Source organism: Nothobranchius furzeri, chromosome 11 (genome assembly GCF_043380555.1).
Source record: "Nothobranchius furzeri strain GRZ-AD chromosome 11, NfurGRZ-RIMD1, whole genome shotgun sequence".
In the NCBI taxonomy this organism is placed as follows: Eukaryota; Metazoa; Chordata; class Actinopteri; order Cyprinodontiformes; family Nothobranchiidae; genus Nothobranchius; species Nothobranchius furzeri.
The window spans coordinates 53418587-53561169 of record NC_091751.1 but is presented as its reverse complement, the minus strand read 5'-3'; the positions used below and the strand labels follow the sequence as shown (position 1 = coordinate 53561169).

The window sequence follows — 142583 nt, the reverse complement described above, 5'->3', positions numbered from 1 at the left end:
CTTCAAACAATAAAGTTGTAAACACATTGTTTTAGTTGTTTCCCTGCTTCAACACACCTGATTTTCATCAGCAGGTGATTAACAGGCAGCTTGATGAGCTGCTGAACAGTTGATTCAACCACTGATGAAGTGTGTTGGAGCAGCGAAACAACAAAAACATGCTGATACCGGTCCTCTAGATTTAGGATTGAGAACCCCTGATATAGATAATCAAACGTATTGAGTCTGTTGTGGATACTACAGATTCTGTCTGTATAATGAAGACCAAAGAGGACTCCAAAGCAGTCAGGAATAAAGACGAATAAATTGAGGTTGGGTTATAAAAAATAAACATTAAAGCACAACAACAATGCTTTAATTTAGCAAATAAGGTAAAAGTTTGTAGTTTGTTAAAAATGATCAAAAATGGTGCTCCTGCATCAAAGACCAGTGCTCTTTAATAAATTGTGTTAATGTGTAAACAAACCATTTCATTTAATCAAGACATTAATGTAAAACCCAATAAAAATATACAACTATTGAGTAATTAGACTTTAAAACAAATTTTAATATGTTGCTGCTGTTCACCAGCAAACTATCCTACAGGTGCTGCTCACAAACTTAGAATATCATGACAGTTATTTCTTTTGGTAATTCCATTCAAAACGTGAAACGTGTATACAGATTCATTTATTACACACGGACTGATATATTTCAAATTTTTATTTCTTTAATTTTGAAGTTTATAACTGAAAATGAATGAAAATCCTAAATTCTGTATCTCGGAAAATTAGAATATCAATTAAGACCAATGCAAATAAGGGCAAGACACAAAAGGTCATTGCTAATGAGGCTGGCCGTTCACAGAGCTCTGTTTCCAAGCACATCAACAGAGACGCGAAGGGAAGGACAAGATGTGGAAGAAAAAAAGTATACAAGCAATAGCGATAATCGCTCCCTGGAGAGGATTGTGAAACAGAGATTCATAAAGAGCGGACTGCAGCTGGAGTCGGTGCTTTGAGAACCACCACACACAGATTTATGCAAGACCTGGTTTCAGCATTCCTTGTGTCAAGTCACTCTTGAAGAAGAGATAGCATCAGAAGTGTCTCGCTTGGCCTAAAGACAACAAGGACTGGACTGCTGCTGAGTGGTCCGTTATGTTCACTGATGAAAGAAAATTTGCATTTCCATTGGAAATCAAGGTCCCGGAGTCTGGAGGAAGAGAGGAGAGCAACAAGAGGTCCGGTGTAAAGTTTCCAGTCAGTGATGGTTTGGGGTGCCATGTCATCTGCTGGTGTTGGTCCATTATGTTTTCTGAGGTCCAAGGTCGGAGCAACTGTCTACCAGGAAGTTTTAGAGCACTTCATGTTTCCTGCTGCTGACCAACTTTGTGAAGATGCAGTTTCCAACAAGACTTGGCACCTGCACACAGTGCCAAAGCTACCAGTACCTGGTTTAAGGACCATTGTATGGCTGTTCTTGATTGGCCAGCAAACTCACCTGACCTTAACCCCACGTAAAATCTATGGGTTATTATGAAGAGGAAGATGCGGTACACCAGACCCAATAATTCAGAAGCGCTGAAGGCCACTCTCCGAGCTACATGGGCTCTCATAACACCTGAGCTGTGCTACAGACTGATCGACTCCATACCACGCTGCATTGCTGCAGTAATCCAGGCTAAAGGAGCCCCAACTAAATATTGAGTGCTGTACATGCTCAGACTTTTCATCATTACATTTTTCAGTTGGCCAACATTTCTAAAATACCTTTTATTGCATTTGTCTTAAGGAGCGTGCAATCCATCGCCACAGGCTGAACTCTCCCAAAGTCACCACAAGAACCTATTTGGTCAGTGCCACCCCCAAATTCCCTCTAGCCCCATCTGACCACCCTTAAGAAATTTTTCTGAGGTCACCACTGCAAACATAGGGTGTCATTTGAAGGCTTTTCTCATCTTTCTCTTTCAGATCTGCAGATATTTATCCTGATCAAATATGTTTGATCACATAGTGGTATAAAAGTTATCACTGAGGGGACTTCAAGGATGACCGGCTGCACACGTACTTGTGCAGAAGGACAAGAGAATTGTTCTTTAAGAAAAATGTGCAATGACATGATCAACATGTTTAATGGCCCTTGCTCGTTTCACGCTAAATCTGAATGAGGTAAATGTGACAGCAGCACTTGGAACGGGTTTGTTCAAGTTGCATAACAGGCTGTTACCCCTGTCGTCTGCTTGCCTTTCGTCTGGTTCTGAGAAACGATCAATAGAAGTTAATGTGTGAGCACTGAGCCATCTTGGATCTGAGTTCACAGGAGCACATCACCTGATTTTAGTAACCAAGATAAACTACCTTCTCTCACTTTAATGGAGCTTGAAAAAATTTAGCATTTTAAATGCTGGTTTTTAAAATTAAAATAAAAACCCTTTCATTTAAAAGACGAAAATCTGAAGCTTAAACTGTAGAAATCAAGTAGGACGTCCCATCCTGCCGAGTCAGTCTTTGATTTACCACTTGGAAGCTCACACACAACATTTCTGACCCTTAACATGCCATGGATAACATTTGTGGCTGGAAAAATAATTTCAGTCCACCTTGTTAAAGGTGCAGGAATGATGTTCTGTTGAAACTTTTTTATCCCGGAGATGTAAAACCTTGTGGAAGTGACTTGAGATCTGCAATGAAATTCTAAAGGAGTATGAAGTGTGTGTTTGTCGTGTGTTTGTGTGTGGGGGTATTAGGTTGACTCATCTGGTGTCACAGGCCTGTGTGCCACATACAACTCTTTGCTCTCAGTGTAAATGTAAAATACCTGAGAATTGAATAATATTGATGAACTGCTCTTCCTAACAAAACGGCTTGTTTCTGAAATCTGAACCTTTTTTTGTCCAAATATTTTCATGAATAACAAAGCAATGTCTAAATATTTAAATGTAGATTCATATAATTATGTTAAAAATAAATATAAGTATGAATAAGTACAGAAATTTTATATTTCACCTACAAATATGCAGTTCTCAATATTATATTATATAACATGTTAATTCAGACTTGTTTCTCAGACACAGCTTTTCTAAAATAAAAGCAAGGCGAAGAGAGAGCTATACCTTCAAGTCCGTTTGATGGTAGGATAGTTTGAGTTAATTTAGCTGTCTATGTTCTATCTGCAAGAAATGATAAATGATCCATAATTCAATCGACTCACAATCTCATTAAGGGACTCTTAGACTTAGATGGAGGATCTCTTCAGCCAGCTTTTATTTTTGGGAGCGTACTTCAGTTTTAGAACAGTCTGAATTAGCATTTTGCTTAAACGTTTAGTTTAAAATCACCACATTTATATTCCATAGTGCCATTTTGATGTAACTTTATATATTTGGTAGGGGTGGGAATTTAACACGTTAATTACAATTGTTAGAAAAAACAGAACACATTAAAAAAATTACCCCTTTCAGCCAGAGCATTCACCAATTGAGGGCTTGGAAAGTGCAGCATCACAATTTATGGCCATCAATAAATATCATCAAGCTGCACACCTAACAAAACAGCAGAGCCTGGCTAAAAGACCGAAAAAAAAGAAAAGAGAAAGAAAAGAGAAAAAGAATGAAAAAAGAAAACAGAAAATAAGAGAAAATAAGAAAGAAAAAGAAAAAAGAAAAAGAAGCAAAGAGATAAAAGAAAGAAAGAAAGAAAGAAAGAAAGAAAGAAAGAAAGAAAGAAAAAAGAAAAAAATGAGAAAAAAATACATTTTATTTTTGCTTACTTGGGTGCAAATTGTCTTGAACGATTAAAATGTGATTAATCAAGATCAATTAATTACAAAGCCTCCAATTAATTAGATAATTTTTTAACATTTTATCCCACCCCTACTATTTTAATTAGACCTTCAACATTGATTTACTTGAAGTCAAATGTGATCAAATGTTGCTTTTATTTTCTGAAAATAATCTTTTATACTAGATACTAGAAATTAACTTGCTTGAGCTGATTTAATACAGAATGAATGATCATCACTGTCAGACAAGTGTTCTGAACAACTTCTAACAATAATAATAATATTCTTTTATTTTTAAAAGTGAAATCCTATAAAATAAAATTGAATGCATTGCCAGATTTTGTCCCTTCTTGTGTAGTGTGTAGTCCCCTTTTCGTTCAGCACAAGCTGGCTGTGAAATCAAGAAATGCTATCACGCTGCTGATCAAAATGTCAGTGCAGATTGACAACGAGAGCATCTGTAAGAAAGCAACATGCACAAACGACAAAAACACGTCTGAAGAGTCACAAAACACATGATTATAATCCAAAAGCTTCTTTAGAAGGACAAATATTTACTGAATGCTCTATAAACTGCTATCATAATTGGATTAAGAAGATTTAAAGAAATGAATTAGCTTTCTGGAGCAGCCATGTCCTGATTGTTGTCTGACAGATTATTTTTTTGTACAAACTTGCTGACGGACAGAAAATAATGAACTTACAACAACAGAAGGAGGGGGTTGGAAGAAAATGACCCAGACGAAGCTTTAAGACCGCCCCCAGTTGTCAGGGTCAAAGGTGAGCATTGGCCCTTTGGCTGTGCTGGATCGGATCAGCTGGAAATGGTTGGTTGCTACACGGTCGGCTGTGTCTGAACATACAAACAAGAACATCTGCAGACAAAAGCTGCAGATGCAGAGCATTGAAAACACTTTCAGTGTCTCAATATTTCAAACGTCACACAAATTTATTTTGTCCTCCCTATGATGCATATTCCTTTATTTTTCTTCAGCAACAAATTGCATTTTTAAATCAGATTTTTCAATATGTATTTGTAGAATCTGAGTTATGGTTTAATTAGTTGATACATTTTGATTCTTTCATCTTTTTAATAGGGACATATTGTGCAAAAGTCACCTTCTGCATTCTTTTCTGCTGCAATGTGGATCTCTAGTAGCCTAGAAATCTAGACTGACAGCAGAGGCAAAATGATTCTGCTCTGTGTGTTGGTCTAGCCACGCTCAGTTAGAACATCCAGAGCCCTGGCCAGTCTGGTGACTTGCCAATCACAGAGCTCTATCGATGTGATGGGCCAATCACAGCGCTCTATTGGTTTGGTCAGTCAATCACAGAAATAAGTTTGGTGGGTGGGTGGGATCTTATTCCAACTGGGCGAAACAAAGATGGTGATGGCTTGTTTAAAATGACTTTGGCATCAAATTTGGACTATTTAGACTCAGGCTTTTCTTTGAGTCAATAGCAGATAAAGGTACTTAAATATTTTATTTAGAAATAGGATACATTTACATCTTTGACATTGCATGGCTGTCCCATTGACTGACATCCGTAGCAGTGAGTACGTCGCATTGTCTGTTGGCCAGCATGCAGAAACAGTTTTAAAAACAACCATAGATCCCGCCCCACGACTGAGAGCCGTCAATGGGTCATGGCCAGACTGTATATTCACATATATAGGCTAAGTCTCCAGTGCATCTAGATAAACTCAGAGCATGGGAGACAGAAAGTTCTCACAGTCTGCAACAGAGTGGATGGAGGCTGCAAGAGAGGCAGGAGAGACGATACTGCTGATGGTGTAAACAGCACCTTGGGTTTCCCTTTGCTCTGGGACACCAGGTTGGAGAAATAGGAAACCCTAGCGTCTCTGACTGCAGAGTTAAAGGATGTCAGTAGATCCTTTAGGTGCAGCAGATGGATGTGGAGATGGGTTTTCTTCCACAAACGCTAAAATTTTCTGCATTGGCGCTTCAGGCTGCGAAGGCTGTCAGTAAACCAGGGAGTAGGGTTCACTGCAGGAACTGATCTGGTTCTGACAGGACAGATGTTGTCCAGAATGGAGAGACAGTGCTTGTTGAACTGAGAACGTAAGGAATCTGGGTCGTTATCAGAAGAACAGGGTGGATAAAAAGCAGCAGAAAAATTGCTAGCTGTGTTCTCATTAAGAAAACGAGAACTAACCATACGGCGAGCAGGAGGTAGGGACGCAGAAACGGACAAGTTAAAGAAAATGCAATGGTGATCTGAAATATAAACATCCTCAGGACAAACACTGTCAGCATTTAGATCCAGGGTAAAAACAAGGTCCAGAGTGTGACCCCTGGTGTGTGTGTGGGGCCAGAAACATATTGGGTAAAGACGAAGGTGTCCTTAAGGCTGGAGAAATTCATGGCAAAGTGATCAGAGGGATCATCAACGTGGATGTTAAAATCACCAACAATCACCAGTCTGGACAGCGTCACAGTGGAGGATAGAAAGTCACTAAACTCCTGAAGGAAAGAACTGTTTGGACCAGGTGGACAATAGACCACAGCACAGTTGAACGGGTCCTTATGCCCGACTTTAATCAGCTGCAGTTCAAAGGAAGCAAAGTGACCAGAGGTTGTAGAGCTACATGGAAGATGGTCTCTGAAAACAACAGCTAGGCCTCCACCATGACCAGAACCCCGGGGCTGGCTAAGAAAAGAATAACCACTCGGGCAGAGTTCAATCAGAGCCGAATAATCAGATGTTTGCTGCCAAACTTCAGTCAGAAACAGAAAATCCAGGTTTTTAGAGAGAATTAGATCATTGAGCAGGAAGGACTTATTGTTAACAGAGCGGGTGTTCAATAGGGCCATGCTGAGTGAGGAGGAGGAATCAGAAACTACAGAAACAGCTGGAGTTAGTGGATGTAAATTAGCAGGGTTAGATCCACGGTGTTTATAAAAACCACTTATGGAGGGAACAGGAGGAGAAACCACTGAGGAATGAGGATAAACCGACCTTAAAAAACTTGGGACGGATGAACCGCGTCCCAATGCGGCCTGACGGGAATGCGGAAGTGGCGCTCAGGTCACCAAACAAAGGACAAGAAGCTAGAAGATCGTGCCGATGTTTACCAGATAAACCACGCTTTAAGAGAAGTCTTATTCTCACCTGGATTCCTGCTCGTTCACCTCTTTTCCTCCGACGTTTTCCCGGGACAGGACAAACATAGCCAGAGGCGGGCTGCTCGGGACCGTCGTTTGGCTCCGGGCCAGTGCGCCACTCAGGTAAACAAACAGGATGATACGTCCTCGGTGCATCTTGGGCAATCGTGAATGAACGGAAGGACAGAAGAGTCTGGCGATCATAGGAGATGGTAGCAGAGACACTACTGAAGAGGATCGCAGACAGGAGCAAGAAGGAAAAGAGGAGGTTAGTGGAGAAAAGTTTGAAAAAGTGGACGGTGACTGCGGCTAAGCCAAGCACAGGCGCCATCTTGTTGCCAACTGGAAGCGGAAGTGACCGTGAGACTGGGTATGCCTATCAGGAACTGCTCTGGAGTGGTTCTCCTCTTATCTTTCTGAGCGTTCCTTTTCTGTGGCCGTCTCCAAGTTTAGGTCCTCTACCACCTCCCTTACCCATGGTGTCCCACAAGGTTCTGTGCTGGGGCCTCTGCTCTTTCTCCTCTATCTGCTCCCTCTTCAGCACATCCTGAGCTCCTTCAAAGGAATCCCCTACCATCTTTATGCAGATGACATCCAACTGCACATCTCCTTTAAGCCCCATGAGATGTCTAAGCTGCAGCTGTTACACACCAGTTTAGACTCTATCAAAACCTGGATGGCTGGGAGCTTTCTACAGCTGAATGAAGATAAGACTGAGATCCTCATCTGTGCCCCAGACAAGCTGGTTCCCAAAGTCAGAGACTCTCTTTGTCAGCTTGCTTCTCACACCAAACCTTTCGTCAGGAATCTTGGCGTGACCTTTGACCCAGATCTCACCCTGGATTCTCATGTCAGTTCTCTTGTTCGCTCTTCCTTCTTCCATCTCAGGAACATTGCAAAGCCGAGTCCCATTCTGTCCCGCTCTGAACTTGAGACAGCTATCCACACCTTCATCTCCTCACGCTTAGACTACTGCAACTCTCTTTTCACATGTCTGAGCAGAACCTCCCTGAACCGTCTGCAGGTGGTTCAGAATGCCTGTGCTCGGCTTCTGACCAAGTTCTCCAAACACACCCACACCGCTACTCCTCCAGCTTCATTGACTGCCAGTCAACTTCAGGGTTCATTTCAAGATCCTGGTTCTGGTCTTTAGGGCCTTACACGGACAAGCACCATCTTATATTGGTGATCTTCTTAGTCCCTACACCCCCAGCAGGTCCCTGAGGTCCAGTGATACAAGCCTACTGGTTGTGCAGCACAAGACTTAAGACCAAAGGTGACAGATAATTTGCTGCTGTGGCCCCCAGACTCTGGAACTCTCTCCCCCTGAGCCTGAGATCAGTGGACTCAGTGAACTCCTTTAAAAAACAGCTGAAGACTCACTTGTTCAAGCTGACTTTTGTATGACCTTCTTCACCACTCTCTCTTTATTCTGCTCTCCCCACCTATTCCACCTTCCTCAGGATCCACTGATTTCCCTCTTTCCTATTCACTCTCTCTCTTTCTTAACATTTTTTCTTTTAAATCGCAGTTGCTTATTCTTGCTCATTTTAAATATATTTTTAAACATTTTCTAAATGCTTTTTTATAATTTTACAATTTTTATATTTTTTGTTTTTGTTTTTGTGAAGCGCCTCGTGATTTTTATTTTGAGAGGTGCTATAGAATTGATATTTTCTTCTTCTTCTTCTTCAAACACACATTGTTAATCCTACGCTAAAAAGACACCAAAACGTTATTAATACTCTAAACCAATACCTCATCGGCATTCAGCTCAAAGTACATTCCTTGTTCAACCTTCTGTCATGCTGAGAGCAGGAGGTTAGGACCCAAATTGCAGAACACCAGATCACTCGAGGCAGGAGTGGTTGCTGAAAGTGAAATCCTTTATTTAGGATGATGGGTGAATATCCCAAGGGGCAGGAAGCCAAACCAAAAATCAGAAAAAAAAACTAAAGTACAAAGTAAAGCTCATTCATCAAATCAAAGATACTTTATTAATCCCAGAGCAAGACCCTGGAGTTCCTGAGGATGACAGAACAACGCTGACAAATACAATGGACCAACAAACACTGAGGGACAAGACGGGGTTTTTAAACACAGAGGAAAGCAGTCAGAGGAACAGGTGAAACGTGTGAGGAGTGAGGTCTAGAGGGAAGTCAGGTGTCATCAATAAACTAAATGGGGGGAAAGAACTAAGCAGGGGGGAAGATAAACCATAACCTATAAAACACTAAATAACTAAACCAAAAGACTAAGGGCAAAGACAAACAACTAATAACTAGAGGGGTGAGGAGGACTAATACAAAATCAAATAGGAACTACCAGGGGGTGACTAGGAGGAAACATGAGGGAAGCCTAGAGAACACAAGGAGACACAAGAGGAGAACCTGGAGTGAGAACAGGAGGGGGCTGGGGACCAAAGGGACACAGAACACGGCACCTTCAGTCCTGCTCATGCTTCACAAAAAGGAAACTTTCAATTAAAAATACAACCTTTATTTAACTAAACCAAAGCAAGGCCAGGTCACCCACCACTGTCTTAGCTGCACCCACATCTGTACACAAGGAGAGGCATTCGGCTTTCTTCCGCTAGAGCCCAATCCGCACCAATTATAGCGGCCTCGTAATGAAACACCTGGCTCGGCGGCACTGCACCTCCATCCAGAATTACTTCCGGTTAGGTTGTTGAATTTGCTGTGTTTTAATCCAGAGTTGAGTTGTTGGCTTTGAAGCAAACACAAACTCAAATCCTGCTTGGAGGGTTCACAAAAATGCCAAAATACTTGTGCATTTGGCCAGAAGGTGAAAACTACGTCCTTCTGCCATGCACAGGGCTCGCTTATGTCAGGTCAGCAGAACATCTGAGCACCATTCTGTCAGGTTTCCAAATCAGATGCCTCATCTCTTACAATTATGCATCTAAGAATGTTATTGGCAGAAATGTGGAGATCCTGAAGCACCAAAGACTTCAGTCACTTGATAATACAGATCCCTATGACATGCCAACAAATCTTCACACGTGTATTGTCTTTATAAATATGTGACAGGGTGAGTGTCACTGTATCCCGATCGATCATGCGCCTGGCTGCTTGGCCAAGGGGATGTCCCTTTGGCTGACTGGTCAGCACGTGTGAGTCTGGGGATCAACTCCTGCCCAGGCCCTTGTTTCTGCACTCTGCCACAATTAAACTAAGGACACATTCTCAGATGTATGGGTTTTAAGCTATTTTGTTTGGCAAACATGAATTGATGCAACACAGCTTTGTTTGTTGGACTTAAAATTAACAAAGCAAACTGCATCCCCACTGTCTGGATTTGGTCATGACAGGCTGAAGTTAAGTTCATGGTCAAATCAGCCAGTAAAGAACTACTTATTAAACGGCAGCTGTCCAAATAAAGTGTTGCATAACACACAAATCCCCCTCTTTAAAGTAATCTCATTTGTGCTCATCAAATAATCTGCTCATGGTGCTCCATGTTTCACTCCTCTTTGGCTCCCACAAGTAGAGAATAATATGAAAACTCAGCATGTTCACACAGTATATCATTGCCTCTGTCTTTTGGAGGGTTTTTACATTACTTGACAATTAAATAATTGGTACTGGACAATCTTGGTCCAGACTGACAGCATTTAACACACTTTCTCTCATGCAGGGGTGTCATATTAACCTCAGCTGTATTTTAAATAAACTTCAGCAATAGTAAAAGGATGATATTAACTACTGGGGATGACGATAATATTTGTGTCTCTCATGAGACAGAGCATGGGGGGTGGGGGGGGGTGTTGCACTTCATTCAAACTTGTTTTAATAAGGTGAGACCTTTTCCTCCCCTTTTGCAGAAAAAACATCACAAAATCAACTACAGAATGTTTCATTCAAGACTAAATCTATATCAGGGGAAGCACATTATCCTATTTCAGTTGCACTTTCATGCTTGGACTTCAAAGTCACTTTTACAGTTTTTGCATAATTCTGGCATCAGTGATTAGATAAGTACAGAAAATCTGAATTAAGCATGAAAATGCACAGGTACAATCCTGACAGTTCAAAAGGGTCAAACCTACCTCACACAATCATTAACTCGGTTGCAGGACTATTTTTCTGTGTCTCTTTTCAGTGTTTTCATACGATAAAAGCCCTTCTTCTTATCTGATGCAGAGTTTGCAAATGGTGATGCCTTTCATCTAGAATCACTTTCTGGAGCTTCTCAACTTGCACCATCCCAGGAATGTGGAGAAAAAAGAAGAAGAAAAAATTATGAAGTGGTGTTGGACCTTGCTACATTGAGAAAAAAAGATTTTTTTTTCTAATCAACATGAACCTTAAGCTCTTGTGTTAGGTAATGTTGACTTTGTATGCAAGGTACGTCAGCCAAACTACAGCTTCAAATACAAGAATGACTACATTTTTACATTTTACCTTTTTTACCAAGTATGTTAAAATTTTAAACTTTAATTGTTAAATTTGTGTCTGAAGCTGATTAAATTTTATCTGGTGAAACTTAAAAGAGATTAATAATAAACTGTGCCGTTGAGTCTTGCAGTACTTTAATGTACAACATATCGAACTAAAACATTTGCAAAAAAATCCTCAAAATAAATACAAACTGCAAAAACACAAGAAGTAGCTGCAATTTACCTATAACTATGACTATTGTAGTATTTTTATTGCATTTTGTTGTACCGGGTGATTTTTAAAGGTTGTGTAACCAGAATACCTGTTTTTGTTTTGTGACAGGCTACAGGGGATTGATGCATTTGATTGCATGTGTTGCACTAAACAAAGTAGTGATCAGTTGATGAAAAAGTCAATCGTCCTGTCATTCATTTCTTCAACCACAAACAGAAGCACAGTGCAGCTCAATACAACAGATTCCAGGCACAATAGAAAATTAAAAGGACTGTGATTTAAAACATTAAAATAACTTTTCTGCTCTCCTGGTTGCTGTGAATTTCCATTCTGTGGAAATTTCAGACGTGCTGTGTGATACTCCTCTTTTCCTGTGTATCAGTGCATCAAAGTACACAGGCACATGCATTGAGAAACCTGAGTAAACTGTGGTATTTTATCTGAGGGCCAGGTCCAGTTGGGTCCAGTATAAAAGCCTCAGCTCCCTCCCAGACAGTCTGCTCTGCCGCTCAGATCAGGAGACCCACACACACACACACACAGACCATGAAGCCTCTCCTCCTTGTGGCGTTGTTCGGATGCCTCGGTAAAAAGGACTTTTGCAACCATCACGTGAAGTTTTAATTATGATATTAATCCATGCTTTAAAACTGTCTTTTTTGTTTGTTTGTTGTTTTGCAGCCACCGTCTTTGCAGCCCCTGCAGAGACGGTGAAATGGTGCGTCATTTCGGAGCCAGAATTACAGAAATGCACAGAGCTTGCAACTGCAGCTTCCATCTTCTCATGCGTAAAGAGGGAGAGCCCTCTTGATTGCATCATTGCAATTAAGGTAAAGATCATCATCATTTATTTCTTGCACTAGTTTAGAAAAAACATGCATTCAGTGTTTGACCTTACAAGGCTGTATATATGAAAAGTTGTTCAATGTTAAGTAAAATTGGCTATTGCTATAGATCCGAGTATGTTTCCTGAATGCACTTGTAATAAATAAATGTCATTCCTTATCTGTATGAGTAAGATTCAACCTTTTGAATCCTGTAAGGTTATGCACATATTTTAAAAGGCCCTACTTCTTAAGAATAAAACAGTCACTCTGTCAAATTAGCTTCAGTGAAACAGTACACTCAACAATAACAAAATACGTTGCTTATTGGGAGAAAATAAACACCTAAATTGTGCTTTTTCCAACAGGCTGGTGAAGCAGATGCTATCACAGTGGATGGAGGGGATGTTTACACGGCTGGACTGAACAACTACGACCTGCATCCCATCATTGCTGAGGATTATGGCGCCGGTATTTATGCAGCCGGTCAAACAAAAGCAAACCGATGACTAAAGCATTTTTTCTAACCCTACTTCATTTTTTCATTTCTACGCATATAGCTTCAGAAACATGCTACTATGCAGTCGCCGTGGTGAAGAAGGGAACTGGATTTGGCATCAGAGACCTCCGAGGGAAGAAATCTTGCCACACTGGTTTAGGGAAATCTGCAGGCTGGAATATGCCCATTGGAACTCTGGTGGCCCAGGATATAATTCAATGGGCCGGCATTGAAGACAGAAAAGTGGAGGAGGGTAAGTTTTCAATCTTTTTTATTTTTAGTTTGCAAAAGTAAAAAAAAAAGCAGAAGACTTAAACATTTCTGTTTATCGGGCTGCATGTTTTACCTTTTTGATTTTCAAACCCAAAGAAACAAAGATGATACAAATAAGATGAATAAAGTAAGGCTGGAATAGAAAAACTCGTCTCACTACTACTAAATTTGTCCTAAAAGTTGACAAAAAAATCCCTTTCTCCCATGTTGCAGCGGTGAGCAGCTTTTTCAATGCCAGCTGTGTCCCGGGGGCAGAGCGCAGCTCCGGACTCTGTAAACTATGCAAGGGAGACTGTTCTAAGTCCCAAAGGGAGCCATACTATGACTACAATGGTGCCTTCCAGTGAGTAAACCAGATTCTAACTGATCTCTGACATCCTTTACACATCCTCCTCCACCTTTATTCATTGAAGTTTGTTTCCCCTTTATCAAAAATTCTCTTCTGGATTAAACACAAATACACTTCTTACAGTAATGCAAGCTGCTTTATCAAACAGGTGTCTGGCAGATGGAGTTGGAGATGTGGCTTTTGTCAAGCATCTCACTGTACCTGGTCAGTGTCTACATCTACATCATGAAGCAATGCAACACAGTTCATTTTATGACAAATGTCCTTTTTGACATTTAAAATTTGACTTGAATTTTTTAATATTTTTTTTGCATAAAATGTAAAGCAGGGAGGATGGTGAAACTTTTTGTTTGGATACATTTATTGATTAATAAAAGCCAAATTGCTTCAATTTTACTCTCGTAGATTCCGATAAAGCAAACTATGAACTGCTGTGCAAGGACAACACCAGACAATCTATTGACAACTATAGATTGTGCAACCTGGCCAGAGTGCCAGCTCATGCTGTGATTTCCCGAAAGGACCCACAGCTCACACAGTTAATCTGGAACAGCCTCAGTGGAGTACAGGTAAAGTAACAAAGACAGAAGAAACACCATTAACTGTGATGTACGAAACATACTCAAATGGAATCAGAGAGATTTCCACTGGCTGAAGTCATTGTAATTTGGTTGGTCTGATGTCATTTTCAGAACTTCAACCTCTTCTCCTCTAAGCCACCTTACAAGAATCTGATGTTCAAGGATTCAACCCAAAAACTGGTGAAGCTGCCTCCAAATATGGACTCCTTCCTGTATCTAGGTGCTCAATACATGAGTATCCTCAGATCACTCAAGAAAGGTAAAAGCAAGCAGACACAAAGATGCAATGAGCATTAAACCCAACTGAAAGAGTGACTTGCACCTGACTTGTGTTCATTATTTACTCCCTCAGAGCAGACCCCAGGTGTTGCATCTCCTGCTATTAAATGGTGCGCTGTGGGCCATGCAGAGACAGCAAAGTGTGACACGTGGAGCATCAATAGCTTGACCGGAAACAGCGCCTCCATTGAGTGCCAGAACGCCCCAACAGTTGACGAGTGCCTGAAGAAGATTATGGTAAAATCTGATGGAAAAAGTGTTTCCAAAATGAATGTATGGAGGTAGGGGTGTGTATTAGCAAGAATCTGGTGATATGATATTTATCACAACTCGGAGGAGACGATATGATATTCTGCAATACTACAAGTCAGACAGTATTTGCAATAGGGAGTCACGCACTTCTACTTCTGCACCACAAGTCTCCATAAGAGCAAATGAATGAATGCAAGTCCATGGGCTATAAGAGCTATTTCATACTCCAAATTTGTTATGTGCCATGGATTAACATATGATGTCAGTGAATTTTAAAAACACACTCTGATGCCAAGAAAATGCTTCTTTTGAATGACGGCAAAGTTATTTTAGGTTTGTGTGAAAATACGCCCAGGACTACAAATGTGCATCACTAAAATGAAGTAATTGAACCAAACAAGGAGAAAAGCAGAGGAAAAATGGTTTTAAGATCAGGTGAAAAGAACCACCATAAATCTTGCCATATGGTAAGTAGCAACTACGCTAGGGCATAGGAGAGTCTGTGGTGATGTCATATATGCGATGTGCCGACGTATGATTTGTAGTCATGGTAATTAAAAAATTTTACAAGCTGATAAATCTCAAAATACAAGATAATAATGGTTGAAACACACATCATTAATTTTCATTTACATTGAAGTACGGCATTTGTGCGATTCAGGGCGTAAGGTGAAGCGAATTATAAAATAGCTTTATAATGCCTGTTCGCTTGCATTCACTTTTGCTTTTCCGGGGACCCGCAAGTCGACCGAAAAGGGAGGAGATTTAGGCTCTGTGTTCTTAAAATGGAAATTAATTGGAAAACTCAGGTCAGATGCTTACAAGACACATCCAGTTTTATTGTAAGTTGTTATTGTTTCACCAGAATGAAAACTGCTGCCACCTAGCAGTCAGAGTTTGAATTGCACCTCACAAAATAATTACAGTAAATGTTTGCGTGTACATTCGCAATAAAAAAATGATACTCCGCTTTACATTTCAATTCAGTAGGGAAGTGTGTTGGTGAAATTCCAGTGATACGATACGTATCACAATACAGGGAAGACAATATGATATATCACAATATGTTGCGATACATTCAGCCAGGCCATAAAAGCGATTTTTTTAGACTAAATTTATTGTAGGAAAATTTAACTTTCCAAACTGAAGAAAGAAGAAGAAATTATTTTTTATGTAGCGCCTCTCAAGATAACAATCACCAGGCACTTCACAAAAACAAAAATAAAAATTTAAGTATAAAAAGATTTCAAAAATGATTAAAAGTGTGTTTACTGTTTAAAAAATAAACTACAAAAATGTCATATGTTTAAAAATATGTTTTAAATATGTTTTCTGATACATATCATGTTTTACATGATATATCTGAACCATAATGAAGGGATTTAGATTTCAATGGTGGAAACAAAACCCATTGAACATTGCTGCCATCTAGCGGTCTGCGTTTGAATCGCACCAAAAGAACAGGGGGAAAAAAGCACAAATGTTTGCATGTACAAGCTTCCTAAAATTTGATACATGGCTTTTGAATATCGATATAATATCGCAGGAAAAAATTAATCACGGTATATTGCCAAATTGCTATTTTCTTTCATCTCTACAATTCATTATCATAAAGGTAGCGCGACTCGGGTTGCGAATGACCACAGTCACCAATTCTTGTCCTGGTCTCAGAATTGTGTGTATTGAAACTCTTATTTCCCTCTGGGATTAATAAAGTATCTTTGAATTTGAATTGAAAACAAAACATTGCAAAGTTTCAGCGTGTAGATATTTTCTTACATCCCTATAGAGGCATCAGTTTGTTTGTGATCCCTGTTTGATTTGTTCTGCAGCGTAAAGAGGCAGATGCAATGGCAGTGGATGGAGGACAGGTTTACACAGCTGGAAAGTGTGGTCTGGTTCCTGCCATGGTGGAGCAGTATGACTCAGGTATAACACTTAAACAATGGATAAACAAAAATTTAAAAGGCTTTATCCAATGTTCATTTGTATGTTCTTACAAATTATTGCATCACGTTTTCTTTTCTCCACAGCCCTCTGCGGTTCTTCTGGAGGTATTGAACCCATCTTCACGCTTTAACAACAGACTACTCATTTTTTTATCAACTAAACATGCTTTTAATGCTCTTTTCTCAGCTGCAGCCTCCTCTTACTATGCTGTTGCTGTGGTGAAGAAGTCTTCCGGAGTGACCTGGGCAAACCTGAAGGGAAAGCGATCCTGTCACACAGGCTTTGGCAGAACTGCTGGCTGGAACATCCCCATGGGTCTCATCTACGATCAGACTAAGGACTGCGACTTCAGTCAGTGACCGATTGTTTCACTTTCATTTGCATCAACTGATGGGCTGTTTGAGTCTGACAGCATATCTTCTTCCCTCCAGCTAAGTTCTTCAGCAGTGGCTGCGCCCCGGGACTGGAGCCCAGCTCTCCATTGTGCCGACAGTGCAAAGGCAGCGGCCAGACCGTGGGAGATGAAGCCAAGTGCAAAGCCAGTGCCAATGAGCAGTACTATGGCTACACTGGAGCCCTCAGGCACAGCCAAACACATGACATCAATATCTTGATTTAAATTTGATGAATTTCCTTTTCACAAAGTGTTCTGTGTATCATTTCAGATGTCTGGCTGAGGATGCAGGAGATGTTGCCTTTGTTAAACACACGACGGTTCTTGAAAGCAGCGACGGTAGGAAGCTGTTTTATACCATCAATCTGCAGCGTTCTCTCATGTACAACTCACACGTCCATCTGAACGGTGTCACTGGTTTGTAAATTGTTGTTCTAGCTGACAGCTACCGGCTGATCTGCCCTGGGAAGGATCCAGTCCCAGTTAGTGAGTACCAGACTTGTCACTTGGCAAGTGTGCCAGCGCATGCTGTGGTGACTCGTCCAGAGAGCCGCAGCGAGGTGGTCCGCATCCTCCATGACCAGCAGGTCAGTGATCTGTTTTAAGGTTGCTTTAAATGTTTTAATAACTTCTTCTGGACATTTTTTTGTGTGGGGAAAATACCAAACCCCAGATTTAAATTCTTTAATTCTGCTTGGATGTGGCTCTAAAGTATGTTTCTGTGCAGACCAAGTTCGGAACCAGCGGAAGCGACCCCACATTCAGACTTTTCCAGTCTGAGAATGGAAACAACCTCCTCTTCAAGGACTCCACCAAATGTCTCCAGGAGGTTGCATCTGGAACTTCTTATAGCCAGTTTTTGGGACAAGAATACATGTCGGCCATGTCTGGACTCAGACAGTGCACTGAAACAGCTTCAGGTTTGTGCTGATCACAATTTAGTAACAAAAAAAATGTTTTTTATACCCTTTAAAGCATTTTTCTGCTCTGCATTTTCCAAAAAGTTTTTCTTTTTCTTTTTCCCATCAGATCTGGAGAAATCTTGCTCTTTCCATTCCTGTCAGCAGGACTAAAGGAGCAGTGGATGGGTGCAGCACCTCGGTCTGCTTGCTGATATTTACCCACACTTTCCTACACTTGATGACCCGCAATTCATTGAGTTTCATCCAAAAAATATGATACTTTTGTATTCCAGTTTTTGTTCAACAGGCAACTTTCAAATCACTAATCACACAATCATTAATGTTTTAATGACTTAGAAAAAGTTACACTTCCTTTGTACTGTTTAAAACTACCTGCCTTTTCTCAAATAAAGCCTTTCAAATGCTCCTTTATGTGGATTGTGTGGTTTCTTTCTTTCAGCTCATACACCTACAAATGTAATAAAAAGTAAATGAAATTTTTAAAAATTCCACAACAAAATTAGAAATTAAATAACAAATAGAAAACATTTTTAAAAATATATGAGGAAAATGCAAAACAATGACAGAAAAAGGTAAAGAATAAAAATATTTTAATCTAATGCATCAGCATATTAACATATTTGATGATGCAGTTTATCTGAATGAATGTTTTTGTTGGCCATTTCACTTCTCCATAGTTCTTGATGCAGATCACAGATGAGAAAATTGACCTAAAACATGTTTTGAGGTGTTTATTCTGTTTTAGATGTTTTTAATAGTTTTTAGGGTATTGTTACCTATTTATAGTTTGAATTTATTTAATTTTCATACGGTAATAATAAGGTCCCTGAACAGCATCTTATTGATAACACTTTATTATTTCTATCCAAAGTTATCCTTAATGGGACAGTGCACTGTAAAATCTGATTAGTTAACCTCACTTGAAAAAAGGATAAGAATTGACTGCACTTAAAATAATAAGTACACATGAGTAGAAAATCATGTGTTGGAGCCACTAATCTGCACAATGTAAAATGCACTTAAATGCAGGTATTAGCCTAGAATCTAGACCGTCATTTGACGAACCAAAATAATTTTGCTTTGCGTGTCAGTCTAGCAACGCTCCATTAGAACCTTCGCAAACCTGGCCAGTATTGTGGCTGTCCAATCACAGTGCGATTATTTATGAAAACAATGCATTTTCATCTTCTTCCAGGCTTCTTCCACTATGTATGGCAGACAGCATTGGTATCCCTATTGGTCCAATCACAGAGCTCTACTGGTTAGGTGAGCCAATCACAGCACTGAGTTTTATTTGTTGTTTTATTTTAGTTGTGATCAGTTAGCAAATTTCGATGAGCATTGTACTGGTTATTTAATGGCTCCAATGCATAATAACCGTTTCCTGTGTGCTTATTATTTTAAGTGTGTTAACAGGTTTTGTGGGCCTCACATTTCAGTAACAATGTGTACCCCCTCCCCCTTCATTTATTTATTTTGTGTGAGACATTTTGGACACCTTTTGTTGATGCTTTGCCCTGCTTTTATGTTGTAAATGAATGGTAATGTGCATCAAACCATTGGCTACTCTTCCTGTCTCTGGGACTCAATTTGTGTTTGTGGGACAGTGTTGTCAAATTGTGACGTGCTTTATTGTCATTTAGTTTCCTTTTTTATTATAAGTTTTCATTTGTTGTCATCTTATGCAGTTCTGTGTATGTGCATTTTTCATCGTTTTCTTTTGGAGTGTTTAATTTTTTTGACACTGTAGGCCCTATCTTTGGTTTAGCCATAGCTTTATGAATAGTGAGGAGGAGATTAAAAGTAGTGCTGTCATGAAATTTTTATTTTTTTAGATTTATTAATTATGACAATTCAATTCAATTCAAAAATACTTTATTAATCCCAGAGGGAAATTGATTGCTGTAGTTGCTCATAATAATAATAATAATAATCAAGTTGTCAAAGAGTTATTGTATATTACAATGGCTGTTGGCAGGAAGGATCTCCAGTAGCGGTCAGTGTTGCAGCGAAACTGAAGAAGCCTCTGACTGAAGACACTCTTCCGTTCCATGCTGTAGTTCTTTTGTAAAACACAGAACAGTTTCGTTACCTGTTTTCCCGCTACATTTCGTTTGCGGCTGCAACTTCCTCAGGCTCTGAGTTGGAAGCAGTTGGATGATGGCATCTTCAACTCCAACTCCATGGAGATAAGCAAACTGCACCGGGTCCTGATATGTCCTTAGCCCTTTTCAGATAGACATTCTGGAACATTTGTGGACAATTCAATCCGGTTTTTAACCAGAACTGTGTTTTCAGACACACCACTTTTGTACCGGAACTTGTCCTTTCGGCTACGTTCACACAGCAGGGAAAAGTTCCAGATGTCTGACGGTGGTGGTGGTGGTGGGGGGGGGGGGGGATCGGACTCATGTTAAGAAGAAGAAGAAAATATAATTTCTATAGCGCCTCTCAAGATAAAAATCACGAGGCGCTTAAGCATAATTCTGCGCACACGAAGACGCATAAGAGACCTGGATGATGAAGCTCAGTGGTTAAAGGAATCACTGAAGCGGTGTGAAGCGCTCCGTCCCGCATCTAGGCGGTACCGTAGGAGGCGAGCTGCGTGGTTCGCCGCATGCTACAGGAGCGGGCTATCTGGGTGCGCACAGCGTCCCCGGTCCCCTCCTCCTCCCCCTCCCCCTTGTCCGGAACTTTACCTCACTAGTCTGAAGCAGCCACCCTGTCTGTAACAAGTCCGGACCTGTTACTAGGGGCTTCGTCCGGTAAAATTCCGGAACACGTTATCTGGATGTTTGTATTCAGACACAAAGGTCTTACGGACAGAGTCCGGAACATTTCCGTTTTTCATGGCCTGTCTGAAGGGGGCTCTTGTTTGCTTATTCAGGTGGACCGACAGGAGTCTCTCCAGGACCTTCATGATGTGGGATGTCAGGGCAACCGGTCTGTAGTCGTCATTGACTGATGGGCGAGTTTTCTTTGGAACTGGAACAAGGCAGGATGTCTTCCACAGGACTGGAACCTTCTCCTGGGCCAGGCTGAGGTTGAAGAGGTGCTGCAGAACCCCACAGAGCTGCCCTGCACAGGCCTTCAGTACTCTGGGGCTGACACCATCTGGACCTGCAGCCTTGTTCCTGTTTCATTTCTCCAGCTGCCTCTTCACCTGACTTCAGATTTATAGAACCAGAAGAGTCCATGACTGCGTTAGAGGACAAAAGAGCTGGCGTGTGACAGGAAAATGTTGGATCAGAGGAGGATGGGATGTCTGATTGGCTGGGGACAGGCGAGAAGGATGCTGGGTTTGTTCCTGAACTGAACCTATTGAAGAACTTTTTCAGTTCATTGGCTGTGTCCAGGCTGCCATCTGTGCAATCCTTCCTCTGCTTGAAGCCTGTGATTTTCTTCATTCCTGACCAGACATCTCTGATATTGTTCCTCTGTAGTTTGTTCTCAAGCATCTTCCTGTATGCCACCTTGCTGTCTCTGATCTTGATCTTCAGTTGCTTCTGTATACTCCTCAATAATTCCATGTCTCCCTCCTTGAAGGCTCTTTTTTTCTCATTTAGCAGATTCTTCAGTTCACTGGTGATCAAGGGTTTGTTATTGGCGAAGCATCTTACTGTTCTGGTGGGTATGATGTCCTCTACACAGAACTTTAAATAGTGAGTGACACATCAAGTCATGGCATTGATGTCCTCTTCATATCCTTGGCAGAGAGTCATCCAATCTGTAGTCTCAAAACAATCCTGCAGGGCTTCTTCAGCGTCCTGTGACCATTTTCTCACAGGTCTTCTTGTCACAGGTTGCCTCTGAACAAGTGGTTTGTATTCTGAGGAGAGAAAAACAAGATTGTGATCTGATTGTCCTAGAGGAGGTCTTGTTCTGGACATGTATGCATTCTTTACATTTGCATAACACAAATCCAATGACTACGTTTACATGCAGCCAATATCCGGGTTATGATCGGGTTAAGGTCGGTTTTCGGGTTTCTGAGTTGATCGGGATAACCCGTTAACAAGCAAGAGGCAACCCTAATTTGCATAACCCGTTTTCAATGCGGACTTTGGGGTAGCGTCAGGACGTATGGACAACGTCAAGACGCAATATGCGTCATTTCCAGGTCATCTTGTTCCGGTATCCGTGAAAACAACAACATGTTTCCCAGTTCGGAAGAGATAGCGAGCGCGTTTGTTTGCGCTTTATTGCTGGTATTGACCCACCGGCAGCTCTTACAACGACTGTGCGTACTGGCCTTCATTCGAAGGAGAGTACGTGAGGAAGAAATTGCAAATATAGAGCTGCGCTAAACATATCCAACATATCGACGGTACCCGTTACCACCAGAGCCCCGCGGACACTTTGGATGAAGGTGCGCAGCCAGGACTAGTGGGAACTGGTTGTAATGATGGAGTTCACGGACACGGAATGGCGTGAGAATTTCCGTATGTCACGTCAATCTTTTGCTAAACTTTGTGGTATGATGGAAAGAGTGATGGAGCCCAGTGTAGTAACCATCCGCACACCAGTGCCTACAGAAATGCGCGTTGCCATGGTGCTGTATAAACTAGCAAGCTGTGCAGAGTGTCGTTTGATAGCAAACCAATTTGGAGTGCACAAGAGCACCGTGAAGAAGATGGTGTACCTATTCTGCCACGGAATGGTCGACTCAAGTCATCAAAACACTGATCCGGGTACCCACTTTGGAGGAGGCATGTGGCATTGCACAAAGATTTGAACGTGCCCACTCCATTCCTCAAATCATAGGTAAAATATTTCCTGCTCTTATGTCTTGTTAATGTCAGTAGTTTTCTGAGTAGGCTAAATGTGAACTATACTATGTATGTAGGCTACACTGCTGTGTGCATACTTTTTCGTTTTTTTTTTTTTTACTTTTTATCATAGGTTGTGTGGATGGGAGCCACATCCCTTGCTTGCCTCCAAGTGATGGCTACAGAGACTTCATAAACAGGAAGGGATGGCCATCCTATGTCCTCCAGGGAGTCTGTGATGACAAATACTGGTAGCTGTTTTGCCATTCCCAGCTTTTGTATTCATGATTATGATTTGTATATAATGTTGACAGACACACATCACTAACCTATATTAGAACCACTCACAAACATCAATTGAGAGGTTCTCTGTTCAAAAAAACATCAACAGCTTATATGTACAAATAATTATGTCATTACTGACCTGAAATAATTTTCCTAACTTTTTGCCACTAATCACACCGCTCCCACTACATCTTGATTCACTGTGATACATTTTCCATAGTTTTTGGAGTGTGAGCTGCAAAGTGCCTGGTTCAGCACAACGCCAATGCACTCCGCCAGTCCAGTCTGTTCAACAACGCACAATCCTTCCCAAAGGTGGGTAATGCATTAAAACTTTTGGTATTTAAATGCAAGTTGCACACCTGCCACATATCTAAGATGCATTATGACATAATTTAGGAAGAATAATATTTCTATCTGTCCCACTTTAGAGAGCAGTGCAGATCGAGGGGCAGGATGTGGATTTCTTCCTGCTGGGAGATCCTGCGTACCCGCTGATGCCCTGGCTAATGAAGGGGTATCTGCAGTCCCCAAGACTGACACCACAAGAGGAAAGCTTCAACGTCTATTTGAGTTCTGCTAGAACAAGTATAGAGATAGCATTTGGTCGACTGAAATCTCGTTTCCGTGTTCTGTTGAAGCGCAGTGACTTCCACTTTACTTTCACACCATATGTGGTAGCAACCTGTTGTGCTCTACACAACTTTTGTGAGATGGAGAAGGAGCATGTTAATCCCAGATGGGCATAGGAGGCCACATCAGTAGAAAGGCTGTTTCCACAGCCTGTGTCACAGGTAAATAGGGCTGATAACAGTGCAGCCTCAGCTATCAGACGGGCCCTGATTACCTTGCTGCACGTGTCCCACTCCGTAAGCGCTTAGTAAGAGCGTGAGTGTGCAGGACGAACGGCTCTGATAGGAAACAAACAACTTTAAACTGTAAGCTCGCTACTTTTCAAAACGCTTTATTTTCTAAGTTTTAAAAGATGTTTATCTGCCTTCTCCTTTGTTGCTGTGCACCTCTGAAAAAGAACAGGTATATGCAATGTTCAAATAAAATGTCAACACATACAAGTTTTCTAGTAAGTTTTATAAAACATTTGTTCTTTAATAAAGCACATCACAAAATAACATTTTGGTTTTGCTTTTTAAATGTGAGGTTGATTCAGAAAACATTTGAGACATGAGTGCCTCATCACTGGCATGTCTCAACTGCCTTTGCTGCTCAAACCATTGGTTCTGCGTGTGCTGCATTCTCTCCATGAACTGTTGATGTTGAGTAAGTGAAGCGGCTCCACGGTGCCTGGACCTGCGACTTGACCCACCTAGAGCAGACATGACAGGCCTTAGAAAGTGTTGGGTAAGTTCTCTCTTAGTGTTCGACTATTATCACTTTTTGCATTCTTATGAAACTTGTGGATTCTAGAAGATGTTTCTTTACCTTTAGCTGACATGTGTCAGAATGTCACCTGCTCCTTCGTCATAAACAAATATCTTCCTACAATTCTGAGTTTACTAAGAATGCAAAAGTGACAATAGTCCTTAGTTTGGGTCAACGGTTATATTACATAATATCTCATAATCACTGTAATCAAATTATCCACTAAAGAAAGGTACTATTTTCAGACATTACACAAGGAGGAGGAGTGACCTGGGGTTACAATACGCTATAACCAGTTATGCCTTTAGTAACAGTATTTAGAAAGCTCACCAGGAGTAGCTGCAGTGGGATTTGATGGCTGTGTAGACTGGCAAGGTACAGTCATTGAAGGTCCACCTTCTCCAATATCTGCATCTGGCCAGACATAAAAACAAGCAAAATGTTACAGCTTGATGTTAAAAAAGATGTTAATGATAGGTTAAACACAGATGGGTCGACGCATGTATCTACCTCCGAGAGCGAAACCCTTTGTTGGCATACGTATTGGATTGAGAAAGTCATGTGACTTACCTGTGTTTTCATCCATAACATCATCATCATCCTCTCCTTCAAGATGAACCAGACCGATGAACACAGAGGTTTCCTCGTCACTCCAAAAGTGTGGTGCTGTGCCGGCTGCGACTCGCCATGTTGCTCCCAACTTGTTTACTTCCGGTATTCTGGCGCATACAAGATGTGTCGCTACTGAAAAGACCAAGATTCCTTGCGAACAGAACATGCGCAGAACACACGCTTTGATGGGGATATCCCGGTATGCGTTTACACGACCAAACTTTCGGGTTAGAAAAGGGTTACCCCAGGTGTAGTAACTGGGTTTTTAAAAACCCGGTTATGAGCATATCCGGGTTTTTGACGGTGTTTACATGGCCGTGCCGAACCGGGTTATTGCGAATATCCGGGTTTTAAAAGGGTTACTGGCTGCATGTAAACGCACTGAATGTCTTGTTTTCTCTGGTGGAGCAGAGGATCTTTCATGGATGTAAATTCAAAGAGTCAGAGTACCCGGCCCAGAGGGTTACCAGGGTCCCACCCTGGAGCCAGGCCTGGGAATGGGGCCCGTGAGCGAGCGCCTGGTGGCCGGGCTTTCGTCCATGGGGCCCGGCCGGGCCAAGCCTGAACAGGATACATGGGCTCATCCAACTGTGGACCCACCAACCGCAGGAGGAACATGAAGTGTCCGGTGCAGTGTGGATCGGGTGGCAGACCGAGGCAGGAGCCTTGGCGGTCCGATCCCCGGACAAGGAAACTGGTTTTTGGGACATGGAACGTCACCTCGCTGGCGGGGAAGGAGCAGGAGCTTGTGGCAGAGGTTGAGTGGTACCTGCTAGATAGTCGGACTCAGCTCGACACATAGCATTAGCTCTGGAACCCAAGTCCTTGAGAGGAGATGGACACTCTCCTTTGCTGGAGTTGCTCCGAATGAGAGGCGGAGGGCTGGGGTTGGCTTTTTGTTAGCCCTAAGACTCTTTGCCTGTGTGTTGGGGTTTACCCTGGGGGACGAGAGGGTAGCTTCCCTGCGCCTTCGGGTCGGGGAACGGGTCCTGACTGTTGTTTGTGCTTATGGGCCAAATATCAGTTCAGAGTACCCACCCTTTTTGGAGTCCCTGGGATGAGTGCTAGATAATGCTCCATCAGGGAACTCCATTGTCCAGCTGGGGGACTTCAGTGCTCACGTAGGCAATGACAGCTTGACCTGGAGGGGTGTGATTGGGAGGATCGGCCTGCCTCATCTGAACTTGAGTGGTGTTTCGTTATTGGACTTCTGTGCAAGCCGCAGTTTGGCCATAACGAACACCATGTTCGAACATAAGGAGGCCCATCGGTACACTTGGTACCAGGGCAGCCTAGGTCGCAGGTCGATGAAAGACTTTGTAGTCGTATCATCTGACCTGCGGCCGTATGTTTTGGACACCCGAGTGAAGAGAGGAATGGAGCTGTCAACTGATCACCACCTGGTGGTGAGTTGGATCAGACGGCAGGGGAAGTTGCCACGTAGACCTGGCAGACCCAAACGCATAGTGAGGGTCTGCTGGGAACGCCTGGCAGAAGAACCTGTCAAGACAGTCTTAAACTCCCACCTCCGGCAGAGCTTTGACCGCATCCCGAGAGCAGTGGGGGACATTGACTCCGAGTGGGCCTTGTTCCACTCTGCGATTGTTGAGGCGGCTGTTGCTAGCTGTGGTCCCAAGGTGGCCGGTGCCTGTCGTGGTGGCAACCCCCGTACCCGCTGGTGTACACCAGAGGTTAGGGGAGCCGTCAGGCTGAAGAAGGAGGCCTACAGGGCGTGGCTGGTCTGTGGGTCTCCGGAGGCAGCAGACAGGTACCGGATAGCCAAGCGGGGTGCAGCAGTGGCAGTTGCCAAGGCAAAATCTCGGGCGTGGGAGGAGTTTGGTGAGGCCATGGAGAAAGACTATCGATCGGCTCCAAAGAGGTTCTGGCAAACTGTCCGGCGCCTCAGGAGAGGAAGGCAGCAACTCGCTCACACTGTTTACAGTGGGGATGGGGAGCTGCTGACGTCAACTGGGGCTATAGTTGGACGGTGGAAGGGACACTTTGAGGAGCTCCTCAATCCCACCTATGCGCATTCCGAGGAGGAACCAGAGCCGGGAGACCTGGGGGTGGACTGTCCAATCTCGGGGGCAGAAGTTGCTGAGGTAGTCAAACAACTACACAGTGGCGGAGCCCCAGGGGCGGATGTGATTCGTCCTGGGTATCTCAAGGCTATGGATGTTTTAGGGCTGTTGTGGTTGACACGTCTCTGCAACTTTGCATGGTCATCTGGGGCAGTTCGTGTGGAGTGGCATCTTTAAAAAGGGTGACCTGAGGGTGTGTTCCAGGGTGTGGGGTAGAGTATGTGAAGATCTGTCAAAGTGTCTGAAATGTCATATCCCAACCTCCCCCTCTCATTGTTTACTGGGAAACCTGGACAATGTCCTGGTTGAAACATCTTTGGCTCACATAGTTTTGACTGCCATATGCATCACTAAGAAAACTATCCTCTTTAATTGGAAAAATAGAGATACTCTTTGCATCAACCAGTATAGAAATCTTTTGTTAGATCATATTACACTTGATTTAGCCTCTGCTTCCACTTCAAATCAATCTCTCGGGGCTCCTTTGATCGGTTCCATCACATAGCGATGACGGGGGACCATTGATATTGTCCTGCGGGATGATGTGGGTGAGGGGGTGGAGGGTCTGAGTTTGGAGTATCTGGACGTTCCTTGGAGGTGGGTTCACTGGGGGTGTCTGGAACTGGAGGGCCGTTGCCCCCCTCTGGAGGTGCTTTGGTTGCCTCGGGGGGTTGACTGCTGGCGGTTGTGAGTGGGGCCCCTTGGAGGTCTTGGCGGTGGCCATTGGTTACTGTCTGGCGGCTGCATTGCCCCTGGGCCGGTCTGGGTGGGGGCCTGGGGGCTCAGGTTGTGGGGGTGGCCGGCCCCATGGGGGGATCTGGCCGGGGCCTTGGGGGTTGGGTCCTGACATGTATGCTGCCGGGGAGAAGGCAAGAATATGCAACAGTGTCTGACTCAGGTTCAAGGGCCTCGTGTAGACCTCTGCTGTCCCATCACAGGGGAGGGGGAAGTCCAGGAGGGTGAGGACCCAACCTTACCTGGATGTCCTATGTCTTTTATAGTCCGGATGTTGGGCAAATGCAGGGATGGGCGTAGATATTCTGCTGGGGTGGGGCTGGGTTGGTGCCCTCGGACTCCGTGAGGCTCTTTGATGCTGCTGCTTTGGGCCCTGGCAGGATAGACTGGGGTCTCCATGCTCTGGGTGGCATATTGACAACAGAGGTGCCTATTGGGGCCATTGGGGGAGCTGGCTCCCTGGAGGGCTAAGCCCAACCAGCCATTCCACACATTTCTCTCATCCTGCTCCCTCACATTATCACACAAACATGCAAATAGGACCTTGGGGGGTGGACAAGTCAGGGAGTGTGGGTATGGACCCCATTTCTGCATTCCTGTGGCAACCTGCCCCCCAATTTTATCTGCACCCTAAACACTTCCACCAACGACATTCCACGCAAACACACACTCAGGGCCTTGGGAGTGAGCACATCCAACGGCATTTGGCAGGGGGATTTCTCAGCCTCATCCCAAGTGCCGGTGCCCACTTCCAATTTTAAACTGCACTTAGACACTGAGGGCTGAGGGTGCAAGTGGGGTGGTGTGGTGACATCAGCTGGCATAGGCCAGATGATGCCCGTACTGCCCGCTCACCACAGCCATGGAATACACCTCATCAACACTCACTAACACCATATTGGAGCAGGCGGAGGGAGACTAGGGGACTTAGCACACCTTTGTTGTCGCTTGGCTTCCAGGGGCTGGAGGCTAGGAGGGAGATCCGGCCGTCCGAATGGGGTCTGGGGTGGAAGATGACAAAACATCACCCAGTTTAACGCAGAATGTCCTGTTGTGGAGATACGATCTACACCAATCCAGAGCAGACCCTTCGATCCCAACCCATCGTTCCAAGCATTGAGTAGAATCGCGTGGTCGACTGTGTCAAAGGCTGCCGTCAGATCTAACAACAAAAGCACCACAGATGTACCCTGATCTAGTGATAGATAGATGTCATTTAGGACCCTCAGTAGAGCTGACTCTGTGCTATGGCCAGACCTGAACCCTGATTGAAAAACCTCAAACAGATCAGAGTCAGCTAAATGTGAGACCAGCTGCTGATAAACGAGTTTCTCAAGCAGTTTTGATGTAAAAGGCAGGGTAGAGATAGGCCTGTAATTTTCCATCACAGAGACATCAGCACCAGGTTTCTTCAGGGTCGGCCGAATAACTGCTGCTTTCAAAGCAGCTGGGACAACACCTGTGCTGAGGCTCCCATTGATAATCTGACCAAGTGAAGGGCCAAGGCACGGAAAGGCAGCCTTCCAGAGACAAGGCGGCAGAACGTCAAGTGGAGAGCCAGATGGCTTCTGCCTCGCAACAAGCTTACTCAGCTCAGAATATGAAACAGTATTGAGCGAGCTCAGGGTGGGTGGTGATGGAGGAACTGGAACAGAGTCAATAGAGCTACCAGAAATAGCTGCTCTAATGCCTGATACTTTATGAACAAAGAATCTGTGAAAATCTTCAGAGTTTCCAGCAGCTGTAGGAGACATGGAGCTAGGCTCCTGATACACCAGAACAGAGTTTAGTGTTTTGTAGAGAATCCTGGGATTCTTGGAGTTTGTTTCGATGATGTCTGCAAAATAGGCCGTTCTGGCAGCCCTCACAGCATCCTGATAAGCAACTAGTGATGCTCTGAGCAACTCACGCGAGACCTGTAGGCCATCCTTTTCCCACTTTCTCTCAGAGGCTCTACACGCCCACCTACAAGCCCGTGTGACATCAGAGAGCCAAGGCTCCCTCCTAGGCCTAGACTTGCAAAGCTTGAGAGGGGCAACCACATCCAGGACCTGATTACAAAGTACATCAAAGTGTTGTGAATAGTGTTCAGTGTTAGATGGATCTGGGTTAAAGGTCTCTAACCTTACAAACGTACAGTCCACAAACTTTGAAATAGTTTCTGCATCCAGGGCTCTGAACCTAGTAGCTGGAGCTTCACGCACAGGAACAGGATTTGGCAACGTAACATCACAGAGTATTGGAGAGTGGTCAGAGAACACAGGAGGCAAAGTCACAAGGTTCATGACAGGGAGACCAAAAGAGATAACCAGGTCCAGGGTGTGACTGAGTGACATGAGTTGGGGACAATACCCATTGAGTCAAATTGAATGAATCTAGCAAGTTCAAAAAGCTTTTAGCAAGCACATTGTCAGGACAGCAGATATGGATGTTAAAATCACCAAAAAATAGGGCATAGTCATATTTTAGGATGCAGTCTGCCACAAGATCACAGAAATCATTAAGGAAGTTGGAGTCAGTCTTTGGAGGGCGATAAATCAGCACGACGAGCAGGCGGGGGGAGATGCACAGTTCAAATAAGCACTGTTCAAAGGAAGAAAATGACATGGTGGGTGTAAGCTGTTGACAAGGAAGGCTGGATTTAAAAACAACAACCAGCCCTCCACCTCTGCCCCGTGATCTGGGGATATTAAAACAGGAGCAGCCAGGTGGTACCAGCTCCAGCAGGGCGCTTGAGTCACCAAATGGGATCCATGACTCACAGATGCAGAGAAAACCCAAGTCATGCTGAATAAAAAAGTCACAAAGAATAAAAGTTTTGTTCAGCACAGACCTGGCATTGACTAGACCAAACCGGGTCTGCGGCGGGGCTGCGGCACCGAGATCGCGCACGGGCACAGTCTCCTTTAACTCTGTGCCCGTAACCGAGCGCAGATTCTCCCAGCAAACCCCAGTCTGGTGAGGTCTTCGAGCCAATTGGCCGTGGCGCGGTGCCAGTTCACCCTCAGAGCTGGCCAAGTTCCCTAGGCAGGGCACAGAGTAATCCAAGAGACATCTTGGAACCACCGGGTCAGAAGCTGGGCCGAATCGGACCAGCCGCTTCTTCAGGGATCCAGCCCGACGTCTCACGCGCCGGCTACCTCTCTTTCCCCGTCTTCTCCGATGCTTCCTTCTCAAGCTGGGGCGGACAGAGGGCCGACACATCACGGCTTGGGGGGAGAGAGCACACGGGCAGTCCAACCAGCAGCGCCATCCGTGAGGTTCCCAGCGCGCGCAACCCGCTACATCAATGGGAGGACGAAGTCTCAGCAGCGCAGCTCGATCGTATGTCACCAGAGAATCCACACCATTCAAAAAAGTCATCAGAGACAACAAAAATGCATAAAAGCCAATAAAACGCCAATAAAAGTTAGTAAAAAGCAAGGTACCACTGCATAAAGAGGACGAGCAGCTCGCAGCGTGCACCCACGCAAGCACCATCCTCACTTTTGTGAGTTGACTGTGGTTGCCAGGGGAAACAGGGCTTGTCAGGATCTTGGTGAGGGGATTAGGTGAGCTGAATGAAGGCTGAAAGCTATATGAGGAGGTAGAGGAGGGTGAAGAATTGGAAGTCATGACAGAAACATGACATGGATGGCACCATCTGTTGTTGACAAGCACTGCCACTCCACCTACTTTTCTTTTCCCGATCCTGGCAGAGAGACGCTGAAATCGGGGATATGGTCCTGCAGCCACGTCTCAGTGAAACAAATAACACTGCACTGCCAATACTCTGGCTGGGTCCTTGAAAGGGCTTGTTCATCCATTCCATTTATTTGATAAAGCACATTTAAAAACAGCATGTGAGCTGACCAAAGTGCTGTACAGGGGTAAAAACAGATAAGGTTAAATGAGTAATATAAAAGAATAAAACAGCTAGAGCATAGCACAGAGAACCAAACAAGAGAAGTCAATAAAATCGGTAAAAGAACAGTGTAAATAAACCAACGATAAAATAGCTAGGCAGTAAAGGCAAGGGAATAAACATCCATCATGTTGGTCAGTGATCTCACATTGCCCATTATGATCAATGGAAGAGATGGTTTGAATTTCCTCTTTCTCTTTCTCGGTTTTGCTCCTGCTCTGCATCCACGCTTCTTGCATTTTAGCTCATTTGGGAATTGTGGCTTCAGTTGAGGTATTATTTCAGCCTTTCCAATGTTAATTAGCTGCTCCCGATTGTAAACCAGCTTGTTGCCATAGTCACGCATCATAACAAATGCTCAAAAAATGAAAAAAGTGAAAAAATAGCAGTAAAATCCAAGTTTCACAGCACCAGAAACAGAAAAGTAAAAGGTCCAAAAAATACAGTTTTTCTTAAGACGATAGAAGAAAAAATGTCGAAAAAAGGCAAAACTTACATGCAGTTAACAGAACTACTCCAACATGCAGCCACCCAGAGCAGAGCGAGAATGGAATGTATTTAATGAATCTAATTAATCTATTTTTAATCTTACCTACTGATGGGCTCGACACACGGGAGGCGACATCGCCTCTCCTCCATTCATTTTCAATGAGACATGCGCGACAAAGCGATAATCGCCGGTCTCCCTCCTACCAAGCGAAACGCGAAAAACGTGCGTGTGAAATTTTGCGCTCGTGCACGTGTCGTGCACAGGCGACGCGATCCAAGGAAGTTGAAACATTTTCAACTTTTCATCGCTGTCGCTCGGACGAGGACCAATCAACGGAGGTTTCTTTCACTGACCAATGAGCGGACAGGATGCTCCGTACATCTCCGAGCAAACATGGAGAAGTTGATTATTATTATGTTTTATATAGTAAAATCAGAAGTAAGATTTCACATAACTCTAGCAGCACCTTGTGAAACATCATATCTACCACTGTTTTAACTCTGAACCGCTTAAATAACCTTAATTCCCTCCAACCTGACACAGCCATGCAAAACAACGGAAGTTTCGATTTCGCCATGGAACAGAACGCGTAGACGGCTTTGCCGCTGGCCGCTGCCGCGGATCGCCTCCCGTGTGTCAGGTAATAAAAGCGACAGCGACAAATTTCGTTGATCGTGGTCATTTGTTGCCTCCCGTGTGTATTTTTTTTATTTATTACCTTATTACGGCAGACCCATCCCTCCATTTTTGGCCACTGATTCGGGGTCGATCGCAGGGACAGTAGCCTAAGCAGGGAGGCTCAGACTTCTCTCTCTCCAGTAACGTGGGCCAGCTCCTCTGGGGAATCCTAAGACGTTCCCTGGATAGCCTAAAGACCCTCCAAGTTGTCCTGAGACCTCCTTTAAGTCTTCTCCCAGTTGGATGTACCCAGAAAACCTCATCAGGGAAGCATCAAGTAGGCATCCTAACCAGATTCCTTTGCCATCTCAGCTGGCGACTCTCAATGTGCAGGAGCAGCAGATTTAATCCAAGCCCTTCCCGGATGACCGAGCTTCTCATCCTATCTCTAAGGGAGAGCCCAGCCAACCCTGCGGAGAAAACTCATTTTGGCTGCTATAATCTCATTCTTTCAGTCACTACCCAAAGCTCTTGACCATAGTTGAGGGTAGGAACGTAGACTGACCAGTAAATCGAGAGCTTTGCCTTCTGGCTCAGCTCTCTCTTCACCACGACAGATTGTTTCAATGCCCGCATCACTGCAGACGAAGCCCCCACAATGCGGGTGAAAAATTAAAGCAAACCCGGAAATGAAATAAAATTGCAGTTCCACCCTCATCCGCTGGGGGCTGGTGTCAGAAGCGAGCAAATCCTCATTGACTCCCATGTTAAAAATACCAATTTCACAGCAGAAATAAACATTTTTACAACCTGGTTCCAAAACATGTTTTTTGTTTAAATGATCTAGTTTACACTCATGACAACTCTGAGGGGGGTGAATTTTTTTCTCACTCTTCTGTTTAACTGCATTAAAAGCCTAAAATTCTGTATAATTAATGAGCATCAGACCCACGTGACCACAGAGCTAGCTCCGGGGAAAGGGATATTATTTGTGCAATTGTTGGACAAAATGACTTGCTGTGGTATTAATTGCACTAATAGAGCGTCCAAGGAGTGTCCACTTCATTTTTTTCAGTAAGTAAAATTATATTTTTGTATTTTAGGTCACTGCCGCTCTTGCACTAGCTGAGCTTAGATTTTAACATGTACTGTTTAACCATGAAATTTAAATTTAATAGGGTAAAACCCAGTGCATTTAACATAATGCTGCACTTTAGAAAATGGGTTGAAATATAACATGTTGGTGGAGCTGGGTTCCGACTATCGGCTTGTGGAGCTCTCGGGAGACCTCTGTTTTCCACCCGGTTCTCCCCTCCCCGCAGCTCAGCGCATCTCTGTCTGATCGCGGCTTCTGTCTGCTGCACGAGCTGCCGGCTTGTGGAGCTCTGGATGGAAACCAATGTTTTCCACCCGGTTCTCCCCTCCCTGCAGCTCGGCGTATCTCTGTCTGATCGCGGCTTCTGTCTGCTGCGCGGGCCGCCGGCTTGTGGAGCTCTGGGATGAAAACCTTTCCACCCGGTTCTCCCCAGCGGCAGCTCTGCGCATCTCAGATTGCAGCGGCGCTTGTCTGCTGTGTGGCTGCCGGCTTGTGGAGGTCTCGGGAGACGTCTGTGTTCCACCCGGTTTTACCCAGCGGTCAGCCCTGCGTATCTCTGACTCAGAAGCTCTGGTGTTGTGCACATTTAACTCCGGTTGTAGTAGCTAGGTTGCTACCTCCGTTAGCTTAGCTCCCACCTCCACGTTAGCTTTGGGTTAGCTTCAGGTTAGCTTGTAGCTAGTTCGACCGAGTGTCGTCAGTTGATCCCAGACTTACAGCCCCACCCTCAGCTCCTCCTCCTTTCGCTTTTTTGGAATTGTCTGGGCTTGACGGAACCTGTGACACAGTCAAAATGGCGGTGGTGGCCACCTCCCATTTTTATTCAAAAACGTGTTATTGGAGCCTTTGGAAACCCATTGTCCAATATTTATATGTAGATGCTGCAGACGCAGCACCAATCCACCTATCTATCTCACGCTCCATCTTTCTCCCCCTCGTGAACAAAAGCCTGAGATACTTAAACTCCTTCACTTGGGGCAGGACCTCATCCCTGACCTGGAGAAAGCAAACTGAAAGATCAATATACAAAATACTGGCTTTATAAAGTCCTTTATTGTTTAACAGACTTCTAAACATTCCTTTTACATCACCAAGGCATTTTGCCAGTCTCAAATAATTAGAAATTAAAAATACAACATGAGGTTGACAGAAGGCACGTCAAGGAACACATTTAACACATCAAGGAACACATTTTTGAGCAATGCAAATAGTGATTAAAAACATTCACGTTTCAAAGCTGTGTGATTTTTATACTACTGTACTGTACTTTATATTACTGTAATTAAAGACTCAAGTTTCCATTTTCATGCCCATATCAGCCTAAAGCATGACTAATTTGTGCAAGTTTTGTTATGATCATGTAGAAATCCACGTCAAACAACTCCTGTATCACGTGACTAAGGCACAAGCATCACTTTGTAATTTCCCCTGAAGTCACCCATGCGGCTTGGAGGCGCACCGGCTCCACACAGCAGCCAACATCGTATTATGGCCTCCTTCTGAGCCTCCTCATACGAGACTTGTGATCTCAGTTTGCCGGCAATCCGTCGCCATCGACGCCTTGATCATGGACCTGTGGTCCAGAGGCTCATTCGGGGGTCATCGGAGATGTCATTAGGACTCCAGAAAGTTTATATTACCAGATTTTCGGACACTGTCACTTTTGGACGTCCAGGGATTTAAAACGGAGTGACAGTAGTAGCAGCCCCCCATCTGCCGGTCAGCTAACTAAGAAGGGCATCACTCGTCTGTGGAAGTGAAGAACAAGAAAACTGCAAATAATAACAGAAGATTGATCCCCCGACTTCCTAAATTACGGCACTGTCACTGTTGGTACCTGGTAAGAATTTAACGGAGGTGAAGTTAGCTTTATGTGCTACATGCAGGGCTGTATTTCTATCGAAGGCATGAAGTCAGGCAGAGCAGGCCCTGCCTCCTGTCACTTTAGACTCAAGATGCAATGTACGCTAATTGTTCCGTATAAAACAACCGAGCACATGTATAAAGTGTGTTTTTTAAATATTAGTTTGGATATTGTTCTTTGGCTGCTTAAACGTACGGCTCTTATAGTCGTGCTTGGCCGAAGTTATCCTGACGTTAGCAGAAATGACAGCTGTTAGCTAATCTGCACCGGTGTTGTACCGAAAAAGGCACCCCGACCGGTCACTGTCTTCGTGGAGTAAAAGCGGTTTTAATGCAAATGCAGCGTTTTGATAGTGACCATATAGTTGGCATTTAATAATCTAAATAGCATATTTAACCACTCGAGGCATAAATACATGTAAGGTTAATGGTTTTATTTTAATCTGAAGTATATTGGGCCTGTGGATGGATATACCTATAGGTTAGTATACTAACCCGCTAGCTAGCGCCCACCTTAAAAGCTTTAAAGTTACTCAACGTATCTCCAATGTGACAACATTTTAGCCAGCGCAGGTTTTTAAGTGTTATTCATGTTGGTATGAATGCTTGATCTATCGCACACGGGCTATTAAAGTGAACAAAAGGTACGGTATGGTTAATTCTGGACTAAGCCACGTAGCGTAAGTACACAACATGCCCGTTGTAGCGGGACACGTAACGTTAGCTGGGCTAGCATTCATATAGCTGCTATGCTAGCAGGCCTGAACATTTTATTTTTTCGAACATCTCGCCTCTAACGTATCTATATTTACGTCGAGGTGATGTATTTCTTAATAACCGTCTACAAGACTGTTATATACGACCATAGTCTGAACCAAATGTTACAATTTTGTATCAAATCCCCGAAGCATGGCATTAGCTAACGGCTACTAGGTCCCGTGTCAGCAGGTGGATGTTTCATGTCACGTATGCTAGTGGTATTCGTAAGTTTTATTTATTTTTATGATATTATTTAATTTAAAAACGCCTCGAAACCACAGTTAGTCGAATAATCCACTCTGACTATTGAGCTGCTGCTCACAGTTTGGCACGAATATTGCCTTATTTGAATAACCTGTTTGCTAAAGCTAGCACAACACAGCAGATGACCTTTGACCCGAGGTATCCATTTTCTTGAACTTAAAGAAAACATGAAAAAATCCCATTCATTTGGAAAGAGATCTATTAAACCGTTAGTGACCTCCATCAGTTTGCTGTTGGATTTAAGCTTACCCTTGCTAAGTGTTTTGTGTTTTTATTTAATTATTCAGGTTTGATGGGATGGTCAGAGTACTAATCTATTACAGCATGATTAAATAAAACTAAGAATGCCTGTGTGTAAGACTTAAGGTGTTATGTGTGTAACATGCATGTGTGGGTGGTGGTAGTGGTGGCGTTATCTTTGCCAAAACTACAGACCACACCCATTAAGCTTGTGCTACACGTTTCTGTACACTATGGACACATTTGGAGAATATTGGAAATACCTTTTTAGATTACTAAGGTTTTAAAGCATAGCTTTTCTCGCATGTAAAAGTTAATTATATTTTTTGGGATTTTCTCTCATCAGAAAGGCTGGCAACACACAGCCACCCTGATGCAGACCCATAAAAGAACGTGAAATGAACAAACCACCACAACCCTTAACGGGACCTACGTCAGTCCCAAACCCCTCTCCTTCCCCTGGATTGACACAGGTAAGATCCAATTACCAGGCCTATGTGCACATTTCCATCATATTAGTAACTTTTGATATTTGATGAGTTTTTCTATATTTTCCTTAAAGGCTGCATACGGCCCTGGGCAACCATCTCTTGTTTTTGCCGCCCCTTCACCTCCACAAATGAATTCTGCACAGCAGCCAAGACAGGTACTTTTGTCAATGTATTCTTTATCTCTGCTGAGGGCTTTAACATTCCAGTCTCTTTATGAAAACTCTACTTTGGCTTTGTGTGTTTTGTGTGTGTAAATGCCTATTAAATATCAGTCTTGACTTCTTTACTCTCTTCTGCTGTCCTCCTAGTTTGCTACAGGGCCCCGTACTTTACACCAACAGGTACTAACTTCTATACAATTCCTTTATCTCCATAATGCATGTTTTCGTAACCACAAATTGGGAAATCAGACAAATCCTTGGTAGTTTTTCACATTTTATTGGCTCTTTCAGGTGAGCACTTCGTTCTCAACATGCATTTTCTTTTCTTTATAATCTTATCTGGAACAAGTTTTGATGCAGCTGTTTTTTTTAATCCTGCATGTAACCTTTCCCCCCCTAATCTGTTTAGACATCACAAAGCCAGCGCTATTTCTAAAATCAAAAAGAACATGCATTTTTGTCAACCTCTAATCTGTCCAGATGTTTTTAAAAATTAATGACTATGGGTTTGTTAGAGTAAACTTTTATTTTGGAACACTCCTATTTCTCTTTCCTGCCTCAGCTGTAGTTTCCAAGTCGCACTGAAAGTTAAATGTGATTTTGACTCGTGTCAGATGAAGTGGGATTTCTTGCTGACTCATAAAATTGCAGTGTTTTAAATTAAAAGGGCTCGGACTGAAAAAGCAGAGCTACGACGCCACTTACTCAACTTTTTGTGCCTTCATTTTTTTCAAATGGTGTTTTCTATAATTAGTCAGTATTGATACCCCCTCCATTATTTTAATATAGTATTTTAGGACTAAAACTTAAAGTTATGGTTCACTGAAAAAACAAGTCGAGGAACAGTCCATCTGAAAAAGTTCTTAGGGGAAACTGTTGTTAGCGTTGGCAGCGACACCGCACAGCAAAAGCTCCTCCAGGCTTGGAGATAAAATATCAGTGTTGTAAGTCAGTGGTAGAGTCAATTTGCTGTTATCCAATCTGGGGCGAGATGTCCAAATATCAGGAAATAAGACTCTGAAGCTGAAGCTCAGCGGTGATGTGGTTCACTTCTAGTTCCTGGAAATGGTGCACCAGTGTTTGTTTTTTTTTTTTCGCCCAGAGAACGACTTTCAAGGCACTTATTCCTACTAGAGACCACTGCAAATGTGTTGATGAAACGAGTGAACTACACCTTTAAGAAAATCAAAATCAGGATTATAGTTACCTGAGCTCAAACTATGTTGATCTTGTTGGAAGGGTGCCAGGGTGACATTCTTTGTTGCTTGAAACATGACTACTGCAAAGTAGAGAGATTGATCACAGCTTTGGCATCCTGATAAATATCTACTTTACCTTGCATCATTGGTGGCTAAACAGGAAACGCATCTCAACTAATTTCATCTATTAACATGACAAATTTATACTCTGAATCTGCATTTGTGTTAGTTTTATCAAAGCGCTCAAAACTCATTCAGCTTGTATTTCTCTGGATTTGCTGCAGCTCTGTGTGTGTGTGTGTGTGTGTGTGTGTGTGTGTGTGTGTGTGTGTGTGTGTGTGTGTGTGTGTGTGTGTGTGTGTGTGTGTGTTGTATTTTCCCATCTGATGAGTTTGAAAGTTGCTTGAACACATTTATTCCTTCAGTCTGAGCTGAAGTTGGGCGTATTTATAAATGGTAGTGAAACCACACTTAGAGGTGACTGAAGCTAAATGGCTAATAAATGCCATGTATAATCGACTACTATCCCTTTTGGGATGTTTTCCTGGCTGATAGTTTTTCTTCAGGATTCCTGGGGCCTCACTTATCAAACATTCATAGAAACGGTCCTATATTCCCTTAGCCTAGTAAACTAGACCAAATTCTTGCTTTGCAAAGTTTGGTCTAGGCATGCTCCATTGGAACCTCCGCAGCTCCTACCAGGACTCTGGCTAGCCAATCACAACTCTCTAGAGGGGTTTCAAACACATAAAGAGCTGTGATTGGTCCATAATGGCGGGCCAGTCATAGTGCTCTATCTGCTTAGTGAACAAATCACAGAGCTTTATCCGCTTTGTGGGCCAATCAGGGCACTCTATATGCCTGGTGGGTGGGATGATGCAACAGAGTGAAACAAGAGTATGACTACATTTACATGCAGCCAATATCCGGGTTATGATCGGGTTAAGGTCGGTATTCGGGTTTCTGAGTTGATCAGAATAACCCGTTTTACAAGCATAAATAGAAAGAGTTGCCCCTAACTTGCATAACCCGATTTAAATGCGGACGTTGGGGTAGCGTCAGGACGTGTGGACTACGTCCAGACGCAATATGCGTCATTTCCGGTTCTTCTCGTTCCGGTATCCGTGAAAACGACAACATGTTTCCCAGTTCGGAAGAGATAGCGACCGTGTTTGTTTGTGCTTTAGTTTCCTCATCACTCCAAAAGTGCGGTGCTGTGCCGTGACCCGCCATTTTGCTCCCAACTTGTTGTTTACTTCCGGTGTTCTGGCGCATACAAGACGTCTCGCTACTCAAAAGACCAAGATTCCTTGCGAACAGAGCATGCGCAGAACACACGCTTTGATGGGGATATCTCGATATGCGTTTACACGACCAAACATTCGGGTTAGGAAAGGGTTACCCCAGGTGTAGTAACCGGGTTTTTAAAAACCCGGTTATGGGCATATCCGGGTTTTTGGCGGTGTTTACATGGACCTGCGGAACCGGGTTATTGTGAATATTCGGGTTTTAAAAGGGTTACTGGCTGCATGTAAATGCACTGTTTGTCACATTCATTGTCCAGTAGCATGCAGAGATCATTTGAAAGACAACGGTAGAACCCGCCCCACAACCGAGAGCCATCAATGGAGCATCGCCAGACTAAATAATACATTAATTTAGTCTGGCTTGCCAGGCTAATATTCCCTCCTAAGACCAAAATTAATAATCTGTGTATGAACAGTCAAAAGACTGATTTGTGAAACGTGCTGTGACCTCTACTACACATGTTACTCCGCAATCGTCTGATGATGAATCCCAACTGTGCATACCCAGGTGCTCGTGTCTGTTCACCATCATTTACATAGAGAGAAGCCCTCAATTAACTAAATTTGGTCACACTACGTCCTCAGCACGTGAGGAGGTTCCTTGTTTTTTTCCAGAAAAAAATAAGAAATACTTCATTGACTGCAAGAACGAAACACTGGCTGCTGAAGCGCAAAAGAATCAAACAAGTTGCAGATGTTATAAATGCGGTCGGGACAGAGAAAAGGTTCCTGTCAGAAATGAAAATAATAAATGAATATAATAAATGGTGGAGAAACAGGTTGTTGAGAAGTTGTTCTGTGTGGAGTTAGTTTTATTTGGAAATGCTGTCTGAGAGCGCTGCCTCTTCTTAGCTGTCATTCACTCTGGTTGCATGTATGATCGAGGAGCAGAGGAGGTTCTGGGGTGTTCTCGTAGTTGTAAAACAAAATATGAACTGGAATCGGATTTGTGCGGTTTATCTGTTGCTCTACAAAGAGCCCCAAATCACAACCCAGCAGAAGTACTTCCTTTTGAGATCAGTGCACTCACGGAGAACGCTTTCCCTCCAGAGAGCAAGTTCCGGTAAATCCTCCAATAACACAGAACAGCCATGATATAATGCCAGATGTCTTTTATTGGTTTTAGCACCAATTATGTCAAAAGGCCGTTTTTCCACCAACATAACTACATACTGGGTAAATATAATTTGTGGATGACAAACACATTTGGATGACTGAGACATTCGGTATTGTGCTTCCCCGTTCCGCCACTAGATGCTCTGCGTACGCACGGTCAGAGATGTTCTTACATTTAGGAACGTTTCTACGCACAAGTACAAATTGATAAATGTCACACAATGGGTAGAATTGTTCCTACGCACAGATGAGTGATAAATGAGGCCCCTGGTTCCTGCAGTCACAAACAAGGAAGTAGAAGGGGAAAAGACCCTCCTTAAAAACGGGTTCCTGAAAAAGGTTCTCTTGTTCGAATCACAAAAAGAAGCTAAGTGCAAACTAAAGTTTCTATGTGCAACAGTTTTTATTCCATGAAAAGATTAATCTGATGGACCAGAGGGTATCCTGTTTTAAAGCTTCTTTCTGGAGTATTTCTCTTATCTGATGGCACCATCTAGTGGCTGACAAGCATATCACACAAAAAGTCTATTTCTCTGTTTGTTTAAGATCGCGACTTCACGTTTCTGTTCATAAATGTGCTTCTTAGCGGACAAACGGTGCTAAAACACGCTGTTTTACGAGTATTATTTTCATGTCATGTTGTGTTTTCATATATTTATATTTTAGAGACTTGCTTGTCCGTGAAAAGTTCATCAACTCTGCATCAACCGAGGTATTCCTTAAATTTGAAGCAAATGAGCGGTAGTCTAATGCTATTGGTTAGTTCTAGTCGGCGCTCAGTTTCCTATTGAATGGAGCTCTGCGGGGCAGGGGGCGTGCTTAGCAAAAAATAAATAAAAAGATGTACTGTATGGCTTACATTACATCACAATACATGATAAGATAATCACTTTTACGGATTTCTGAAAAATCGTACATTTCTGAAAGGGGAAAACTCCGGAAAGCAGCTTTAACTGGATTCTGTACAGAGCTGCATGTGCATTTATGGTTGTTTAAACTAACCGTTCATGGCTGCAAGACACTCTTGTCTTTCACAATCCTCCCTCTCTTACACTTTGTAATCTCAACCTTCCTCATTGTCTCTAGTCCTCATTTTCACCTTAATCTCACTCCCTCTCTTGCTTTCTGCTCGTGTTGTGCGGCTGAAGGGTGGATTCAGAGCTTTACAGGTAACCGCTTTTCTCTTCATCACCTCCTCAGCCCCCCTTACTTTGGGATAATCTCAGTGTGGCAGGGCTACACGACTTTCAGAGCAGCGTAGGTCTCATGTTGAGAAACCCCTAAACACAACTATGACTGAACGCATGTACGAGCAAAAGAAGCTACAAAATGTTCAAACTTGGACCCGGACCACAGTAGCTGAGACAGTAAATGTAGACGATGACATGTCAGCTTCTGTCATTTCTTAAATACTCTGTTCTGTTTATTTTTCCTCAGAGTTACTATCCAAGTCGACCCACAATGGCCACCAGTGCTCCAAGGGTACAGGCGAGTAGTGGCCCTCGTCCCGTTGGACCTACGCATGTCTACCCCCCCAGCTCACAGATGATGATGGTCCCCCAGCAGCTGCCTTTTGCTGGCTCTCCTCAGGGCTACTTCATCCCACCTGGACAGGTTAGCTCACATGACTAACTTCTGTTCACACACATTAGCCCGCAACGCAAAAACCTACTCCCATCTACATCATCTTAACACACCAGACGACAGTTTAAATTTAGGGGAAAATGTGTTCACAGCAACAGACCTGAATTTGGTGAGCACCGGCTAACAACGAGATACTAGATAGCTGTGCGGATGGGTTATTAGGCTGAGGGGGTTCTTATTTAATATTTAGGTGTTACTTCTTTAACCTCCTGATTTCGCTGGTTGACTGAGCAGACCCAGAAGTCACAGAGCTGAAGAATAGATCCTTAGCTTTTGTTTCTTAGCCCCAGTCTTAATTCCCTTTCACACAACACTGCTGGAGTTCAGCCTCAATTATAATTTATCATGATCCTTTTTTTTTTGTCTCTTTTCTCCAGCAGTACCGGACCCCGTACATGGCTCCTACTCAGCAGTATCCTGTGACCAGTGGTACTGGTTACTTCCCAGGAACTAGCCATGCTGACTTCTCTGGATATGGTAAGGGTTTTAACCAGAGACCAGCAGCAACCAAGCACAACCACAAACATTGAGTTTACTATTTTAAACAGGTAAACTCTCAGATACCAGAGTATCGGCCTCAAGTTCCTGCTTAATGCACCTCTAAATGTGTCAAGGTTTTGCTTGGATGTCTAAGACTGATTGATTCTTTTCTGTGTCTAAAAACTGCTGGAAGTGCTGAATACTAGCTGCACGTAGTCTGGCTTGATTCTGCTTTGGTCTGTGTTCTTCCTATCAGCAGTCACCTGAAACGCTGCCTTTTAGGTTCCATGAAACGACACTGAGACTATCTCTTCCTTCCTTTTCTTCTTTCTAAAAGAAAGGATCTTATCTTATTAGCAGCCTTATTTGAACACTAGTGATTTGTGACCTGCAGATAAACTCTAGTGCACTTTTTAGGTGAGAACAGTCTTTAGAAACGCCCATCCGTTTGCACCTCTGACCTTTTGTTGTTCGGTGCTTTTGAACTGCATGAACCTCATAGTTATACCTACAGAATGGAGTTCCCTTTTTAACCAGACAGCAAAAACAGCTGCTGATTCTAGTTTTCTAAAAATCATAATAAAATTGTTATATATATATATTTTTTTTTTCTCTACACTGAGGGGAAAAAGTGACTCATTTTGTCGTAGGGCTGGGCGTCAAATCGAGAAAGTATCGTTGTTGACATATTCGACTAACGGATTTGGTTTTTGCCATGGAGAAGTAGGAGCAACAGGCAGGTGGTATGATGGCTCTGAAAGGTGTTGATCAGAATTTGCAGATCACTGTTTTTTGTTTCTCTGGAGATCGGCCGCAGACTCTTCTTCTGGTCAGCGGACTGGAGATCAAAACTGTGAATCAAAAATTCAAAATTAAAACAATTCCAGGATGAACTGACAGTTTGTCCCGGTTCCAGTCAATGCTGGACGCCCAACCCTTGCAAAGATACGTCGTTTGTTCAGTGGCTGCTGGTTTAATTTGTCTCAGCAGTTTTCTTCATGATGCCACTGCTTCCATAGATAATAGGTGGTAGGAGTATGAGCCCCTTTTATTTTCCGAAACGACTTGGTTCAGAAGATTTAAGTATCAGGCTTTTCTCTGACTTGTTTAAAGGTTAAATTATCTTTGCATAGACAGAAGCATTTGCCTGGAAGAGCGTGAGAGGGAAATTAAGCTCGAGTTCATTTCATGGGACCTTCTTAACACCCTGCTTCCTCTGGATCCTCTCATTAACTCATTCTGCATCTGTCTCCTCCTCCTTTCCTCCTTCCTCCCGTCCCTCACCTCCCTCCCTCTTCCCTGCTGCGTTGGTTCAGAGCCCTCTCTTGCTGCGAGGGAGAGGCGGGGTGGTGGGGGGAGAGGAGGCGGGCGAGAGAACGGCCGTCTCTCTCTCCACGGTGCTCCTCTCACCTCCCAGCGCTACCCCGGTGAGTAGTGTGTGTGTGCTTGTGGTCAGCTAGCGTCAGTAGCAACAACCTTCACGGCTTCCCTGTCTAACCGTGTCCTGTTTTCTTACAGTAACACTTTACATGTAGATGTCTAAAACGTGTAGCTCACATACACAAAATAACGGATTGTGATTGTAATTAAGCTCCACTTGAATAAAGATTTTATTTATATCCGTCAGTGGAAAGAACATCAGTTGTTTACGAGTTTCCTTGGTGACTCTGAGGACACAGCTGCGCTCCCACAGCTTCATCAGTGTGACCGCATCCACCCAAACCACCCCCAGGAAACTCCACACTTGAAGATATTTATTGTCACATAAGTTTATTTCAAATACTGTGCAAAGTAAATGAAAATGTATTTAACGCAAACATATTTACAGACTCGATTTGCACTTATTTACACCCAAAACGATGCGCATAAACATCCTCCGTGTTTACGGCATAAACGTCTGGCGTGAGCTTTGTGTATGTGTGCAAGCAAAGGCAGAAAGTTGCACTTTGAAGTTTTATTTTTCACATTAAAGTTTAATCACCCGAAGATTTAATTTGTGTCAAATATTAATCTGGAGGTATTTGTATGTTTTTGTTTTTCCCCTGAGCAGCAGGAGCGTACTATCCAGCTCAGCACCAGTACTCTGCACCAGTCCAGCCTGCACAAGTCATGCTCAACCCCGCCCAGCCTCAGCAACAAGCCCCGCCTCCTCAGCAACCGGTGGCCCAGCCACAAGGCCCGCCACAGAGGAAACGCAAACAGGTAGCGCACTCCCAACAAAAGAACAACACACCTCTTGTAAAACACAGATGGACCGAAAGTGTATTGTTTGGTCAATGTGGAACTTTCCTTTTCATCTGAAAATAACAATAGCTTTAAAATGCTGGTTGGCAGCTTCACACCGTGTAATGGCACCGATGCGTGCTGGCTTTGTCTTTCCTGTACGTTAGGAGTAAACTGAAACCAGTTTTTACTTTCTCCATCTGACAGATAACAATACGAGACCCCAACCAAGGCGGGCGTGATATCACACAGGAGATCCTGTCGGGTGGGAAGGCTTCCACCACACCGACTCCTCCACAGGTAAGGCGCTGCTTTAGGAAGGCATTGCAGTGTTATCTTCTCGTTTAGTATTAGAAGAGCTAAATTTATTAGCTTTGAATGCTACAGATGTTACATACTAATAGTTTCTCAGGATTTCACATCAAGTTTTTTGTTCCTTAGCTATTTTGTTCCACGGTTGTAGTTGCAGGGATTTGTTTATGCATCGTAACATCTAGTCATCAGAACTTCTTCGTCTGATGTTTGCCTGAGCAAATATTGTTGAACCAAAGGTTACTCAAATTTGCACATATTCTATAATAGTTGTATAGATGGATTAAAATAGTTTTATTAATGGTTTAAAAATGATAGCAATCAACAATCAATTAATAAAATAGTGTTCTTCCGTAATCCCAACCAAAAATGGGAAGAATCTCTATAGAAGAGTTGGTTTTTAACTATCATTCTCTGTTCTTAGGCCTCGGTAGCAGATGAGAGTATCGCCCAAACCAACGGTGACGTTTCACAGCCTGTCACTGCCGTGACGGGGGGTAAGGACCATGCCCTTAATTCTGAAAATGCTTCTGCTGCCCAGTTTTTATTCATGAGTTTTTCTTTGTGTGTTCCCTGTTGAAAAGATGATACGGACCTCCCTTCCAGCTCTGAAACTCCTCCTCCTCTAGCTAACGCAGAGCTTGTGGTGGAGGTTGAACAGGAAGTGGACTGCCAAGTAGCACCGCCTGTGAAGTTGGTGCCACAGCCTGTGGCCACTGCAGCTGCTCCAGAGGTGCTGCTCCCACTAATAAAGGACCAGCAGTTTCCACCTCCCCTCCCTTCAGAAGCAGCTACCGCTAGCGTTGCTGAGGTCACAAACAAAGTCGGTTCTGATGCTGGCGACACAGTCGATGCTCCTGTCGGACCCCCGGCATTTGTAGCAGCTGAAGAGGTACCTGTGAAAACGGAGGAGCCACAGACTGCTGCTTCTGAAAAGGCCCTTGAAAAGGAAGAGGAGAAAATAGATGTTGAGGAACTGGAAATGGAGGAGCAGACGCCGAATGCCAAGGTAGAGCCTGGAGTTGAGGTTTCAGCATCAATCGCCCCTCTTGAGATGGCAAAAGAGGAAACGGCTGTAAAAGTAGCAAGTGAAGCCACTCAGCCTCTCCCGCCTGTACTGGAACCTGCAACGCCACAGACCCAGGATGTTGAGCAGTGCTCTGAACCAGACCCAGAACCCGAGGTAGGTGAAACTGTAGAGCCTCCCCTCCTCAACGGCCTTCCCCAGGAGACTGAAGAACTGTCTGAGGATGTACCCGTTTCTAACACTACACCCCACGACAAGCCCAACACATCTCAATCTCAGGAATCCACACCTGTGGCAAAAACACCACCACCAGCACAGGTGGAGGAGGTGAAAAAGGAAGAGTGTCTGCAGAAGAAGAAAGAAGATGCCCCTCAAGCCACTATCAGCCGCCCAGAGGAACCTACTATGCAAGGTAGTGTTTAATTTATAAAGGACAACACAAAACTCATTCATAAGAAGGAAAGCATGTGAAACACAAAAAAAATTGTGAAATATTTTTCTGAGCAGCAGTTTAGTCTTCATGTCTCTGAGACTGCCCCCTAGTGGCAGCAACATGCTGCATCATGTTAATGCAGAGAGGAACATAATCATGTTCAGTGTGTGTGACTCGTGTTTCTGATGGAGGAGAGCGCTTTAATATTTTTGACCGGCCTTCTGATCACACAGCAGAAGTAAGAATGAGAACGAGACAACGGGCCTCTTCATTGTGCTCCCCTCTTTAACTCATTCACTGCCAGCCGTTTCCTGATCGCTAATGGCCTTCGCTGCCAGCGTATCTCACCGTTTTTACTGTTTTTTTTAAGAGTCACAGAACGTTGCGCGCTAGGATGATGTCGATGCCAAAACAACCAAAACAAAGAGGAGACTCACCTCTTACATCAGGAAGAATCCGTGTGTTTCGAGCGTTATCCGTTCTTTCATAATTCGTTGTTGAATTGTGATCGGCAGACGCTTTTCCGGTTCGCGCCTCACTTTTTTTACAGGAACGGCCCAAAACGATTTCCTAATACATGGATGGTCTGCTTCCTGATCATGTGACGTATGCGGATGAAGATCGGCTTCAGGGCTGAGATGTTTGTTCTCTCAGCGCGGGGGCTCGTTCTGATGCTCAAACAGTAAAAAAATGCAAATAACGACTTTAGTCGTCAATGGCATTGAATGAGTTAAGGAACCTTCCTGTGGGATGTAAAATGTTTAAATGTGTTTTTCTTTCTCAGAAAAGCAATTTTGAGTATTTGTTTTCCTGTTGATGCTGATGTCGGCCATTTCTGTTTGCAGCTGCTACGTCCGTCCCCAAAAAAAAGAGACAGATAAAAGAGCTCAACAAGAAGGAAGCCATTGGAGATATGCTGGATGCCTTTAAAGAGGTGCGTCTCATTTCTGATGTTTTAGGTAACACAAGGACACAGTTCCAGAGCAGCTCATTCACCAGCTATTTGGTATTTATAAAGGAACATTTGAATCTTTTAATCCTTTTAGCAGGAGCAGGAAACCAAGTCTGTCCCTGAACCTGCAACCATTCAGGCCAGCGCTCCCGATCCAGATCCAGCTCCAGCTGCACCTCCTGTTGAAGCAGTTGATGAGACCTGGGAGGAAAAGGAGGACAAGCAGAATGCAGAGACAGAGAAAACTAATGTCACCCTTGAGCCAACTGAGCAGAAATACCAGTACAAAGAAGGTAAGTTAGAGAGGATTTAAAATAGCTCCAGGGTTTTAAAGCTGTGCTACAAAACCCTGGACCACTTTGAACGTAAGCTCAAGGGTAAGTTGTCCTGTAGGCAGCAGCTTACTCCGATAACTGTATGGATTCAGTCTATAACTACAGAGCTTGGTACCTAGTCCTAGGTGTAGCCCTCTACAAGTTTACAGTCAAATAGATCCTGATACATTTTTGACGTTACACAGAACAATGGAAGCCGATAAACCCAGAAGCAAAGAAGCGATACGACAGAGAGTTCCTCCTGGGCTTCCAGTTCATCAGTGCTAGCATGCACAAACCAGAGGGCCTGCCCCTCATCAGCGACGTGGTCTTGACCAAGGTAGGTGGCAATTTATTCATTGTTGTTGAATAACTTGAATTGTTTTAAACTTAAAATTTTCAACTTAAATTCAGGTAAACAAGACCCCCCTCCGACCTGCTGACCCTGTTCGACCGATGAGTACTGGTCCAGATTTTACTCCCCCGTATTTGGACAAAGGTGGAAGAGGATCAGCCATAGGAACTCGATGCATGGTGAGTTAATTAATTCCCTTCATAATGATCATTATTATGGTGTCCAGGTTTCCACAAAGTTTTCTGTTTCCTGTCTCTTTAAGCCTGTGATCCGCCGCTCCCAGCAAAACCAGCGAAAAGAGCCAAAGAAAATCGACATCAACAGCATGTCTCACAACAGCGAGGTGTCCCTCAACAAGTCTGTGAACCCCTGGAAGCCTTCTACCAAGAAGTCCGCCCACGGTCGTCCTGGAGAAGAGGCCGAAGAGGACGACGCCGACCAGGCCAAGACTCAAGAGCTGTTTAAGATCATGCGAAGCATCCTGAACAAGCTGACCCCGCAGAAATTCCAGGAGCTGATGAAACAAGTCACAGAATTGAAGATAGACACAGAGGAGAGGCTTAAAGGAGTCATTGACCTCATTTTTGAGAAGGCCATTTCAGAGCCCAACTTCTGTGTGGCCTATGCCAACATGTGCCGCTGCCTTATAAACGTAAGTCTTGTCACTTTAAAACGTGGTTTCTGCTCTAATGATGACTCTAGTTTTGTGCCACGTGTCTGGGCCACTGAACACTCGTGATGGGTTTGAGGAACTGAAAGAGCAAAGTTTCTTCCACACAGAACGATTAAAATGGTTAAACTCTTAAATTATTCCCCTACATCTCACTTTGTCCTCTTCCAGTTAAAAATCCCCGCCATAGACAAGTCCGGAAATGCCGTGACCTTCCGCAAACTGCTGCTCAATCGCTGTCAGAAGGAGTTTGAAAAGGACCAGGATGATGATGAGTTTTTTGAGAAGAAGCAGAAAGAGTTGGAGGCCGCCAAGGGTGTAAGTCAAATGTTCAGACTCAACCTGCTTGGTGTTCCCGACAGTAAACGCTAACACCCACCTGGATCCTCCCATCAGGACGAAGAGCGTGAACGCTTGAGGGTGGAGCTTGAAGAAGCCCGAGACAAAGCCCGAAGGCGCTCACTGGGCAACATAAAATTCATCGGCGAACTCTTCAAACTGAAAATGCTGACGGAGGCCATCATGCATGACTGTGTGGTGAAACTGCTGAAGAATCATGATGAAGAGTCTCTGGAGTGTCTCTGCAGACTTCTGTCCACCATCGGTAAAGATCTGGACTTTGAGAAGGCAAAAGTAAGCAAACGACTACCCAGTTTAGCTAGTGAGGACTTTTGTCTTTGTGCCACATGTCTGGACCACTGATAATTAGATCATTAAGAGTTGGTGGCATCCATGAAAGGATTCTTGCCTGATGTTTTTATATTTTATCGCTGATTTTCTTTTTGCAGCCTCGTATGGATCAGTATTTCAACCAGATAGATAAGATCATTAAAGAAAGAAAAACCTCATCTAGGATTCGCTTCATGCTGCAAGATGTGCTGGACCTTAGAAGGGTAAATATTCATTCTTGCAGTACTCGTGTCAGATCTGAGTTTTATTGATTTAAAGTCATTTGTACACATGCAATTTGTGTTTTATTATAAATTTCCAGTTTGGGGGTGTTTTTAATCCTCGTTTCTCATTCCTGACCCTCAGAGTAACTGGGTGCCTCGTAGAGCCGACCAGGGTCCTAAAACTATCGATCAGATCCACAAAGATGCAGAGATGGAAGAGCACAGGGAGCAGATCAAAGTCCAGCAACAGCTCCAGTCCAAGAAAGATGGTGGAGGAAGTGGAGGAGGAAGCAGGATGGGAGGGAACATGGGTGGCCGAGGTCCTCACACACCAGGAGGCAGCCGGCTTAGCCAGCCTCAGGATGAGGGCTGGAACACGGTGCCCATCTCAAAGAACCGACCTATCGACACCACCCGCTTTAGCAAGATCATGAAGGTGAACCCTCCAGACTTTCTCTTTTGTTTTTATTCAGATAATTTTGAAATGTACATGTTTGAAAGTCGTGGTTTTAGTGCAAAGTTGGTCATTTTAGCTTTTTTATTTTTCTGTAGCCCGGCGCCCTTGACTTCAGTAATCAGCTGCTGTTTCCTGGTGGAAAAGACATGTGGGGGAGCTGGGGAAAAGGCAGCAGTGGAGGAAGTGGAGCAAAGCCAGCAAGTGGAGAGCAGGGTATGACGCCTTTCGTTGTTTTTGAATACTTTAGTGAATTTGGACGTAATTAATAATTTTCTTCCTATTTTAGACTCTGGGCGTTCAGCCACCAGCACTCTTAACCGCTTCTCAGCCCTGCAGCAGTCTGGTTCCATGTCGTCGTCAGCAGACACCGATCGCAGAGTTCCCCAGAGGTTTGAAGAAGCAACTTCAGTGCTGCTTTCCTTTTTTAAGCCTCCCTGTTACTGTGAATGTCCCTTTGGAGCTTTTATTCATGTTAATTGAAAGGATAAAGAGGTTATTTTGTCCCTTTTGGCAATTGATTCAGCATGTAGTTTCTGAAACTGTCTCACTTTAAACTCTCAGGTTGAGCTCCAATCGCGAACACGGCAGTGACCGAGACAGGAGTGACCACGATCGCTTTGACAGATTTGCTCACAGCGAGGGACGAGACGGGAGCCAAATCACCAAGAGAAGCTTCAGCAGAGAGTCGCAGGAGCGTGGAGGACGGGGCGGAGATGGTCGAATCTCAACTGAACCTGTGCGCCGCGTCGCCAGCATGACCGACAGTCGGGACAGGGGGAGCAGGGACAGGGGGAGCAGGGACAGGGGGAGCAGGGACAGGGGAAGCATAGACAGAGGAAGCAGAGACAGAGGAAGTAGAGACAGGGGAAGCATAGACAGAGGAAGCAGAGACAGGGGAAGCATAGACAGAGGAAGCAGGGACAGAGGAAATAAAGAACAAGGGAGCAGGGACCGAGGAAGCAGGGACCAAAGTAGTCGGGACATTGGTCCAAGCAAAGACCTCCCAGGTATGAAGCCTAAAAAATGAAGGAAGTTTGAAATGGATGTAAGAATAAAAAAAACGTCAGATCTAATCCCGTTTTGACCTTGTTCCTCTTCAGTGAAGCGTGAAGGTGCTCCCACTCCTCCCTCTCTTCCTAAAGCAACCTTGACTGATGAAGAAGTGGAGAAGAAGTCAAACGCCATCATTGAAGAATTCCTCCACATCAACGACGTGAAGGTACAAACTGTTGAGTTTGCTACGTTTCCCCCGTGGGTGTTTGTGCTAACATCTTCCATCTCCATCATGTACCTGTAGGAGGCGCTGCAGTGTGTGGCTGAGCTCAACAGTGCCTCGCTACTTTATATATTTGTGCGCACCGGTGTCGAGTCGACACTTGAACGCAGCACTATCGCTCGGGAGCACATGGGCCTTTTGCTGCACCAGCTTGTGAAGGCAGAAACGTTGCCCATAAAGGAGTACTACAAAGGGTCAGAAAAACCATCCCATGATCTTCCTCCGCACATCAGCAGTCTTATTGTCTATAGTCTAAAGTTGAGCTCCTGATGTATCCATCTGCAGGCTAAACGAGATCCTGGAGGTAGCGGAGGACATGGCCATAGATATACCTCACATCTGGCTCTACCTGGCTGAAATCATCACCCCCATGCTCCATGAAGGAGGCATCCCCATGGGACAGCTCTTCAGGTGGGTGCCACTACAAAAAGGAAGTAATAACAGATTTTTGTGGTAACTCATTCCACATGAATGGATTTTTTTTGTTGTTAAACTTCTGAAAAATTAGGCTGATATAAAATCTTTTAGGCTAAATTAACTCTTACTACAGATGATTTAGTGGTGCACAATTTCCCCTTTGGAATAAAAGATTGTAAACTAGGTCACTGATTTTCAACAGAAACACTTGAGAGGCTTGAACATCAAAATTAATATTAAACATGACATCTACTTATTCTTTTAACAGCGGTGATATTAAACAACTAAATATTAGAAAGTTTTAAAGATGGCAGATGGTTTAACACAGTGGTCTTTTTGTCCTCTCTTCAGGGAGATCTCCAAGCCTCTCGTGCCTCTGGGGAAGGCTGGCGTGCTGCTGGCACAGATCCTCAAGTTGCTCTGCAAAGGAATGGTGCGAACATGAATCTAGAAATCTAAGGCTCTGTTGGATGTTCTGTTGCATTTTTACACATTTTAAATGTGCTATTCCTCCCATCAGACTCACAAGAAGGTTGGAACTTTGTGGAGAGAAGCAGAGTTAAACTGGAATGATTTTTTACCTAAAGATGAAGACGTCAACAAGTTTGTTACTGACCAGGTATGTGGGATCTGATTCCCAAACAGTTTTTTTTAAGCACAAGTCTGTCTTTTTTAACATTATGAAACAACATCACATGAGAATAGAGCAACTAAAAGCTGGTACTTCACATTAAAAGGAACTCAACAAGCTCTGAGAACAAATGACCTTTTTTAAAATGTAATATTGACAAGTTTTTATGTGAAGAAATAAAAATGAGTATGTATTTAACGAGTTGTGATGTGGGTAAAAATGATAGAAAAGGGCTTTAAAGGCATACCACTTTCATATTTTTTAATCATTTTCTTAAGCAGGTATGCACTAAATTGACCCGTTACAGGGTTAATGAAATGTTACTCAGACCCCTACCACCTTCTGTGGCCAGAATACCGCACTTGCAACTTCAAAGTCCAGTCAGTGTTGGACTTGGTAAAAGTGGAGCTGACATGCCAGCTCTGCATTCTGCTTCCAGCATGTTTTAGATATGAACACAGCTGATTTGTATGATTTAGTGATGAACAGCTCCTGTAGACACTAATGCAGGCTGAGGAGACAGTTCAGCTGTTAGATTAAGGTGTTAACAAGGTGAACGCACAGCGAGGAGATAAGTTTCACTTTTGATTTTACTCACTGACACGAGGGGGTGCTAAAAGCAAGCCTTAGCTGCCCAATATCACTTTAACTTTAACATTTACGCAAGTTATACAATTCTAATGGAAAACTGTGTGTTTCAGAAAGTAGAGTTCACCACAGAAGACACTGAACCAAAAGATGTTGGCAAGAAGAAGGTCCTGAGCGGAGAGGAACTCAGCAAACAGCTGGGCAGACTCTTTGAGGACAAAGTCGGCAACCAGCAAATCAGAGACTGGATCGAGGTTTGTTCATTTAGAGTTTGTGCTGGGAGAGGAATATACTGTTGTTTGGTAGTCATGTCAAAAATCCAAAATTAAGCTGTTCCTGTGGAAGTTTTCGTTTTAGAAGTTTTTTGTTTTGTTTTTTCCCCAAGGCTAATTTGGATGAGCAGCAAACATCTACCAACCAGTTTGTACGAGCTCTGATGACCTCAGTGTGCCAGTCGGTAGTCATATGTAAGTGTGACCAACACTGCATGTAGAAATGTTTTTCTTTTTCTTTATTTCCTGAGTTCCAATGTCTTCTTCTCAACATCTTGTCTTAGGTGACACCCCATACAAGGTGGACGGACCACAGCTCAGCCAGAGGGCCAGCTTGCTGCAGAGATACCTGTGTGATGAGGAGAAGGAGCTGCAGGCTCTCTACGCCCTCCAGGCTCTTATGGTGCACATGGAGCAGCCTGCAAGTGAGTTCCTGCTCAGATCGGAAGCAGCTCCCATGTTCTTTTTCACTCTGCTGGTGGGAGGAGTCAAATCTGACCTTTGAGTTTTGTTTCTGCAGACCTGCTACGGGTGTTCTTTGACGCCCTGTACGATGAAGATGTAATTAAAGAGGATACTTTCTACAAGTGGGAGTCCAGCAAAGATGCCGCTGAGCAAAAGGGGAAAGGTGTGGCCTTGAAATCCGTCACCGGCTTCTTCACATGGCTCCGCGAGGCCGAGGAGGAGTCCGACAAGGAGTGAAAGGATGAAACCTGCTGTCCCCTTTTGTCCAGACGGGGGACTCTGAGAAGAGTAATGGACAACACATAAAGCCAGAGTGGCAGACTCGATACAATCCTCAATGAGGATAAATCTTTATTTTTATTTTTTCCTTTACTTTGAGGGATGAACTCAGAAAACAATCATTTTTTTCTCTTCCCTCTCTTTCCCTGCTTTACACAGCAAGTGTCCTCATCAAAATAAACTTGAAAACAATTCAGCGGGACTGCTTATTAATGAGGTGTGAAATCTCCCACGTCACTAAGACTTAATGTCACAGTAACACAAACCAACTGGCTGCTTTTTTCATTGTTCTAGTAGAGAATCCTGCCTAATCTGAGCTGCAGGAAAAAGCAGCAGGGTGTGTGGTATGTAACTTCTGTGACTTGTGGGTATCGCCGTGTCCAAACACAGATCATCTGTCTGTCCTTTACTGGAGTGTGCAGCATGACTGAAGTGCATTTCTACCACAGAAACCTGAACTAAACTGGGAGTTTTTAATGCAGAGGCTGTTTATTTTCTCCTCATGGGCTTACAGAGGGACTGATGTTGACTTTGGCTACTGGGAGGTGGTCCTAATGCTTCCTCTAAGCCATCCTCTCCCATCCCCAGTAACCAACTACACTGACTGGCTCGTCATTTTTACCTCTTATCAACTTAAACCTGACTAAAAAACCCAATCACATTTAAAACTTGAAATCTGCAGAAGAAGAAAAGAAAATGACTTGATGGAATATATTTAGAGCGAGAGAGAAAAAAAGCAGAAGTGATCCGAAAGCCTTTTCTACTTAATGTGGAAACTCATTTCAGGACCTTTCTGTAAATGTATAATGATGATAAACTTTTCTGTTGTATTTTTCAGAAACTACAAATTTCTGATGTAATTGCAGTGTCTCCTTTTCCAAGTGAACCGTTGTCCAGATGCAGAGAGGTGCTTTAGAGATAATCCATTGATTAGTTTTATTTGTATTTTGTACATATGTTTTTGCTTTCTTTATTTAAGAAATGATTGCTTCTTTTGCATCGGAAACTGGAGAGAGGAGGTAACGGAACATTACAAAATAAAGGAGTTAAGTTGAACGGTTCCTGGTTTTGCTTTTGTACGAACCACATAAAGGTGATTAGGGTTGTACTTACCTGAGTAATTGAATAGAGGTTTAAAAAGGCACCAGATAAGTGTTTATGAAATCCCTGGTATCAAGTTGACCGTGAAAGGGGAAAAGAGTTGGAAAAACTGATGATGAAAAACAGTTTTGTAAAAATCTTTACTAGATCGTTAAGATGGCTTAAGCAGCTCAAGTTTCAAAGTGCTTGAAGGTCACTTTTAGATTTTCTTTTGTAGTTTATTTAAATTGAAGGGAGAATGCATAAATGCCCCCAGTTTTTCAAAATGTCCATACAGGTTGGCATTAAAACCAGATGTTGCACAAATAAAGCAGAAAAGTATTTCATGTACATGCACAGTCACAATTTAGATTTTATTTTTTTCTGAGTTTTTGTTTTTCATACGTAAGTGGATAAAAGTTCAGTGTATTAAATGTAAAAGGAGCCTCAAGGGCATCAAAGGCCAAAGAGAAACTAAAAAATCTTCAACTCAGGAAAATGTTGACTCTTTACGATAAAGCTCGGATGCAAATGGGAGAGTTAAAGGGACACTAGTTTTAGCTTGCTTTTAGCACCCCTTAGTGTTCATGTAGTAAAACCAAAAGTACAACTTAAAGTAACTGTGTATTTTTCATGGCGATAAGGGGCAGTAGATACCTAAATTATTGCTAGCTAGCAGTATTTTTGTGTTGGACCTTACCAACGGGTGCCCATTAGGGTCAAAAAGCCCTGGGGACTGCAAACGTTAGCAAAATAACAAGCACATCAGACTCCCTTTCATCACTGGCAACAAGTGAAGAAGTAAATGTGTAAAGCAACATTTAAAAATGACAAAAGTTTTGTGACTGACTGTTACAAATCATTAAGTGTGTGTTGTCCTCAAGGGCTCCCATATAAGGAAACATGGCATCTAATATGGCAATGCTCAGAGACTTAGACCCATTAGACCTATTTTTTATGGTTATATGTTACGAAGCCACCAATATTTTTCAACAACTGGGCATCATTTCATTCATTTTCAACATTTTGATGGATAGTTCCAGAAATTAGTTGTAAAAACTACACATTATCTCTTTAAAGAGACATCAGGAACCGCCAAGGTGTGAACAATGTTCATGTTCTACCGAGGCGTGTGTTCTCCGTTTGTTAGTCGTTTAGCTAGCTGAGCAAGGATACACGGGAGGTGTCTTGTAGCCTAGCCTTGGTCAAAAAATTCCCAGAATACACTGCAGTTATTTCAAAGGGATGGCGGATCAGAAGTCAGCAGCTACTTCAGGGGCAAATGTCGAGTTTAAATGTAAATCAACTAATTTAAAATGTATTTTTTTAGGTCCAAAGACATTTTCTATGGTTGGTTAGTTGCTTAGTAGTTGCAGCTTCAGTAGCGGGTAGTAACTCACTTATATATTTAATTTAACAAATATATACAAAAATTAAAATTAAAAGGCTCATTATGTATTTATATTGAAACTTATACATATAAAATATGACGTTATCTCCCGTGTCACATGACCGCCATGGAAGCTGCGGTCACGTCATGCAAGTCTGTTGCATGTGCTAAAACGACCCTTTACAAGGTTAATGAAATGTCACTCAGCCCCTATCGCCCTCTGTGGCCAGAATATTCCACTTGCATCTTCAGACTGGCGGTTGCTCTGTTGGACTTGGACTGATAGAGCTGACATACCCGTAGACACGAATGAAGGCTGGGAGAAATTTTAGCTGCTATTAAGGTGCTAAAAGGCTGAACGCACAGCGAGGAGATAAGTTTTGCTTTCGTTTCTACAAACGGACACCAGGGGATATTAAAAGCAAGCCAAGACTGCAGTTCCCCCTTAATCTAACAGCTGAAATGTCTCCCAGCCTTCATTAGTTTCCACAGGAGTGATTCATCACTAAATAAAACAAGTCAGCAATGTGTTAATGATCTAAAACATGCACATGCTGGCTCAAGAAAATCATTTAAAATAATGAATAAGTTGCATGGTATGCCTTTAAAAATGATTCGATTTTCTATTGTAGAAATCATCAAAAACCGCAAAAGGTCACATGACCCTTTGTGGCTTTAGATGCATGCCTTCATTTGGGTTTCTAGTGAAAAAAATTGACAAGCAATAAGTTCCAATCCTGTTCTTTTAGGTGGTGGTGGTGGTGGTGTGTCTGTGTGTGTGTGTGTGTGTGTGTGTGTGTGTGTGTGTGGGGGGGGGGGGGGGGGGGTACTGAACCTAAACGACGGTCTCAGTGAAGAAGAAGAGGAGGGGTGAGAGGGTGGTGGTGGGGGGTGGATATGACACCGCCTCACGCTGATGACGCGTGCCATCGGGAGACGTTTGGACAGCCTTCAGCCTATATCTCACACATATGAGACATGAATCGGGTTGTCTGAGCTGAAGATGTAACCTTGTACGGTTCTGGAGTGGGGGAGATGTTTCCACAGATGTTTCACAGCTGGAGGACAAACCACCGCAGGATCATCTGTTGATCGGATTGGAGACAATTAAGCGCTTTACCATGATCCGCTGCGCTCCGACTTCCAGGTATGATGCCGAGAAAGAGCCTCTGTGACGGGGATCGTAGAGGAATCAGAGCCGTGTGTGGTAAGGGGGTGTTCATGCATGATGGTGTTTATCTAATGCAGGTATAGAGCTATTAGTATGCAGATTGGGACTTCAAAGGTTTCCAAGAGATCCGCTCCTCTTGTTTCCCCTCCCTTCCTCGTCATAATTGCAGGCTGCAGATTTGCTCTCATCGATGGCGGGATGATGTCTTATTCAACCGTGATCGAGTCGCTTCTGTTGCTTGAATGCACCATTTTCTAGAAAAAAATCTGAGAAGACAAGTCGCGTTTCTGCACTGCAGCTTGCTTCGATCCCTCTGAGCTGCAGACACACTGACTTCATCCTCCCACTTGTTGGTCGGAGCTATGGAGGTGCCAGACCAGACATCACCTCCTTTTTAAAACTGCTTCTGTTTATTCAAGAAGTCAAATAACGCGCGCGCGTGTGTGCGCGCGCCTCTGCAGGAAGAGCACAACATAATCCAATCAATTTAAATCCACACATGTGGTTTGTTTGGATTAATTAGCAGCATTTGTAATCAGATGCTACAGGGAGCTGGCAGAGAGAAAAGTGTGAAGTTTGACGTGCAGGACACTTCGCACTATCTATTTTCTGGGAAAGTATAATATAATATAATATAATATAATATAATATAATATAATATAATATAATATAATATAATATAATATAATATAATATAATACAATATAATATAATATAATACCTTCATCGTCCATAAATTACATTCACAGGAGCAAAAAGGAGAGTAGTAAACGAGTAAAATTTACACATTTTAACAAATTTAAAAAAAGGATATATAAAATACAGTTTACAATGCAATAGTGAGTGGGTGCTGGTAGAACAATAATAGAAACTGCAGATTACAAAAGCAGCAGAGAAAAGTAATAGTCTGAACATATTATTATCTAATAAGGTGTTTTTTTAATTATTATAAAACAAATAAAATGCGTAATTGTGTCATTCTGGGTTGATTCTAGCAAAAATAAAAAAAATGTAAGAATGCACATTGAAAAATTAGAATATTAATAAAGTTTAAATAAGTTTATTTCAACTCATATCATCATCATATTTAACAACAGCCCAGTGTGTAGCTGATATTATGCAGCCGTTGTGTAAAATAAGATAGCATCTCAAACATGATAATAAATCTGTTTTATTTTCACTTTGCATTTTGAAGGTGTGAATTCAGTTAAACAGCAGCAGAAAATTTGTGCTGGCTAATAGATCATTCTCATTGGCTGGACTCAATAAAAGATCTCTCTTTTCTGTATTTGGATCATGCTGCAAATTGCTCTCCATGTTTTATATTTCCTGATTTAAATTCTGCAGGAGCTGATGTGGATCTGTAGGGGTGATCCATTTCCTTGTGTTGTCTTGGTGCAGGGACACATCTAAATCATGCAGGACAGCGTGTCCCCATGGATCAGGGCTGGGGAAAAACTCACCCATCTGCAGGAGCTGAGATGTGTTCAGTTAAATCTCAGGATGGAGCCTTTCAGAGCTCCACATGCTGAACATGTGTTTATCGGCCTGACCGATGTTTCTCAGGTGTTTTTCTTTATGCACTTTAAAGCCAAAGCCCTCCTTTGGGGAGCAGGGACGTCACCTGAGCTGGAGATGCTGTTTGCACCTCCGCCTGCTGGTTGGCACACATTTACTGTCATGCTTGATTTCAACGTTAGCCTCTAACGACTGTCACAAGCTTTTTCTTTTTCTTCATTAATTTTTTGGTCTTTCTTAGCTGCTTTAGGAGCTAATCTGCTTAAGAATGTCTGTCAAGTCATGCATGTTTGCTCCTGTTTCCTGCTGGAGATAAGTCACCCCTTCCAGAAATAAAAGATGACACATTTCAAGGTGCCTTGTGCTGCAGATTGGGCCAACTCACCCAATCATCTGGGTCACGTTGGGCTTTTTTGAGTTCATTAGGTGGCCCTATCAGTTTCAATTAGCAGATTTGTGTTGAGTGGGCGTGGCTGGAGCCGCTAACCCGTGGCTGGTCACTCGCCATATGTTTGCTATGTCAAACAGAGACTGTCACGACTGCCCTCTCCTCCCTCCACCCCGACCATTCGAAACGGGTTCGCCGGCTTACTGTGGCTTTAGCAGCATCTGTGCTGTAAATTTAGGGCATTGCTGTCTGCTTGTCTGCTCCGGTGGTTTAAAACAACAGACTCGAGCTGTGGCGCTCTCTGAGAGCATCTCTGCAACTTTGCAATGAGGTTCAGAACCAGGAGCAGGGACAGAATGGAGAGGCAAAGAGAGAAAGAGGTGGGCAAAGTTTGATTTTGAAATATGGAAACCAAAATGTTGCTTTTGCTTTGTCTTTTTGACTGTCTTTGTCCAAAAGCTAAACAATGGGACTGTGTTGTTTTCTAACGCGATGAAAAGACAAGTTTGCTGAAACGTGACGTGTGTTGCAGGTGAAATTCGAAGAGAGTGAAATGATTCCAAAGTCGGGCAAATCTCCAGCAGACTCCCGGAAAAGTGTTGGCATCCATGAATTTGCAGCACTCGCCAGGTCTTCTCTGAATGGTGAGGTGTTCTTTTGCTGAAGAGTTTTCGTTTTTTACCCAGAGCCGACTCTGACCTCCATCTCTATGTGACGCAGGTATCTCTCAGGCGGTGAGAGACCATGTGACCAAGCCCACCTCCCTGGCTCAGGGCCGGGTGGCCCATCTCATTGAGTGGAAAGGGTGGCCCAAGCCCACAGGTCCTCCACCAGGGACTCACTCCCAGTTCAGCTCTTACAGCCATCTGACTGAAGGGGAGAAGGAGGCTCGGTTTGCTGCAGGTGAAGTAGTTTAAATGCTTTAACAGAGAATGAAAAGTCACATGTACTCATGTACTCATGTGGTCATGTGCATCCTCTTAACACGGTTTAACCACAGCATCATTTCGTGAGCGCTCCCACCTTCTGTCATGCATCTAATCCCGTCAAAGTCCTCTGTGTGAGCAGTGAGCCCCGCCCACTGCAGGAACGCTCAGGCGACGGTTTGTCTTGGCAGCAGATGGTGGCCCATTAGACACACTTTCAGAACACTTCGCTGCCCACCGACGGTACAGCAGCTCTGTTGTTTTGCTGTGACTCATCCTCTCTGGCGCCGGTGACATCGCTCTGGTTTGATGAGGAGATAATGTGAGGGGGAGGAAAGTGGAGAGCAGGCAAAGTGAGGCGTGCATCATGTTCATTACGAAGCCCTTTTGTCCTGATAGACTAATCAACACAGCAAAATGCCAAATGTTGTTCCAGTGGGAGCATTTAGAAGTGAAACAGGAATTCCCAAGGCAGTTTTATTGTAACTCGTGATTCGTTTTCAGCCACTTTCAAAGCAATCAAATCCATTTTAAAATTAACTTCAGATTTTTCTTTTTTGGCAAAATAATTTGAGGATGAAACATCATTTTCTAAAATAGTATTACAATCTTTAAAACTGGAACCGCTTTGTAACTGATCCCAATTCTTGTTAGCTTAATTAAAACCAATCCAAGTTTCTCCAAACTGAGCCTGTTCAAACCTCTAACAGGTGATCATAAAATAGTATTAGATTAAGTTGGTCAGTGTGAGTTGTTTTTCCTCTAATCCAGAAGCAGGAGCATTCATCTGTCAGCTGATGCTAGCACCTGTCAGGTTCATGGGAAAACCCCATCCGTAATCTTCCTGCCTTCCTACTAGGAGTGGCTGAGCAGTTTGCCATCGCTGAGGCCAAACTGAGAGCCTGGGCATCTCTGGATGATGAGGATCAGGAGGAAGACTCCAATGATGAAGAATCTCACAGCAGTGGACAAACTCACAGCACAGGTATCCATCATCATCATCACCAAATTCCATCCCATGATCTTTCTCCGGCATCTCCACTCATTATCGTCTCATCCTCTCCCCATCCATCCATCTTCAGGTGTTCTGATTCTTTGCTCCTCCCTTAGACGCCGCCACGTCCGAACAAACCGGCGGAGCTCCATGCCAACCAGAGAGCCGAGGCGTTGATGTTCCGCCCTCGGTTTGTCCTGAAGGCTCCGGCAGCAGCAGTCCGCTCTGCGATCGGCCTCTAACTGATAGTGACCTACATTCATCCACCTCACCCACATCGCGGAGCGACTGCATGTGTCCATTCTTGGAGGAAGAGGAGGAAGAAGAGGAGGAGAGGCTGAACGGTCTCGAGGAGCAGCTCGGTCCTTTGCAAGAGCAGCACAGTGAGGTCTGCATCCACAACAAGCCAGAGTGGAGGTCTCGAGGCAGAAGCAGCAGGTTCGACTCCTGCTACTCCACCTCTCACTCCGAGTCTCCCGGAGAGGAGGATGAGGAAGATGAGGAGGAGGAAGGGAGCGTGTTTCATGAGCTTCGGGTTTGGCACTGGAGCCCCAGGAGCTTCTTCTCAGAACGTGGGTCATCTGGTGTGGCATCGTTTGAGGAGGAGGAGAGAGAAGAGGTGGAAGAAGAGAAGAAAGAGGAGAAGGAGTATCTCATGTGATGTCTTGTTCTTCTTTGTCTCCTTGAGTCTGTAGATTCTGATGTGAATATTCCTCACATTGTAGACCTCTCTCCTCCTCCTCCTCATCGCTCCTCCACTGGAAGCCGTTCGTCCTCCTGGCCTTTCACTGATCCGCTGCTTCTCTCAGCTGTAAACAGTTTAAATGTTGGAGGGTTCAACGAGAATGTAAAGTTGTTGTTCAAACAGAGTTTTGTACATTTTTGTGCAGTCGTGTGTTGCTATTGGGTTATTTTTATATGAAGTGCTGTTTTTTTTCTTATTTTGGGTCATGCTGTGTCATGTGGGTTTGATATTGAAAGGCTGAATGTTCTGTGCATAAATAAATAAATATAATTTTTTTGAAATGGGAATAATTTCTATTTATTTTCTTCTACAAACAACCTGAAGATGGAGAAAAAAACTCACATTATTGATGTAGGTTTTTTAATCATTCATGTACAAAACAATTCCATGTTCACTGAAAAATAACAATGGCTGAGTTCAAATGCATAACTCTCCCATGTATGTGAGTCATCTGTGTATGTTCATATGTACAAAGCATATACAACGCTGCCATAGAAAGGGAAAATACGAGATTTATTGCTTAACTAGATACGCTGCAAATTAGCTTATATGCTTTCTGTATTGAAATCCTTTTTTTTAATGGCAAGCACTACTGCACATTCTATATGAAAACAAAAGGTAAAACATTTGATGCACAAATGTTTGCATGGAGGGAAAACAAGCCTGGTTTTGTTGGTGTGAAGAAATTCAAAGAAAAAATGTTGGATGATGTTAAAATACACCCATTTTAAGTTCATAGCAAGCACACACACACACACACACACACACACACACACACACACACACACACACACACACACACACACACACACACACACAGTTTCTGGGGCTTTTTATGGTAGTTTCATTTCCAGACACTGCAGTTAATACTCAGACATAAAGATGTGTTAAATATCTCCAGGCTGCATATGGCTCAGTGTGTGTGTGTGTGTGTGTGTGTGTGTGTGTGTGTGTGTGCTCTGTACAACAACCAGCATTTCCCTGGAGCCCAGATGTTGCTCCTTTATCATGCATCTTAAACTCACATATGTTCAGATAATGAGACTTGACTATCTACATTGCAGCCAAATAACCCTACCTGTGCATTCAGTAAAACATGGTAATTACAATGTGCTTTGCTGCCACTTGGAGCCCTGTAGCGAGCTCTGGGGACCTTTGGAAGCTGCCTTTATTATCATGTAAATAAATCCCAGATAAAAGATTTTAGGGTCTCATATGGGAATCAACATTTGGTATAAAAATAAAAATACTGTGGGGACAAATGTTTGAAATTTTCATTAATGCAGTCAGCAATGTGCCTTTACTGCTATAATACAACTTTATTGCATATAAGCCAACATAAAAACCAACAACACTTGGAAGAAACCAAATTTATTAAAAAACTCAATGCATTTGTGCCAAACTAGTAAATAGGTAGTTTTAAGCATTGGTTTTGTGCTTTTTAAAATATTTTGTTATTGTTATTCTGTGCTTTCTAGATTATTTGCACCACCCTCCTTACACATCATATTTTTGGGATCAAGCTCACAGATTCTTTGTTTTGGCAAATTAAACAAAACTGAAATTCAGACTAAGTTATGAAAAAGAAAGTGTTTCTTGAACCAGTGCAGGCGTCTAGAGACACACAAACAAATACTTCAAAGATAAAGCTGGTGATGTTCTATCTTATCATCAACACATCTCATTTTAGAATGGAACTAACCAGTACTGTTGCACATTTTGGATCCTGTACACTTTATATTTTTGTCATAAAGACTTTATAAATGTAGCTATTTACTTCACAAACCACTCTTGTATGATCATTTTATTAAATCCAACACTATGGATATGTGGTAATCCCTTCTAGTTTTAGTTCACAGAACATGTGACCTTTGGTCAGTAAGATGAGAGACAGCTTAAAGAAGTGTAACTGTGTCAGCGTTTCATCTATCTGTAATTAAATGTGTAGTCTTTTATAAAAAGCAACAAAGTGCATTCCAGTTTCAAATACAGGATGATGCATTAGTTTGAAGTGACATTCCCTGTCGATGGGGGGGGGGGGGGGGGGGGGGGGGGGGCAGCACATACCTAAAACATTGCAAGTAAGCTGTATTTTTGTGCTCGAGTAAGACCTTACCAATGGATGGCCATTAGGGTCAAAAATCCCTGGGACCGCAATTTTCAAACAAGTAATTCATCAGATCATTCAACCTCCGGCAAAATTACAAGTACACCAGACTCCCTTTCATCACTGGCAGGGAGTGAAGAGGTATATGTGTAAAACAATGTTTATAAATGCCAAAAGTTTAGTAACCGCTTGTTACAAATCAATAAATGCGTTTTGTCCTCATGGGCTCCTGTAGAAGGAAACATTGCATCTAATATGGCATCGTCCAGAAACTTAGACCCACTCCCATGTATTTTAGACCCAATTTTTATGGTTATACGTTACAAAGTCGCTAATATTTTTCAACAACTGGGCATTGTTTTATTCATTTTCAACATTACGATGGATATTTCCAGAGACTAATGGTAAAAACTACACATTGTCTTTTTAAGGGATGGTAGTGTTACCCTAATGTTTATGTTAGCTTGCTAGCATGCAATATTCAGACACTGGATAAATAATAGCAAAAACACTGCCTTCTATACAAGTATTTGAGTCCAGTGTCTTCTTAATCGAGCAGAATGACTGTCGGTATATTTAAAATGAAATATAATGACACTGTGGAACAGGATGGACACCAAAAAAGACTTTTTGTAGGTTGTTTTAGTCTAGAGCTTCATGTAAATGGTTTGCTCACATATACAAGCTTGGACCCTGTAGCTAAGTGCTCAAGTAATGCTGCTCTGGACCGGATGATATTTTTTCAGGAAAAAAAAGTGGGATGGTACAAACAAGCCTTTAAAATGAGATTAAGCGGTTCATTTTCAAGCGTTGTGTCAAAGAAGGCCATTACTTTGATCAGTGCCGATGATTTGAGCATCAACCACCTAAAACCATTCCCGAGCTACTGTACTTGCTAATGTAACCTGAAGAATCAGATGAGCCGTTTCACAGAACCTGTGGGGAATCCATCTAGTCATAAGCAAACATCAACCAATCAGGTGAACCGTTAAGTCAATGGGGGCAGCCATTGTTGATTGTCATCTAACTTGAAACCTGCCAACAGGGTCCTGAGAGGTTTGTACTTTTGAGTTTTGTCAGCATGGATTTTAGATTTAGAAATCTAATGGAATTCACAACCTTTAATAAACATTATATAGGGTTCAAACTGAAATGGATCTTGTGGGAAGCATGTTCTACTTTATGGTCATTTCCCTAGTTTAAGGCCTATAACTAAACATTTCTAAAATGTGTCTTAATCAATAAATTATCAGTTTTATACTCCCATCTCAACTTCATATTTAAAAATTCACCTATGAACTTGTTATGTGTGGGCAAAAATGGCCTCCATGGAATTTAAAGGTGCATCGTGTAAGACTGAAGTAAGAATATCATCCTGTCGTCAAATTGGGTACTGCAGTCCATTTTCAAAACAAACACGTCTTTTTCGTCCTGTTCCATGAGTTTCATGGCTGTTGCTAGTTACGGCTCACCAACCAGAAGATTCTAGATTATAAGCCAAGATGAGTCATACACAGCAAGCTGATACGTGGGTAAATACATTTCACTGTAATATTGAGACATTTTTAGAGCTGACTACTTGTTGCTAATTTACAGTTAGCATTGTTAGCTCAATGTTAGGCTTTAGCTTGCTTCACCTGATATTAGAGTAAAACAATAAGATGCTTCTTAGGGGTATAAAAAATTTCTGGGTCACCCCTGTTTACTGGCCAACATACTGTCCACCACTCTGGTGCTTCTGGAGCAAATTGCAACCCTGCATCGTTAGCTTGGCGCAGACTCAGCAACCAGATGGTTCACAGGTTGTAATCAAAGACCGTGTCCCTCTTTGCCCATTTTGAAAGGAGAAAAACTCGCAACTCCTCAGCCAGCTGAAAATCTATTTCAATGTAGCCTTCCTTCTAACATGATTGAGACATTGGAGTGTTGCGTGATTATTTCACTGGAGAATTCTTGCATGAACCTTTAAAATATATGGAATGAGACAACAACACCATAAACAAACTTTTGTGTTTAAAAAAACTGGAAAACTTGGACAATTTTAGTTTTGGTCTCCTACAGAGATCTGTTCTCTGTGATAAAGATACAAAATAAACCAGCTTTATCCCTTTCTCATGTGCTTAAACTATCATCACAAGTATGGTGGAACACAAATGGACATCCACGTTGGACCACTACAAATGTGAGAAACATCAAACATTACGAGGTGAGCTCTTATCATTCGGATTGATCGTCATTGTGGACAGTGGAGCACTCTCCCACAGGTTCTGATTGGTCCTTGTTTACAGATGAACTTTCCTGCGGTGGTTCTGTTTCGTTTGGCTCCAACGTGGGGGGGTCTTGGTCACATGTCAGCTCCGACTCCTCTGTGCGGGAGGGGCTGCAGTCAAAAGTAAACTCCGACTGGTCCTCAGTGAAAGAGGGGCTTTCCTGGAGCACCAGGTCCGACAGGTTTGTGACTTCCCCACGGCTGTTTTCAAAATGCAAATTTGTTTTGTCCGAGTAACTGATTGGCACGTCTTTGTAGGAAAGGCCCGGCTTCTTCTCCACATCTGGAGGGTTGGGTTCCCGAGGTAAGGACAACCCTTTGTGGCGCATGCACAGCTTGTGTAGTTCTGTTACCTCAGACACATTTGTACTGTTCCCACTGTCACGGAAACTAGCCAGAGGGGGGCGTACTTTCACCCCGGTCACCGTCACCGAGCCCTCGATGGCCTTCCGTAGCTGTAAATACAGACAGACAGCCAGGAAAGAGAGCAGCAAGCACAAGCCATTAGAATAAAAAGGTCATTGAAATAAAGCTACAAGGTGACAATTTTATTAAAAATCAATGAATCCTGTGCAGACCTCTTTGAGAGAGACCACTCCAACCAGTCGTCCCATGCTGGTCACGTAGGCGTGATCGAGGCCCAGCAAGGAGAAGATGGTGTGAGTCTGGATTAGGAGGAGAGTTGGGTCATGGCCTGAATAAAGACTCAAAGGGGACTGATTTACATTTCAGATAAAGGCTATGTAAACCATCACACTGGGACGATCCTTTTAGTATTTTTGGCTTTCAAAATGATCATCAACACGATGGCCCAATCACCGCACATGTGAGATACATAAATATTCAGCATTGATCATGGATTGACTTTTGAACAGAATGACCCTTTTGAGAAGTCGTAGTGGACAGAGGAGATGGAAAGAACATCACTAAAGGTGTCCTCATTAGTTTTCCTCCATGACAAACAAATGTGGTGATAATCAGAAAATCTGTGACGTCACCAGTGAAATTTCAACAGAGGACCAGAGAAAAATTTGGGGTGGTGCACCAAATGGTCCCTGTGGTGAATTTAGCATGTAGCTGTGCATTGCATTGTTTCTTCATTCTTTTTTCATTAGCCGTTTTTACAAAACAATGCCGTGGCGTTATCAGGTCGCTTATAAGTGGTCAGACCGTGGCGGTAATGTGGCGCGATCGTGTCCTTTTTTATAAAAGATTAGGCGATGGGGGCATAAACAAGGTGTGGGGTGGTCTCTGCACTGCAGCGGACTTCCGTTTTTCTTGGACATAACTTGCGTTTTGTTGCAAATGAAGCCGCAATCGTTAGGTTTTTTTAACAAGCCGCTTCTAAAGGTGACTGTCCCCATCAATCCCTGTGCAGTCTCTGGTGATCTGATCTCCAGCTCTAACAGAGAGATGCTCATGGAGTTCTGCGGCGCTCCAGTTTGCCCGTCTCAGCTGAATTTGTTCAAAAAGCCAAACGTACTGCCCGTGTTTACTCATTTTCAATTTAGTTGTCGGCTGGAGCTCAGCATTTACTCCCCACGTCATCGTGACACCTCCTTCTGTTGCGCCATGGCGCAATAGCCATTTATAAGACAGAATATCACCGCAATATTACAACCAAGCGAGGCGAAACGAATGCAGGAAAAGTCGCGCAACGCCATGCCGGCATGGCGCGTTTATAAGACACACCATTGCGATAATCTTACGCTGATTTGCCGGCATGGTGTGTCTTGTAAAAAGGGCTATTAAAAACTAATAGGATTTATAGTTTATTTTTTAATGGTCATATTAGTATTGTGATTTATTTAAGAAATTATTAAATAATGCATTTAACCAAATATATTTATTAGCTTTAACATTTGTGTTGATTAAAGAAGATGCATGTATGGTTTTTGTAAACATGAACATTATTCTCTAAGGGGCAGTGAACTGGCCAACCATTTTCATGGAGTGGCCATGCCCCCCCCCCCCCCCCCCCCCCCCCCCCGGCCACCCCTTGGGGGCACCACTGCAGAAGTGGTTGCATTTAGGTTTCTTCAGGGCTACTTTACACAGTATTTTCGGTTTTCTCGTTAGGCCATTATTTGTATCTCATTGGGTGTTGTTGGCTTTTAGGCTATTTCGTACCTTATGCAGAGATGTTTGCTCCACCAGCTGGAAAGGAGCAGGATCAATTTTACAGTTCTTGAAATCCACCAGCTCATCGAGCTTCTGATCCTCCCACTCAGCTACCTGAAGACAAATTGGTGACAGAAAGTTTGAAATATGAAAAAAAAAAGCTTTTGATATGTGGTTTGAGTCTCACCTCAGAGGGGGACATGCAGTCCTCCACTTCATTTGAGTCCTGAAAATAGAAAAACTCAGTCTGTGTTCATGTGAGCTCTAATTCTGCATTAGATGGTTGTTTTTGTCAGTTTAACAGTTAAACTGCAGAGCTGATATCTAATATAACGCCTCAGGTTTGTCAAAGTTTTAGATGGGAAAACTGATGCATGTAGTGGATCGTCAAACAGTGCAGCTAAAAGAAAAGTTTACAGACAGCAGAAGGAAATATAAACAAGTGCACATTCACAGAAAAAAGCCGCTTTACAGACGATGATTACATTAAAAACTGAAACATGTTCACCTTTCATACACGCACACGCTCTCTCTGCAAAGCCACTCTGACGCATCGGTTGGTGTACCTCAAATATTTTGGTCCATCACTTACTATGTGCATGTTGCAAGGCAACTGTTACTAAGCAACGGTCTCTAGGCGGCAGACAGTCTTACCGCCATGGAGATCCTCACTCGTTTGGGCTTTCTGTTTTCAGGAGAAGCCGGCCCAGCCGGACTCTTCCCGCCGGCGGGAGAGAAGGCATCACAGCACATGATTAACACAGATTCACACAAACTGGAAAGTTTCTTTTCTCTTTTAGTGACATCACGGCAACAATTAGAAGAGGACTCTGGGATGTGAGCGCAGTTTTACTGAAAGGGCGTAATTACCACCCTACGGATGAAAATGAGACACCCAGCGTTACAGATACACCACCAGGATTTAAGCTCTGAAGATCACACATTTTACAGTTCTTCTTTGCTGTTTTTGAGTTTGTTTAATTAAAAATGAAAAAAAAAAAACATATTTAGATTTTTTAAAGCAACAGATGACCTTTTTTAGAAACCTGTAAAACGTAAAACCAACTCTTAATAAAAACTAAATGTATTCAGCTGTTCGGCACTAAAAAATCAGCCCAACACATTTTAGAAACGGATTCCAGGTAAAGACAATAAATCAAATATTATTAATAAAGTTATTAAAATATTTCATTTCAGAAAAATCCTAATCTTTCATCGGTTTGGGGATTTAAAAGATGTTTGTTCAAAAACTTTGATGAGATTATTTTGTCGATCAAAATGCGAGAACACATTAAAATAAGTTCTTCAGCCTATAAGTATATTTTCTCAAACTGCTTTGGTGCATTTCTAACAGAGGTGGAAAGAGAACTAAAATGTCCTACTTAAGCACGAGTACCATTACTTTGATCATTTTTTACTCAAGTAAAAGTAAAAAGTATCGTAAATAAAATGTACTCAAAGTAAAAGTGACTCAGTTACTTTTTGTCACACACACTGCAGCATGTTAGAATCATTTGAATGACTAATTTAACAGCGTTCTCTGGCCAACGTCCTGGGTTTTTCTCAAGGTCCTGGGTCCACCTGGGGCCTCCTGCTTGCAGGACATACAGTCAGGTCCATAAATATTGGGACATCGACACAATGCTAACATTTTTGGCTCTATACACCATCACATAGGATATCAAATGAAACGAACAAGATGTGCTTTAACTGCAGACTGTCAGCTTTTTATTTCAGGGTATTAACGTCCAAATCAGGTGAACGGTGTAGGAATTACCACCATTTGCATATGTGTCTCCCACTTGTTAAGGGACCAAAAGTAATGGGACAATTGGCTTCTCAGCTGTTCCATGGCCAGGTGTCTGTTATTCCCTCATTATCCCAATTACAATGAGCAGATAAAAGGTCCAGGTCCATTTCAAGTGTGCTATTTGCATTTGGAATCTGTTGCTGTCAACTGTCAAGATGAGATCCAAAGAGCTGTCACTATCAGTGAAGCAAGCCATCATTAGGTTGAAAAAACAAAAGAAACCTATCAGAGAGATAGAAAAAACATTAGGCACGGCCAAAACAACAGTTTGGAACATTCCCAAAAAGAAGGAACACACCGGTGAGCTCAGCAACACCAAAAGACACGGAAGACCACGGAAAACAACTGTGGTTGATGACCGAAGAATCCTTTCCCTGGTGAAGAAAACACCCTTCACAACAGTTGGCCCGATCAAGAACGCTCTCCAGGAGGTAGGTATATCTGTGTCAAAGTCAACAATCAAGAGAAGACTCCACCAGTGTGAATACAGAGGGTTCACCACAAGATGTAAACCGTTGGTGAGCCCCAAAAACAGGAAGGCCAGATTAGAGTTTGCCAAACAACATCAAAAAAAGCCTTCACAGTTCTGGAACAACATCCTACGGACAAATGAGACCAAGATCAACTTGTATCAGAGTGATGGGAAGAGAAGAGTATGGAGACGGAAAGGAACTGCTCATGATCCTAAGCATACCACCTCATCAGTGAAGCATGGTGCTGGAAGTGTCATTGCGTGGGCATGTATGGCTGCCAGTAGAACTGGTTCTCTTGTATTTATTGATGATGTGACTGCTGACAAAAGCAGCACGATGAATTCTGAAGTGTTTCGGGCAATATTATCTGCTCATATTCAGCCAAATGTCTCAGAACTCATTGGACGGCGCTTCACAGTGCAGATGGACAATGACCCAAAGCATACTGCAAAAGCAACCAAAGAGTTTTTGAAGGGGAAGAATTGGACTGTTTTGCAATGGCCAAGTCAATCACCTGACCTTAATCCGATTGAGCATGCATTTCACTTGCTGAAGACAAAACTGAAGGGAAAATGCCCCAGGAACAAGCAGGAACTGAAGACTGTTGCAGTAGAAGCCTGGCAGAGCATCACCAGGGATGAAACCCAACGTCTGGTGATGTCTATGTGTTCCAGACTTCAGGCTGTAATTGACTGCAAAGGGTTTGCAACCAAGTATTGAAATGTATAAGTTTGATTTATGGTTCTTATTCTATCCCATTACTTTTGGGCCCTTAACAAGTGGGAGGCACATATGCAAACTGTTGTAATTCCTACACCGTTCACCTGATTTGGATGTAAATACCCTCAAATAAAAGCTGACAGTCTGCAGTTAAAGCACATCTTGTTCGTTTCATTTGATATCCATTGTGATGGTGTATAGAGCCAAAAATGTTAGCATTGTGTCGATGTCCCAATATTTATGGACCTGACTGTACCTTAAACACCTCCACTGGGAGTGGTCCAGAAGGAATCAGAACCAAATGCCAGAACCACCTAGGCTCTTCTCAATGTGGAGGAGTAGCGGCTCTACTCCAAGTCTCTCCTGAATGCGTGCATCTCTCTCAGGTGATGCTGATGTGAATATTTGATGTAGATGGACAGAAAAGCATCTGTATGTGCATGAATGATTTACAGAACTGTGTGACTTGTAAGTTTGAGTTCAGTTCCAATAGGTCCTGCAGGTCCTGTTTACAGCGGTGCACAGCTTCTAAATAGGTTTGTACTTAGCTTTTAGAAATGAATAGTACAGACTTTATTGATCCCACATTGTGAAAATTCACTTGTTTTGTACAATGATGTGAACAAACTAGAATTGCAAAGTGCATTTGCAGTAAAAAAAATGAAATAAACATGCTTTTGAGGGATGGGCGCTTCCTCCTGCAGGTTCTTAACCAGTTTTTGCACTTTTTACAGTTTAAAGAAGCACCAAAGTGACCAAGAAAACTTGTAAATAACACGAGTGAAACCACTTCTGATAACTTCTGTGTTTCTAAACAACAGCCCTTGTTACCATGAAACCACATTATTCACACCAATGGCCCGGTAATAAATGTTTGTCTTGAACAACATTATTCTGCAAAAATAATTAAAAGTTTGTCACTCATTTGCAAGATAGCATCTGGCTTTCCATTCATCCCAGAATAGGAATCTTCAGATGTTAAAGCCACACATTTCACCTAACTTACCGAGTTTAGTGGAGAATCAACAGTTTAATGATGTAGAAAAAGACTTTTTGATTTGAAGCAAAAAGGTGATACTGAGGCGTGCTAGAAAACAATTATATAAGACTAATAGTACAAAAGATAAAAGAAAAAAGCTGAGATTTGGACCAAATAGCCACATTTGCAATAATTTGAGTTAAATGATTATTTGAGGAGTTTTGACTACTTTTTTGCACACTTTAACAAAACTGTTAAGGATTAAGCTCCTTTTTCATATAAATTTAAACTTTGATTTTATGAACTAACAGTCAGGCGGTACTGCAGAGACACATTTCTATGCTTCAGGACGCTGGGGCAATAAAGTTGATTCTAATTTTGATGTAGTTTCTAAAAATTCAGCCAAAATGTGAAACCACTGATCCCTGCTTTTTTTTTTAAGTTTCAAAAGCTCTGCAGGATTCAGTACTGGCTTGTTGCCTCAAAACAACAGCCTTTCTCACACTGTCTACAATATAAAGTTCTTTATAAAAAGCAGTAAAGTGAAGGATGCTGACGGACTGGCAGTGAACTGTGCAGCCAGGGCAGAATCACTGACAGAAGAAAAATTTCTGACAATGGATGACACAGAAAAGCTCGGCTGCCTCTGGATGAGTCCTGCCCAGCTGTGGCAGGAGGGAAAAGCAAGCGCAGACTCAGAGAGAAAGCACACACACACACACACACACACACACACACACACACACACACACACACACACACACACACACACACACACACACACACACACACACACACACACACACACACACACACACGCACACACACGCACGCACGCACGCACGCACACACACACACAAATAAAGTAATCTTTCTCACCTCCAGCAGCTCCTCATCCTGATCAGCACAGGAGAGTGTCTGCGAGCCTGAAGAGAGAATGCAAACATATTCACGTCTTCTCTGACTTGATTCTTCACGAAAGCTCTAATACTGCATCAGATACGTACTGTTTGGCGTCTCTATGTTGCTGATGGCCGACACGGTTTTCAAGGCAGATTTCAGAGGCAGCTGAGCGTTGGAAACCACAGGGCTGAAGGAGGAAGACTCCTCTGTAGAGATCTACGTGGAAAATATATTAAGAGAAGACGCCAACACAAATGCATGCACACGGACACACACACAAAAAAACAAGCACATGCATGCAAACAAACAGTGCAGCACAGGTAAGGGCACAGACAACAGAGACAGAAGAACAGGTGGGAGTTAATGCAAAAGTACAGAAGGTGTATAAAGTTTATACAAACACTTACCCAGTCCAATATTTCTATCTGTGCCTTTACCTACTGCTATATGCTGCCCTCATGCTGCTTCTGATCCACTCTGCTGCTACAACCCATCTCAAGCCAGACCCCGCCCCCGGCGCCCCCGGACGCCTCACACCTGTTGGGTGCTCACCAGGAAGCGAACCTCTTGGCGAGCGCTGGTGTTGGTGGATGCATTGAGGTGAATGTGGGTGCAAGGAGAGCTGGGGGAGCTGTCTGACGTCAGGCTGGGCAGAGGATCGTGGGTGCCGGTCTCCTGGGCCAGCTGGTGGAGGTACTCGAGCCTCCGCTGACGGCTCAGCTGAAGGGAGAGAAGGGACTGGAGCTGCAGGCGCTCGATGGAGCCCAGCAGGATCATGGAGTCTGAGGGAGAACAGTCAGGAACATTTAGTCTGCCACAGTTATTTTGTGGGCTGAAAACTGAAAATCTAAATAAACTTTGAACTAAACTCTCAGAAACAACATTAAAAATGTAGATGTTTGCTCAAAGCTTGAGTTTATATTTTGGTTTTCTCTAACTCACACAAGAAGCGTTTCAGTGTTTTTGTTCCCAAAGCAAAAGAGGAAGAGAGAAAGAAATCCCACAGGGCTAGTAACTGTTGGCATCAACTGGTCTATCGACTGTGTCGAGATAATTAATATTATTATTCTCTCAAATCAGGGAGGATGAGGAGGGGCTGGAGGGGCAGAGCAGTACTGCTTCATCTTTTAACTGGAACTGACGATGAGGAGGAATTTTCGTCCTCCTTATACGTCTCATTGGTCCTGATATAAAGTAGTTCTGAGGTGAATCTGTCAGAAAAAAATTCATTTCGGCTCCTTCTTTAAAAAACAATATAGGATAGACTTTAACTCAAACTGCAACAAATGAAAAATAAACAAAAATAATAATATCCAAATAAAATAAGCATTAAATCACATTAAGAATAACGCGGAGGCAGACACGAGGTATTTTTACTTATCAAAACAAGGTACTAACTTTTGTTATAGTTAATTGAAAAGTCTAATCAGATTGTTTATTTTAATCTCTTGAGGATCAGAAGAGTAGATGAGATGAAGAACCAGGAGATGTTTAAAAAGAGCAGCCAAACCAGTTTGTATGATGTTTTTGGGTCCAAACCTTTAAAGACATGGGCCAAAATATTCAAGTTTAGAGTCCTTGCAGGCTACATAAAAGCAAACATTATGTTAGGGTGAGTTTTTACTATTTAGAATATGTCAAAAAAAGGCACATTAATTAGCCTAGAAATCTAGACAGAACATAGCAGAAGCAAAGGTCGATCGAGTCACACTCCACTGCAGCCTCAGCAGGTCTACCATTAGCCTAGGGCTGGGTGATATGGACAAAAACTTATATCTCAATATATTTTTGATGAATTCCGATACACAATATATATCTCAATATTTTTCCATCCATCCATTTTCATCCACTTATCCGGAGTCGAGAAGCGGGGGCAGTAGCCTAAGTTGAGAGGCCAAGATTTTCCTCTCCCCAGCAACTTGGGCTAGCTCCTCCGGGGGACTCCCAAGGTGTTCCCTGGCCAGGTGAGAGACATAGTCCCTCCAGCGTGTCCTGGGTCTACCTTTAGGCCGCCTCCCGGTTGGACGTGCCTTGAAAACCTCACCAGGGAGGTGTCCAGGAGGCATCCTGACCAGATGCCTGAGCCACCTCAACTGGCTCCTCTTGATGTGGAGGAGCAGTGAATCTACTCCGAGCCCCTCCCGGATGACCGAGCTTCCCACCCTATCTCTAAGGGAGAGCCCAGCCACTCTGCAGAGAAAACTCATTTTGACCGCTTGTATCCGCGATCTCGTTCTTTCGGTCACTACCCAAAGCTCATGACCATAGGTGAGGGTAGGAACGTAAATCGACCGGTAAATCGAGAGCTTCGCCTTCTGACTCAGCTCTCCCTTCACCACGACAGACCGGTACAACGCCCGCATCACTGCAGATGCAGCACCAATCCACCTATGGATCTCATGCTCCAGTTTTCCCTCACTAGTGAACAAGACCCTGAGATACTTAAACCCCTCCACTTGGGGCAGGACCTCATCCCTGACCCGGAGAAGGCATTCTACCCTATTCCGAATCAAGACCATGGTCTCAGATTTAGAGGAGCTGATTCTCATCCCAGCTGCTTCACACTCGGCTGCGAACCGCTCCAGTGAAAGCTGAAGATTACGTTCTGATGAAGCCAACAGGACCACATCATCTGCAAAAAGCAGAGACCTGATCCTCAGGCCACCAAAACAATATTTTTCCTCCTGTATATTACTTACAAGTTATAATATTTATAAGTTAACTCACTTCAAGCTGTCTTGAGAAATTATATACATAAATCAGTAAATTAAATGCATAAAAATGTACTGATTATTGTCAAAATTTAACCTCAGTGCCTATTCTCTACCAGTCTGAGCTTTAGAAACACTGGTGCAGCTGTCTGTTAACACACACACACACACACACACACACACACACACACACACACACACACACACACACACACACACACACACACACACACACACACACACACACACACACACATACACACACACACACACACACACACACAGTTGAGAGCTGCTAGAAGTAAATCAAATGTCCCACTTGCACGTTTTAATTATATATAAATAATGTACAATTATTTGAATTTCATCTAGATAGGCCATATCATATATGTCACTAGCATTGCAGTTTGACCAGTTATATCGATATGAAGATATAAAGTAATCTTGTGTCATGTTTAAAATGATATCGATATTTTAAAAATATAGATAAATCGCCCAGCCCTACATTGGCCTGATCAGCTTTGTGTCATACCAATCACAATGCTCTATCAGTTTGGTGGTGTAACGTCCAGGAATGGTCAGTTTTCACCTACGTATTGACCTACATGCCACCGGTCATCTGCAGACATAAATTCCATTCTCTAAGGTGGATTTTACATTCTATCTTCCAACAAGCCCAGAAGATTCTGCAGCTTTGAACACATGATAACATATTGTCAACAAATTATTCCCGTTCCCAAGGTCTAAGTTTCCCTTATCGCTCCAGGATTCCTCATGCCTCTGAATAAAGTGAACATTTTCAGCTCATATGAGTTAATTAATCATGAAATGAAATATATGGTTAAATGAAATGTTTTGATTTAATCTGTGCCTAAGTTAATAAGGTTGAAATGAATTTTAACATTACAATGAAACATTTTGATGTTATAATCAGTAATGTTTGGTTTAACAAGTGAATCATTATCTACACTCATACACAGTGTTCATAAGATAAAGTTAAAGTAATTTCTGCACATAGATATTTTCTTACCCACAAATCAGAGCATCCTGTAACTGAAAGAAGGCGTGATGTTCTGAGGTTTGTTTGTTAACACCCCTTAACATGGCATGTCCCGAGATTGGCCAAGTAACCCCAAAATTCCACTATCTCCGCTCCGCTCCGGCACGAACTCTGCAGCAAAAATGGTCCCGTTGTAGTCAATCAGAGCTGTTCCACTACTGCGGCCGTGCGGCGCCCTCCGTTCCGCCATCCGGCAAAAATAGGATCGATTCTATTTTTGCCGGACGCCGGAGCACCTCCGCAGTCAATGGACAGAAATCACAACCGCCCAACAGGAAAGGGAGCAAGCACAACTTCCATTATTTCACAATAAATCGATAAACAAAAAGCGTTTTTTGTTTCATATGCACAGGTTTAACAACTTTTAACAACTATCAATGGCGGTTGAACTTTAAATGCACAAAAATAAGTAAGTAAGTAAGTAAGTAAAGTTTATTTTTATAGTGCCTTTCACAGATATAAATCACATAAGCCATGAATACAGTTTCTACTATCAAAGTAGTCACACTTTATTGATCCAAACACTGCTGATCTCTCAACACAACTGATGGGCAGATTAAAGAGTTCATTTAGATGCTTCTCCGGGTGTTTGGATCTAACTTCCGCATTTATTGCTCGGACTGTATCGCAAGATCTCGAAAATCCCGTGCATGCTTGTTTGCGCACCTCAGGTCTCCGCACCGGAGTGGAGCCGTTGTAGAGAGGGTATAGTATAATTTGAGTTCGGAAGCGAGCGGCAGCGGAAAGCGGAGGCGGAGCGGAGATAGTGGAATTTGGGGGTTAATCGTAATATGAGAATATTAAAACAGGATCACTTGCGGAGTGATTCAAGCATTCTGTGAGATTCAGCATTCTGTTAGTTTGAGCAGAACTCCGGCCTGGCCACCGGAGGAAACTCTATAACCACCGCATCTCTTGACAAGCTTTCGACAAGCTAAAAGCTGCCTACAGCTGACACAGCAAAACAGTTCCTTCACCTTTTCAGAAACAGCTGCTCCAGACGCAAACTAGTTCCAACCTGTGTGCTTGGCGACATCTCTGGACTGGAGTGTCGGTGCTGCGGTTAATCTACTGAACCTCGGTGCCCAGAGGTCATCTGACATTCCTGACCTCCGGATCCGCGAAGAGGGTTTTCAAAGAAAGGGTGAGGTAGACACACGTGATTGCGTCTGATGCCATTTTGATGAGAACCAACTTCGTAGTTTAATGCAAACCAAATTCTTTTCACACCCAGAATCTTCTAGATACAAGGTTCTGATAAACACACAGCATTCAATCACCATACATCACATCCCATCCACTTAGACCCATCCATCACAGTTGTCTTAGTTAACTTGTCATGTTTTTAATTGTTTAGAAAATAAATTCTTACTTTTTGTAGACTTGACTGTCTGAATTGATACGAAATGTGTTTGATCACTGAAAAAGCAAAGAATCCTAGAATCTTCTGATTAAACATTCAAAGACCAATGAGGTTGAGAGCCTATATTTATATAGAATATTACAGCTTATTGGTCATAAGTAAAGGTAACATATTCAGCTTAAAAGCAACAATATGTAACCCTACAGTGGGCGGGATGTTGCTGCAACTGCCCGCCCCACGACTGAGTTCTGTCTATAGGTCATGGCCATTCTATATATTCCCACATATATGATGACTTATAGGCTAAATATTAGTGATAATCTGAAAGAAAAAATATATCTTCATGAACAGCCTCCAGGAGAGACAAAATCGGGGGCCGCACAAACTTTGGACACAATTGTTTTAGCTCATTTTTTTTCACACTTGAATGTTTTGAAAAGCTCTTTCATATCTTTTTGGTAATGTGCAGTAAACGAGATGCTCCAGTAAAGTGCATTTCATCTCTAAGCAAAACGACTTAGCAGTACTTTTTGAAACATTTACATATAAGCCAACAGTTCTTGATAGAAACATACCTCTACATTCCACCAGGGCAAGTGTTTTCAGGTGACCGGTCAGCAGCATCTCCTGCAGGTCCCGGTATGAAGAATTCAGGGTGATGTAGCGCACATCCCTGACCATGATGTCCTCCACACGGATATTATATTTCCTGAATCAGGAATGAGAAGCGTGAGCAGAGGGACATGAGAAGACAAAATAAGGACAAAAGAGATCAGACTAACTCATGATGTCCCATTCCCAGCTCTGGCAGATAAGGAAGCTTCTTTATGCGAATGATGGAGTCGTATAGCGACGGCTGGAGCGCCTGCGCCACGGCGTTGGCCAGGATCACCGCTATCATCACGGGCAAGATGTGTGAGATCTGGCCTGTCAACTCAAACACAATGACCGCTGTGGACACAGTGTGGGTGACTGCTCCAGACAGGGCTGCAGCACCTGTGGAACAGAAACGAGAACATCTTAAAAATGTATCTGATCAGTTTCTATGTAAAATATGCTGGTGAAGGTTCTCATTCATCCAGGTCATGGTAATCTCAAGGGTTCAAATGAAGGCAGCTGGACATCTTCGGTTTCTTGAAGACGTTGCGCTTCCCACCCATGGAGCTTTGTTACTTCTGACTGGAAAGTGGGAGGGACTAGTTTATAAACTGTGGCCGTCTGTTAAAGTGGCAGTGTGTAGTTTCCTGGCACTAGTGGGCAGTAAATACAATCCATGGTAGTTTTACACCACATCGCCGTAACTGTTGCTAGTTTAAAATAAATTATGGTAAATGTTGTTGCCCGTGGAGCAGAAAGCATGAAACCTTAGCGTGACTCCTCAGACTTTGAAGGTCCTTCCGTTCATTCCATCGGGAGAATGCAATGTCGATTGAAGTTTTCTGGCAATGTAGTTTCCGGAACTGCTTGGGGTCCTGCGCCTGCTGATGATGTCATCACATTATGGTAATACCGCTTGGCCAAAATACATTACAACTCTTCTTCGATTCTGTTCTTTCATGTAGGTTTTGGAAATAGTTTAGCAGTTTTGTTATTAAATTTGAGTTTTTTTACTGCCTAATGATTTCTGAACGTGGTCACGCAACTTCATTAAGTCGTATGTCCAGCTAGTCATCTAGTGTGACTTCATCGACACGCGCAGGACCAGAACGGCCAAAAAGAAACATGGCATCCAATACGGCGTCCCCAAAGACGCTAGTCCCACGCCCTATGCACTTTAGACCAAATTTTTATATTTATGGTCCAAAGGTGCCAATAATTTCAACAACTGGACATAATTTTATTCATTTTCAACAATGTTTTAATGGACATTTCCAGAGATTAACAGTAAAAACTTCACATTGTCACTTTAACGAGGTGAACCTACTTATGAATTCCCCTCCTCCCTACCCCCCGAGGAGTCATTAATGTAGGGGAGAAAGAAAGGCTGGAGCAAACTGGTCCTGAGTGCTTTAACCCTCCCACTGTCTTCATGAGTGACCCCGCCAGGAAAGTTGAACATTGAGCAGGACTGATGGTTTATCCCTTCAGGTCCACGTGGCAGGGGTGAGGTGGTGCTCACTCCTCACCCCTGCCACATGGAACTCAAGGGATAAACCATCAGTCCTGCTCAATGGTCAACTTTCCTGGCGGGGTCACTCATGAAGACAGTGGGAGGGTTAATAGGTGCCAACAAACAGAACTAACGTTTCGACAGGTTATGTCTTCTTCAGAGTGACGCCTGAAGAAGACATAACCTGTCGAAACGTTAGTTCTGTTTGCACCTATTAAAGTACTCAGGACCAGTTTGCTCCAGCCATTCTTTCTCCTCTACATTTGATGTCTCATGGGCTGTCGGAGCACCTGATGTCCCTCTGGATGATGTGCGATGTGCTCTTCAGTTACTGCGTCATTAATGTCATTAGGTTCTGTTGTGTTAGAATGGTTGTTTTGATTAGATGCAGGAGGGTGGGACCTAGACTGAAACAGTTTTGGAACTGGTTTAGAGCTGCTAGAAAGGTGAACCTGAGACTTCCTCCTCTTTTCTAGTCAGAATTGACAAAGCTCCTCAGATGAGAACCAAAATATCTTCAAGAAACATAAGATGCCCAGTTGCTTCTTTTGAAGCCTTCAGTTTTGCGTGTAAAATAGTTGATTTTTATAGGTCTGGTTTTTGTAACAAGTCTTAAAACTGGAAGCTTGCAGCTAATTTAGTCATGAAAGAAACAGAAATAAAATGACTCAAGCAGATAAAAAAAAGGTGTTACAAATGTAAAAAAGATATAGCTGCTGGGTGTTTAAAAAATCACTCACCTACAACAGCATAGCCACCTGGAACTATGGGATACACGCTGCCATCCACATGGATGCCATCAGGAAACATGGCTGCCATGATTTCTCCAACTAGTCTGCCAAATGCTGCACCTGTCAGTCACACACAGACACAGCAGGAGGTTAACCAGATCGATGGAAACCACCAGGGTGCGTGGTGCCATTTCCTCACCGATGAGAAACACGGGCATGAAGGCGCCGCATGGAACAGGCATGGTGGTGGCCACGGCCGACATCCAGAACTAGAGCAAGGGAGGCAGAAAAATTTAGAAATGAAACAAAACTGGTGATCTAAATGAATTATTCCATGTGAAAGTTCACCTTCATAATGATGAAGAGGATGAGTGTGATGAAGACGTTGACCTGCGGGTGTTTCCAGGCATGGTGGTGGCTGATGTAGTCGAACTCCTCCGCCACCCCCTGACGACACCACGTACGATTGTCGAACAACGCGACCAGAGACTCGTGCTGCGTCAGCTGACAACACAACAGACAAGCAAGAAAAACAGCTGATTTAAGACTGTTTAAACTCAGGCAGCCATCTTTAATCAGCCTAAACCCAATTAAGACCAATGTAGTTTATTTTTTATGTGATGCAGAATATTCACTAAGTCAGCACATTAAAAATGTTATAATACTGAACAATTTACTTCTGCACCTTGTTGTCCAGGTTGTTAAACCCCTTTTCAGTGACCCCCCTACCTTTTATAAAAGTGACTCAAGCTGGTGTCATCACTCCACAGTTAAGAGGGTCTAAATTTCCATAAAAATGTCTGAAAATGATCCATCACATGGTGAAATATGACAGCTATTAACAGTTGATCAAATACAACGAGCTGAGCCTGTCACTAGCCCTCACCATCAATCGCCAGGACAAGATTTCACACCATCACACTGGTTTTCTCACCTGTCCTGCCATGAACTGCCCGAAGCCAGGAGGAAACGTGAGCGTGGAGACCAGCAGGGTGACGAGAGCCGGGTACAGCAGCCGCCTGACAGGAAGAGATGGACTGTGGGGTCATTAGTGAGGCTGTTTGTCCAACGGTTTCTACACTCTGTAATAAAAACTCCTCCTCGTGATGCGCCAGCGTGATTCACACGGAACAACATTAACACTGACAGGAGGTGGGAAGGGGCTCCTGGGTTAATGAACAGATGCAAAACACACAAAAACACCACACACAGAGGGATATATATATATATATGTATATATATATATATATATATATATATATATATATATATATATATATACGTATACGGTATATATATATATATATATATATATATATATATATATATATATATGTATACACACACACACACACATATACATATATGTATGTGTGTATATATATATATATATATATATATATATATATATATATATATATATATATCGTATACGTATATATATATATATATATATATATATATATATATATATATATGTGTGTATATATTTACGTGTATGTATATATATATATATATGTATATCTATAAACGTATATAAACGTATATATATATATATATATATATATATATATATATATATATATATATATACATGTATGTATGTATGTATGTATGTATGTATATATGTGTGTGTGTGTGTGTGTGTGTGTGTGTGTGTGTGTGTGTGTGTGTGTGTGTGTGTGTGTGTGTGTAAAATTTAGAATCAGATCAGATCCTCACTTTCTTAGCAAGAACTTGTTGATGGTTTTCTGTTTCCTCATGCACTCCACAATCAGCCGGTTCAGGTAAACAAACAGAGCTCCACCGAAACCACAAGCAATCCTGCAAACAGGCACAAGTTTAGTGTTTTAATGCCATCAAAGTGAAAACCTTCACCAAACACAGCCAGGTTCAAGTCAATCACAGATGCTTTCAAACAGGAGGCCAAACAGCAATTATTCATTAAAGTATTTGAGCTTCAAACACACACTGATCTCGATCCAACCTGTCCTTTCATGGCACAATTAACAAATGCAAACCAGCCTTCAGATTTCCGTTAACGTCTCATAAAAAGCAAATGCCGTTTAACATGGTACTGCTTTAGAGAAGCACACTCACCCGAGGATGGCGAACGCTGGCAGCTCCTGAAGGTCAAAGGGGAAATCCAGACGAAAACGGGTCTTAAAGAGAGCGGTGATTGTCTCTGAGGAAGAGAAGAGTGGTCTCACTCTGCTGGCCACACATAGCGATGTTATAGATAATTTAAATCAGATAAATGAATACAAGAACCAATGCTTTATGAATATCTGAACACATTATTAAGAAGACGAAAAAGATCCGGTACAAACGAGAAACCACACAAACATGCTGCAGAATAATCTTTTATTGACATATTTTACCTTCCTCCTGGTTCCAAACAGCCAGCACCCTGAAGATAAAAGCACTGAAGGTGGCAGCAAAGAAGCCCCTCCAGTAGTTCCTCACTGCAAAAAAGGTGGACGTGACTTCAATACTGAAGAGCACGCCTGCAACACAAACACACACTCAGATACCTCCATACTGACACGGTACACCAAAAACATCAATCTAGCTGCATTTCTCCTAAAAGTGTCAATAAATAAATAAAATGTCAAAATTTCGTTGTTTATTTTTTAAATAAGATTTTGAAATGTCTTGTTTTTATAGCATTTATATTAAATCCCTACATAATGTGTTTGTCAAAAAGTGACTGTGTCATAGCTGAGATGTCAGCACGTGTTTGTCTGAAAGCTCTGAATGAATGAGACAAGGTGTCAGTCATATAAAACAAGCCCTGCGTGTATTTGTGTGTAATGGCATCCGTCACATTTGATTTTAAAAATGCCATTAATGAAAAAAAAAATGTTAAACTGAATAAATTCCAAATAATGTCCTGTTCAGATATTTTTTAAGTCATTACATGACTGAAAAATTATGCTTTTCCTTGTATGAAGCAGACTTAATCCTAAGTGTTTCACCGACTTGGTGGAGAAATAAACAAAACATCAAATTCAATGACACAAAGCATTATTTAACATTATCAGGTAAAATGATCAACAAGATGAAAACTTGGCCTCTTAATGACGTTAGAAGAAATGTCAACAAGTTATTGCTGCACACAGAAAAGGAAAATGGAGATGTGAACGTTTCTATTTCCATAAGTGGGCGAGTCCATCTGCTGGTGAAGAGGAGGAGCAGCTGTTGAGTGATTCATCACCTTTAACTTTATCTGAGACTCTCCTGACTTTGATACTAGAGAAAAACGTCATGAATATATAAATACTTGTGATAATATGTCCTGAATGGGAGCCAAGTCCACAACAAAACAGGTAAAAAGTTAAAGGAACAAAAACATGGTGTAAAAATATTCATAACAAATATAAAAAATTAAAATTTTACTTTTTAATTCAGATCCTTTCACTTTGTAGTATTTGTGGTTGTTATTAATATTGTTATAATTACATTACATCTATTTTTTCAATATTAAATCATATGTATCTTATTTCTTTAAACATATTTTGTCTTCATAACATTTTATACCCCAAAACATCAGCCATTTTTAAAATATTTGAAGTTTTGTTTATCCAAACCATGAGGTGCAACATTAGAAACAAGTTTTACACATTTTAAACATTTAAACGGTTTAAGACCCCGACAGAAAATTATCAGATTGTGACCACAAATGTACAGCATGAGGGCAAGGTGTATGATTCTCACATAAACTACTGAATAAAGACTCAAAAAAGTTTTATTTATCTTATTTTTTTAGAAATAAAGAAATCTTAAAAGTAAAAAAAAAATCTACAATTATAGTAAAATCTATGTATACAGTATTATGTTATCTATGTAGATCAAATACAGTAAATTAAATGTACACTTCACAAATACAGCATATAGCATTTGATTTGACTACCGTAAATCCTCAAATACAGGCCAGGGCCTGTATTTGACTCAAGCTCATCAAGCTCCAGGCCTTTATTGGAAGGAGGACCAGAATTAGTGGCAGGCTTCAATTTCTATTTGAGCAAAATGAACTAATGGTTCACTGGAGTTTTTGACAATTAAAATTGCGCCCACATTTTCAGAGTTAAACACATTTCTTTTAATAACGGTAGTTTCTGCTTCAGCCCTCTCCCCCTCCCCCTGCGCAGCGGCCGCAAACTCACTGATGCGCCTGCAGCCTCTCGGAGTTCCTGCTGCTCTAAACATTAAAATAAATATTTCATTTTCTGTTCCTCACTTCTGATTACCTTCAATGGTGTCTGTTTGTTGCAACCACCAGGTACAAAAACTAACTTGTTTTTATTTGACTATTTTTCTGTCCTGCCTGTTTATTATCTTCCTGCATCTCCTCTCAATCCTAAAGAAAACTGCTACCTGGGTTCATATATATTCACCTTATGAATTACCTTTGAACTGCAGTTCTAAAAGATCTACCGACTGCAAAAACAGCGGAGTGCACGCCGGCCACTTCAGTTAGGTGCGTCACCGAGGACAAAACAGGTGATGTGCCCTGATCCACAGCAGCGAAACGCATCAGGCACAAATAAAAGAATAAAAGACAGAAAACATAAAAGGAAATGAGCCGACATGAACGATCGCGTGTTAAGTTAATTTTTGAGGTGGCGACACCTGATTTGATAATGTTACTGTGGCCGTGCTCAGGACGCAATGTCTGGAGCGCGTCAACAATCAGAGCTTTGCATGTACAAGCTGGTAATGGTTAGGATGGGGGTGAGGGGAAGGTTAAATTGCAAGAGGGTAAACGTCACAATTTGGTTAAATGTCCGTTTTACGGCGGGTGTCAGTACCGACGATCTGGCACAGCGCGTTGCCTCCCGACGCGCAGGAGCTTGTCACCTGCTGACAGCAGGCTGCTGTCTTTTCCGTGGACTGCATCTTGCCGGTCATTATCACGTGACAGCGACTAGTCGATGACAGGCATAACAAGTCACTATAGAGTGGTGAAGTTGACTAGTGACTAGTTCATACAACCCCTATTGCTCCCCAGAGTGCTCTGCAGCATAATCAGCACATTCTCTTTGAACTTGATATCAAATTTTCGCCTCCTCACGGTTAAAGTTACCCTCGCGGTCCATCACTGGCAAATCAAAAGTGAGACGGATGACACAACCCCCCCCCCCCCCCCCCCCCCCCCGTACTTGCTTGTCACATTCCACCCGGCCTCAATAAAAAACCGGCCATTATTCACCTCCACCACTCCTCCACCGGCCAAAGTATGATACCCGGCAGTTAATTAAATACAGGCTAATATTAGAGGATTTACGGTATTTTGCTGTGGCCCCCAGAGTGGGGGGGCCACATATGTTCTGTCCTTTTTATAATCGCCAATACGGACCCCAGAGTGGGGGCCACAGCAACAAATGATCTGTCTTTACAAACAAGTACTTCTGATAATTGAAAGGGTTCAAATGAAGGCAAGTGGACTTCTTTGGTTTCTTAAATACATTGCACTTCTCATATGAGGAGCTTTGTTAATTCTGACTGGAATATGGGAGAGTCAAACTTATAAACACTAACTGCCGTGGCTTAATAAGCCAAAACTACTTATGAATACCCCTCCTCCTTATCCCCTGGTGAGTTATTAGTTTGTGACCTAAACTGAAATTGTTTTGGAATTAGGTTTTGAACTGCAGGTCCTGGAAAGGTGAAACCTCAGGCCTCCTCCTCTATTTAATGTAGTTTTTTCCCATTTGATGGCTTCCATTACTCCTCTCTAACCCCTTCTTTCCACCGGAGCCGTCAGCACGTTACTGCAGCAGCACGTCTTGCTCGCATAAGCTGCTGCTTGGCCGTTCCCACGAGACGCGAAGCAGCAGGGGAGCAGCTGTCACCGACCGAGCACGAAGTCACACGAGTGACTTTGTCAGTAAACACAACAACAAGCAGGAGAAAACTACAACATGGCTCCAAAATGTTTGAGTTTTATGTTCTGTCCTTTTTATAATCGCCAATACGGACCTGAAAAACAAAGGAGACCGCTAGCTAGGTGATAACTTCTTACGGGGCCGCACGGTTAGTAACTTTTTTAAAAGTAAAGCAACCGGAAGGCAGTACGTTCCTTTATTCTGAAAATCTCGGGAGCTTCGCTCCGTTTCTGCATCAGATTTCCTGTCTTTCCTTCCCCAAAAATGTCGAACTTGACCCGTTTCAGAGGTGTAGCGCGTAGAAAATAGAACCGGCGCGTAAAGGCCGCGACATGCTGCTCCTGAGACGCGGCCGACTCACGCTGCTGACGGCTGCTGACGGTTCTGGTGGAAAGAAGGGGTGACCATCTATCTTCTCTGTCCAGAAGGTGAAAGGTAAATTAGGATGACAAATGAACTAAAATTAGCATTTTCTACTAAAGGAGTAAATGTGATGTAATTTAAAGCCTTACCTCCAATAGGAGCAGCAAAGCAGCAGCCAACACCCACCGCACACGCAGCCGACAGCATTTCCGTGTTCCTCAGCTCGTTCTGGTCAATGAGAGTCACATATATACCCAAACAAAAACACACAGTTCTGTGCACTCATTGGAAATATGCACAAACATCCCACAAGATGAATGAATACAAGCAAACACCAACCAAAAAACACACAGCTCTCAAAAGAAAAATGCAAATGCAGCAGCATTTACATTAATCTGCAACTCATGTTTTGGTATTTTCATGAGTCACCGCACATAGGAGGTCAAAATGAAAACTAGTGATTGAGGTTTGAAATTGTGGAACGAGATGTTTGTCTTAAAACAGAGGTGACAGATCGAGGCATGGCTGCCACAGCTCACTGAACAGAACCAGACACGGTGCAGACAAGCAGACATCAATCTGTCTCAGCCTCTGAAATGGACAGCATGGATTATTAATGCTGATGGGAACAGCAGCGAGGAAACCATCCTACATACCTTGCTTCCTTCAAAGGGCTCTTCCTTTAGCGGTAAAAGTGCACAAACAGAAATGTGTGAGAGGCGGTAGCTTGTGCTTGTCCAGCAAATCAAACAAGCCGAATGAGCTTCAGCAAACAGTCTCGACTCCCCAGAGGACCGAATCAACTTTTGTTTGTCTGGTGATGTTTAACGTCCACGGAGGTGACCCCTCGGGTTATTTGAGTATTGAGTTTCTTTTTTTGGGACATCACAGCAGTTGTTCTATCTAGTTGTGGTTGTTGGAGCAGCGAGGAGAAACATAACACAGCATCCATTGCAGAAACAAAACTGGGGCCCTGCAGAAGGTTTCATGTGAGGTGAGAGTTTGTCATGTGTCCTGGGGAGTGGCAGAAAGTCAAAGAAGCATCAAACACAGGCTGTAAAACCAGATTTTATTCTCTTAACCTAAATGTTATCAATCAGGTCAACTTTCAAAAGACCAACTTTATTTACAAAAGATGTTTGAATCAGTTTCTCACTTTAATTCTGTCTATTTAATGACCTTGATTCCAGATAAGTATAAAAAAATTAAAGCAATTAGATTCACTCAAAGTTTGATTGATGCACTAAACTCAACTACATTAAAACCACACTGTTAAATTACAAACCTAATTAAAAATCTGATAAAAAAATTTAATGAAACAAAATAGTAAAATGTGAGAATTAAAAACTTAGTGATGTTCTACCTCTGCAAATGTTTTGGACATTTATTACTTAATAATTACTCTTTAAAAGTAAAACCAAGTTCTATATCTAATCTTTTTTATTTACTGATAATTTTATTTTATTTGTACTTCAGTAAAAAAATATTCCAGTGTCAACGAAAGAAGAAAAAATACGAAGCAATTTTTTTTTATAAAGGACCTCTCAAGATAAAAATCACAAGGCTTCACAAGAACAAAAATAAAAAGATTATTATTAAAATATATGTATATTTATATAAAAAATGTTAAAATATCATAATAAAAATTGTAGCTAATGGATAATGAAAAAATTTTTAAAAAGCACTTTTACTTTACGTTCTTATATCTGTTCTGCCCTTTCTGTCTGTCTGATTTTGTCCTGTCCGGGATCCATTTTCACTCGCTCTAGGTGAGAGAAAATGCAATTTCATCCTGTTGAATGTGTGAATATGAGCTGAAGACAAATTTGAATTTGAGTAGAATATTTCACTCCTCTTCGCTTTTTGGCAAAGTCCCAAACCTGCCAAAACCTGCCTGCTCTCATTTTTTGAGTTTGAAAATCTAACATAGGAGAGCAAATAGAGCAACACAAACCTAGCCTGAACCTTTTTAAGCTGTTATTTACTTTTTTAACCAATTAATCAGATGTTTTTCCCCAACATTTGCAGTCATGTCAACAGCACAGCATTTCTTACCAAACCAATTATTCTACATATTTAAAAAACAATATTCTAAAGAGTCTTATAGGAGCATGCAGTTTGATCTAATATCTGAAAATCAACCACAATATTAAAGTATTTTGTCTTAAATCAGAATATTTTTTATTTAATTTACATTTCAGATAAAACAATGATAAACAAATTCTCTAAATTTTGCTTTGCACACTAGTTCCTAATCCCTCCCCGTCTTACCATGTAAATGCCACCAAAAAGAGCAGCCATGAATTTGCTCAGCAAGGCAGCGCACAGACTGGCAACATGAACGAAGGGTCCCTGTGAGGAAGGATGAAGACGGACGTCAAGAAACACGATAAAAGCTCTCAGATTGTAAAAACAACTCATTTGGATGATTAAACTCTCATCAAAGACGTGTACAAACTACAGCTATTAGCATCAAAACATGTCATTGTCAGTTACTTTATTGTGAGTTACTGCATGTGTTGATATTAGAGGTCAGAGGTGCACATGCTAAGTTAGCCAATTTGAGATAACAAACAAAACTTTGATTAGGGGGAAATTCTTGGTAATATGAAACTTAATGGTGGGGTAGGAGATGTTTTTTTCTGGAACATTTTTTAAATTTATTCTTTGCCACATTACTTGAAATTCTCTTCACATATAGATTGCAACCAGTAAACTAAAAGTAAAAAAAAAAGAGAAAAAATAAAAGATTTGTAAACATCTCTGAAACACACAATTCTGGAAAACCCCCATCCACTCATAGTAAATGGCCCGTTCCTAATGATTAGATCCATCAAACTCCCCTCTGACCGTCCCTCAGTCCTCTGTGTGTACCTCTCTTTGTGCACAAATAGTGCATTCTCAGCTTGGAATGGAACAGCTGAACTGGAAGCAAAGCCAGAGCCAGGCTAGCAATCTTTTGTGGGATCAGGGATCTTTTGTGACAGAGATGTTTATTTTTCTCGCACTGTATTACAGGATTGCATGGCAAGAAACAACATATTTTGCCTATACATCAACTGTCCTCTTTAAAAGGACCTTGAAAAATGAAAGAGATGCTCTGAAGAAAGCCTGGATTCCAGCAGCGGCTGATAGCTTGTGAGGCTCATTTTGTTCATGGTAGTCCATGTGACTAAGTATTAGAAAAATCCACGGAGGTATATTGTTTTCGCATTTTGATTCAGGTGTGCCAAATCGTGATAACTTACGGCTTTGCAGTCGCAGTGAGCAGTGAAGATGTTGCCGTTCTCTTTGGCAGTCACCCACGGGTGATGCAAACCAGTAGTGGTTTTAGGCACGGGCAGACAGGGCAGTTGCCCGGGGCGGCATTTTTTCATGACACAAAAGGGACGCACAAACGCTGAGTAAAAAATAAAAAAGAAAGAAATCTGCGTCGCACCGAGGTTTTCTATTATCTGTCATATCACAGTGTCTGGATTGGAAAGAGCAAGTTGGCGCCCCCTACAGCTGCAGGCGCTCCAGGTGCACCGTGTGTGTATGTAGAACAGGAAGGGGAGGGGTGCGGCGGGGGAATTCACCTCTGGGTCTTTCCCAAATGAAATGAGCGGGTAGGGGCTGAATCAATTGTATTAACATGGCTAAAGTCAATCACATCTTGATGTTCTTCCATTTAACGCACATTTCATTCATAATATCATAAACATAGGCCTATCATTCTTTCAGGTTTTTCTGAATTGTGTGAAATGGCCGAATAAAAAAAGGAAAAACAAAACGATTTTGTGGTCACCCCCCCATCAAGGTCAAATTGTTTAGTCCTGACTAAAGGAAACTTATTGAGTCAAGAGCCAAACAGAAGAGATGAACATAAAAAGGCTAAAACCACCAGGTGCCCGATTCAGGGAAAAAAACTGAAAAAAAGAGGAGAAAGAGAAAGGTATGTACGCTCTTGTGATGCATGTTTTCAGTTTTTTGAACCAGTTAACTGGGATTTTAACGGTTAAATTCGGTCAGCTAGTTGCTAACAGAGCTAATAGGGCTGAAATATTGAAACAAATATTCAAATGGCTCGAAAAAATTCCTTGAATCGTTTTTTAATGATTCAAACTAGGATTTGTTAAATGCTCGCTGCAGCCTGTGGCCTGCCTGAACAACAACAAACACATGTTGATCATGTTCACATAATAACAAATAAAACAACTCTACAAGCAGAAGAAAACTTCCCAGTCACCACTAACTATCCTGTTTATTTATTGCAGATGGCTGCACTGATTATTTTTTACATGATTTGTTCTGTAAAAGTTGGCATTTTTGGTAGTCTACAGTTTTTTATGTCAGTTTAAATTACAATTTCAGAGGCAATTCTAAAATATTATGGATCATGATAAAGATCTATTGGAGATCTACCCCCACTTTTGGACTGCTCTGCCAGTCACTGTGGCTCAAGCTGAGAGGAGCTTTTCAAAACTTGATCAAGTCATACCTGAGGTGAACTATGTTTCAGGGGTGGCTCACCAACCTGGCTCTGATTAGTATCAATCACTCAATAGGGGAGCAGATTTCATATGATGACATTATTGATGTTGTTGCATCAAGGTTAGGTTTTAATTTTAGTTTGTGTTTTCTGTTCTAAGTGCAATGCTGTAGTGATTATCTTTAGTTTGTTATGTGTGAACTATTTTTGCTATTTAGAATATTTATTATATATTATGTTCATATATTCTTAATATTTAGTTATTGTTTGTTTTTGTATATTTGATTCTATATATTTTGATACAGTATATAATGTATATTGCTTTACATTCTGACAAATTCATAGTAATTAATGTAAATATGTGCAACTTAGAAAAATGAATGTTCAATAGTCGTTCTAATAAAACATGCCTGTTTGTAGAAAACATGCATGTGTTCATGCAGGTGGGGTGGTGGTGGTGGTGGTGGTTTGGGGGGGGGGGGGGGCTCAAAGGGGGCCTCGCCCAGGGAGTAATTCCATGTAGAACCGCCACTGATGCAAACCATGCTGTGAAAAAAAAGCAGCTCTGACCTCTGCTTTTAGCACAACCGCAGCTTTTTGTTTCGCAGAAGAGATCGGCTCAGTTTTCCTTGAAAGAAAGTAATATTAGGTCTCCAGACTTTTGAAAGCTTTTAATTTCTCATGAGTGAATGTTCCAGGGCTTTCTATTAAACAAGAATAAATGTCACCCCAGCAGATTTATGGCCAAGACGCCAGCAAATTGGACCAACGTTTTGTCATCCCATATCTCATATGGACTTTAAATAACACTAATTTTGTCGTGAATACAGATTTTAGGCTTCTCTCTAAACTTTATCCTGTCTTCAGACATTAAAGAGTTTATATATTGGGGATTTCACCGTATATATGTCGATGGATTTCACCCACAAACTCTCTTGAAAGTGTTCACCACATCTTGACAGCAGGCTGTTGTCACTTAAACACTCGCGCATGAGCACAAAGATCTTTCTATATTAGCTATATTGTTAGACAGCTACTTAGCCTAAGCAGAAGTAGTGGAGGGGGTTTCTAGTGTAATAAGCCCATTCCCAGCTGGATCTCCACTCTAGGTCCCAGTAGCTTCTCTCTTAAACTTTCAGTGGGGACAGCGTCTGGAGAATTCCTGACCGGCATCCGACTATGAGGAATCTCCCAGAAGCTTGGAGGTTCCACGACTGTTATGTAGGTAAACTGTATTTGGAATAATGGCAGAAAAGGTGCCAACAACGGGTCGAAAAGGTAGGATATTACACGTTTTTATGGTTGTTTGACAATATACATTCAATCTTCTTCTATAATGGAGGCGCAGTGGCATGCGTGTGGGTGAGGGTTGCTGAAGAAAGGAGGTTGGACCTTTGAACTGCATTTTTAGCATGGCTTTTGTCACAAATGCAAACAATAGTATTTTCAAGTCATGGATAATTGAGTGTCATCTCCATAGAAATCATGTGAGACACTATGACTTTGAAAGATCTGTTTGTTTGAATATGCGCAAGTTAGAAACAGGAGTTTCCTACTGAACCCTGAGGTACATCTGAATCAACCCGTTTAGGATGTTAAGAATAATGGATATGGTTGTGTTGGAGGAGTATGAGTGTATTAAATTAAAGTCTTCAATTCAAGGTTGAAATGCTAAACTTCAGCTGTGTCCTCTGTCAGAACTCAACAGGAAGCCATTAGTCATTTTAACCATCTTTCACTCCTACCTCCTTCCCCAGAGGCATCCCACTGCCCAGAGCACAGGTCAGACCAATGACTTTAGCCACAAAGGTCTTGAAAGTCAAATATTCCTTCAGGACCACTCCCCTAAGTATCGTTTTCATCTCAGGAATACCTGAACCTGAGTTGAGACAAAAAAGGGAGAAAGAAAGACATTCCAGGGGTGATGGAGTGCAGAGAAAAGGTGTGTTGAAAGAAAGCTATTACACAAAATTGGATAAGATGAATAAATGAAGAGCAGGGGGAGGAAATGGGAGGGGGTTGATTGATATTCATGTAGCTTTATGCGTGCACATCTTTACGAACGTCCTGCAGAAGCCTGCAGCACATGTCCTTGTTGCTTGCTGTGTGAACTTCAGAGACAATTACATTACTCAAACACAGAAAACTGACCATGAATTAGTAAGAGGATAAAAACACAAGTTGATGCATTAATGCTGTGCACGTCTTACCCACAGCCTGAGGAGCCAGGATCTGCGTGAATCCTGCGGAGAAAGAGATGAGTACCACTGGATAGGTGACCCAGGCGATGTACTGCAGGAGCATGTTGCTGTCCAGTCCACCATACATCCATTTCTGTGCTGCACACACACACACACACACACACACACACACACACACACACACACACACACACACACACACACACACACACACACACACACACACACACACACACACACACACACACACACACACACACACACACACACACACACACACACACACACACACACACACACACAATTAATGACAGTTGTGTGTAAACCAGCAGACACTACATCACTGTAGCCATTACAGTCGTTTCTTTACTTTGTTTTCCTTCTCTTTGACTCTCAGTCTCTCTCTCAGCCTGAATCAAATTATGTTTCCACCTTTAGCAGCTTGGTTGCTCATTAATCATTTGGTTCTGTTAGCTGCAAATTTCAGAGAGGGAAAAAATAGCTACGAGAATTAAAACTAGATCAAAACTAAACCAAGTCATTCATCTCCAGGCATAAATGACTAAAATAATTGTAAGAGTAGAAATTGTAGAAATCTTATTGAGTATTCAAATAAACCATACATTGGGTTTCATCAGTCTGTTATGCCTGTTCGCAATTATTTACTACAAAAAAGGCACAAGTTTTATCATTTACTCATACTTGAGCTCTGTATTACAAAGGAGAGCCTGCTTGCAGCAGAACGCCTAAAGACTTCATTCTGTTTATTGATTTTTGTTTGCTGAATAAAAACAAGTTGTGCAACCCAGTCCGTGTTCTGAGAAAAGTCCCGAAAAAAAAACTTTCTGAGATGTGAAGATAAGCTTCAGGATGACTAAGCAAAGCATCAAGGCAGACATTAAATTTATAAAAGGCCCCACTCCTGTCCCGAACTAGTGTTTTATTTTTCTGGACTGCAGCGCCACATTATGCAACCTTTTCATATTTTTAAATCATCTTTTGAGTCAGTAAAATGGCCCTTTACAGGGTGAATGAAAGGTCACTCAGACCCCCATTGCCCTCTGTAGCCAGAACATCGTGCTTGCAACTTCAGAGTGCCGGCCCAGTCCAGAGCTGACATGCCTGGCGCTGGAGTCTGCTTACAGCACATTTCCTGTTTGTTTTAGATTGTGATTTAGATGAACCACTCCTGTAGAAACTAATGAAGGCTAAGGAGACACTTCAGCAATTAGATGAAGATGTTAAGAAGACAAACGCAAAGCAAGGAGAAGAGTTTTGCTTTTGGTTTCACTAATGGACACTAGGGGGTGCTAAAAGCAAGCTATACCTGCTTAATTAAAGACAACTAAACTCAGCCTCTCACTATGAGGCCTGATTTATGTTCACTATGAGGCCTGACAGTCCCCCATTTCCATCTTCCTCCTGTTCAAGGCCTTCTTGTCTCATTCCTACCTTCTTGGCAGAAAGCGATGGCGTAGTCCATGACCCAGCTGACCAGAGCCATGAGCAGTCCCAGCAGAATGAGAAAGATCCAGTCTTCTCCAACACGTGAGATCAGGAACTTCTGGCAGCGAGATGCACACACTGAAGGTAAGACCAAAATATATAAAAAAAGATTTACCAAAATGTAGCGCTTTGAGTTAAATGACCTCCAACGAGGGATCTGACTGCAAATAGACGTTAATGTTAGCAGCAGGGTCACAAATAAAGGAAAAAAGACAAAAAAAGAAATAGGCTATGCTCACTGATTGAGGTGAAGTAAACATTTGATAATGAGATAAAGATACAGAAAGTAAGGGGATGAATAAAGAATATCACAAAATAAGAGGAAAAAGACATAAAACTACGGATAAACAGAGTTAACCACAAGAAACAGTCTGCACATGTGTATTTAAATCAGATAGACGAGTAAAAAATGAGAAATAAAGGTTATTATTGGGATGCATCAACGCATCTAAAATCACTTGCTTTCATGTGAAGAATGTGATCAAACTAAGGTAGGTCATGGTTAGGATTATAATCCATCAATCTGAGCTGGGTCAGCTAAAAGAAGCATCACTGGACTCATTTCTCCTGTCTTGTCTGTGGACGCGGCCAAAACCCGGAATTTATTTCAATATCCAGAGATTCCATAGATGTGTCCGTCCCGAGAGAAGATCACATGTGCCACTGACACATATACTGAGCCATCATTCCAAAGCTTAGCTTCAGCGGACATCATGTTACTTTCTTTTTCTTTTTTTTTACCCGTTTCTTTATTTAAATGTCCTAATTAAGCAGTTAATCAACTCTAGTCATAGTTGAAACGTAATATATAAAAAAGGAAAGAACATGAAGACAGAATGTCAAAACTGACAGTAAAATGCAGAAGATGTACAAAAAAATTCCTATTTACAATATGAGAATAATTAAAAATTAGGAAAATAAAGCTAAACTTTAATATTAAGTACATGATTGTGTGTTTTGGCCAAAGTCAGGACGCACACCCACAATGAGGCGTCCTTCCAGTATTATGGCCCTCGTCTATGGAACAGACTGCCAGAGGCCGTCAGGGCCAAAGAGAATGTTCATGATTTTAAGAGCAGGCTTAATACTCACCTTCATAGCTTAGCTTTTAACTGACTATTATTTATGATTTACTTGCTTAGATTTTAAGACAGTTTTATTATGTATCTGTTTTTATATATTACTATTTTTTACAATTAGACTGATCACTATTTATCTATTTTTCTATTACGTCTTGTTATTTTATTCTTTTACTTATTTGAAAATTTTACAGCATTTCCTCTGTGGGAGCCCTCTGTTTCAGGTCGGCGGCAGTGGCGGCCTCGGTGCTCTCCAGGTGGTGCTTGGGTGTAGGTGGAGTCCTTGCCCTCCCTCCTTGGTCTCCCTGTGTCGGTGTCCTGGATGCTGCCATGGATCTGCTACTGTTGGAACAGACGACTCCCCGATGGCGTTTCCTTATGTATCTGATTCATCTGAGCTCAGCCCAGTGTTTAATTAGGTTCTCAATTGTGGTGTGTGTGCATGTGGGTATGTGTGTGTGTATGTGCGTGTCACTGGGTTGGGGATAGGGGGGTTTTAATTGTCAATGACATTTGTAGAACATGTGGGTCTTTTTAATCTGTAAAGCACTTTGAGTTACATTTTCTGTATGAAAAGCGATTTATAAATAAAGTCTGATTTTGGCCAACAAACATCAATAAACAGTATCAATAATCACCACTGCATACTGATTAGGAATGTGGTATTCTTTTACAAAATAAAATGACACATTGCATGACTATTATGTAATTATGGGCTGTGCAAACATATAAATTGTATTTCAGTACAAATCTGGACTCCATCCCAAAAAGTATGTAACTGACAAAGGAAACAACTACATATTAAAAATATTTCTCTACTTCTTGCATCTACACTCATCTAAAAGATTATTAGGAACACCTGATCAACTTCTCAATGCAATTATCTAATCAACCAATCACATGGCAGTTGCTTCAATGCATTTAGGGGTGTGGTCCTGGTCAAGATAATCTCCTGAACTCCACACTGAATGTCAGAATGGGAAAGAAAGGTGATTAAAGCAATTTAGAGCGTGGCATGGTTGTTGGTGCCAGACGGGCCGGTCTGAGTATTTCACAGTCTGCTCAGTTACTGGGATTTTCACCCACAACCATTTCTAGGGTCTACAAAGGATGGTGTGAAAAGGGGAAAAACATCCAGTATGCGGCAGTCCTGTGAGCGAAAATGCCTTGTTGATGCTAGACGTCAGAGGAGAATGGGCCGACTGATTCCAGCTGATAGATGAGAAACTTTGACTGAAATAACCACTCGTTACAACCGAGGAATGCAGCAAAGCATTTGTGAAGTCATAACACGCACAACCTTGTGGCGGATGGGCTACAACACCAGAAGACCCCACCGGGTACCACTCATCTCCACTACAAATAGGAAAAAGAGGTTACAATTTGCACAAGCTCACCAAAATCGGACAGTTGAAGACTGGAAAAATGTCTGGTCTGATGAGAAAAATGTCTGATCTGATGAGAAAAATGTCTGGTCTGATGAGTCTCGATTTCTGTTGAGACATTCAAATAGTAGTCAGAATTTGGCGTAAACAGAATGAGAACATGGATTCATCATGCCTTGTTACCACTGTGCAGGCTGGTGGTGGTGGTGTAATGATGTGGGGGATGTTTTCTTGGCACCCTTTAGGCTCCTTAGTGCCAATTGGGCATCATTTAAATGCCACGGGTTACCTGAGCATTGTTTCTGACCATGTCCATCCCTTCATGACCACCATGTACCCACCCTCTGATGGCTACTTCAAGCAGGATAATGCACCATGTCATAAAGCTCCAATCATTTCTAATTGTTTTCTTGAACATGACAATGAGTTGACTGTACTACAACGGTCCCACAGCCACCAGATCTCAACCCGATAGAGCATCTTTGGGATGTGGTGGAATGGGAGCTTCGTGCCCTGGATGTGCATCCCACACATCTCCATCAACTGCAAGATGCTATCCTATCAATATGGGCCAACATTTCTAAAGAATGCTTTCAGCACCTTGTTGAATCAATGCCATGTAAAATTAAAGCAGTTCTGAGGGCGAAAGGTGGTCAAACACCGTATTAGTATGGTGTTCCTAATAATCCTTTAGGTGAGTAAATGTCGTTGTACCTTCTAAATCACGTGCACTTCCTCAAGCTAAACCTACAGTTTTAAAATGTCAGAGGCAAAACACATCAAAACGAATGCCTCCAAGATTTTCAACTATGAAAAACAATTTTTTATGCACGCCGACTGTCTTCTCTCATGGCAGCTTTTCTCTGCTTTTACAGCATCGCTCTGTTTATACTTGGTGTCAACTCAGGTTATAAACAAACCTCAGACTGTTGCAAAATTAGCTTATGTAACTTTTATTTTTATGGAAGTCTATGTTCACGCTAAAGTGATTAATATATTATTTTTAATATTTATGCTCCAATTATGTTTTCATCAACATAAAACAACTTTATACCCATAAAATTGAATCTGTTCCTGCAGTTTAGTTTAAAATATGAACTTAACATATCAATTGTGTTGAATAATTGTAATTTCAATGTTGTGACACCCCCCACTTACTTGATGGTATTTATTTAATAGCTTGTTTTATTTATTTAACTTTATTGCAGTAGAAAAAAAGAAAACTACACTAAATCATCTAATATTTTATTTGAGACATGGACAACCTCTACTTTTCAGCTTGTCTACTTAAAAAAATGTTTTAAAACTCAAGGTTTCATTGCAAAATTGAACAATTTGAAAAAATGTATGTGCAACGTCTTTAGTTCAGTCAATAAAGATAGCATAATTTAGTTTAAATGTTTTATTTGCAGAAAAAAACTTGAATTTGAATGAGGTGTAAATATATTTTGCTCCAACTTTGTGTTCCATGCAATCAGATCCCAAACTGTGTTTCTAAGGGGATTTAGGCTGTGTGTTTGACAGGCCAAGATGCCCAGCAGTCAGACCACCTGCTGCATGGAGAGCTGCCAGCAGAGTGTCTACGCATGCACACGGAGTAAACATGCAAAGTCTCCGAGGGACCTGATGGATGGTATGGAAAAAGTGCAAAGCAAATAAGAGGGATGCAACTATTTAAAACCTGCAATGTTTTTTGTGCTTGATATGTAAAAAAGGCATTAATTAATGGAAAGGGCTTCAACACATAGGCCTACTGAAGGTACTCCAAATGTTACCATCACAACCCCAACTCTAACCCGAACACCCAAAAAATATAGTTTCTCAATCCTCAAAATGAGTCTTAAAGCTCAAACACAACAAATACACATACAATTTCCTTAACTTTACCTAATAATTGCCACTCTGGTCCTCGTGACTACACATGCGCAGAGCTTCTGGCACCCTCAAAGCCACATACTTCCGCGTGGAACTTGGCTCGCACTCACATCCGAAGACTCGGGGTATTCTATCCCTTAGTAAAGATCACACCAGTGCCAGACATTTTCAGCTCCTGCAGTGGCATCATCACAACATCAAATTCTTTCATAAACGAAAAAGCTGTAAATAAAGTTGCTTCATCATCTATTTTTACAACTCAGACATCTGGAGCAGCTGGAGTTACTTCAGGTTTGAGTCACAGCAGCTATAAAATCCCTGACTTTTCTCAATTTCTGTTTTTCAGGAGTCAAAATTATCACGACCAGCACCAGAGCTTTTAGCTGCATGTGTAGGTTGTCCTGTCCGCTGATCCGAAACCAGGCGCTCTCACTTAACATCACCCACACAGATGCTGCTCCCACATAGATGCATAAGAGGAAAACACTGAAACGCCCACTTCCACTGGATCTCTCTCAGCATTACCTAAGAAGAGGCTGACCAGCCTGAGCAGTGAGAGACGAGTCTAAAAATACAAACAGCGCTTGATCTATGAGCACACCCGGCAGACGAGGAGCACACACACATCACTGACTGCTGATCCTAGAGTGATCGTTTTAAATGGTTTCTTTTACAGAAAGCCAGCAAGGCTGAACTGATCTAGTGCAGCTTTCACCTGTGGAACAATCCATCGCACTTTAATCGGACCAGAGTTGTCAGCGGGAAAAGAGGTAGAGATTGATTCTGGAGGGCGGTCACGTTGGCTCACTTGTACAAGCACATGTGAAAGCAAATGCTCCAGTTTTATTGTTTATTTATCTAACACTTAACAGTTCTGTAAAATTAACAAGGACAGTGGAAATTAGGGGTAAATTCTCATATTTACAGAGATATGATGCAGTAGATTCTCACTAACTCAGGATTTATTTAGGTTTTTGTTTGTTTTGTTTAAAGTTAACTGGACTCTGATTCTGGTATTTTTAGGGTAAATGTTTTAAACATCACCCAAAAAAGTATCGATTTTGTTTCTGGCATGATTTCTAGCATAAGCCACAGAAGAATGCATCATCCTCTAAATTTTAGCAAGTTTCAGCTGGTATTAAGTCACTTTTTAATTGCTTTTTTTAAATTGCTTTTTAACAGAAATCAACCTTTTTTAAAACAACATAAGCAGCATGAACTGTTTTACTTTTTATAAAAAGGAAAATCAAGATCCTCCTTGAACTATCACCTTATTGTGGTGGAGGAGTTTGAGTGCCCTAATGATCCTAGGAGCTATGTTGTCTGGGGCCCTTTGTGCCCCTGGTAGGGTCTCCCGTGACAAATGGGTCTTAGGTGAAGGGTGAGACAAAGAACGGTTCAGAGGATCTTTCATGGATGTACGATCAAAGAGTCGGAGTACCCGGCCCGGAGGGTTACCGGGGTCCCACCCTGGAGCCAGGCCTGGGGTTGGGGCCCGTGAGCGAGCGCCTGGTGGCCGGGCTTTTGCCCACGGGGCCCGGCCGGGCCCAGCCCGAACTGGATATATGGGCTCATCCAACTGTAGACCCACCACCTGCAGGAGGAACATGAAGGGTCCGGTGCAGTGTGGATCGGGTGGCAGACCGAGGCGGGAGCCTTGGCGGTCCGATCCCCGGACAAGGAAACTGGTTTTTGGGACATGGAACGTCACCTCGCTGGCGGGGAAGGAGCAGGAGCTTGTGGCAGAGGTTGAGTGGTTCTGGCTAGATAAAGTCGGACTCACCTTGACACATAGCATTGGCTCTGGAACCCAAGTCCTTGAGAGGGGTTGGACACTCTCCTTTGCTGGAGTTGCTCCGGGTGAGGCGGAGGGCTGGGGTTGGCTTTTTGTTAGCCCTAAGACTCTCTGCCTGTGTGTTGGGGTTTACCCCGGGGGGCGAGAGGGTAGCTTCCCTGCGCCTTCGGGTCGGGGAACAGGTCCTGACTGTTGTTTGTGCTTATGGGCCAAATATCAGTTCAGAGTACCCACCATTTTTGGAGTCCCTGGGACAAGTGCTAGATAGTGCTCCATCAGGGGACTCCATTGTCCTGCTGGGGGACATCAATGCTCACGTGGGCAATGACAGCATGACCTGGAGGGGTGTGATTGGGAGGAACGGCCCGCCTGATCTGAACTCGAGTGGTGTTTTGTTATTGGGCTTCTGTGCAAGCCGCAGTTTGGCCATAACGAACACCACATTCGAACATAAGGATGCCCGTCGGTACACTTGGTACCAGGGCAGTCTAGGTCACAGGTCGATGAAAGACTTTGTAGTCGTATCATCTGACCTGTGGCTGTATGTTTTGGACACCCGAGTGAAGAGAGGAATGGAGCTATCAACTGATCACCACCTGGTGGTGAGTTGGATCAGATGGCAGGAGAAGATGCCGCGTAGACATGGCAGACCCAAATGCATAGTGAGGGTCTGCTGGGAACGCCTGGCAGAAGAACCTGTCAAGACAGTCTTCAATTCCCACCTCCGGCAGAGCTTTGACCGCATCCCGAGAGCAGTGGGGGGCATTGAATCCGAGTGGGCCTTGTTCCACTCCGCGATTGTTAAGGCGGCTGTTGCTAGCTGTGGTCGCAAGGTGGCCGGTGCCAGTCGTGGTGGCAGCCCCCGTACCCGCTGGTGGACACCAGAGGTTCGGGGAGCCGTCAGGCTGAAGAAGGAGGTCTACAGGGCATGGCTTGTCTGTGGTTCTCCAGAGGCAGCAGACGGGTACAGGATAGCCAGGCGGGGTGCAGCAGTGGCAGTTGCAGAGGCAAAATCTCAGGCGTGGGAGGAGTTTGGTGAGGCCATGGAGATAGACTATCGATCGGCTCCAAACTGGTTCTGGCAAACTGTCCGGCACCTCAGGTGAGGATGGCAGCAACTTGCTCACACTGTTTACAGTGGGGGATGGGGAGCTGCTGACGTTAACTAGTCGGACGGTGGAAGGAATACTTTGAGGAGCTCCTCAATCCCACCTACGCGCATTCCGAGGAGGAACCAGAGCCGGGAGACCTGGGGATGGAATGTCCAATCTCGGGGGCAGGAGTTGCTGAGGTAGTCAAACAACTACACAGCGGTGGGGCACCGGGGATGGATGAGATTCGTCCTCGGTATCTCAAGGCTATGGATGTTGTAGGGCTGTTTTGGTTGACACGTCTCTGCAACATTGTGTGGTCATCAGGGGCAGTTCCTGTGGAGTGGCAGACCAGGGTTATGGTCCCCATCTTTAAGAAGGGTGACCTGAGGGTGTGTTCCAACTATAGGGGGATCACACTCCTCAGCCTCTCTGGAAAGGTCTACTCCAAGGTACTGGAGAGGAGGGTCCGATCGATAGTTGAATCTCAGATTGAGGAGGAGCAATGTAGTTTTCGTCCTGGCCGTGGAACTGTGGATCAGCTCTATACCCTTGCAAGGGTGATGGAGGGGGCATGGGAGTTTAACCAACCAATCCACATGTGTTTCTGATGCCATACAGTGATGACATGTTTAGCCGCATGCTGTCCTTCAACCACTGGTTGTCTAGGTGGTGTCCTGAAAACAATGTGGTTTACATTGATAATTGGAAAACTTTTTGGGGAAAACCTGGTCTGATGCGAAGAGACGGCATGCATCCCTCTTTGGATGGAGCAGCTCTTCTTTCTAGGAACATGACCAACTTTATTAGTCCTCCATGACAACCCAGGGTCCAGACCAGGAAGCAGAGTCATAGTTTAACACACCCCTCTGCAGCTTCTGTACTGTTACCCACCCACTACCCCATTGAGACAGTGTTCTGCCCACGGCCAAAACCATACCAATTAAATATCAGGCTTAATAAAGCAAATCATGGAAATCTCATAAATATTACAACAAATTCAACTGAGCAGAAAACTAGAAAAATTAAATGTGGGTTATTGAACATTAGATCTATTTTTTCTAAGACTTTGTTAGTTAATGACTTGGTTTGTGATAATCAGATTTCTTTGCTCTCTTTCTCACAGAATCCTGGCTGCAGCAAGAGGACTATGTTAGTTTAAATGAGTCGACTCCTTCTAATTATTTAAATCAACATATTGCTCGAAGTACAGGGCGAGGAGGAGAAGTAGCAACCATTTTTCATTCAGACCTGTTAATCAATCCCTACCAATTAATAGTTACAGTTCTTTTGAACATCTTATTCTTAGTTTTCCTAATCCAGATCGCAAAACTGTAAAACCACTCTTGCTTATAGTTTTGTATCGTTTTTTTTTTTTTTTTTTTCAGATTTGGTGCTAAATACTGATAAGGTCATTGTAGTAGGGATTTTAACATTCATGTGGACATTGAAAATGATAGCCTCAATGTAGCCTTTAGTAATATCTTAGATTCAATTGGTTTTACCCAAAGAATACATAGCTCCACCCATTCCTGCCATCATACTATAGACCTTGTGCTGACTTATGGCATAGAGTGTGAGGAAATAATATTTCCACATAATTCAGTCCTCTCGGACCACTTTTTGATAACATTTGAGTTTTTTATAACTGAGTTCTCGAGACATGAAAGTAAATTTCACTATAGTCGGTCTCTCTGACAATGCTGTTGCATCTTTTAAATCAACTGTTCCATTTTTACTATCTTCAGCATCTCAGAGGAACGTATCAGAGGGCAATATTTTTATTTCTAACCCTTCACAAATTGATGCTTTAGTTCATAATGTTACTTCCTCTTTACGTGTGGTATTAGATGATGTTGCCCCTTTAAAAAAGAAGGTAATTAGGGACAGGAAGTTGGCTCCCTGGTTTAATTCTCATTTACAAACTTTAAAACAAAACTCTAGAAAATTGGAGAGAAAATGGTGCTCTACACACCAGGAGGAGTCCTACTTATCCTGGGAAAATAGTCTTGTGCTTTATAAAAATAAGCTTCAACAAGCTAGAATTGCTTATTTTTCATCGCTAATTGAAAAGAATAAGAATAATCCAAAATTTCTTTTCAGTACAGTTGCCAAACTTCCACAGAATCATAGCTCTGAACCATCTATTCCCTTAGCCCTCAGCAGCAACGACTTTATGGGATTTTTCACAAGTAAAATTAATTCTATTAGAAACAAAATCATTAGCATCCTCCCTAATGCGATTTCTTCTTCCTCAGGAAGTGAGGCAGCATCTGAGGTAACTGTAGAACATCATCTGTGTTTGAACCGTTTTGATCCTGTTGAGCTTTCAGAGTTATCAAAAATATTAGCTTCATCTAAACCTTCAACTTGCATTTTAGATCCAATTCCAACCAAATTATTTAAAGATGCATTTCCTTTGGTTACTGCCCCCATTCTAGATATAATCAATCTATTCTTAGTAAATGGATACGTACCACAGGATTTTAAGGTTGCTGTAATCAAACATTTACTTGAGAAGCCTTCTCTGGATCCAGGTGACCCAATGAATTATAGACCAATATCTAACCTTCCATTTTTATCCAAAGTCCTTGAGAAAATAGTGGCCATCCAAGTATGTGAGCATTTAAACACTAATGATCTGTTTGAGGAACTTCAGTCTGGTTTTAGAGTATCACAGCACTGAAAATGCAAATAGTGAAAGTTACAAATGATATTCTCATGGCCTCAGAAAAGAATCTTGTGTCTGTTCTTGTCTTGTTAGATCTCAGTGCTGCTTTTGACACAGTTGATCACAATGTTTTTTAGAAAGGCTTGAAGGGGTCAAAGGAACAGCGCTAGTCTGGTTTAAATCCTACCTGCCAGATATCATTTTGTAAATGTACATGACAAATCTTCTTCATACTTCAGGGTTACTTGTGGAGTACCACAGGGGTCAGTGCTTGGACCAATTATTTTTACTATATATATGCTCCAAGTTGTTAAAATTGTTAGACAGCATGGGATAAACTTCTACCGTTATGCTGACAATACTCATTGTTGGCGACTGTCAAGCCTTTGAGTCGCTGAGCAGCTGAATAGGGGAATAATGTTGACACGCCCGCTGTTCCACTCGTACAGTAAGTCAAAGTTCCAGGTTAAAAAACTCCTTTATTTGTTATCAAAGCCTTAAAATCCGTTGAAAACAGTGATAAATAAAAGAAACATTCTAAGCTTGAGCGGTCAGCAAAAAAGTCGACTTCCCCATCACCCACTCACTCTCCCATTCCCTCGCCTGAACAAGTGATAGCAATCACTATTACTATTACCGACACCACGTGACCCAAGGCAACGCCTATCCACAACACTCAGGCCCTGTCCACACGTAGCTGGGGATCTGCCAAAACGTAGATATTTTTCTACGTTTTGGCCTGTAATCCACACGAAAACTGAGTTTTTTCACACGAAAACGGAGCTTTTCAAAAACTCCGGCCAAAGTGAAGATCTGCGTTTTCTCCATTTTGGGTGTTTGCGTGTGGACAGACAAAACCAGAGTTATAAGGTCCGCAACGTCACTTTCCGTGACAAAAAAATGCTGACATCACGTGTGCGACCTGTGTTTACACTAGCCGACAGCATGGATGCCCTCAGAGCTGCGCTCGCTTTATCAATTGTCCAAGTGCTTTTTGCTTGTTTGTTTTTGCAAGCAGAATTACTGCTCCTTGCGGAAGACCACAGACGAAGGACGAGGTTAAGAACGGGGAAGTACTGCCACCTACAGGTCTGGCATGTCCTTAACGACGTATTTATCCAGGTATGTGTGGACAGAGTTTTTTTTTTAAACGAGGTGGTGTGGATGCAAGTTTTTGGAGGGGCGGATATTCGTTTTTCAAAAAACCAGGCTACGTGTGGACTAGACCTCAGTTTATCTATCCATTAACCCTGATGAACCTAATCAGTTAGTTAGATGACAGGCTTGTCTTGAAGACGTAAAAAATTGGATGACTCAAAACTTTTTGCTTTTAAATGATGACAAGACTGAAGTTCTCATCTTTGGACCTGAAATTCAGAAAAGGAAATTGCTTAGTCAATCACCTGACCTGAATGGCATTACAGTAATCTCCGAGAACAAAGTAAGGAACCTTGGTATTATCTTTGACCAGTACATGTCATTCAAATCCCACGTTAAACAGGTTTGTAGGATTTCCTTTTTCCACCTTCGGAATATTGCTAAGATTAGATGCATCCTTACCAGGACTGATGCTGAAAACCTAGTTCATGCATTTATTACATCAAGACGGGATTACTGTAATTCATTACTCTCAGGAAATCTACAGAATGTAGTTAAAAGTCTTCAGCTTGTCCAAAATGCTGCTGCTTGAGTTCTGCTGAGAATTAAAAAGAGAGATCATATCTCTCCTGTCTTAGCTTCCCTACATTGGCTGCCTGTTGAATTCAGAATAGATTTTAAGATCCTCCTTCTCACATATAAAGCTCTTAATAATCAAGCTCCATCATACATCAGTGACCTGATTGTTCCATATGTTTCTAACTGAGCACTTCGCTCTCGGACTGCAGGTTTACTGGTGGTTCCCAGAACATCTAAAAATCGGATGGGAGGCAGATCTTTTAGTTATCAGGGTCCTCTCTTGTGGAACCAACTCCCAGCTTTAGTCCGTGAGGCAGACACCTTGTCTACTTTTAAGAATAGGCTTAAAACATTTTTATTTGATTGGGCCTATGGTTAAAATCTGATGTTAGCCTGGATCTGGACAAGTGGGGGAATAGAGGGAGGTGAAGTGTACAGTCGGTAAAGACGACTCTCCCTTGCCCTGCCTCCAACATGCCTCCATCTGAAAGGCTAGGTTATCCAGAGTTATCTCTGTAGTTATGCTGCTATAGTCTTAGACTGCTGGAGGACACACTGACCACTTTCCACACTCTACTATTTTCTTCTACAATCTGCTCTTTAACTGTATTATTTCCTGCAATTTCAGCTGTTACTTTATTTTTTCTCTAAGTGTTCCCCCCCCCCCCCCCCCCCCCCCCCCAGAGGAAGCTACACTGATGTTCTACTGAGCTGTGGTAGCCTCATGGAGGGGGCCATCGTCTTGAACACTGTTGCTGACCATTTAACCATTCTCCCTCTCCTGATAATAACTCTTTACTTTCCTTGACATTGAATGTGCTACTACTAGTTTACCCGTTTAATTATAGATTCACTAGGATAAATACAATAACGTTTATCTCTCACCAAATAGAATATTTACTAAGAAATCACAATGTAACCATAGAAACACTACTTGGTGTTTGTGTGTGTGTGTGTGTGTGTGTGTGTGTGTGTGTGTGTGTGTGTGTGTGTGTGTGTGTGTGTGTGTGTGTGTGTGTGTGTGTGTGTGTGTGTGTGTCTGCTCTGTCTTCTTGATCCCCAGTGAGTCGTGGTGGATGGCTACTTATACTGAGCCAGGATCCTCTGGAGGTTTCTTCCTGTTAAAAGGGAGTTTTCCTCTCCACTGTCGCTGCATGTTTGCTTAGTATGAGGGTTGCTGTAAAGTCACTGTCACTAGTCAGTGACTTGATGCAATTTGCTGGGTTCCTTATATACGAAACTTTTTTCTGATTGGATTAATGAATTGACCTGTATTGTAATGTTTATTATGTGAAGTGCTTTGAGATGACGCTTGTCGTGATTTGGTGCTATATAAATAAACTTGAATTGAATAGAATTCAGTTCATAACTTTTATGGACAAGATTTTTAGGTGTAGCCAAGACGTTGAGGGGATCTGTTTTGGTGGCCTAATGATCAGGTCTCTACTTTTTGCAGATGATGTGGTCCTGTTGACTTCATCAGAACGTGATCTCCAGCTTTCGTTGGATCGGTTCACAGCAGAGAGAGAAGCAGCTGGGAGGAGAATCAGCTCCTCTAAATTCAAGTCCATGGTCTTGAGTCGGAAAGGAGTAGAATGCCTTCTCTGGGTCAGGGATGAGGTCCTGCCCCTAGTGGTGGAGTTAAACTATCTTGCGATCTTGTTCACGAGTGAGGAAAAGCTGGAGAGGGACATTGATATAATAAATTCCCAGTGAGAGTTGCACTCCGCACACATCACTGCCGGTCTGTTGTGGTGAAGAAAGAACTTAGCCAAAAGGCTAAGCTCTCGATTTACCGGTCGATCTACCTTCCTACCCTCATCTATGGTCACGTGCTTTGGGTAGTGACCGAGAGAACGAGATTGTGGATACAAGCGGCCAAAATGAGTTTTCTCCGCAGCGAGTCTTGGTTCTCCCTTAGAAACAGGGTGAGAAGCTCAGTCATCCGGGAGGGGCTCGGAGTAGACTCGCTGCTCCTCCACATTGAGAGGAGCCAGTTGAGGTGGCTCGGGCATCTAGATAGAATGCCTCCTGGACGCCTTCCTGGTTATGTTTTCTGGGCGCGTTCAACTGAGAGGAGATCTAAAGGAAGACCCAGGACACACTGGAGGGACTATGTCCCTCATCTGACCAGGGAACACCTTAGGGGTTCCCCTGGAGAAGCTGGCCCAAGTGGCTGGGGAGAGGAAATTCTGGGCCTCACGGCTTAGGCTGCTGCCCCGCAACCCGAACCTGGAGAAGCGGACAAAAATGGACGGGTGATAAATGCATTTCAGCTTTAGATGTTAGTGAAACTTAGAAATTTGGTATAGTTCAAAAACAATATTAAAAAAATTCAAATAACATTTAAGTAAATGGTATTTATTTTAACAATTTTTTTAATGAATGTGGAATTTAAGCTCCATTGTTATTTTCTTTCTGTTTGGACACAAAGCTTACTAACAACCTTTTATTGGTCCATTTAATGTATTGTTTTCTTTAGCTTGAAAGACTGTAACTCCATTTAAACCATCCATGCAATGTATTTAATAAAATAAACTTTCTCTGTTGCACAGTTATACATTTAAGCTAAATTCATTTTTATAGACATTATGTTCCATCTCTCAGTAAATGAGTGTTCAGCTGATCCACATAAAATCCTTTACACACATTTTCCTCTCTCAGAAGGAAGATCAGAGGTATTCAGTCAAGCTTTAGGCTTCCCACCTGCAGGATTATCCATCAAATCAGTACAAGGCAGATGAGTGGGACTTCATCTGTGGAGCTGACATTCCCAAAAAAACAGAAAACTGCAGTGTGCTTCTATTTTTTTAATTTATAGTTTAATAATAAAAAAGCAACATCCTGGTTCTTCACCCTCATGCAGTCCGTCAGTCTATTATTGTTGGATCCATCAGTGTGAAGTGCTGGTTGTGCCACACCCCTATCTGCAGTCATCAGGGAACACTAGACATGAAATAATCTGACAGCTCAGACCAGAGTTCAACACACACACACACACACACACACACACACACACACACACACACACACACACACACACACACACACACACACACGCACCGAAGCAAACATCTCCCCACCGACAAACAAGCTGTGGCCCACTGGTGACCAGCAGAGGGTGCAGACACAGAGGCAGCCCTTGTTAACTGGAGGTTGTTGCTCAGATCAGTCACATTTAATCTTGTTCACGTCCTCTCCAGCTCCCTCATGTCAGGTAGCTCCTCTGATGTACTTTAAGGAGAGCGTGCCCACACACAAGTGTCTGCTGGAGCACTGCAGCCTGCTACAAAGGGCTGCTTCAAACACACATCCAAAGACGTCAGTGCGCTGACCTTCAGCTCACATCTGCGCACCACTGGCTCACCTTTTTTCTGACTTACTCTGGCACTTAGCACAGGGATCCTTCTCATACTCCAGCAGGTCCGCAGCTCGACTTCGAACGCTGGTGTTCCGCCGCAGTCCGGCTCCATCTCGCAAACCTCCATCTCGTAGGCGCGCTGCCTCCTCCTTGGCATACACACCCAGCTCCTGGGTGTAGCGTCCATACATCTGTGCATAGAAAAGAAAGAAGATCAGAAACAAGTAGATGATAGAAATGGGAGGCAGTGCGATTCAGCGTGGTTTTCACTTAAATACTGACATCACACAGTGAGACATCTGGCTTGTATAAACACTCTCAGGTCTAAAGTCAGGCTAAAGAGGAGCAGGTGTCAGATAAATGCATCTAAATGCTTCGTGCAATTCCCAAGCTCATCTTTAGATTTTTTAGGAATCTGTTGAGCTTTTCTTTGAGTTTAGTGGTGATTATTTCCCCCCTCCCCTCTCAGACTGATGAACAACGAGCTCCACCTGTCAGATCCCAGCTGGTTAAGTCTGCAGGGCTGCCAGACAATTGACTCCTGATAATGAGAGGCGGGGCTCATCGCTAACTGCTGCTTAAAAGAGGACCCTGAACAACTCATGTTATGTCTCCAGCTCTGTTTAGGGAGCAGTGTCCTCGAGCCATAATGGAGCTTATCAAGTGTCTTCTTGGTGTTGTCCTGATTTGTGGAGTTTCTGCTCAGAAGTATTGGATGCAGCCTCAGCAACAGTCAACGGTTCCTCTGCCTGAAGCTCCTTTTGATAAATGTGATGTGGAAGAGGCTCAGAAGGTCCGCTGTGGGAGTCCGGACATCACAGCTGAACACTGTGAAGCCATCAGCTGCTGTTTTGATGGGCACCAGTGTTACTATGGGAAAACTGGTAACTATTTTTCAACCTTACAGGACCACTTTGTCTCGAAAGTTCAGTAGTTTTACAGAACTTTGTCTTTTTCAGTGACTGTGCAGTGTACCAGGGATGGCCAGTTCGTGGTGGTTGTAGCTAGAGATTCCACTCTGCCACCCATTGATGTGGACTCCATCAGCTTGATTGATGCAGATCATGAAGTCTGTGGCCCAGTTGATGGTACTTCAGCCTTTGTGATCTTCCAGTTCCCTGTGACAGCATGTGGCACTATTCTCAAGGTGGGTGATGCCTGACATTGCAGTAATCTGCTTTTCTGGACTACTAGTACAACCTTATGTTTAAAACTTGGATGTTGGATGTTAAAATTTAATATCTGTTAACCTAAAATGGCTTATTTCCTCAGGATGCTGAGGGTTATGTTGTGTATGAGAACCACATGTCGTCTTCATATGAAGTAGGCCTTGGACCAAGAGGATCCATCACTAGGGACAGCCACTTTGAGTAAGTCTAACACCAGAGTGCATGTATTAACAAAATCTGCTGAATTGGCTAACAATGTGGCTGCTTCCTTAGAAACGTCCTGATTCTAAGACTAAAACAATCTAAAGTTTTGAGAAGTTAAACTTGAGGCATTCAATTCACTGGATTTTTTTTAAATCTCAAAGCTGTAAGTGTAATTTTGGACCATGTGTGTGGATTCATGCGGTCAACTTAAGACCGGATGGGTCAACTTAAGACCGGATGTAACTCATGACAACTGGTATTTAATGGAGTGCTTCCCCATTTTGCAAAAATCCTGAGATTTATTGACTGGCACCCTCCCTCCCTATCAGCCTAATGACATAAATTCAGTAGCAACATCAAATTGGTATACTAAGTGCTGCTGTGCCAACAGGCTGCTGTTCCAGTGTAGATACTCTGGCACAAATGTGGAGGCTCTTGTTTTGGAGGTCATCCCTGTTCCTCCACCCCTGCCAGTGGCGGCTGCAGGGCTCCTGAGAGTTGAGCTCCGACTTGGTAATGGGCAGTGCCACTCCAAGGCATGTGTGGAAGGTGGGTTTAAACAATTTCTTAATTCCCCTCTCCCTTATATTTGGATTTTAATATTTGAATGTTTCTCAGACGTGGCAGGATACAGCTCCTTCTACAATGCAGCAGACTACCCAATCACTAAAGTTCTGCGGGAACCAATCTATGTTGAAGTTCGTCTCCTGGAGAGGTCTGACCCAAACATCATCCTGAACCTGGAGCACTGCTGGGCCACCTCAACCCCAAGCCCTGACAGCTTGCCACAGTGGGACCTGCTGGTTGATGGGTATCTTGAACTAGCTCTAACTAAACCTCAACTCAATGAATCTTAAAACTCAACTCAGTAATTATTCAACTGTATCCTTCTGACTGCAGGTGTCCTTACTGGGATGACCGATACCTGACTACGATGATTCCTGTGGATGCCTCTTCTGGTCTTGAGTTTCCAACTCACTATAAACGATTCATCAGCAGAATGTTCACGTTTGTTGCTCCAGATTCTCTGTCTCCTCAGAAAGACACGGTACATGAAGTCTTAAAGGGAAAAAACGTATTAATATTACAGAATCTTGATGCATCTACGTAATATTTCCAGGTGTTTATCCACTGTTCTACAGTTGTCTGCTACCCAAGCAGCACAAACTCCTGTGAACAATCCTGCCACAGGCAACGTGAGTAAATATACCATTGGCTGGCTTTGAAAGATCTGTTCTGTGAATTGACTTGGTGCAGTATTGCCTTCCACAGAATGCAGCATTTGTCAGTTCATAAGTTATTTCTAACCACTCATTGTATGATTTCTGCAGGACGAGCAGCGGCTATGAGGGATCCCTCAACCCAAACATCCTTGGTCTCAAGTGGGGAAGTGATCCTAACAAATGAACCTGATGAAATGTTAACACTTGCAGCCACAAAACTTTTTAAATAAAACTATTTAAAGGTCATAACTTGGTTTTGGTTTTTGTTAACCAGCGTTGCTGTGGTTGGCTTTGAATTGCAGATGTGGTGTTAAACTAAATCCAATAAAGGGCAAAATTTGAAGTTAAAATGAACTAAGACCATGCAATAGAGTAAACTTGACAATGCAAGCTTAAATATTAACATGCTATGGCCAGCTTTAACTCAAGAGTGGGTGGTTAAAAAGGAAGGTTTGACCCTGGCTCATGCAAATTACATCAAGACAAAACCCTGCCTGCTGGTGGCTGGAGGGACAGGATACATCTGTCCTTAGCCTCTTTCAAGCCCCAGGGCAACTGTTGCATTATCACATCACGCACAAATGACATGCTAAAGTCATAAAAGGTGCTAGTGTCATTCTTGGTCAGCTTTGCTTCCCAGACTTATGGGACAAATTTAAAGCATTAAATTCTAGTTTGCATAGCGCCGTCCACTTTTACAAAGGTGGCAACTTAAGTCTCAAATGCCGATCAGGATCGGCTACTTGGGCTGGAAAATCAGTCCAATTGCATATGCATAACTGGAGTCAGATCTAAATTGGGAGCTATGGAACTTGGCGATGTGACGAATCTGTAGGAAAACGCATGTTGGCTTTAACGGCTACGTGTGTACTCATGAGCAATGTTTTGGTGTTTGCAGTAAGGAAGCTGTATGGGTTCTGGTCTGCATTTGGCAAAGATGAGGTTTGAGAGGGCACAAGAATCTCAAGTTCCTGCTGCTGCTTCTCTGCTTTAATGGTACTCAAGGTTTCCTGTGACCAAAGGAACACGTTCTAAATCTTACAATTTTATGAAGCACTAAAGTCTTAAACTGAGTGACACCCATAATGTGGCATGGTTTCTGGATGGACTGTAATTTACACTGGTTTGTGTGCTGAATGTCTTAAGATATCTGCTCCCACAAGAGCACCAAATTTGACATGCATTCAAAAATTTGTAAAATAACATGAACAATCATGCAATGTAAACTGATATTTGCTTTCAAAACACCAATAAAGTGTAAAACTGGCTATACTGACTCCTGAGTTGAGACTAAAGGTGTAAGGGTAAGTGATCGTTTTGCTCTTGAATTTTTGAACACGGTGAAGATCAAAGAGATTACAGGTTGTGTTTTAGAAGGTAACATAACCTAAACAGGAAAAGCAGTTTTACATTAAGCAGTAGGGGTTGCATGACGTAATTTTTTAAAAGTCGACAGTCAATGAAAATCGAGTCGACGTTGACTAGTCGTTGATGACTACGTACACCTGAAGGCAGGGACGAAATTTTGATTTCAGAAGTGGGGGGGGACACAGCAGGCTTGTGCGGATTTGGGGTGGGGGGTGTTATGTAAATACCCCTTGACACGTCACGTGCCCATCTCAATAATTTTTCCATCCTCATATATATATATATATATATATCAAAGTTAAAAAATGTACAACTCTATTATTATTTTTATTTATTATCATTATTGAAGTGCAGTTTTGGCTGTTGACAATGGATAGGCCATTGTATTTATTGTTTTGGGTCTTTTTTATTGTTTTTGGTGCAACATTTTCTAACAGGGAGTGAGATTCCTTTTTTATTCAATTTTTGTTTGTTATTTTTATTCATTTAGAAGTTCTGGTTCTGGACATTTCAATGTTAAATGAAGGTTTATTTGTTGCATTTTAAAGGGTGTACTTGCATTATTATGATATATTAACATTATATTAGTGGTTATTTTGGTCTAGATAATGTTGACAATATCGTTTATCATCAACAATTTGTTGGACAAAATATCGTCCAGCAAAATTTGTTACATTCCCAGGCCTAGTCAAAAGTATAAAAATTATTTATACATAAACGGTCCCTCCTGAGATCTGGCCGTTTGTTCATTTGCTGTGTTAGAGGACATGCTGAACTAATGTTTTACACATGATCATCACCCTAACATTTGAGTGTATAAAAACATATTAAATATGTTTTTTCCCTTAAAAGTGTTTAAACAGTTGTTGCATTTCAACACACAAAAAATAAATGGAAAAAATAAGATAAATCTAATGAAAAGTGTACATCTTTGACATTAAGCTTAAAAAAATCTGTTGACGATGATGATACTGTTCATTTTTCAGAGCTTTTTAATGTGAAAATATACATTGCAATAGATAAGTTTACAATAAAGTTAAATGATAAAAGTTTTGAAGTTACACTTCTACTACTACTAGTAATAATAATTATGATGATAATAGTAATAATAATAAAACAATAATTATAATAATACGAATAAATTGTGTCTGAGGAGTCAGTTATGTGGAGGAGATGAGTTTGTAAAAGTTAGTTTTGAGTATGTTTGTGAAGGAGGAGGTGAGTCTGAGCTTAATGCAGGGGTGTCACATGTTCCAACTTACGTTTTGACTTTGAAAGAAGTCTCTTATATCCACTTTTCGTTTTCTTGACATGCTGCCTCCTGGCTGTGCCTAACTACCAAAGACTCACAAATGAACACTTATTCAAATGTTATGTAATGGAAGCTGAGCTGAGCTCTGATATTACACAGCGTCTAGTTGACGATGTGACTCAGTACCGGTGTTCCCTAGCGGCTCCAAACTAGCAAAACAACGTGAGCACGTTTTGACTGTTTCCAACTTGAGTGACAGCAGCAACAGCCAATAATACGTTAGCAAGTATCAGCAGAGCCAATAGATTAGCTTTTGGGCGGGTCTAATAGTAAACCGGTTTCCGTTTCGGTCCTAGTGCTCAACCAAATCCATTTAATGGAGCGTAACATTGTTTTTGGACGGAAAAAAGTGCAGGGGACCAAAACTGCCTTTTGAAAAAGTGGGGGGGACATGTCCCACCCGTCCCCCCCCAAAATTACGTCCCAGCCTGAAGGGGGGGTCGGTTGGTTCGCTGGAGTTTTTGACAATTAAATTTGCGCCCACATTTTCAAAGTTAAACACATCTCTTTTAACAACGGTAGTTTCTGCATATATATACTGTTCCTGCTTCAGCCCTCTCCCCCCTCCCCCTGCGCAGCGGCTGCAAACTCACTGATGCGCCTGCAACCTCTCGGAGTTCCTGCTGCTCTAAACATTAAAATAATTATTTCATTTTCTGTTCCTCACTTCTGATTACCTTCAATGGTGTCTGTTTGTTGCAACCACCAGGTACAAAAACTAACTTGTTTTTATTTGACTATTTTTCTGTCCTGTCTCTGTTTATTATCTTCCTGCATCTCCTCTCAATCCTAAAGAGAAACTGCTACCTGGGTTCATATATATTCACCTGCAGTTCTAAAAGATCCACCGACCGCAAAAACAGCGGAGTGCGAGCTGAGAGCGAACAGATGATGCGCCCCGCTCCACAGCAGCGGGGTGCATCAGGCAAAAATAAAAGACAGAAAGCATAAAAGGAAATGAGCCAACATGAACGATCGCATTACATTTGTTTTTGAGGGTGACACCTGATTTGATAATGTTACTGTGGCCATGCTCAGGACGCAGATGTCTGGAGCGTGTCAACGATCAGAGCTTTGCATGCGCAAGCTGGTTAAGATTAGGATGGGGTGAGGGGAAGGTTAAATTGCAAGAGGGAAAAGGTCACAATTTGGTTAAATGTCCGTTTTATGGCGGGTGTCAGTACAGACGCTCTGGCACAGCGCGTTGCCTCCGCCTCGATCCAGACGCGCAGGGGCTCATCACTTGCTGTCTTTTCCGAGGACTGCATCTTGTCATTATCATGTGACAGCGACTAGTCAATGACAGGCATAAAGAGTCACTACAGAGCAGTGAAGTCAACTAGTTCATACAACCCCTATTAAGCAGTACAGCAGGCTTAAACTTAATGAGCCCTTGAGTGAATCTGCTTATTGAAGCTGTAGACATTTTTCACACTCAGTTTATTTCAGTGTAAATGTGTGAAACACCCACTTATTGGTGCTATCTGAATATAGAAAGTTGCAGTCATTTCCTTGAGTCTGCACCTTTCATGACACAAGTGTGATGCACTCTTTTATTTTTAGCTTCTGTGTTCCAAACGTTAAGTCACATGAACTTATCAGGTCCAATGTTCCTATCTATGTAGCGGCAACTTGCCGTGTCTCCTTTAACGCTGTGCACCACCACCTCCTTTGTTTCCCTCAAATCTCATTGAGATGGGCATCACGACTCCTGCAGCCTAACTCTCTCTGCTTGCATGAACATGAAGGTGCAGAGGGAAAGCAGAGCATCTGTATAAGTTCTGTCTAATGCTGATCTCCCTCCACTTTTAACCCCTGTGCTGCTGAAATGCATTAAAGCAGGAGGCAGTGGAGCCTCATCTATAAGCTGAGCAGGAAAATTCTCAGAGGAATTGGCCAGGAGATGTAAAATGACAGCAGCTTCTGTGTGGACATGCATACTTATACCAGTGCAGTGAGTGTAAACAGATTTTACTACAGGAATGCTGACAATTTAACTGATGGATGCAGAGCAGACAGTGTGCATGTGCAGCATTGTAAATGTTTGTGCAATGATTAGAGTGACGTAAGTGAGTGAGACAAACAAAACGAGGGCATTCAGTCACTTTGAACCCAATGAACCATTTTATTCTAAAATCTTTAATCTTCTGGATCCAAAATCATTAGATTTTACCAGTCAACCTGGCTAAAGGCTGCAATGAAAATGTAAAAACAAAGAAAAAGCTAAGTCGACACACTTAAGTGGTCACCATAAGGTCCAAAAGAGGAAGGTAGAGTAGAGTAGAATAGACTTTACTGATCCCACAGTGGGGAAATTCGCTTGTTACAGTACCACCAACACTTAAGAGAATAATTTGAAGAAAAAAAAATTAATAACAAAGGTACATGTATGCACACATAGGCAGTAGTCTAGAACCTTTGACCACCAAAAACCACAAACAAAAAAAGGAAAAAACTTGGGTTCCAACACTCTGCAGCATAATGTAAGAGACAAGGACTTGCTATGTAAATCTGGTATTGAATGAGTACTGAACACATACTGAGTATTGCTTTAGTGTTATTGTGTAACAGTGTGATGTCATTAGAAAATAGTCAAATTGAAATGCAGAACCACAGTTGTGAATGTGTCCTCATGATTCCACCTTCAGCTTTTTAACTAGCCTTTCAGTTTTTCACACAGGAGAAGCATATTGTGATTCATAGCTGAGCAGACAATAGGCGCTGTCACAAATACGTCTAACAGCTGCTTAGAGTATTATCAGCTTGTTAAATAGCTGTCACCGAGCGTTCTCAGACAGAATAATGCAACTGCAACCTCTCGAAGACCAGTGTATTAAGCCTACGTCTGATTATCCATAAGTAACCTGGATAGGATCTGAAGAGTGGGAATAATAAAAGAGATAAACAAAATGTGATTAAAAATTATAGCAGAGAATGAATGTGGTCTGGGAACTGTGGGTGATGGAATAGTGATAGTTTAGATGGTCTTCCCCGTCTGTGTAGGAAGCAGGGAGATGCATTATTTACAGCTAATTTTTAATTAAATGAAGGATAAAAAGTCCAAAAACCAACAATGCTTACGCTCACTCCTTACTCCCTTTATGTAGGGTTAATAAGTGATATGATAAATGACACGCACTTGTATAGCACCTTTCAGTCAGAGGACACCAAAGCGCTTTACACTACAGGGTATCATTTATCCATTCACACACACATGGTGATGAGCTACGAAGTAGCCAAAGCTGCCCTGGGGCCCACTGACAGAGACGAGGTTGCTGAACACAGGTGTCACTGGTCCCTCCGACCACCACCAGCAAGCAAGGTGGGTTAAGTATCTTCCCCAAGAACACAACAGCAGAATTCACTGTCCAGAGCCAGGATCGAACCTGCAACCTTCTGATTACTGGACAACCCACTTAACCACTTGTGCTACTGCTGCCCTAAGTCTGGCTAAAAAGCTCAATCAGAAAGGATAATACAGAAAAAAAAAGGGGGGGGGGGGGGGGGGGGAATTCCATTTTTGAGACCGACTGAATATTATTACCAGAAACATGGATAATTGAAGTCTGGCTGTAACACCATCTGTATTAAAGCTGCAATGGCAAATTCACATAGAGGGCTTGAGAAATGAACAGAAACAGGAAATGTGATTTTCTTTTAACATCTTCTTTATGTCGTCTGTGCCTTACTAACATGATTTTTTATTTAAAAATTGTCTTCAATGATTAAAATATGATTAATCAAGAGTAATTTATTACAAATTACATAATTTTTTTCATTGAGTCCCACCCCTAATAAAAATACAACAGTTATAAATAAAATTGCCCGTTACCAACTGCAGACCTTCCACTAGATATGTATAGGATTGGATATGGTCATTTTTAGATGAAGGTACTAATCCTAATCCTTCCAGACCAGAAGTTATTTTATATAATTATTATATAGAACTTCCTCTACTTGCAGGATAGTGGTCCAAGGAGACTGGATTTGGTGACTGCTAATGAATATAATGGTACCTTCTGAAGCTTGTTCCTGTGGGGACAACACTGACTTATTACAGCAACACATTGGTACAGATTAAACAGTCATGCTGAACCAATATTATAATTCATCTGCATTGATTTTTTTCTGCCTCCCTGATTGTGAATCCAATACTGACACTCTCCTGTATCTCTTCTGTTTTGCCTTTTCCCTGCTGAGCGAACAAGCTCTGCTCAGTGCCCAGATACACTTTAATGTGTAGGAACTGAGATCAAAACACAGATTTTACAACAACCTCTCTTCCTAAAACACAGGTGCATTCAAGAGTAAAAATGTAGAAAAAGATCCGAAAGATATGAATTTTGCATTGAAGTGTTACATAAATACCAATAAAACAACCACTCTGAGTTATTTTACATGCAGGTTTTAAACCTGACGCTTGGAAGTTGCCATCTGAGACGATTTTACTGTGGATTCATTAACACTTAATGGGGTTACATGCGCACTCACCAACACGTAAGTCGATCCAGGTCGACCTTATTGTAAGAAGCTGGGAGTCTTTATCCTAGATTACATGCATATTAGAAAGCTGACCTCTCACATAAAGTTCTTTCCACTCCAGTACAGTAGGTGGCGAAATGCCCCTTTACATCTCAGCATTCTTCCGGTTAGCTTATAGCAACACAAACAGTAAACAGAGGCTGGCGGGAGTGAAGCAGACGGAACTGAAACAGGATATGCACAATGGCTGATAGAAAGTACAACAGCAACGCTGCAGCACAGCTTATTTGGTACGTACTGTCCTCTACTGTCCTATTTTATGGTCTTACGCGTGTTGCTTTGTGATGATGGTCTTGTCAGAGGACCGCTTCCAAGATCTCGTCACTACCGTAACCCGAGCGTCTTAACGGTTTAGTTCGGCTGACTCAATTACTTGTAGAATATATTCGGATTACCACCACACTATCTGTGTGCTTTAGCTCGATTAGAACCAGTTTGCCTTTAGCCAGACTAACACGTTTACATGCAAGATCAATTAAATTGATTTAAAAATGTCCCTGTTATAGTTTTACAGCTCATTTCTAATCAGTAATTTTAAAGACACAGAAATACCTTCGTACTAAGGGTGGGAATTGGTACGTTTTTAATCAATATCAATGGCATTGTCGATTCGGTCTATCGATCCAATTATTTATCAATTCCAGAGTAGTTAAACAGGTGGCAAAAAACTAATTGTGCATGGCTTCTGCAATATAACTGTCAGTTTCTTTATGATAAATAATCAATTGTACCTTTTTCGGATGGAAAGATCTTTCAAAATGTTCTCCTAAATACAGGGATCACATCAAAAGCGGAAGCACGACGATGGGCCGCGAATTGCCGTGGAACGAAAAGCGCTTCTATTCGGCACCCTTGTTAACCTACAGTCTCGTTCACATCAGCTTCGAAGCACCATGAAGGCTTGTGCCGTGTAGCAATCATTTGCCTACAAAAAAACAGCACTACCTGTTCCCAGGAGGAAGAACACCCTCCCGCCTTTACTGAAGATCTTTTCTCAATCGGACAGTGTACTTTTCAGGGGCGTGTCCAGGGAGTGGCCTGGGGTGGCACATGCCACTCTTGGGATCTTCTTTGCCACCCCATTGAGTTTTGAGGAATACAGAATTTTTAAAAATTTGTTTTACTATTAATTAGCATTTTTTCATGTTGACATAAACTACTTAGAGTCCACACTCCAAACCAGGTGGCAGCAGTAATGCTCCAACAAGTAGCTTGGTAACCACCACAAAACAGCTTGAAGAAGAGGAAGGCGGCACGATGTTTAGCTCACAAATGCAATGGAACATAAAAAGTGAGTGATTTTTTGAGGGGAGATACCCCCACCCAAAAAAAATGCATAATCATAGGTGTCACCCATAAATGAGTGACCCACCCGCATCTGGTCCACCCCAAGACCGAAAAGGCCTAAGTGTCTATTCTGACCTGTAGGGGCAGTACACCGAGGAGGTCAAAGGTCAAGTATTCTTCTTTAGAGAGCATAATTCATGATTTTATCAATTAAAGCAAGTCGTCCAGGTCCTAAAGCAACAAAGCAGCCCCTGACCATCACACTACCACCACCATGCCTTACTGTTGGTTCCCTTTACACCGGATGTAATGGGACAGCTACTCTTTTGTACAGCGTCAAACTGGTTTGGATAGTTTTGTTTTCTCCCAATAAATGAAATCAGTTGAAAACCAGTGATCTGATGGAAATGTGACAAAAACATTAAACAAACCGAAGAAATCTTTAACGGGAATCAAATCAATTTGTAAAGCACTGTAATGACTGACTTCCTCTTTTTATTATGATTTTGTGATAAATCATAGACAACCTGTCCTTTCTTTCCAGGTTTTCAGATTTCTAGATAACCTGTCACAACTGTGTTCTGAATATAAATCAGCAATGGAAGTTTATTTGCTTTAATCTTCTAATGTTTGGAGGCTCAGTTCTCAACTAACACTCACACAAGCACTCTATACAACAGATAAAATTAAAACGCTCTCAATGTTCACTAACTCAACATCACAAAACCGTTTATTAAGCAAGAATAAATATTTGACAGTTAAACAATGAAGATCTAATTCTTTAATTTCTGCTGCATCCACTCATAAATATTCATGAGTAAAACGAATCTCCTGTCTTTTATTTTCTTTTGAAGAGAGTAAAAATTGATGGATCTCACCACTATAGTGGATGCTTTGGACCGGTTTATGTTCATGGCTGTGTGATCACTGAAACTCATGCTGGTGGTGTTTTGATGAGACCAGAGTAACAGCTGAAGGACTACAAACACTCAAGCTGATCAAAACCCCAACGCCTCCAGGGACATGACTAAAAATTAAATTAGAGAAGGAAGCAACAAACTTGAGTCATCCCGCCATCTACGTTTGCATTGATATAGGTAACGGAGGCTGCTTTTAGAAAGGGTTATGAGTCAGAGCTGTGTCACACATGCAGTGAAGTAAACATGCAGAATCCTGTTGCAGTCAGGATGAGCTAAAGCACACCTCAACACATGGTAATAACACTGGAGCAGAGGAGAGGCTGGAAGGGGGGAGTTATAATGTCAGGGAGGTGGAAGCTTCCAGCAGATAAAGCGACACCTAGTCAGAAAAACACTTGAGCGGAGAGCAGGTTGTTCTGTGTGTCATCCCCAGAGGTTATGATTGCAACAGGTTTAAAATGTCAAAAATAAGTGCAGGAAAATAAAAGACGTTGACGTCGCCGTTTATCTTTTTGTGATAGGAAATATAGGCTACACTTTTAAAGTACAATCTGTGCAGTGTGTTCACGTTTTCACCACAAATGTTTTTCTAACAGAATCTGTTTGTTTAGCTTCTGCATTTAGGAACCAAAGGTAAAAAAATTCATTGTTTGCAGTTAGATTTTATGGAAATATCAAAGATTTCATAACTGTGCTGCTGAATTCAGCCCAAACAGCAGTGGGATTCAGGAGGTGGAGCAGTCTTGTTTAAATCAATAAATTATAAAGTAGAGTTGGGCAGCATTTGTATTTGAACGATTCCGGTTCCGATTCCAATTCCTCGTTTAGACTCCTGTTCCTGGTGATTCTTAATTCCAATTCTTTCCACAGGCAGGGATGTTTTAAAACAACACTAAGCAGTTTCTAACACGTTAACTAATAGTACAACAGATAAAAATACTCACCGTTTGTGAAGATGGTACCCCTAACTTAACATTTTGTTGCACAACCTTTTGAGGCAATCACTGCAATGAGACTGTCAATGGCTGTGTCTCAATTCAGGGTCTGCATCCTTCGAAGGACCCAGCCCACCCGGCCGACGTGGGCTGCGTCCTCCGTCGGCCGGGTAGACCGGATGTTAACGGCTGTGAATTTGGACAGGCCTAGCCTTCATGAACTCCCTCGGCGAACGTTCCGTCGCCTAGCAACCGTGGAACCGCTGGGCAGAAGGGAGAAGGAACTTTAAACGATGGAGCTCGACGTTTTATTTAGCTTTGTAACCCCCAGAAACCCAAATTTAGAAAACAACAGCAAAATCTTTTTTTAACCTTTCACATGTTGTTCTAGGAGGCCAGATAAATGGGCCTATTTACACATTTTAACAGCCAATAGTGTTGCAGGACTGAACAATAGGACCCATTAGCAATGTAAATGTGGTTTTAAAAAGAAAAAAATGGGGAAGGTTTATTCTTGTAGACTTAAATCTGATGTTGTAATATTACAACCGTGGGTCTTTGGGGGTTAATCATTTCCTTGACTGTTGGAGAGCTAATTCAGAGAAAATACTTTAGACAAGCTGAGCCAGAGCAAAGATGTGATAATAGTTTTTAATACTTTCTAAGGGTCTTGATTTGACCAAAACCAATTTATCACCTTTTAAGACTTTTCAAGACCCAGCGGATACCCTCTAGTAAACAATTCTCATTTGTAAACAAAAATAAAATTCAAGAGTTTAATGCAGAACTGATTTTATTTAGATATTTCTTTTATATGTACATGTTTAATCTTCCTTAACCATTTTTTTTCTAGCAAAGTAAAAAGCTGTCAAAGTTCTTCCTTCTCTCCTGTGCCCTCTGCAGCCTCATGTCCTCCCTGATCAGCTCCAGAAGCTGGTCATCGCTGGCACCTTCCCCTGGATGTCCATTACAAACATGTAAGAAAAAACAGATAGAGAAAAGATAGAGAAAAGAGGACAACGGGTTATTCCTTTCATGTTTTCGCAGAAAAAAATAAACTCAAACGAGTTATTTAAAATATGAGATGTTATTGTACCTCCATGCCACAGCCGCCGAAAACTTTGCTCCGGTGATCATGTGGTCCATCTCCGCCCTAAGCTTAATAAATTCCCTGGTTTTCTCTTTTGTTCCTAAAATACAAACTTCTATTAAAATCAGGGGGAAAACATAGCGGGAGAAGTACGACACCGAGCGCGGCCGAACATACGAGCCGAGACCGCAATACAAGCACTTTTACTGTAACATTTCTAACTAAAATAACGTTCATGTATCACAAAAATGTCCTTAACCTAACAGTTTTCAAGTTTATACTGACATTTATATGCGCAATCCTCTCCGACAGCTCCCGCTTCACTGTCCGCCATTGTTTTTAAGTATTTCTGCCGGCCGGCCCGCAAGGCATCTTGGGAAATGCTACCTGTTGAAGGATACACCGGACCCATCCTTCATTTAGGCGAAAAGAAGGCCGCATTCGTCGACCGCATTTGAAGGAGTCTTCGAATTGGGACAGGCCTAGTCGCGGTGCTGTGACGTAACCGGCCGACGAATCCGGTCGACGTAGGATGCAGACCCTGAATTGAGACACAGCCAATGAGACTTCTGCACCTGTCAGCAGGTATTTTGGCCCACTCCTCCTGAGAAAACTGCTCCAGTTGTCTCAGGTTTGAAGAGTGACTTTTCCAGATGACATGTTTCAGCTCCTTCCTAAGATGCTCAATAGGATTGAGGTCAGGGCTCATAGAAGGCCACTTTAGAATAGTCCAAAGTTTTTCTCTGCCATTCTTGGGTGTGTTTATCAGTGTGTTTGGTCATTGTCCTGTTGCAAGACCCATGACCTGAGACTGAGACCAAGCTTTCTGACACTGCCCAACACATTTCTCTCTAGAACCCTTTGAGATTTCATTGTACCAATCACAGATTCAAGACACCAAAGAAGATTTGGAATCAAATCTAGGAATCAGAATTTAAAAAATTTAAACAATTCTGGGCAAACGAAAATTCGTCCCGGGTTCCAATCGATGCTCAATGACCAACCCTATTATAAAGTCCTTTGTTAAGGAGAGATTCAATAAGAAAACCCTCTTGGAAGAAGAAACGTTCGAAAAATAATCAGATAGTTCAGCAGCCTATTTCCCTGGGAGATAAAGCTGCTGAATCTCACTCTCCACACACACACACACACACACCTGGAAATACATCCTATATATCTCATACACAAGAAATGTTAGAAGACTTTGTTCAACAACACTCTACACATTCATTAAAGCATCTTAGATGCAGAGTTGAATGAAAATAAGATCAGCTTAGTTAAACTGAGAATTTCATTCCAACGTTCCTCTGTTTGAGCCCTTCATCTGTCTTGTTACTACAGGGGCCTAGAAGGGACAAACCAACACCAGCTCTAAAGCAGCACTTTAACTCTTTTCATGGCCACCACAGTTCAAGGGAAGGTGGGAGGTATTGAGCTGGCTGCAGTTGGTGCTGCTAAACATCCCACACGCCAAACCTTTGAGTGTGAGAATGTCCTTCTTTTTCCTTTGTCTCAGAAATATTCTGAATTTAAGTTCTGTTTTGTGACACATTACAGTTTCTTTCTTCTTATTTTTGATTTGAACCCCCCAAAAAATAAATAAATAAAAATATTATATATATATATATATATATATATATATATATATATATATATATATATATATATATATATATATATATATATACATACATATATATATATATATATATATATATATATATATATATATATATATATATATATATATATATACATATATACATACATACATACACACCGTAAATCCTCTAATACAGGCCGGTATTCAATTAAAGGCCGGGCCTCCAATTTTGGCCAGTGTCGGGGTCGGCGGAGGTGAATAATGGCCGGTCTCTTATTGTGGCCGGGTGGAATGTGGTAACAAGCAAGTAAGGGGGCGGTTGTGTCATCGTCTCACTTTTGATTTGCCAGTGATAGACCGCGAGGGTAACTTTAGCCGTGCGGAGACGAAGAGGAGGCGAAAATTTGATATCAAGTTCAAAGAGAACGTGCTTATTATGCTGCAGAACACTCTGGGGAGCAGTAGCAGGGGTTGTATGAACTAGTCGACTTCACTATAGTGACTTTTTATGCCTGTCGTCGACTAGTCGCTGTCACGTGATAATGACCGGCAAGATGTAGCCCTCGGAAAAGACAGCAGCCTGCTGTCAGCAGGTGACAAGCTCCTGCGCTCAGGGGGGCAACGCGCTGTGAGCGTCGGTACTGACACGTAATCGTTCATGTCGGTTCATTTCCTTTAATGTTTTCTGTCTTTTATTTGCGCCTGATGTGTTTCGCTGCTGTGGAGCGGGGCACATCACCTTGTCCTCCGACGCACCGATCACTGATGCGGCCGCCAAGCAGGGAACGCTCCGCTGTTTTTGCGGTCGGTAGATCTGCCTCCTGAGCCTCCTGCCTCTTAGGATTGAGAGGAGATGCAGGAAGATAATAAACAGACAGGACAGAAAAATAGTCAAATAAAAACAAGTTGGTTTTTGTACCTGGTGGTTGCAACAAACAGACACCATTGAAGGTAATCAGAAGTGAGGAACAGAAAATTAAATAAGCAGCAGGAACACTGAGAGGCTGCAGGCGCATCAGTGAGTTTGCGGCCGCTGCGCAGGGGGAGGGGGGAGAGGGCTGAAGCAGAAACTACCGTTATTAAAAGAAATGTGTTTAACTTTGAAAATGTGGGCGCAATTTTAATTGTCAAAAACTCCAGCGAACCATTAGTTCATTTTGCTCAAATAGAAATTGAGACCTGCCTCTAATTCTGGCCCTCCTTCCAATAAAGGCCTGGAGCTTGATGAGCTTGCGTCAAATGCAGGCCCGGGCCTGTATTAGAGGATTTACGGTATACTCTATAACAGGACAACCTTTTTTCTTACAACTTTTCTGTTCAGACTATTTGTCCTTAAAGTTTTTGTAAAGTTGTTATTTTTAGTGCCCCTCTGCACACTTTAATTTTGGCTTGTCCATTTGTGATGCTTCAATAAAGACGCCCTTGGATAATCAGTCTATGAACAAAGTTGTGTCGTCAGGTGATTTATTTTTTTCCCTCAAGCCTCTGCTGTGGCTGTGCAGGTAATAAGACTATCGGGAAGTGACTGAATCCGAACTGGACTCAGGCCAACCTCTGTGTGCAAGAACAGAGTGCTGACTCCCAGAAATGAGACCCCCATCCACCCCCACCCCCCACACACCTCCTCCTCCTCTCCACGAGGCAGCATTTTTAGACGTGTGTGTATTTGTGTGTGTGTGTGTGTGTGTGTGTTTGTGTGTGTGTGTGTGTGTGTGTGTGTGTCTGCGACGGAGACAAGGACAGGAAACCTAAAAATAGAGACAGCACGTGTGATTTAAATCCTGTTAAAACATTTATGTTTTCCTTATCACAAATACATTTCTCCTGCCAGTTTCGGTGTGTGGCGACGTGAGCCACAACAACGTCAGCTCATCCAGAAATCCTTCATGGAGAAAGAAGTAAACTGCAAACAGCATGCTCATATTTGCCAGCCCAACTGGTCTGTGACACAATACACACCAGAGATCTCACTGGTGCGTCCATTTGTCAGGAAACAGAGTGCTAGCTGATCAGGAGACAGCCTGTGTCTGATTTCTGCCTAATGTGCATTAACAGTTTGTTTATATTAGAATATGCAGTGTCTGTATCGCTTCCACCATGATGCATCTGTAAGCACTTTATTTTTATCCCTGTGGGTATATTTTACCAACAAAAATGTTGCAGTAATGTGCTTTTGAGCATTTATCCAACCTATAAGAAGTGAGATTGGAATCATTGCAGGGTTCTGCATTGAATGTCAGTGCAGTAAAACACACATGCATGCATTTATCAGACCATCGACATGTTTACTGTACAGATTTCTGCAGAGCCAAGGGGAGCGGGGAGTGGTTTCCACTAGGTGGATCTAGACTTTGATCCCTGCAGCAGCTAAACCATCAGGGTGCCTGCTGCAGGACAAGCCTGCCGTCACTGGTGTCTGCTCTCAGACCAGTTTGTGAGTGTGTATGTAATATGTGTGTGTGTGGGTGGGTGGGCAGGTGAAGATGTGTAGGTGCCGAACACACCCTCCCACTCTCTCGAACACACACACATTTACTCAACCGAATTGTGCCCACGCTCCTGAAAAGAGAAAACACATGCACTCAGGCAAATCCTATGACACATCCAGACCTCCTACATCTCTGAGAGAAGCTTGTGCAAAAGCTTCGGACGAACGGACGGCAACACCAACTGTTTGTATTTGGGCTTTTCATCGTCTGACCTGTTGTTGTTTTTTTTTTGTTGTTGTTGTTTTTTGCATTTTTCAGTACAGCAATAAAGTACCTAAGAGATGTGACAGCAACTGAGCCTTGTGCCAAACAGAATGATACCACCTTAATTTGGTTGTTTTCTTAATTATTGTGGTTCTTATTTTTTTTATGGCTGACTCTATAAAAATATATCTACAAGTTAACTGTCCTTCAAATAAGTCGTTTCTGTAGCAGAAACGGTTTGTAAAACTCCATCTGTGTCGTCTTGTTTTAGTGAAAACCGCTGCAGGACGAACCTGTTTTAAACATATAAAAGGGAACAGCATCTTTCAAGTGCAAGTTGTAAACAAACATGTGACATTTCTGTGCTTCTTCCTCGTGGAGAACTTTGTCAGATAGAGCTGTATTTTGTCTCAGAATGCTCCAAGTCAGCCACTCGGTTTATGCAGTGACTTCTTTTTTTTCCCCTCTGCTGTCAAAATCCTGACTGAAAGATTAACAACAAAAGCTTCTGAATCTTGCCGATGGCAAACAATAAAACACAAATGATTATTATTTTTTTGTCAACATTCAGTTTTATGCTGAAATAAATTCAAGAAGCTTTGGTCAAATGCATTTGATGATGTTTTTCTTGAAGTGATTTAGGAGAGGAAAACCCAGACGCAAAACTCGAGGAAAGGTATTTGATGAATATACTCAGCACACGCACGCACACACACACACACACACACACACACACACACACACACACACACACACACACACACACACACACACACACACACACTGTCCCATCATGCAACTGCAGAAAAACATCTATATTTAGAGAGCAGACTGGCATGCATAGAGTTAATGACAAAGCCAGAGCAACATGGTCAAGTGAATTGGGAACGGGGGGTGTAAGACAGCACATCCCAATCTTCAGAGGCTTTGACTGCCATTTTACATTGCTATTGATCTTTAAACTGAGACACAGCCTGACATCGATTTTCACACGGGCAAGACAAGGAAAAACACCTCTGAGTTACTGAGGGGCCATGCAGCTGCCCAAAAAACAGATGGACCAATGGACCTGAAGTCCCACAATGTGTCCAAAGAAACAACATCACACCTGCAATCACAGAACTCATAAGCATGTGTGAGATGATGCATGAATCCACAGGTTTGACTCCCTGTCTGTCTCTTTATCTGGATATGGACAAAGTGCTCCGAGGCATCACTGTCAGCCAAGAGCTGACGCAAGAGAGGGGGAAAACTAGTGCACGGAGCAATTAATATTCAGAAACACTCCACTTTTAGTTCATAGAGGCCACTTTGGCAAACAGGAAGGGCTGAGGGGATGATGGTGGGGGGTAAGGAGGAGATTTAAGAGACAGGATGTGAGAGAAATACATTAAAGCACACTAATCTCACATTTTTAGGGATATTAACATCTTAATAATGACCCATTAGGCCGTGCATAAAGTGATCAAAGGCAGCAATGCATGTAGGCCTGGAAGATGGAGAAATGAATCCGACATGCTTTGATGAGATCTAAACTGATACGAATTAATTATGAGAGCTGGAAGTGGCAGAGTGATGCAGCACCTGTGGATGGAGGTGAGTGAGAGAGGAGAGGGAGGGATGCTCCTGTGTGTGCGTGTGTGTGTGTGTGTGTGTGTGTGTGTGTGTGTGTGTGTGTGTGTGTGTGTGTGTGTGTGTGTGTGTGTGTGTATGTGTGTGTGTGTGTGTGTGTGTGCGTGTGTGTGTGTGTGTGTGTGTGTGTGTGTGTGTGTGTGTGTGTGTGTGTGTGTGTGTGTGTGTGTGTGTGTGTGTGTGTGCAGGTAGGGGGGTGCTCTGAAGCATTTTACATCTGATTAGTGATATTTCACAGATTATCAGCAGAGATCTGTTTTTCTCCAGGACAAAGCAGCAGCAGCTGTACCCCCCCCCCCCCCCCCAATTATCGTACATGTCCAACGCGTGTGAATGCGAGCGTCTCTGGCATCATCTGGAACTCACCAAAGTTTGCTGGTACTGGAGCGTCCGCTCCTCTGCCTTGCCCTTCACCATTCCCGCAATCTCCTCATTAGGACATCAAAATCCAGGGGTGTGAGGAGCACAGGGCTTCAGCTAATTAATCTGTGGTGGAGGACTCGGCGCGGCTCGCTGCCATCGCCTGTGCAGTGTGTGTGTGCACGTGTGAGAGTGTGTGTGCCAGAGGATGGTAGGTACAACCAGCTGCAGAGCTTCTCCAGTAGCAGCGGTGGTGCACTTTGACGGTGAAACACTGCCTCCCCCTTCACTTTCAATCAGCTGCTCTCTCTCTCTCTCTCTCTCTCTCTCTCTCTCTCTCTCTCTCTCTCTCTCTCTCTCTCTCTCTCTCTCTCTCTCTCTCTCTCTCTCTCTCTCTCTCTCTCTCTCTCTCTCTCTCTCTCTCTCTCTCTCTCTCTCTCTCTCTCTCTCTCTCTCTCTCTCTCTCTCTCTCTCTCTCTCTATCGCTCTCTCGTTTCTGTTTCTGGACCGGATGGTGTTTTTGTACCTGTCAAACCAGCGACTAGGACAGTTCTGAGCTAATTTTATCTCCTGATTTGAGTCATCATATGACTTTAATTTTTGGGGATTTTGAGCTTTTCATCTCACTTTTCTGTCAAGAACACCAGAAGGTTATTTTTTCAAAGCCAATTTTAACTTTTTTAAATTTACTTGCACTAAATCTTATTGCATGTGTCAAAGATACAAAGTCTGACAGCAGATTTTGTCAAAAGCAAAACTCTTGAGAAAATGAATTAAACATAAGAAGGTGACGGTTTAGCAGCACAAGTACTTGTACTGTCTGAACCAGGATAGTACTGATGACTTAAACTTGAAGCACATAGACATTTCATGCAGCCTGAAAAGAAACGGGTTGATGCGAGTGATGTGCTGTGAAATGTTAGATAGGTCAATGTATTAGCAGGGGAGGAGCGTCGGGGGGGTGGGGGGTGGGGGGGGGGGGGACTGTGACTTTCCACTGGATGTTTAAGTGCCTGATTTCATCAATAAAGCATAATACACAGCTAATAGCCAATAGTCAATGGGTGTGTTTCTATCTGTTGCAAAGCTGCGCAACTTGGAAGTTGGAGTTTACGACACATCCATCCTTTCCCTACAGATGGTATCCTCCTCTGATCTGTGAGTTCCTGCTCCTTTGCCTTCAACCTCCGCTGACCCCCCTGCACCTTCAGCATAGGAGCTATGGTTGATTGACTTTTATGTTTAATTTTGCTATTCCTGTTTAGTATTTGCTGTTAGTAATGCACCCACCTTTCTAGAGTTGTGTTTTGTTGTTGTGCCCGCCTCACCTACTCCTGAAAGTAGTTTTTGTTGGTTACCCTTTGTAATGCGTGGTATCAATGCTATCAGGTATAACCGGTATGATCGGTGTGTTTTATCCAACTGCATTACAGTTCTTTTTTTAACATGGCAAAAGTGTTATTTTTACCATGTCAACCACCATTGTAGCCTTTTTCAGAGTTTTGACAATGTTGGTGGCATCACTTCCTTATCCTTTTATCAGCGGGCAGCAGAGGACGATGTTGCCCTCTTCTGCCCATGCCCTCTTCACCAACGACACAGTCCCATGCGTGATCCAATGTGTAGACCCTTTCGTCTCTGTTCATGCTTGTGTGTCCATGCCTCCTTACTGCTATGACTTCCTTAATCCATATATTGTATTTTTGTTGTTCCTTCCCAGTCCATTACATGGTTTTCCCTTGTGCAGCGATCTGTTACGGCTGATTTCTTTCTTATACTTTCTGCTTCATGTTTTGCTGCTCTTGTGTGTCTTCGGCTTCTTTCTTTCTCACACTCTTTTCTATGTTCCACTGTTCGTGTGTGAAGCTGGTGTCCAGTTTCTCCTATGTATGTTTTATTGCAGAATATGCATAGGATTTAGTACATGACTCCACACTTATGTCCTGCTGACATCTTGTCTTTTGGGTGTACTAATCTTTGTCTAACAGTTGTGTGTGATTTGTTGTGTTTATGTTGTGTTTTTCATTGTTGCTATTATTTTTTCTGTTATGCCTTTGATGTAAGGAAGAGTTATCACTGGTTTTGGTTCTTTTTTTTTTGGATTTCTGATTCTTTGTTTTGGTTCTTATTTTTTTCTGTTGTAGTTTGTTGTTTACCTTTGTTTATTTCCCATGTGAAATATTGGCAGGTTTTTTCAGCGTTTTGTATATGTTGATCCTCTTGTTTACGGTCTCGTTCCCCTGTTATTATGTTTGTTTGGCGGTATAACATTCTGATCACCGATATTTTATGTAGAGTAGGGTGTTCTGATGTCCATAATAAACATTGGTCTGTGTTGGTTTTCTGTATGTGTTTATATTCAGGGTCGCGTCTTTTTATCTGCTTATTTTCATGTGCATGAACCTCATGGTGCTTTCTATTTGTTCCTCATACGTACATTTTATGTTGTTTGTGTCATCTATGTGGCTCAGGTGTTCTGTTAGTGTCTCTGTCTGTCCTTTTGATATGATTTCTAGTATGTCGTCCGCATAGCGTCTCCATAACGTAATGTAGCATTTTTTTTTTGGGGGGGGGGGGGGGGGGGTGTTGGTTATGGTCTTTTGTTCTAAGTCCTCTGTGAAAAACTTGCAAAGGGTGGCTGGTAACGGGTAACCCCAGGCAAAGCCCTCCTGTTGTTTTGTCGTATGGGAAGTATGTGGAGTTTGCTACCAGTTGTGCTAAAGTTGTCATAACTGGTATGATTTTGGTTTATGATATAAAATTACACACTACTGGCTAATCGGTTACACTTGTTGGTGACGTCATCGAGGAGCGCAAAATTTTACAGCTTTGACAGAGCAACATGGCTGAGTGTGCACGGGAAGAACTCGTAAAGAAGACGGGAGCAAAGACGTTGGTTCCGTTTAAACGGTCAAAGAACAGAAAAATGTCATCTTTAAAGTGTGTGGAGTGGCGGTTCCTGCAAAAGGAGGCAATACGAGCTGTTTTTTACCACCTCAAGACAAAACTCGTGCTTGAATATCAACAATGCCAAGCGATGCTGCCGACTCCAAGTTCCGACCACAACTCCAAAAAGAAAAAGCAGGAATTAACGCAGACGTCTATCTCACAAGCTATCTGAAAGGTTTGTCTTTACCGTAGAAAAAGCAAACACTGGACTGATGTTACCAGAGCTGTAACAATCCATTTGCGTAAAAATATGGTTCCTTTTCAAATGGTAGAGAAAAGCAGCTTTAAAGACATGATCAAAACCCTTGATCCACGTCGTGCCTGGCTGCAGGTATTTTACAAAAACTGAAATGCCCAAAGTTAATGAAGAGCAACGTGAAAATTTACTAAACGAACTTTGTGACGTAAAACTTTTTGAAACTACAGATTTGTGGTCGAGCCGCACTCTGGAGTCCTATATCAGCCTGACTATTCACTTCATAACGGATGAGCGGACACTTTTCAGCCGGTGTCTGCAGACATCGAGGTAGTGAAAATGAGTTTGACTCCCCTGCTTAAAAGCGTTTCAGAGGATGTTTTGTTAACTCTGTTTACAGATAAAGTATTTTCATACTTGCACTTCCCATTCGTCCACTCATGCAGCAGCATCTGTGAATATTAAACACTTTAAAACCCTTTTAAAAGACTTTAACCCTCTGAAGGCAGCCGTTGCAGATCTGCAATGTTAAAACCTACCTACCTGGTTACTCCACGTACATATTTCATGAGCATTTTTTAACTCAGAAGTACTCCTGAAGGACTTAGTTGTTTGTCCTTTTATCAAAGCTTATTTTGAGCCTGAGAGGGTTAGACATGAAGAAAATCCAAAGTCCCTTTTAAACTTAAGACATTCTTGTTGATGCAACTTGTGCCAGAATGACAGCAACTCACACTTCAAGGATCTCGAGCGGAAAGATAAAAGAAAATCGCAGCAGAACGTCCCATATTTTATTTATTTTAATTCAATTCTCTCCGTCAGGCTAAATATTTTTAACAAGTTCACTGCTAATAAGGAAATAATGCAATTCAACCATTTATCACAGAGACCATCCTGTATTGATGCACTATTACAAATGTGAATTAAAAATGTTTTCATTAACTGCAATCTGATGCAATTTTGCAAGATTTCCCATGAAGTGTGAATCAAAAAAGACTTTAGCTACTACTGCATGAAATTGTACCCAGATTTCTGTAAATATGACAGAGCTAGTTTGTGTCTCCAGGGTCAGTTTACTGCAGCAGCCATCTTGGACTTGGCTCCAAACGTTAATCATTTGTAGATGAACATCCAGTGACTACTTAATTGGACTTTAGTGAAAATCAATATTTTGCCAACACACATTATGCATTTACACACAGGCAAAAACATTATCACCAGCCTTTTGATGACCTGATTGTTTTGGACCTGTTTAAAAGGCTGACGTGTTTTTATGAGTTTGTGAATGACTTGGGTTTAATCTCTCATCTTGTCTTTTCAATGTAATATTTTGCTTTTTAGAACACAAAATTATAAAACTCTACAAGAAATATGGTGTTATGTTGCTCATGGGCTCGCCAACAATCCACTTGGAGTAGTGTGCAATTTTAGTGTGTCCAAAAACAGCTTCATACGGGAAAGTGCTCGCTCTCAGCTGAGCTTGTGTCCATGACGGCTAAATCACTTCCTTTACCCCATTGATACACAGGTATTATCATAATGCAAGCACACATTTCCATGGTTTTCACGAGTGGCTTTTCAGGAGTGTTACTGGTGGTGAAATCTGCTGCCCTCAATAGTGTAGTGCCAAATGGGCCTCGCACCCAAAAGATAAAAATGCTTCTAAAGGGTTTCTGCTTTGTCGATTGAAGCCAGGAGAGCTTGATGTTCATTCAGCGTGTCTTTAGAAGACCTGATTTTTACAGGTGAAAACACCTGATTTATCCAGGATCAAGGCATCTGACTGGTTTAGACATTAAACACATCCCATTTGGGCTGCAGATGATTGGCTGTTAAAAGAACTCACAGCCACAAGAAGAAAGCAAAAATCCACATTAATCCTATTATTCATGCACTTCATGTGCATGAGCATCTTGGGCCAGCAGCTCAGCCTTGTGCCCCACCTGACTCATGGTAATGAGTGTCACCAGCTTCATTATATCAGGGAGTTCACAGGCAGGGGTACATTATCATGGTCCTGAAGAGGAACTGGAGCTCTGCAGCCTCCAGCACCAGCACACTAACCCATATCTTTCCTCTACAGAAGTGCTCAAAAAGGACCACCTGTGCTCAGGTGACTTTTACCTGCAGGTTTAAGAGAGCTCTAGGACAAAAAAGGGCCAAAAATACTTCATAAGGTCTAAATTAAACAAAAAAATCAATGTTTAAAGTTTTACATCCAGAATAGAACTAAATTTCTTACATTTTATAATCTGAAACAACAACAAAGATCACGAATATGTCCAATTAGGATAAAACCACCTGTGTCTGCCATGAGTTTCTATAGAGGTCACTGTGAAAACTGCAAGGAAAATGTTCTAATTGTGAGAAACAACCACTAAATGATGCCCGTATGCCGATAAGTGTGCTGTAGCCATACAGCGTTTGTCCTTGAGCCGGACACGGACAAAGTTTTGGAGATATCAAGAGAAAATATAAGAGAGGTGGTTTATCGGGACGCTGTGTACTCACCATTCCCCCCCGGAGCTGCTTCTCTGTCCTTAAGTCGAGCCTCCTCCTCGGGTGTAGGGATTCGGAACCGTCAGCTGCGTCCTTCCATTGCGCCTCGGCGGAATGTGGACTGAAATAAAATTGCGCACAGCTACAGGTTGCAGCGCTCACTTAAAAGATAATGAAGTCTGGCAGCTGGTGACCCCCCCTGGTGCTCACTATACTCCTCTTAGGGGGGGGGGGGGGGGGATCTCACTAGGTACCAGAAGCTGCTCCGCTGGTGATGCGCAATCCATGCACAGCCGCGCCAAAGTTGTCAGAAACACGCGTAAATTACCGGCTCTGCGCCTCCGCTGCGGCGCGCGGCGGTTGTTGGGTGCTTTTGGAGACCTGGAGGAGCGACATCGGGGAGAGCTCAACAAAACTGCGATAAGATGCTCCAGCCTCCTCAGCAGCTCCGGTTGAGGTGGGAGGGAGACAGCGGGGGTACCGGCGGGTGTCGCGTCCGTGATGCAATGCGGGTGCAGTCAGCGATACTGCCCGCTGTCTTCCTCTTCTTCTTCCTCTCCCTGGATGTGCAGAGATCTAATCGCCCCGCTCGTTATCTGCGGAGGCGCCGCGCGCATTCGTCTTAATTAACTGTCTGGTTCAGCAGAAACGCCAAGATGGAGAAGAAAATTAAAAAAGAAACACATGTTTCATGTTTTGCCTTTTCTCTCTCTGCGTGCCTCTCCTAGGTGACTGGATACATCAACACTTAAGGATTAGGCGTCTTCATGGCACGCTGAACCCGCCTGGTGGAAGTGAGGATGGAGGAGAGGGAGTGTAGAGGGGTCAGCCTCTGAACAGGTGTCTGACAAGGAGGAGGATGGATGCTGCATCCCATCATGTTCTCTCTTATCAAGCTGCTTTTTACACCCTCTTAACTCCCCGACATGACAATGGGATTGGAGTCACCGCACACTCCAGCTGCGACCTCCAGGCTGTGAAAACCTGAAGGATGATTGCATTTTTCCGGTTGAAGATAATTTGCTCCCCTCGCATGTATGCTGCAAGGGCTATTGAACCTCTGGATGGGGGGGGGGGGGGGGAATCACGTGGGCAGTGATGTCACCCTGTCCTGTCACCAGAGGGATATACTTGAAAAAATGAGAAAACGAAATCTTTTTTTAAGACCAAATGAACTGGTGATGCCTAAAATACTGCAGATGCACACACACACACACACACACACACACACTAGTATTTTAACAGCTGATTCCATTGACCAACAAGGTAAACATACTCCAGCTTTATGACAGCTGTGTCACGTTGAGAGGATGGTTTGGACCCAAAATGCAGTAACCCAGGATGACACGAGGCAGAAGTGGATATGAAGTAAAAATCCTTTATTTAGGAGGCTGGGCATAAATCCAAAAGCAAATGCTGACAAAAAGGCAAAACAGAAGCTCTTTCATGAGCAAGCTCAGGAGAACACTTGAGACGGACAAAAACAACACTGACAATGAACCAACAAACACAGAGTGACAAGACAGGGCTTAAATAGACTGGGAAGATGAGAGGGAGATGAACTGCAGGTGTGTGGGGAGAGGGACCAGGTGAACACAATTACTAACTCAGGGAGGAGGAAGAAAACACTGGTGGGGAAAACACACTATATGATGAAAGGCTGTAACAAAGGAAAAATGAGAAAAAACAAAAGACCAGAAGGCATGAACCATGACTAATATTCTAAGGGGAAACTGACACTAAAGGAAAACACTACAGAAAGAAACTACAGGGGCGTGGCTAAGAGGGGGCCAAGAGAGCACAGGACCTGGGAGAGGGATGTCTGAGGGGGGAAACCTAGAGGGCAAACGGGGAACACCAGGAGACACATGAGGAGATGCAGACAAGACACATGAGGGCGCTAGAAAACACAAAAGGAGAACCTGGTGTGGGAACTGGAGGGGCTGGGGAACAAAAGGACACAGAACATGACAAGCTGTGTAAATGGGTGCCTTCACAATCACAAATTATTAACCCAACAAGTTCTGATCAAGAATCAGAAAAGAACAAAAAAACTGTTTGAACAACTAAACTCCATTTTTCAATCTGTAACATTCTGCCAAGCTGAGCAGCAGTGAAGTTGGACAGCATTGTCCTCTTAGACCAGATAACACTCGCACTTCCCACTACCGAGTGAGAAGGTGGGAAATCAAGCAGTGTGAAGGCAAAAAGGGACACGCAGTTCCTTTTTTTATGAAGCACTCCAGCAGAGAGTATTTTCCACCTGACACATCCCTTAATGGAACTTATGTGGAGTCAGGAGGAGCAGCCGGACGGGGCATGGCTTTGGGCAGTGAGTACACCAAGTGTTTTAATGCCCTTGAATCAAAACGTGGAGCTCCAGTGTGTTCTCATGGGTCCATCCAGGACTTCTGCTGCTCTGTGCGGTGGCCTGTGAGGTGTGGGACACCGAGACAAAACCAGAAGATTTTGTGTGCAGCAGAGCTGCCAGAAAGGCTTTAAATATAGGACCAGAACTGGAAATTGCACTGGTAAGGATTATTTCAGCTTTGAGGCAGATGTTTGGCTGACAGCACCTGGGATGCTGAATCTGTCTGCTGTTCACCTGTTCTGTCTGTGTCACCACAGAGTGAGTGTGTCAGCTCCACGATTCTCTCCACATCATTCCAGTTACCCTGCACCCAGCTTCACGTTGCAACTTGGGAAACTAAATCAGTATGATAGCATCATATCCTCCTCAGGTTCTTGCTTAGTTTCTAATATTCTCATTTCTTTCTGTGCAAACGGCAGGATAAAGAAAAGCAAGGAGACGTCGTTGCATCACTGAGGCTCCTCATTGAAGGTGTAAGGACGCTGAGAACAACAGCACAAGCAGGATGCGAGACTGTGCTTCTGCAGAGGCTGGAGAACAACATTCAGAACCACCTCCTCATACTCACACACCTCCAGCTGAGCGTAAGAAGCAGACTGCCTCAAAATTCCATTCCAGCAACTTTAGATCCTCGCAGAAGTTAGCTTTTGAGTTTAGAGAGGATGTTTGAAAATTCATGCTGACTGATCTTTCCTGTGGCACGATTCGCAACATGTCGTGCTGATCCAAATCCATAAATATGGATCAAACGCACGTTGACGGGTGTTATCAGCTTCTCCTGTAGTGGAGATATCCTGGTTTCCCGTAAATATGTGGCTTTCGGGAATAGCTGAACAGTTATCTTGATTGACCTAAAGCCTTCCTTCCTCAGGACAAGAAGTAGATATCAGCGCATACTTTCCAAATGACACGGTCCTTCTCAAAAGTCGCATCGGGGTTGAGCCTTTCTGCATCATAAACAGTTATTTTAATGTAAAAAAAATGATTCCAAAGGAGTTTTTCTTGGTGTTAATCTGCAAATATTGTAACTGTTTGGACCAACAGGGACCAGTTCCGCCTCCGTCGCTCTCTTGTGTTCCTCCAAGCACTCGTAGTCTGAGGACAGTCCTACGAAGCTACACTCTTCTGATTTCAGGCAAGCTGGAGCGCTTCATTGTTAATCTGGGAGACAGATGCACGTCTTAGGACCACAAGGAGGATCCCTCTTATCCCACTGGGATTGAACTTATTATGACTGGAGCGCTGAGTCAATAAAAGAGGAGGCCTGTGGATGTTAAACAGCAGGAAGGCTCAAGATTTTCTTTCCTCGCTGGTAAATATGCATTAACAAAAAAAAAAGGTTTTGCAAACAGTGAAACTGTCAAAGAAAAATGGAAAATGTTCAGGATGTTGAATGAAAGTAAAAGTCAGGATTCTTTGAATGTCAGAGTTAAAGGGTGAGGCTTTTTTTGGTAACAGATATTAAGTTTCTCACAGCAGTTGCATCAGAGAATTTGACAGCTGGTTTAGGGTCAAATGCCAGACATTCAACTTCAATATTTTTTCTGCTTGATAGCAGAAATTATAGTCACCAGAACCTGAAGCACCAGAGCAGCTCCAAACCATCCCACTACCGCCTCTATGTTTAATTGTTGATCTCTTTCTGAAATGCAGTCACCCCTTCTTTCCACTGGCTATGAAAGTGGTGTGCGATAGCAATGTTATACCTGCAAACTTCCTTCCAACCGGGAGCAGTTCTGATGCAAAATGGGAGAAAAAGCGTTCCAACCTGTGAGGTGACAAAATCTCGGAAGAATTACAACACCGCGTGATTTCAGAAGTCCACCTGCATCGATCCAAAAAGGTCTGTGGTTTATTTTCAGTCCTGTTTACATCGGCTACGGGGTTTTACAGGAAATTACACACTTTTATTTTGAAAGTTTCCAGATGTTTTACACTGCTTTCATGTTTGACTTCCTGTCTGGCTCGATCTGAACTGCGGAGTTGGACGTGTTTTCAAGGACAAGGTCAGCTTAGCGCCTTACTGTTGGTCATGCAACCCAAAATGCTAAAGAAAACAAAGCCATGAATTAAACACGCCCAAGTAAAACATGTTAAGGATTATGGCATCAAAAACAACAAATATAAACAACACCACGAGTTCAAAGATGAGAACAAACAATAACTACGAGATCGGACAACAAAACCACAGTAACTAGATAAAAACGAATAGATGCACAAATCAACCATTATTAAAATAAATACGTTTTATGTTTTGCTCCATGCTTTGAGAAGATCTCAGGGCAGGCGGTTCCAGAGCCTAGAGCCAGCCACTGAAAAGCTCCAGGTTTTGGAAGCATAGCGCCTAAAAAATTGACTCAAAATGTAATGATAGCTTCTCTTCGTATCCACG

At 42.5% G+C, this 142583-nt stretch overlaps 6 protein-coding genes, 2 long non-coding RNA genes and 2 other non-coding genes across 27 annotated transcripts in view; 8 read left to right on the top strand and 2 right to left on the bottom strand.

Annotated features, from left to right (window-relative positions):
* Window positions 1-11969: 11969 nt before the first annotated feature.
* tfa (transferrin-a) lies at window positions 11970-18254 on the top strand. The gene is made up of 17 exons (XM_015956931.3): window positions 11970-12110; window positions 12206-12354; window positions 12717-12819; window positions 12909-13100; window positions 13334-13463; window positions 13618-13673; window positions 13875-14038; window positions 14162-14309; window positions 14403-14566; window positions 16414-16510; window positions 16615-16635; window positions 16718-16882; window positions 16963-17113; window positions 17197-17264; window positions 17364-17512; window positions 17653-17845; window positions 17955-18254. The coding sequence occupies exons 1-17, from the start codon at window positions 12071-12073 to the stop codon at window positions 17996-17998; spliced, it is 2034 nt and encodes a 677-aa protein (XP_015812417.3). The 5' UTR covers window positions 11970-12070; the 3' UTR covers window positions 17999-18254.
* Window positions 18255-22474: 4220 nt separating this feature from the next.
* On the top strand, window positions 22475-23472 carry LOC139061803 (uncharacterized). 2 transcript variants are annotated; one of them, XR_011515490.1, is made up of 4 exons: window positions 22475-22612; window positions 22751-22868; window positions 23123-23217; window positions 23334-23472. It is a non-coding gene; the product is annotated as an uncharacterized lncRNA (long non-coding RNA). The 2 variants fall into 2 exon arrangements; XR_011515489.1 differs by lacking the exon at window positions 22475-22612 and having other exon boundaries at window positions 22737-22868.
* Window positions 23473-35427: 11955 nt separating this feature from the next.
* Window positions 35428-55100, top strand: eif4g1a (eukaryotic translation initiation factor 4 gamma, 1a). 11 transcript variants are annotated; one of them, XM_070541681.1, is made up of 33 exons: window positions 35428-35658; window positions 37291-37417; window positions 37507-37590; window positions 37744-37776; window positions 42367-42387; window positions 42656-42832; window positions 43243-43339; window positions 44659-44769; window positions 45393-45544; window positions 45773-45865; window positions 46302-46374; window positions 46462-47316; window positions 48183-48271; window positions 48384-48582; window positions 48810-48943; window positions 49018-49137; window positions 49221-49610; window positions 49800-49946; window positions 50025-50261; window positions 50417-50521; window positions 50664-50957; window positions 51074-51191; window positions 51265-51367; window positions 51540-51985; window positions 52079-52197; window positions 52276-52448; window positions 52540-52665; window positions 53023-53104; window positions 53192-53290; window positions 54004-54144; window positions 54276-54357; window positions 54447-54587; window positions 54683-55100. In XM_070541681.1, the coding sequence occupies exons 2-33, from the start codon at window positions 37343-37345 to the stop codon at window positions 54862-54864; spliced, it is 5298 nt and encodes a 1765-aa protein (XP_070397782.1). In that variant the 5' UTR covers window positions 35428-35658; window positions 37291-37342; the 3' UTR covers window positions 54865-55100. The 11 variants fall into 11 exon arrangements, with proteins under 11 accessions (XP_070397782.1, XP_070397783.1, XP_070397781.1 ...); XM_070541682.1 differs by having other exon boundaries at window positions 43240-43339; window positions 48387-48582; XM_070541680.1 differs by having other exon boundaries at window positions 43240-43339.
* Window positions 49643-49719, top strand: LOC129165087 (small nucleolar RNA SNORD66). The gene has a single exon (XR_008564518.1). It is a non-coding gene; the product is annotated as a small nucleolar RNA SNORD66 (small nucleolar RNA).
* Window positions 50285-50350, top strand: LOC129165088 (small nucleolar RNA SNORD66). The gene has a single exon (XR_008564519.1). It is a non-coding gene; the product is annotated as a small nucleolar RNA SNORD66 (small nucleolar RNA).
* Window positions 55101-58370: 3270 nt separating the features above from the next.
* fam131aa (family with sequence similarity 131 member Aa) lies at window positions 58371-63208 on the top strand. Of its 3 annotated transcripts, none has more exons than XM_054740246.2 (5): window positions 58371-58583; window positions 60986-61097; window positions 61174-61356; window positions 62239-62364; window positions 62490-63208. In XM_054740246.2, the coding sequence occupies exons 2-5, from the start codon at window positions 61007-61009 to the stop codon at window positions 63032-63034; spliced, it is 945 nt and encodes a 314-aa protein (XP_054596221.2). In that variant the 5' UTR covers window positions 58371-58583; window positions 60986-61006; the 3' UTR covers window positions 63035-63208. The 3 variants fall into 3 exon arrangements, with proteins under 3 accessions (XP_054596221.2, XP_054596223.2, XP_015812405.3); XM_054740248.2 differs by having other exon boundaries at window positions 58380-58523; XM_015956919.3 differs by lacking the exon at window positions 58371-58583 and adding an exon at window positions 60655-60833.
* Window positions 63209-65170: 1962 nt separating this feature from the next.
* On the bottom strand, window positions 65171-133021 carry clcn2a (chloride channel, voltage-sensitive 2a). Of its 4 annotated transcripts, none has more exons than XM_054740256.2 (25): window positions 132183-133021; window positions 111861-112029; window positions 96851-96982; window positions 95408-95536; window positions 94943-95076; window positions 90998-91078; window positions 89383-89406; window positions 88876-88954; window positions 84857-84982; window positions 84576-84660; window positions 84198-84299; window positions 83410-83494; window positions 82824-82979; window positions 82675-82744; window positions 82485-82595; window positions 80417-80630; window positions 80210-80343; window positions 75038-75282; window positions 74605-74716; window positions 74477-74523; window positions 70270-70332; window positions 69803-69841; window positions 69625-69729; window positions 68073-68159; window positions 65171-67949 (listed from the first exon to the last, which is right to left on the bottom strand). In XM_054740256.2, the coding sequence occupies exons 1-25, from the start codon at window positions 132231-132233 to the stop codon at window positions 67443-67445; spliced, it is 3087 nt and encodes a 1028-aa protein (XP_054596231.2). In that variant the 5' UTR covers window positions 132234-133021; the 3' UTR covers window positions 65171-67442. The 4 variants fall into 4 exon arrangements, with proteins under 4 accessions (XP_054596231.2, XP_070397780.1, XP_070397778.1 ...); XM_070541679.1 differs by having other exon boundaries at window positions 83410-83512; window positions 84857-84940; XM_070541677.1 differs by having other exon boundaries at window positions 83410-83512; window positions 132183-133020.
* LOC107383966 (zona pellucida sperm-binding protein 4) lies at window positions 112431-114683 on the top strand. 2 transcript variants are annotated; one of them, XM_015956918.3, is made up of 8 exons: window positions 112431-112722; window positions 112798-112985; window positions 113111-113208; window positions 113603-113760; window positions 113830-114022; window positions 114112-114259; window positions 114332-114407; window positions 114543-114683. In XM_015956918.3, the coding sequence occupies exons 1-8, from the start codon at window positions 112446-112448 to the stop codon at window positions 114662-114664; spliced, it is 1260 nt and encodes a 419-aa protein (XP_015812404.3). In that variant the 5' UTR covers window positions 112431-112445; the 3' UTR covers window positions 114665-114683. The 2 variants fall into 2 exon arrangements, with proteins under 2 accessions (XP_015812404.3, XP_054596213.2); XM_054740238.2 differs by having other exon boundaries at window positions 113603-114022.
* Window positions 124186-126287, bottom strand: LOC139073134 (uncharacterized). The gene is made up of 3 exons (XR_011521906.1): window positions 126174-126287; window positions 125895-125988; window positions 124186-125754 (listed from the first exon to the last, which is right to left on the bottom strand). It is a non-coding gene; the product is annotated as an uncharacterized lncRNA (long non-coding RNA).
* A 5879-nt stretch (window positions 133022-138900) lies between the features above and the next one.
* thpo (thrombopoietin) overlaps window positions 138901-142583 on the top strand; it is a 4254-nt gene continuing 571 nt past the window's right edge. Inside the window, exons 1-5 of the mRNA XM_015956913.3 lie at window positions 138901-140152; window positions 140227-140351; window positions 140449-140535; window positions 140611-140775; window positions 141236-142583. The exon at window positions 141236-142583 is cut by the window's right edge and continues 571 nt beyond it. Of these exons, the coding sequence (XP_015812399.1) occupies window positions 140053-140152; window positions 140227-140351; window positions 140449-140535; window positions 140611-140775; window positions 141236-141376 (618 nt within the window). The 5' untranslated portion in view covers window positions 138901-140052 and the 3' untranslated portion in view covers window positions 141377-142583. The remainder of the gene's footprint in view (window positions 140153-140226; window positions 140352-140448; window positions 140536-140610; window positions 140776-141235) is intronic.

Excerpts from the sequence above, each read along its gene's own strand:
- tfa (XM_015956931.3), top strand. The coding sequence starts at position 12,071 with ATGAAGCCTCTCCTCCTTGTGGCGTTGTTCGGATGCCTCG. Across the intron at positions 13,101-13,333 it reads AGACAGAAAAGTGGAGGAGG|CGGTGAGCAGCTTTTTCAAT; the intron begins GTAAGTTTTCAA and ends CCCATGTTGCAG. Across the intron at positions 17,265-17,363 it reads GGTTCTTGAAAGCAGCGACG|CTGACAGCTACCGGCTGATC; the intron begins GTAGGAAGCTGT and ends TTGTTGTTCTAG.
- eif4g1a (XM_070541680.1), top strand. The coding sequence starts at position 37,343 with ATGAACAAACCACCACAACCCTTAACGGGACCTACGTCAGTCCCAAAC. Across the intron at positions 48,583-48,809 it reads GAAATACCAGTACAAAGAAG|AACAATGGAAGCCGATAAAC; the intron begins GTAAGTTAGAGA and ends GACGTTACACAG. Across the intron at positions 50,958-51,073 it reads GCTTTAGCAAGATCATGAAG|CCCGGCGCCCTTGACTTCAG; the intron begins GTGAACCCTCCA and ends ATTTTTCTGTAG.
- fam131aa (XM_015956919.3), top strand. The coding sequence starts at position 60,780 with ATGAGGTTCAGAACCAGGAGCAGGGACAGAATGGAGAGGCAAAGAGAG. Across the intron at positions 60,834-60,985 it reads AGAGGCAAAGAGAGAAAGAG|GTGAAATTCGAAGAGAGTGA; the intron begins GTGGGCAAAGTT and ends CGTGTGTTGCAG. Across the intron at positions 62,365-62,489 it reads TGGACAAACTCACAGCACAG|ACGCCGCCACGTCCGAACAA; the intron begins GTATCCATCATC and ends CTCCTCCCTTAG.
- LOC107383966 (XM_054740238.2), top strand. The coding sequence starts at position 112,446 with ATGTCTCCAGCTCTGTTTAGGGAGCAGTGTCCTCGAGCCATAATGGAG. Across the intron at positions 112,986-113,110 it reads CATGTGGCACTATTCTCAAG|GATGCTGAGGGTTATGTTGT; the intron begins GTGGGTGATGCC and ends TTATTTCCTCAG. Across the intron at positions 113,209-113,602 it reads ACTAGGGACAGCCACTTTGA|GCTGCTGTTCCAGTGTAGAT; the intron begins GTAAGTCTAACA and ends CTGTGCCAACAG.
- clcn2a (XM_070541677.1), bottom strand. The coding sequence starts at position 132,233 with ATGGTGAAGGGCAAGGCAGAGGAGCGGACGCTCCAGTACCAGCAAACT. Across the intron at positions 95,077-95,407 it reads CCTGGCTCCTCAGGCTGTGG|GTTCAGGTATTCCTGAGATG; the intron begins GTAAGACGTGCA and ends GTCTCAACTCAG. Across the intron at positions 84,983-88,875 it reads CTTTGCTGCTCCTATTGGAG|GCGTGCTCTTCAGTATTGAA; the intron begins GTAAGGCTTTAA and ends TTTGTGTTGCAG.